Raw genomic sequence first — 144,179 nt, forward strand, 5'->3', positions numbered from 1 at the left:
GACATGGGGTGGACGTGGGGGTGGTGGTGGATGTGGTGGTGGTGGACGTGGTGGTGGTGGTGGAAGTGGTGGTGGGCGTGGTAGTGGTGGTGGACGTGGTAGTGGTGGTGGTCTTGGTAGTGGTGGTGGACGTGGTGACAAATAGTGAGAAAAGGTAAAAGCAAAACACAGAGTGAATGATAATAAAAAAGAAAGCAAGATAGAGTACGAGGGAAGAAGTGCTGAGAAAACTGTCACAGTAAAAGCAAAAGACAAAGTAAATGATAGCCGTGCATGAGTGAATAACTAATGCTGCTATTTTAAAGCACATGCGTGCTTGTCACAGTAAAAGCAAAACACACTGCTGGCACTGCAATCGTGTGTTTGATGGCCCGGGAGTGGTGTGTGCGTGTGTGCGTGGGCGCAGTTTGCTCTTTTTTAAAGCACATACTCGTGCTTGTGGCGCACCCCCTGCTCGCTCCCGCAAGGTGGATGCCGCCACAAGCACGAGTATGTGCTTCAAAAAAGAGCAGAACGATGGCTAAAGGTCCTCCTATGCAATGCATGCGCGCTGTGTAGGCGAGACCTAAAAAACGAAAGCTCCACTCAGCTCACTACTCTTAACCATGAGAAGCAAAGGGGACTTACTGAAAAGCAATGCATGTTTCAAGGCACACACATGTAAGTCTGCCGTGAGCACTTGAAAAATGTGAAATGCCAGTGCACATGTATCGTCGGGATTCGGTACAGATGCTGAAGCAATTCCGTTTGCCCTGTTGTGCTGCTTTGAAAACATAATTATTGAAGGAGAAATGCAGAAACACTTCACCCTCCCCCTTAGCTACAAAATACCTGATCCCGGTGAACTCAATCCGAGCTTGAAGATGAATAAAACCATGTTAAACAGGAGTGCTCATGTTGTACAAGTATGTGTAGATACACCACATAGGAAGGAACAGGACAGAGCTTGAAAAATACAATTCCTGGCTCCACGTGTGTCTCAAATTCACACACATCGTTCTCTACCGATTCAAAGTGTTCGCAGATGCAGCCCACACGTCTCAACCCTTCTGCCTCCAACCCTGGCCTCCTGTTCCCAACTCATCACAGAGAGGGCTGGGATCAGGGAGGCTGGCTGACCCACCCCACTCTGTGATGAGTTGGGAAAGGTGAACCCTCGTTGACTGACGCACTGTTTTGGAAAGCACGGTCTGTAGCCCAGAAGTGCCCCAGCAGAGTCAGTCAGCGCGGGCGGTGCACATCCCAGGGGGGCTACGCTCGGGCAGGCCACAGAACACAGAAGCAAGGGCTGAAATCACATAAATCCGGAAAATCCTGTGACACCGTACATGCGCAGTAAGTGCATGTGCCTTTCATTGCTGTGACTGCCTGACCCTCGTGCAGAGCGAGGGTGAGAAGCTTTGCTGTTTGATGTAAATATTTAGATGCAGATTTACAAGCCCCTTACGCCACTTTTGCGTCACTTTTAACATGGGAAAAGTGACGCAAAAGTGGAGCAAGAGGCTTGTAAATCTGCCCCACATTGTTCAGCAGCAGGTAGGATGCATTTAATAAAAATAAATATCAAGGAGGCAATTACTATGGGGGCGTAGCCCCCGCGCCCATACCAAGAAACCACCCTTGATTGCCAGTCTGGCCGTGCTTGCATCCAAGGCTCCGTGCCAGAGGCATGAAGCAGACCGAGAGAAGGAGTGTGGGTTTTTTTCAACTGCAAAGGGTGTGACTGAGAGAATTGTGCTTCTAGCCTTGTTACCTACATGCTGACAGGTGTTAACAGCTGCTAAATTATCTTACCTTCAGCATGCGCCCTCAATAGTCGAGCAGGCAGTTAACAGCAGTAAACACTATTAATGCTCTGAGCAGAAGGCATCAATGCTTCTTTAATGTTGTGTCACTCAGGATACATTCTATGCATACTCTCCTGCCCATTACGCAGGACACTTCCTCAATGCCACCAGCTGGAAAAATAATATTTGGGCATTTCAGTTGCTGTCAAATTTCCCTATTCCCTTTACCCACCCACTGTTGGCAGCGCGAAAGACTAATGACCAGAATTTGATGTTGGCCCTTGAACATGACATGAAAGGTGTCCATAGAGTCTGGCACAAGAACACTGTGCCCAATGTATGGGCTGCCTGTCACGGCTGCTTCTGCCAGGGAAAGGGCAGGCATGCTGAACAGGAACACAGACAAGGGCAGAACATGTTCTGAATACCGCCTGTGCACAGTTCTGTTTTACTGTCCTGTGTCCATGTTGGAATTGGTGGCTACGATATCAATGAACTGCCATATGTGCAGGCATCACAATGGCAAAACCAGTAAATGCAAAGTCAACATATGCCATAACCTGTGCCCGCATAACAGTGTCAATACCCATAAATGCAATATCGATGTATGCCATATTTTATGTCCGTACAACAGTGTTGATCCCGGCAGTAACAATGTCAATGTATGCCATAATCCAGTCACGCATAACAATGTTACCAGTAAAACCAATGTCAATGTACGCCGTGATCCAGTCACGCATAACAATGTTACCAGTAAAACCAATGTCAATGTACGCCGTGATCCAGTCACGCATAACAATGTTACCAGTAAAACCAATGTCGATGTACGCCGTGATCTAGGCACGCATAACTATGTCAATATCAGTAAAGACAGTTGATGTACGCTGTGACAACTGAATGCGCGATGTGGAGAAAGTCAGTATAACTGACACCAAAGACTGACTCATTATTTTCAGAAGTTCTAATCAACTTGTATCGCTGCTGTCGGATTCACCCGCCCCCCCAACAACCCAGAGTTAGAGATACTGGGTAAGACAGGTCCGACAACCCCGACAAAAGCCTATCGAGTGAGAGATCACAGGTGGGGTCTCACTTAGCCCACAGCCAAACCTGCACCCTGGGAAAACTCTGATCGATCTCACAGATAGTCGCACCACAAACAGGTCCGAGAAAATTGGCCTCAATAAAACAGATTTGGCCAAAGGCATGCTTTCCCCAAAAATACCAAAAAGCTAGATGCCACATGTAGGTAGCAACACTCAACCAATCAGGACACGACATGTACACCCCAAGTAGTAGTCACGCACTCCCACACCGGACATCTGGACACATACACACTGGCCCACACTAGCTCTCCCTGGGGTCGAGAGCCATCTGTGCCCTTATCAGATGCCCAAACATGTTAATTTACGACTGAGATGCTTTTTCAAGAATGCAGAATTGTTTTATTGTACCTTATGTGATGTATATATTGTCAGCCAAAACTTGTACAAAGTGAGACTTTCCTCAGACGCACTCTGTCGAGACTCTCCGGCCGCTGCGTTTAATTAAACCAACTTGCTCCTGTTTTGCCAAACGCCTCTTGTCTTTTCATTTATTTAAGGTAAAATCATATCCGAGCAACATCCACACACGTCTGACACTGCTCATGGTGATGTAGAAAGGGCAGAACCAAGGCCTCCTCGTGCGCTCCATGGAATGAACTTATCGGTGCATTGCATTAGAATTTACAAGCCACATTCAGATTTTTTGCTAACAAACATTATTTGACATTTTGTAAAGCTCTGTAACAAATGTTACTTCCTCTTGAAAGGATCTATGGGCAATAAACAGTTTTCCCATAATTTTGTCATCCTCCGCAGAGTCATCCAATGCCAACGCTATCAACGTTTCATGTGGGCTCTGCAGCAGAGCCTTCAGTCTAAGAACATCCTGGTTTGCAGGAGGTGAGAACAAATTATCCGAATTACTAAAGGTGAAGGCATAATGTAGCGTCTCTATGGAAGGAAACGTATCAGAGTAATGGAAATAGAAGACATCCTTGAGCTACCAGCATACATTGGGATCTGGCTTCTTGGGCACAACACCGTAAACAGCCACTCCACACAGACAGAGCCATTCCGCTCTACCCGGGATGATGACAGTCACATAGCGGCCCACCATCCCTTTGCAGCAGAGAGTGGAGACGAATCCGAGAGAGAGGTCAGTGATGGTACCGCACCTATAGATCAAAACACAAATCAAAAGGCCGGGATTAGGCAGGACCACTGACGCCAGCTTTGTCTATTGTTTTGCATAGGATATCTGACCTGAAATCAAAGATGGTGTTATGTTATGGTGGTAAAACTTCTAAAGCACTTGTCCACCAAAAGGTTTGAAGTTGCATTTTGGGACAGCTGCCTAATGAGAAAAAGCCACCATATACTCATAGTAAGCTATGTGACAAATGATGGCAGAAAGAATGATGAATCACCAGCCACCGTCTCAAGCACCTTTCACCAAGCACCCACATAAGAAACAAGCATTGGCAAAGTCAATAGGTCTTGCCAACGTGAGAGATTGTCTTTCCCACTGTCGTTTAGCCTTGTACAGCAGTGTGGCTGCTGTTCAGCATGGCTAAAAGTTAGTGACATGGTGTACAGTGGCATAGGAGAGAGTAGAGTGGAGTGGACTGGGGTGGCAAACCATAAAGTAACGTAGAGTGGAGCGGGATAGAATAGAGTATCACAGGGTGGAGAAGAGTAAAGTGGCCTAGAGTAGAGTGGAGTTGCAGAGAGTAGAGTGGTGTAGTGTGGTGAGACACATTGTGTGGAGAGGGAGTGGCGTAAAGTGGCATTCTGTGGAATGGGGTGGCGCAGAATGGAGAGAAGTGGCACAAAGTGGAGCGGTGTAGAGTGGACTGGCTTTATTGTTGGAGGAGCTGCAAAAGTCACATGTTTATTTTTGCTTTCAAAGACTGCACATTGTTATGGTACTAATTGGCATTGAAGGGAACTACTGTGTGTGGATGGGCTCCTTCTTAAAAGTCAGATTGTATCACTTACAGTGAAGGTAGCCAAAGGCTAACTAAGAGATTAACAGCCTCATGCATCAAGCCAAAATCCAGTCGGTAAAATACCGATTCGCTAATAGCTCCCGGTATTGAGTTAAAAATACCCAATCCCAATGCATCAACCCAAAAGCAAAAATCGCTATTTAAGGAATCCTTAAATAGCGATTCCTTAAATAGCGATAGCATTTAAGGAATCCCAAATTGAGATTCCTTAATTTAAGGAATCTCAATTTGGGATTCCTTAAATGCAATGCATGAAAGTTAAAAAATTAGCGAATTCGCTAATATGGGGAGCAAATTACCATGAAGATGAACTGCATGGTAATTTGCTAAAAGTTTGAAAAATGCACTTTTGTGCATTTTTCAAAGTTTCATGTTGCGCACACACATGCCCTTAGAGCATGTGTGTGTGTGCAACATATGTGCACATATCAATTTCAGGGGTGCAATAGGGTGTCATTTTGACACCCTTGCACCCTTGAAATTGCATGAGCAATTTGCGAGAACCTACTGGTTCTCGCTATTTGCTCATGCAATCTCCAATTCATTCCTATGGGCCTGGAGGCCCATAGGAATGATTGGGATGGCATTCCTTAATTGCTACTCGCAATTTGCTAGTAGCAATTAAGGAAAGTTAAGGAATCGCTATTTGAATAGCGATTCCTACATGCATAGCCTTTTGCTATTCCTTATTAGCGATTCCTTATTTTTCGCTAATAAGGAATCGCAAATGGCATTGTTTTTTTTTTTTTTTTTTTTTGAAACCGTTTATTACAAGTCTTAAAAGTATACAAGTATGGGCCCACAACCTTCCGGCCGGCCGCTAGCAATAGTGGGAACATACGACATACATTTATGGAACACGTGGCGTTACAGGAGGAGCATTTCACAGTAGGTAACAATGTCAAAAGCCACATCATCCAGGCCCCATTATGCGGTTTCATTTTAATTTAAGAACAACAAAAATTAAAACCACACCCACAAGGCAACCCACAATGAAAATAGCAGCACGTGCTCCCCAAGAGGGGGGATCCCAACTATACACAGAAGTGTGAGGAGGGGGAAGAGAACAGAGCGAGGACTGGGGGAACCCAATGCCCGGCAGCGGGGGAATGAGTCGGCTAAGGGGATGGGGCTGGCGAGGCATCAGGCAGCAGCGGTGGTGCGCAGATACCCCCTCGGTAGGCGTTCCAGGGGCCCCATACTTTCACCCATGTCCCAGGCTTACCCCTCGCCACATACACCACCTTTTCGCGAAACATGCACCAGTCCATGTGTTCTTTCCAGGCCGAGACCGTCGGGGGCCTCTGGGATCCCCACAGTTGAGCAATATCACGCTTGGCTATCATATATCCCAGAGTCACCCACCACGTCTGCGGCGCCGAGTAATCAGTCGGTTCCCACACATTCAACAGGCATCTCCTCGCTTCAGGCAACAGCGCCACATGCGTAACCAGTCGCAGCACCTCATGTACATCACGCCAGAACCCCTCTACCTCTGGGCACTCCCACAAAATATGCATAAAGGTCCCCAAAGCACCACACCCACGCTTACACAACCCATCTCCAGCATAGCCCATACGCAGAAGCTTTGGCCCCGTCATGTAGACCCGGTGGAGTATCTTGAGCTGGACGAAGCGAAGGCGAGCCGGTATGGCCACATCCTTCGGGGAGGCGACCGCGGAGGTCCAGTCCTCGTCGTCCAACTCCAGACCGTCGGCAACCCAAGCCGCACGAAGGGCAGTCAACAGGCCCGAGCGGTCGTTTATGAGCTTTTTGTATATAAGTGAGATCGTGCTGTCCGGGACGTGCCCATCCAGCATTCTATCCTCCAGGGGGGAATATTCCGGGATGGAGGCAGCGTCCGAGAAGACGGAGCCCAGCGCATGACGGACCTGCAAATACCGAAAGTATTCACTGCCCTGCAACTGAAATTCCGTCTGCAGCATATCGAACGTTTTAAATCCTCCCCTCGTCCAAAGATCCCCCACTTTACTGATACCTATTATGTCCCACTTCTCGAAGCCCTTAGAGGTCCACAGGGAACCTAACCGCTCAACGCGTATAGAGGTGATGCCCGGGTCAAACGGTCCTTCCACCCCATAGCTGCATTGGCCGCGTGCCAGACTTGCACCATAACACGCGTGGGGCCCGTCAGACGAGCGTCGGGCGCGCTAGAGTAGAGCGCTCGATTGTAGTCGCCACCTGGCAGGAGCATCTTGTCCATTTCAAATGCCGGGTTTAAGGCGGGCCCGTAGAGGCCATGGTTAATGGCAGCGAGCTGGGAGGCCCAATAGTACCGTTTAATATCCGGGAGGGCAATCCCCCCGTCAAACCATGGGAGCGTCAGCTTAGCCAGAGCAATGCGCGGCCTCCCGTCCCAGAACAGGCGGCGTTGCAGACTCTCCACCTCACGGAAGTAGCGCGCCGGGACCAAGTCCATAGTGTTCTGCAAAGCGTACAGAAAACGCGGCAGAGACATCATCTTGAACAATGCCGCCCGGCCGAGCGGCGAAAGCGGCAGGCGCCGCCAGCGTGCGACATCTACCCGCAGACGCTGGAGGGGGGGAAGCAGATTCCGTTCATACCGGGCCTCCGGGTCCAGAGTAATGAAGACACCCAGGTACCGAAATCCCTGCGGGGCGATCTGGATCGGACAGCCCCGCGGGAGAATAGGAGCCTCCCCAGAGAGAACATACACACACGATTTAGCCCAGTTGATGACGAGACCGGAGTTACGACCAAACGAGTGTAAAACATCAACTAGCACTATAAGTGATTTACGTGGGGAGGCTAGGTACAGAAGGATGCCATCAGCGTATAGGGATACACGGTCCTCATACTCGGGGGTCCAACGGAGACCACGGATGGAAGGCTCCCACCGCAGCCACTCCGCCAGGGGCTCCAAGGCAAGCGCAAAAAGAAGCGGCGACAAGGGACAGCCCTGCCGCGTGCCCCGGCCCAGCTCAAACGGGGCCGATACTCTTCCGTTCACGACCACCTGGGCCAATGGGCCCGCATACAACAGTTTGACCCAACTGATGAATCCTGGGCCAAATCCGAACTTCGCAAGCATCGCCCAGATGTATGGCCACTCAAGCGTGTCAAACGCCATGGTGGCGTCTAAGGACGCCAAAATGGCCGGTTCCCGTATAAATGGGACGCGCGCAAGCACCCCATGCAAACGCCGCAGATTAAGGGCCGTATTGCGATGGGGAATAAAGCCAGACTGGTCCTGATGAACCAGATCTCCCACCACACCGACCAGCCGATTGGCGAGTACCTTAGCGAGAATTTTGGGCTCCGCATTCAGTAATGAGATAGGCCGATAAGAAGTAACCCGATCCCGAGGTCTCCCTTCCTTGTGGATCACCACGATTGTAGCCAGACGCTGGTCAGGCGGGAGGGAGCCCAGCGAGTGGGCCGCGAGGAACATTGCGCGGAGGTGAGGCGCCAATGTATCCGGTCGCAACTTATACAGCTCGATAGGGATACCGTTCGGGCCCATGGCCTTGCCAGAAGCGACCGAGCGTATGGCGAGGGCGATTTCGTCGGAGGTGGGAGCGCGTCCAGCGACACCCTGTCCTCCCCGGACAGGGAAGGCAGCGCGATATCCCTGAGCAGGGCACGGGAATCCTCTTCCGAGCAAGAAGAGACAGGGGAATACACCTCGCGGAAATACTCCGCGAAACAGGAGACAATTTCTTCTGGCTCAGTTACACACACACCATTCGTTTTCTCAATCAGCGGGACCACACGATTCGCTCTCTCCTTTTTATCCAACCACGCTATCAGTTTACCAGCCTTATCACCCACATCATACAGTCGCCCCTGTTGCTCTCTACTAAGGCCCCTGGCCGCCTCCGTAACGAGGGCCCTATAAGCCGCCTGTTTGAGCTGGAGGACATGTAGTGCAGCATCCGTCACCCCATCTTCTAGATTACCCTCCAGCTCAGCTATTTCAGCCTCCACCCGGGTCACCTCCTCCCGCTCGCGCCTCCGGGCGTGGGAAATAAGGGATAGGGCCTCCCCTCTAAGTACTGTTTTGAAGGCCTCCCACAGGGGGATAGCTGAAGGCACTGACCCCACATTCTCCTCAAAATAGCGCTGGAGGGATTTAATCAAGTCAGCGCGAATGGTGGGGTCGCGCAGGTACCAGGAATTGATTGGGACCACCCTGCTCTCAGCCCTCGGAAAGACATCAAAATGCAACAATAGCGGGGAGTGGTCCGAGATACCCCGCGCCAAATGGCGCACCTCCCGCACCCTCCCGACATGGGCCGCCGGGACAAGGACATAATCAAGCCGTGAGAGACTACCATGGGCCCCCGAGTGGAAAGTGTATTGCAGCTGCGTGGGATGTTTTAAGCGCCAGCAGTCCACCAATCCCAGTGTATCCAAGAGGCCGGATAGCCACGCCTGTGCCCGGGGGAGGTCCATAGGGGGGTGACGATCCACATTCCCAGAAACCACCGCGTTGAAATCCCCCCACCACCAGAAGCCCCCCCGGAAGGCCAAGGAGGAGGCGCCCCAGATCTGCAAAGGTGGTCGACTGCAACCCCGGTGGGACGTACACTGACACAAAGACAACCACTTTGCCCTCCATTCTACCCACCAAGACAGTGTAACGTCCCCTGTCATCGTGGAGCACCTCATCAATTTCTAACGGGAGCGAGTTCTTTACCATGATACCCACACCCCTCGAGCCTGACGTGAAGCCCGAGTGGGCCACGAGGCGGTAGCCACGCCGATTCATGGCGCAGAAGGAATTGCCAATAAGGTGTGTCTCCTGCAGGAAGACCACATCAGGCGAGAGTCGCTTCAGATACTGTAGGACCACACCTCGTTTGATCCTGTCCCCCAGTCCATTGACGTTCCAAGACAACAAAGTTAATTCCCTACCCCCCATCATACACAGAAACCATCATTCGTCCCCCCGAGAGCACAGTAGAACCAACACAAAAAAAGGGTTGCCTTGTGATAATAACGAACAACACCCCATCCCTGCCCACCCACCCCAACAAAACTCCCCCCTCCCTGCACCCCTGCATGAGCCCAGACAGCCCCCCCAACGTGCAGTGTGCCTGTCGCCCCATAGATAGTTAAACTAACTAGACCCCCAGAGGAGGAGGGAGAACCCCCAAGAGACCCCACAGAACCTCCATAGGAGGGGAACTTAAGCAATCCGACATATAGTCAGAAGTGACATCATTTTTGTCCCGAGCGAGGCCTAATATTAGTCCCTCAGTCTGGATCCGGCGAGCCCTCTCCCCCGGCCGCTCCCCCCCCTCCACCCCGATCCCGATCTCCAGACAGAGTATCCAGCCAGTCCCCGGCCGCTTCGGGACGATCAAAAAAGTGTGTGCGACCTTCCACCTCCACTCGCAGCTTAGCTGGGAAAAGCATGGCGTATTTGAGATTTAGGTCCCGAAGACGGCGCTTGACACCAAGGAAGCTCAGTCTCTGCTTCTGGACCGCAGGGGTGAAATCAGGATAGAAATTAATGTCCATATTGTCAAGTCTAATCGGTCCCTGTAGTCTGGAGGATTGCAGGATAGCGTCTCTGTCCCGAAAATTAAAAATCCGGGCGATGAGAGGTCTCGGAGCGGCTCCGACCTTAGGCCTTCCCCCGGGAACCCTGTGGGCCCTCTCCACAGCAAAGAATTTACTCAGCCCCCGTGGCTGGAGATGGGTAACAATCAAGTCTTCCACGAAAAGGTCCGCCGCCGCTTCCTCACGTCCCTCAGGCACCCCGATGATACGGATGTTGTTCCTCCGGGCCCGACTCTCGGAGTCCTCCAAGCGACGATCCATCAGCGCACTCGCCCGAGCAAGCCGGCGCACCTCCGCCTGCAGGGCCGCCACATCTGTCGTAAGGCCCGACGCGGTGTGGGCCAAAGAATCGACTCGGTCGTTGGTCTTGGAGAGATCGGCCCTTATCAGGCCAACATCTACGAGGACCGAGTCGATCTTCTGCGCCAGTGTGTCAAAACGCTGGCCCACAGAGGCCTTCATCTCGGCGATGGCGCCAATGACATCCCGCAGAGTCAGATCCGTGGGCAGATCGGGGGCATCAGTAGGGCCCTCAGGGGACCTGCGTGGCACCTCAGGAGATCCCTTCTGGAGGGTATAGCGATCCATGCTGTTGGACTGATGGGCTGCGCCACGCCGGGTCGATTTTACCTTTGCCCGATCGCCATCTTGTTTCGTGGCCATGGTCCCAGTCTCCCGATCGCACCAGCCACGTCGTGAAGGGCGGGCAAGCCGGTCCACTGGCTCCGGGGAGGTGCCACCCCAGATCTGCGGGGCGGATCACAGCCGGCGGGCAGGCAGGGCCCCCCAGCGAGGCCACACCAACACACAAGGCCCCGCGACCCAACCTCGCATAGACAGCAAGGAGGGTGCGAAAGCGAAAGTGAAAGCGTGGGTTACGCGAGCCACCAAGCCCTATCCGCCGCTGTTATTCACTTCGTCACTGGATCGCCCCACAACGCAAATCCGGGGTTCGGCTAGGAGTAGGCCGCAAACCTCAATCGGTGCTAAAGTCGGTGTCCGAGGTCCGATTTGGAAGCGGAAAACGGGCGCCACCTCAGCTCGGGCTCACCAACACAGTCCCCTCATCTGGGACAGGATATGTTCAGGATAGTCATAGGAGGTCGCGGAGGTCCTCGGGAGCCTCGCACCTACGCGGCCATCTTGGTTGCGCGCTAGGCTCCTCCTCGGCAAATGGCATTGTTGATGCATGTGCCCCTAAGTGATTTGCCCAGGATCACAGGATGTTGAGCAGACTCTGATACTCCAACTTGCTTCCCCAGCTCCAAAGTCAACAGGTCTGGCCGTTACGCCACATCCTGGTAACTGGTATAGTTTGCACTCAGGTGGATTCTAATTTCCCTCAAACTATCTACACAAAAGCCCTTTTTTAGCAACTCAGTGCTCTAAAATGGTCATGAGAGTAAACCGTATACGCAAGACAAGAATTCACTAAGGACTTATTTCAGGAAATATTACTATATTTGAGGCATATAAATTGCATTGACACAGCATTCTGAATAATTCAAATGGTGAATACCACTCGGGAAATGTGCAGTGTTGGTGAATGAGCAAGACTTTTTAGCTAGGTGTTAGTTTGACTCCTCATTGCCAGCTGACAGTCTGTGGGATCTTGTGGAAGTGACTCAATGGATTCTGCTGGAGTTGCAACCAGAAGACCGACTACATGGGCCGGAGAACTGGTTCAATACTCATAACTCAATGCTGGTTCAATACTCAGAATGTTCCAGAGAGAGGTAATACAAAGATCTAGACCACCCGGCCCCCAGAGTGCAACCAAAAACATGTATTGTTAAAGACTCACAATTACAGCTGCCTGGCATGAAGTTATTTGCAGGTCTGCCTTCAGTGCTCCAAAGAGGTGACACAAGATGGCCTAATCTGTCTTGTCTGAAGAGCCCTCAAACCTAATAATTGATGCGCTAACACTTTGAAATAATGAAAGCGACGACTAATGAAACAGTAGCACTGTACATAGGTGTATTCACAAGGAGAACTCGATAACCAATGATAAATTATCACCAGCATTGCTGAACAATTAGGCATGAAATAAAATAAATAATTTCACAATTGTTAAGTGAGAACAGCAGACAGGACGAGTTTGTGTTCTGCTCTACTAACAAGAGACCCCTGGTGCTCTGTAAATGTAGCAAGTGACGCAATAAATACACATGGTAAATAAATAGCTTGCAGTGGGATGTGTGGTGTGAGATGAAGACAATGGGCCTAAATACGATGCCAGTCGGAAACTAAACCGACCGACTCCTTGTCGGATTTGGTTGTGACCGGTTCGCGGTCAGAGGTTCCTACCTATTGATTATGATGCTTCCGAACACTGTTCAGAAAGTCTCCCATTGACGTCAATGGGAGCCTGTGTTCCGACCGACAACACAGGCTCCCATTGAGAAAAAGAGAGGTTGCGGAAAACCTTGCACCCTGTGGTGGGCACCTCATGGTACCTGTCACACTGTGCATGGTTCTACTTGGGGGTCCCTTGGGTACCCCCACGGACCCCAACAGGAGGCCTCAGGAAGAAGGGGGGCCTGCTAGGAGCCACCAAAGTCAGTTTCCGACAGCTTTTTCGTGTCGGACGGTCTGAGTAGGAAAGCCTGTCCGAATCAGACATCGTAATACGTCGGTCAGGAACGCGGTCCGTAGAGCTGTATGATTTGTCTTTGAACGACTCGGAGTTTCCAATTGTTAGTCGGAACCCATTCGGAATGACCGAACGGTTACCTTTGCATCGTCATCGGTCGGTCGGAAATGTTTCTGACGAAAACATTGGTTCCGACACGGTTTAGGAGAATCCGAATGCGGTTCGGAACCTTTCCGACCGACATCGTAATCAGGCCCAATGTGTGGGAGCCACTGCTTGGAAACTACACCAAGTCTGGACAGGCTTGAGACCATCAATTACCTTTAAATATAACACAAAATCATCAGCAGAGTGCTACTGTGAGCCAGCCATGTTTATGCCCATGCAACTGGAAATATATCAACCAACAGTGCTTCGAGACCCTCAAAGGTGAAGCAGCCGCGCTATACAAATCCTGATTGATTGATGAATAAACACAGGCAGAGCAGCCAGCGAGTACCATAACCAAGCGATTGCACCTCAGGATGAAACCTTCCAAACACAGCACATTTACATAAATGCACACATTACACTCAAGATATCACTTTGGCTGCTTTTTCACATTTATTCCACATAAAGAGGTTGTATTCTTGCTGCGCATCTGCACGGGCCGCGTAAAAATACGGTTTGTCTCTGTCACAAACCACATGATGGTAAACTGAGCACAGTACAATTAAACCTAAACATGGCTGAAGTGAAAAAAAAGCGCTATGGCGCGGCCAGCGGTGGCTGCGCCATAGCGGTATTTTTTGTTGCTGGAGCGGCGGCAGAGCCGAAGGGGAGGGACAACAAGGAATATGTCATGGTGTGGCATTGGTTCTGCGAGCACATTCCATGAACTGTAATCCGTTACCTAACGCGTGGTTCTAGAATTCTGTGAGGGGACAGTTAGTGCTGGACTTGTGAGGAGATGGCAGGAGCCAGGGGTCCTTTTCCAGAATAAAGAGCACAATTTACTCCTTTATTTTGCCTGCTATTACTGGATACTACTCATGGTCTTCAGCAGCTAGGAGAGGGGGGCTGATTTCATGACTGAAGATGCACGGAGGCAAAGTAGCCTCCTGCATGTGAACTGTACGTGATGCATAAAAGTAGACAGGATGAAGTTGTCCTGGGTGGTAAACTCAAATCCAAGAACATAATTAATTTTGTGTGTCATTACTGGATACTACAATTTGACGACGCCAGAAGAACATACTAACTTCTGGAAACCCTAGGACGTCTTCAACTCAAACTATGGAATTAAAATTTGATCGATGACTGCTCGCTCTAGACACAGTCACGATGGGTTTACTATCTCCTGTTTGTGTTTATCGCGGAAATTGCCATGTAATCTCTCCGAACCTAAATCTGGTTCCCTCAACCCTAAATCATACATTTGGAGCAATTACTGGAGCCAGTTGAAGATTCGGCAATCGGCACTGAGCCTGCCTCGAGAGCTTACTGTTACACTCCCTGGAGTTTTGGGAGATTCACTGCTAGTGCCGCTCACGCCTCCCAGCCTCTTTATATCGTGCTGGGGCTGTCCTAGGGTGACCGGATTCTCAAAACAAAAAACGGGAACAGGTCATAGACATAGAAGTTTGCAGTAACCATCGAAATAAAAGTAGGACTATTTGATAGCTGTCATAGCCATAGAAAAAGGACTACAATGACAGCTCCCTCCACAGACCGTGATGAAGCATTACAGACGACAAATCAGAGGTCTTTTATTGGCAGTAACCATTAATTCCATTTAAACAGACTTTGCCTCAACATTTGCTAAAGTTGGTGACCATCCTTACCTTGAAATTCCAAGTATGTTTTCATACGGGTTGTGTGCTGCCTGTTAGGCAGGCTAAAAAAGAAGTATGTTGTCTGAAGCTGCTGCCTAATAAAAGCCCCGGCAGTTGTAAGGTTACAAATTAAGCATTGGGAATGCGACTGGAGCCGGAAGTTTTGTCCTTTACAGTAACATTCCCTTCATATTTACACGGGTTGTGCACCGTGTTTCAATAGTGAAACCAATATTGAATGAAGGCTACCGTGCTTTATATTATGTAATGGTGTTTTAAACACAGGGAAAGTGCAGTGCTAAATATGAGCTGGTGGTTTCTGGTGCTCAACAGCAGCACCTAATAATCAACAGAAATACTTTATCTGCAGTCCAGGACACCTGTATTTTTACTGCGTGTATGGAAATTAAATACTTTGCCCAAAATCACACCCTATTGAGCAGCATGTGAGAATGGAACCTGGTTTCCGATACTCGTACTGTTAGATTTGTCCTTGAAAGCACATTCACTTCCCATTAACACAAGTTGTGTGCTGCCTGTTAGGCAGGGTAAAAAAGAAGTATGCTGTCTGAAGCTGCTGCCTAGTAAAAGCCCCGGCAGTTGCAAAGTTATAAATTAAGCATTGGCAGTGCGACTGGAGCCAGAAGTTTTGTCCTTTAAAGCACATTCCCTTCATATTTACACAGTTGTGTGCTGCCTGTTAGGCAGGCTAAAAAAGAAGTATGTCGTCTGAAGCTGCTGCCTAATAAAAGCCCCGGCAGTTACAAGGTTACAAAGGCTTGACCTAAAAACGGTCATTAAAATACTCCCGTTGCGGCCTTGCAGGCTGGGAGGTCAAGTCCTGTGTGGCTTCAAAAGGATCCTGGCTGAGGCAGCTCTGATGCGGAGGCAGGGTCCTGACGGTGCTGGTAGGGCTGGGGCAGCGTCACAAAGGTTAGGTTCATTTTTCGCTGCTGCTGGATTCTGTTGCAGTCCCTCGTTCGCTTTAAGGCAGAGCAGGGTAACACTGGTTGCTGGTTGAATCTTACTGCAGGCGGTAAAAGCAGGGTCGCGCTGGTCACAGGTGGTCCTAACCAGCTGTTGTGCCGATGGCTGGCACGATGATGACGTAGGTGGCGCTGCGTGTACAAAGAGAAGGAAAATCCCAAGAGAAAATGCTTCTCCAAAGGTGCTACAACGCTCACCTAAGTGACGTCATGCCTTAAGCAGTGCAAAGAGAGCATGCGCACTTCTATTTTACACTATTGCGCATGCTCAACCTAAACACTATAAAAAACCGGGACATTTCTATTTTTAACCCGGACACTGCTCAAAAACCGGGACATTTCACTAATTTGGAGAAAAGTGTGGGGACACTTCTCCAAAAACAAGGACCGTCCGGAGAAAACCGGGACGTCTGGTCACCTTAGGCTATCCGCCTCTCATCTCGGTGCCACGCGCTGCTGCCGCCTTCACTTTGGGAGCGTTGGTGCCGCGCGCCCTGCAATCTTCACAGAGTTATGGTGCTGCATGATCTGTATTCCTCACAGAGTGCGGGTCCTGACTTGTGCTCCCTCCTCCCCCCTTGTCGCTGAGCGCTGCTGTCACGCGCTCCTCATTGGTCTCTGTGTGCTGGTGCCGCATACTCTTTCTTCTCTGGCTGCAGGGCTTAAAAGTGGGCCGGTTCTTGCCGATAGTTCTTTAAAGCAGGTGCCGAGACGGGTCTCTATTGGGCTCTACCTTTTTGCCCTCGCCATGAAAAAAATAAATCTTACCTCTGCAGCAGTACCACCCTCTACTGCCTTTGATGTAACTTCAAAGAGACTCCTTGTAGTTCTTTCACAGTCTCCTCATTTCAGAACTGAAGCCTTTTCAATATGCTATACTCAAAGGCATGGTTATTGCTTATTTATCTTATGCAACTAACAACCAATGACAAAGCCTGTAGTGCTGGCTTGTAAGTGTAATGTTACTTGTGTAGTATAGATCTGGATGTAATGACAGAAGTAGCAAACTACTAGTCAGGCGGCCCACTAAACTGAGCATAGATTTTCAGTTTACGTGCTTTTAAGCCACGCCCTTAATTACATCGGCCATGCCCCTTTCAGAGACCCTCCAGTTTTTTAATCCCACTTGAAGCCTTGTCTGGCTGGATTAAGTGTTCTCCAAGCGCAGTTTCACGCATTGCAGAGGCATAGTGACGTCATTGTCTTCAGCCATGGACATTCAGGAAGAATATTAAACGTTTTTATGGATTCTGTTTATCAACAGGTTTGGCTTTTAAGGAGTCTATTTTTTATAAAGATTGACTTTGTTTCCTCCTCGCGTTTTGGACAGCACTTCATAGAGGCTACCACTAAGGTGTTATACTATGGAATCGCAGCTACGTTTTGGTTTGCATTTCTTTAACATTTTCTTTCCACAGGTCCTGCACTGCAGTGGAGAACTCGAGTATCAGATCGAATACCGGAGAAAATAGTTATCAGTGTCTATTGTGGAGTGTTGCGTTAGTATTGTTTTGTCTTGCATTATTTCACCATGCAGAATATTTTTCCTCCTCCATTTTTTCTGCCTGTTCCAGGTGAACCATTGTTGAAATGGTAAAAGTGGAAAAAGGTGTTTAATAATGGTTTAAACGTTTGTCGTATGAATTTGTTAGTGGAAAAGAAAGTCTCCTTACTTCTGCATTGTTTGGGATCGGAAGGGCAGGAGGTGTTTTAACACTTACCTGATTTATTTGATGAGGAAGGAAGTGATGCAGCATCCAGTGTAAATAAGTTTAAGTTATATATAAATAAGTTGGACAGATATTATTGACCCAAACTGTCTATAATCTTAGAGCGATACTATTTTGGTATGCAGGCGTAATAACCTGAGGAGTCTGTTGAAGATTATGTTACTACTTTAAGACAGCACCTACTCGCAATTTTGGTCATATGATGTGTGTTGGACTTGGCCCTTTTCTTCCTCCTAGTATTTTTTCTGGTGGTTTTAGGACTCTGGACACTTTATCACTGCTGTCCAGTGTAAAGTGCATGTGCTCTCTATGGTAAAACGTGGTAAGATTGGTCTAGACCTGTTTGGATAATTTAATTTACCTGTCAGTCCCTTGTGTAAAGCGGTATCCCAGATACCCAGGGCCAGTAAATTAAATGCGACTGGTGGGCTTGCAACACTGATTGCGCCACCCACAAAGGTAGCCTTTCAAACCTGTCTCAGGCCTCTGCTATTGCAGGGCTTGCACACGCAGTTTACTGCCAATGTGACATGGCACGTAAAATAGGTGCCACGTTTATGACCCCCCTTTTACTACATATCAGTCACCCCTAAGGTATGTCCTAGCAAGCCCTATGGGCAGGGTGCATTGTAGGTAAAAGGTAGGACATGTGCCTTAACTGTGTGGCATGTCCTGGTAGTGACAAACAGCCATTTTGGTTTCTCACTACTGTGAGGCTGCCCTCTTATAGGAATGCATTGGGCATTCCCTGTTATGTGCTCCAGTGGTAATTCCTGACCCGAGAGGAGTAAAGTGGTAAAGTTTGGTATGTTTGGATTAGTGGTAATAAATGCTGGCAAGTGGTGTTCGCAGATTTATTATCACTATTTTAGAAATGGCATTTAAAAAAATTTTTTTTTATAAAGAATTATATTTTCTTTGCAGCAGTACAACATAAAAGTTGTGCATACAATTTTCCATCAGCATAGAACAGTACATCACACGATATCACAAGCAACACCTTAAAATCACCTCTTTGCAGTATAACATCTCTGTCAGCACAGCTCCATATGTCTTCCCCGTGGTCTCCCATATCAGTCTGTGTCCAAGGTTCCATCATCCTGCTCTCGTGGTGGATCGCATATGCCTCCCCTGAATTTATTCCATGCCCCCCATATTTTACTCCATTTACGAGGGCGACCCCGCCTAGTAAACACCGTTCGTTCAGCTAGGATGGCAGCATCCATGTCCCTTCCCCATGCGACCCACGTTGGCGCCTCCACCGTCCCCCATCTTTGGGCTATGTTTCGTTTAGCTACCATTATCCACAGCGTAGCCCAACTCAGAGCCTGACGAGTGAGGTCATTGGGATCCCATATATTCAGCAGACAGCGTATGGGCTCCGGCACTAATGACACTCCCTCAGACTGTGACATTGTCCTCATCACCCGCCTCCAATATTCTCTGATTGTGGGACATTCCCATATTGTGTGAAAGAAGGTACCCTCCTCCCCGCAGCCACGTAGACAGAACGGATGTGCTACTCTGCCTATCCTGTGTAGAGTGTGTCTGGTGTAGTATGATCGGTGTAGAATTCGGAGCTGTACCAACCTGAGTCTCGAGGGTATGCCCACCTCCCGCAGCGAAGCCAAGCCTCCTGCCATTCCGAATCGTCAAACTCGCCTACATCACAGGACCATTTCTCTCACAGGGGTCCCGTTGGGTCCGGCAGATTGTTTACTAGTTTGCGGTATGTGAGTGACGTGGCCTTCTTATGCATATAATCTGTCAACAACCTATCCTCCATGGGCGACGCCTCCGGAACTTCAATACCGGGTGGTAGTACTGACATTAAGGCGTGCCTAATCTGTGTGTAACGGAACAACTCCGAAGGCGCTAGTTCATATTGCTGTTGAAGGCGTTCGAATGGGACTATTTTGCCACATGTCGCCCACCGCAGAGATACCGATGTTGTCCCAGTTGTCAAAGCCCTTACTGTTCCTAAGTCTTCCTAAACGCTTTATATCCCACAGAGGCGTGAGCTGGGTCAGAACCCCGCGCCACCCCAGCCTGGCCTGAGCTGCATTCCAGATGACAACGGTTTGCCTCAGAGGACCGATGAGCGCCGGGGCCAGTCTTCTGTTGTACAGGGGTGAAAGCATACCTCTCGTGCCCAGTATGTCCCTATCTGCCTTAAACGCGGGGTCCGACTGTGGATCATGAAGCCACTGGTTGATTACCTTCAGCTGCGCCGCCCAGTAGTAGAGCTGGATGTTTGGGAGCGCTACCCCTCCGTCGTACCAGACACGTACCAGTTTGAATTATGCGATGCGTGCCGGTCCGTTACTCCACATAAGGCCAGACACATGTGCCGCAATTGTGCGGAAGTAGGCGGGTGGTACCTGATATGGTGTATTTTCCAGTACATACAAAAAGCAGGGTAGGGCCATCATTTTAAATAGCGCTGCTTTCCCTAACAGAGTCAGCGGCAGTGTACCCCAGTGACGCACATCACTTTTGAGGCGGTCCACTGGAGGTTGTAGATTCCGTTTGAAGAAGTCCACTGAATCCGCAGTGATATATATACCCAGATATTTAAATGACCCCTCCACTATCCGGAGTGGGCAGTCCGCGGGAAGTCGTACATACATTACTGATTTGGACCAATTTGTGGTGTATCCTGATGCCCTTCCGAAAATCGTACAAATATTGAGCAGGGTCAGTATGGAACGCCTCGGGGAGGACAGGTACAACAAAACGTCGTCTGCATAAAGGGAGACACGATCCTCCCAACTAGCCGACCATTTGAGACCCCGTATCATTGGCTCCCACCGTATCCACGCCGCTAGAGGCTCCAGCACCAGGGCAAAGAGCAGCGGTGACAGGGGGCAACCCTGGCGCGTGCCATGCGTCAGGGGGAAATCTTCAGACATATGACCATTAGCAGTAATGTGAGCCATTGGTTTGGTATATAGGAGTCTGACCCAGGCACAGAATTTTGGCCCAAAACCCAGATGTAGGAGCACTGCAAATAAGAAGGGCCATTCGACCATGTCGAACACCATTTGCGCATCCAATGACAGCAACACCGCCGGTTCCTGTAGACACTCCGTCCGAGCCAGTGCGCCGTGCAAACGCCTCAAATTGAGCGCCGTGTTTCTGCCCGGCATAAAACCAGACTGATCCGGATGTATGATTTCCAGCAAGTGCGGTGTTAGCCTAGTCGGCAATAGTTTTGCGAGGATCTTAGCCTCCGCATTAAGTAATGATATGGGACGATAGGAGGTACACCTATCAGCAGGTTTACCCGGCTTCTGTATAGCCACTATGGTGGCCGTACGTTGATCCGGCAGGAGTTCACCCACTTGCAGACTGTCAGTAAACATATTGAGCAAATGAGGGGCATTAGTCCCGACCATCCTCTTATAGAGTTCGACAGGTATGCCATTCGGTCTCACCGCTTTACCGGACTGTAGTGTCTCGATTGCCGCCTGTAGCTCTTCTACTGTAAGATCTGCCTCAAGTGTGCTCACTGCTTCAGGGGTAAGTTTGGGCATATCAAGATCTTTCACATATGCCAGCGCCTCTTCCATTGTCATGCAGGAAGCTGAGGAATAGACTGTTTGGAAGTGGCGCGCTAGTGTTTGTACTATCGCGCGTGGATCAGTTGTTACCTGTCCTTCCCCGGAGCTAAGCTGCGTTATCCATCTGGCACCTTTGTCCCTTCTCTCTAGCCATGCCAGCAATTTCCCAGTTTTATCACCGATGTCATATATCTTTTGTCGTGTGGCTTCCAACTGCTGTTTGGTGCGCTCGGTAAGGTACTCTCTATACCGTCTCTGCGTGATCTGTAGGTTATGAGATGTCTCAGGGGTCGGGTCTTTGGCATGCTGGGCCTCTGCCGTGTGCAGCTCCTGTTCTATCGAGTGCAGTTTTAATTGCTTTTCACGCTTATGCGCTGTAATTGAGGTGATGGCCTGCCCCCTAAGGACTGTTTTATATGCCTCCGATAGGACAGTCGGGGAGTCAACTGACGAATCATTTTCCTGAAAGTAAAGGCTCATAGCTTTCGTGATTGCCTTCCTGATTTCGGGGGCTTGGAGATAGCCGGGGTATATCGGGTAGATGCAGCGTCTTGTTAGGTGGTAGTGTGTGTACTGTAGGAGTATCGGAGAGTGATCAGATATGCCCCTAGGTCTGATCTCTATGCTGTCTATATTCTTGAGACTACCCGCCGACCCCAGGAAGTAATCTATTCTTATTAAACTACTGTGCACCCCAGAGTGGTATGTGAACTGTTGCGTTGTTGGGTGATGTCGCCTCCACAGATCCGCGAGCCCAAGTGCTTCTACAAAGCTCCCAAGGCGGGACACTCCCATGCCACCTGCTCGCGCAGGGTATCTATCAACAGTTTCATCTATAATGGCGTTGAAATCCCCGCCAAGGAGCAGCTCCCCCTCCGGTAAGTCAAGCAAAAACCCACTAAGCTCCGGGAGCGCCGTCGCGTGCAGTGCAGGAGGAATGTAAACGGAGACTATATTTAGAGGTCGCCCTTCCCATTGAGTGACTATGACTGCGAACCACCCTGATCCATCAGTTTTGGCTTCATGTATTATTAAAGGGGACTGTTTCCGCACCATTATACCCACCCCCTGGACCCTGAAGAAAACTCCGAGTGCGCCACCATCTTGTACCCCCATCTATCCATCGCCCTGCTAGTGGTACCGGTAAGGTGGGTCTCTTGCAGTAAAACCAACACCAGGGCGTTCCTCTTGATACAGTGCAGGACCAGACCCCGTTTTATTGTGTCTCCCAGGCCATGCACATTCCACGTGAGCAGGGAGAGAGGCTGTACTGGAGTCAAAGGGTCCACGGTAGATGCCCCATGTGCTGCGTCAGTCATTACAATGTCTGGTGTAGCTTGTAAGTGGCATTGCGGATTCACCGGCGCAAGTCGTGTGCTCTGTAGTGTGTGCCTGTACTGCATGTCTAGATACTATTTCCAACATTAACTTAGACTTTTGAGAAGAACATTCAAACAGTCCCATACCCCCCAACCCCATGCCTGCCTCCCTGCCATATGGACTCAGAACTGCCCGCCACCCCAACTCAGCAGAGTGCTCAGAACCCAAACTCCAAATCATTACTTGTGTGTAAGGGAGCGGGAAGTTCGAGGAAGACCGTTTACATCCCCTGTCCCAAAGTCCAGATGCACAAATCATTTTAGCATAGCAGAGCAGTCACTGCTAGCCCCAGCTGGCCTCCAGTCATACTGTGCACCTTCAGTACAGGATAAACACGTAGTATCTCACTATCCGGCTTCCCCCCGTGACTGTCCAGCTTCCTCCTCCCTTCGGTCATGGCCATCGAGGTCCTCTGCCATTCCAGGATGCCGTCTTCGCCTGTCCGAGCGTCCGGAGCTCTTCACCTGTTGCCACCCCTCGAGCCATTCGTGAGCCTCCTCTGGTGTCTCGAAGAACCATGTCTTCCCCTCCGCTACCACCCGTAGCCGTGCCGGAAAGAGCATGGAATAAGGTAGTTCTCGGGCTCTTAATTTCTTCTTGACCTCTAGGAAACTCCTCCGACGCGCCGAGACCGCCGCCGTATAGTCCAGGAAAAAGGATACCACTGAATTCTGCACACGCAGGGGCGGCGCCACTCGGGCTGTTTGAAGAATGGCATCTCTGTCGCGGAATTTGAAGATGCGAACCAGGACCGGTCGGGGGGGGGGGGTGCCCCGACCCTAGGCCTGCCCCCAGGCACCCTGTGTTCCACCGAGAAGAAAGCGGAAAGCCCTCTAGGCTGCAGTCTGGTTTTTATCAGTTCCTCTACGTAAAGGTCCATGGCGGGGCCCCGTTCACTCTCAGGAATTCCCGTAATTCTAACGTTGTTACGATGGGACCGCCCTTCCTGGTCATCCAGTTTCGTCGCTATGCGCTTGTTTTCAGCCTCCAGCTATGCCACTTTTTGGATTAGCAAGGTAGTGTCCTTCGTCAAAGTTGCAGTTGTTTGTTCCACTTCCGTGACTCTAGCGGACATTTTCTGGAAGTCCGCCCTGAGGAAGGTCACATCTGCAGAAATAGACCCCACTGTTGTCTGCACATTATTAAGGGCGGCCATGATATCTTCCAGTGCCACTTTGGGCGTTCCCGCTTCCTCCGAAACCTTATCTGTGCGCCCAGACCGCTCCGACAGTGGGGGAGAGTCCTTACTGTATGCGAATTTATCCAGCTTTCCCTGCTGGTTCGCACGGTTCCCTTTCCCACTCATCTTCGGGCAGATAAGTGCTCTCCTTTGCTACCTCTCCGCACTGTGGGCCGAATGGTGGATCAGGGATCACTGGAGGGAAATCCCCGGCCTGCCGCCCAGTCTCTCTGATCAGCATCCTCACAGGTGGGGGGGGGCACCACCGACCCCGCGTCACAATCCCCATTTGTTGCCACCGTTTCCTAGCAGGGACCACATCTCCAGGTTAGCACAAGGGTCAGCCACAGCTCCACAACCCCACTCTCCCCAGCTCTTGCCTGCTCGATCCACCTCTATCGGGCACTACAGCCTTCTTGAAGCACCTCGGAGTTCTGGTGCCAAATGATAAGTGCACCGCCGCTTAGTGATGCCACCAGTTGTGCACCGCCGGGTCCCTTCGTCACAGGTGTCCCAACGGAGGTCCGGCCAGCCGGTTCACTCCTTAAGAAAGTTCCCCAGGCGCTTCATCAGGGGCGTCTCACGTGTATCATGGCGCAACCTTAGGAGGCCCCGATCGGGCCGGAACAGCAACGCCGGAGCAGCCCCCGTCGCTCCTCATTGGCGCCCGACAGGTCCTGCCGCCGGCCGCTCGATTCACTCCGCTGGCGCTAGCTCAGGGCCGCAGACGGAGCGCGGATGTCGCTTTGCCCGTCGGGCACCCTCACCTCTGTACCTCGCAATCTCCGGTGCTCCTCCTGGGCGGCCCCGGGCCTCACGTACAGCGCCCGGGCCGTTCTGCAAAATTTAGTCCCCGGTCTCGCCCGCCGGTATAGGCCTCGGCAGATGGCACGATCTTCACGGCGTTCTGAGCCACGGGGAGACACCGGGGTTGAAGCAGTCGGCGCCGCTCCTCCTTGGCCACGTGCTGATGTCCTTTGGGTACAATTTGCTTCCCTGATTTATGTGCGGATTTCAGGGGAGACAGCCTCACCCTCGGAGCTCCTTTAGGTTGCGGCCATCTTAGCAGGCAGCAAACCACGCCCCCCCAGAAATGCCATTTTTAAACGTGGACATTTCTGTGTGCTATGTGTCTTTGTGCCTGCCTGATGTGTATTGCATGTCTGGCTCTGGAGTGACAGGGGCTGGGTGAGTCAGCACTAGGCTGAATAGGCCAATCTGCATTTGGAGTGGTGGGAGGAGTAGCACCTGGGACTGAATAGGATTGTGCCTGCCTTTCACAATGCTGGCCCCACCCCCCTGAGATGTGTCTGGGGCCAGAGCCTAAACTGAAAAAGGAGGTGGTGGTGCACCTTTAGAGAAAGGTGTGAGTGCCCTCAGAACTGGTGTGGACCGGGCGCAGAGCCCTGTGGCAGGAGGAGAACAAAGACACTAAGGGATATAAGTATTGGGGCTGTGACCCCATGAACTGTGCTGTTGGGTGCTTACTTGGGGCCGGAAGGCTGCTGGACTGCCAGGGGTAACCGCCGTGGGACTCAAGTGGCTGCCTGTGTGGAGGTTGGAGGGACTGCCCTCTGCTAAGGGGCCCTGCGTGCTGGCCTGCCTGTGCCCTGTCTCTGGACCTCTCCTAGAGGAACTGGTGAAATGCCGGTGAAGTACCTTGCTGCCTGATTACTGATGTGGAGCGCTGCCCATAGTTGGAAGGATGCTTCTCCCTTCGTCTCCCAGAGCGCTTTATTTTCTACTGAGAAGCGCGTGGTTATAGCTCCCCTTTGGCACTTGTGATGAAGTGAAATGCATGGTGAGCGCTGCATGTGGCAGAGAGATCAGTGCGTGGCCGATCCCCTGTGGTACTAGCAAGGAGGATGTCTGGGCACCTTTCAATGCAATGAGAGGAGCCAGAGAAGTGGGTTCCTACTTTGGAATTTGGCAAGAAACGCTGCAACGCAGATTGGAAGTCAGGCGGTGGATGCCTCACGGTGGGCAGGGCTCCCGTGAGGAAGTGGAGAGCCCCTTGTGTTCCATCCGCCTGGTTATCACTGAAGCCCTCTGAGAAAGAGAGGGCCTGGCGGGGAAGGTGAGTTCCCCAGAAAGGAAGCCTCTTCGACAGAGACTCCGTTCCGTGTTCGTCCCAGTAAGAGGAAGTCACCAGCAAGGATGCCACGGCGAGCCGTGAGGTAGCGTAGACGCGATGTAGCGGGAGGGATGGTCTCGCTTCTCCTCACCATGCTGGCAGGTACCTGAATCACGGAGGAAGGCGGCAGTCGCAGAAGAGGCCGCCTCGTTGCAGCTGCCTATTGACCCCCTGTGAGTAGAGGTGACTGGGCTTTGTTTTACTTGTCGGTAGCCACTCGGTACGGTCGTGGGTGGCTGCCTACCGTTGTGTACCTGCGGGGTGGCTGAGGGAGGTCGCCCCGCCAAAGCGGACAGTGTGTGTGTGTGTCCCTACCTCCACAATATTGGGGACGCCGGATCTGGATATTGGGACTGGGTGAGACCGCGAGGGAGGCCCCCGGGTCCCCCAGGAGAAAGGATATCCACAGAATTGCGCAGTCCAGACATTGTTGCAGCTGCGCCGCATGGTCGCGGCCAGCTGCACCCCTATCCACTGATCGGGGCATTGTTGTTTTAGGCAGGCTGGGGTTCATTGCTCCGCATTCCGTAAGGGAAGCCACTACTGTGGGCACAAGGATGGCCCCTTATGCGTCATTATGGCAATCTGCATAGGCCTAAGGAGGGCATGATGTGCTGATGGGAAGTGTGCACTCTACAAGTGTTGGTAATAGTACACCACTGCTGCTTATGTTCTGCATATGGTAGGTGCTGTGTCACCACTAGTTACTTGTTGTTGTCCCTAAGGGTAAGATTGCACTACTGCATTGTTTTGCCTATTGCGCACCAGGCTCAGTGATGATGGTTATGGCATTAGATGCCCACATGCATGTTGGGTTACATTGCCAAGGATGGCACTCCATGTACCGTAATGGTGATAATCTAATGTGTGCACTCTAAAGGTAGTTGACCACAGTGCACTGCTGATTATGATCATGCCTAATGTGTGCACTCCGCCAGTGTAATGTCCAGCAATAATGTTTATGCCTAAGAGGGGCATGATGTGTTTGGGAATAACACATTGCTGTCTATGATGTATGGCTAATGTGTCTATGCTGAATACAGTGTCTTACCAGTAGTTACTGGCTGCTTTGCTAACTGTGCTTTCTAATGGTTATGACAGTGGCCCGATTGGCCCTGTACTGTACATAATCCCCTTTAAAGTAATACCTACTGCCAGGTGGCACAGTGTATAAATGTGATTGCGTTCTAATGTGTTTAATGCGTAATACAAAGGCTATTTTTTTTATATAACCTTGCGTGTAGTTTCTTTTGTGGTGTACCTAGTGTGTCGCTGATGTATGTGTGTGTTGCGCAAACGCTTTACACATTGCCTCTGAGATAAGCTTGACTGCTCGTGCCAAGCTACCAAGGGGGTGAGCAGGGGTTATCTTCGGTGTGTAACTCCTTTGCCCTGACTAGAGTGGTGGTTTCTACCTGGTTTGGGCGCTTGCCCTAGCCAACCAGAAATTCAATTTCTAACAATGTGGCTCTGATGTGGTGCTGGTGAATAACATTGGTGTGGAAATGATAATGGATTCTGGTGCATGTTTGGCTTTGATGTACTATTTGAAAAATACTTTAAGGGGTGAGTTGAGTTATATGAACTGGATATTAAGCCCTAATCTTATGGATGTAAACCGATAGAATTGTTTGGACATTTTAATGGGCGATTTTGTTTTAAAGGTAATGAGGCAGAAGGAAAGGTTATGTTCCTGTGGTTGGTAATATTGTGTTGAGCTGGCTGCCTCAGAAGTTATTGGGTATAACACTTAACCCCAAAGGTGATCCCCAAGTACAAATTCAGGTCAACTGCGTCGATAGGCATCTAAAGCTTTGGTAAATTATTTTCCGTTGGTCTTTTAGTCGAGTGTAGGGTGCTTAAAGAACTACTTGCATGACTTAAAATTGAAGGCAGATGCCAATCCCTTTTCATGCAAGGTGAGGAACATTCTGTATAGTGTCCGAGAAGCTGTTAAGCTTGAATTGGATAGGCTCTGCAGAGAGGGAATTCTTGAGCAAGTTGAAGCAACGGACTGGTTGGCTCTCATAGTGGTAGCGTGCAAGCCAGATAACGAAATTAGACCATATGTTGATTTGAGGGAACTCAATAAAAGAGTAGTGGAGTGTAGGAAGGTGGAATCTGGCTTCATGGTTACCCCCACTTGTTCCTGGTGTTTTGCTGGTTTTCAACTTAGTCTGACTGGGATCCTGCTAATCAGTCCCCAGTCTATCGGCTTTCTCCCTAAATTGGTTGTTCATGTACTTTAGGTACACCACAGATTGGATTCTGGGGGTACCTTTATCAGTCCCTAGTATATGGTATACTATGTACCCAGGGCATAGGTACCTCAGAGGCCTCTCAGGGGCTGCAGCATGTATTATGCCACCCCTGGGAGACCATTCAAAATGATAAAACAGGTCTGCTACAGCAGCCTGTGTAAGGTGGTGCATGCACCCCTTACTTAGATATAGGTACACTGTATCTATCCTTATCACTGCACATATAAACCTATCAGTCACCCCGATGGCAGGCCTTAACAATCCTGAAGGCAGGCTGCTGGGTTTTATATGAGAGGGTGCCCATGCATGAGCAGAGTCCCTCTGCAGCCTTCAGAACCTATATTCTGGGGTTGTTTGTGATGCAGCCAAACCATATACACTTAAGTGCATTATAACCTCGAGGTAAATACTAACTTTAAAACGGCTGCATGGAAACATGTCGTATTTGGTGTCAAACACCTTGGAATCATCCCTCCACACTAGTAATTGATGTGGGAGGTATGATTCCACCCTACTAGAGGGAGAAATATGACAACACCGGTACACCCAGTACCAGCTTCACAGAACCCTGGCATCACAAAATGGATGCTGCCAGCCACAGACACAAGTCTGCCCTCCTGCTGATGGACGAAACTCCATCAGGAGAGGCTGGAAAATAGGTGTTCCTGTCACAGGGAGGTGTGACCACCTCCCAGACAGGCTTTAGTGTATTGGGGCTGGGTGGGTGCACTCTGAGAGTGCTTTGATATCTGCACTGGGGGCACATTTGGTGTCCCTGTGCATAGTCCTGCTCAAACCGGTTGCAGGAGCCATTTGCTCCTGAAGGACTCCGAAGATTTCTGCAACACAGGAGGTGGGTTCCAGTGATCTCTGAGGTTGGTCCGTGCTCTCAGCAATTCTGAGATCCGCATCCCTCGTGGGGACCGTGCAACCCGAACCCCTGGGCACCAGGTACATTTGCAGCAGCATATGCTTTTTGGCGATCCCTGAGGCCTACTTGTAGTCCAGACTCCGAGCAGTATTTCCACTGAAGATTTCCGGCATACACTCCACGAGTGTTCCCTGGACTGGTGTTTTGTGATTCAGGTCGAGGTCCCTTCGCGATTCTGGTCGACCTGTGGGTCCCTGAGAAGGGAACTTTAACTTTCAGTGGGCTTTCCTGGTTGCTCCAGACGTGCCCTGACCCTTCATTGGTTGATGAATCCCCAGGACCTTGCTGGTCCTCACCGAAGCATCTTTTCTCTGACTGCGTGGGTTGCAGATGCCAAGGCTTGTTTGTGTTCAATCTGGACACTGACCCCCCAGCACTTGACATCCTTTGTGGGACAGCTCATCTGCGGACTTTGGTTGTCGTCAACGTCTCCTGGTCCCTGTGGCTGCAGAGTCAAGCTTCTCCTGGTCCCTGTGGCTGCAGAGTCAAGCTTCACCTCTTCTCACCTGAAACACCCGACATCAGTGGGCATTCATCTATCGTGCCCCTGGTCACTGTGTCCCCTCTGCTTTCAGGTTCTTCTCAGCTCCGATCCAGGCTTGGATCACACTGGACACTTCTCATCTTCCTGGCAGCAGCCCTTCTTCCCATCACTCCATTGAAATCAACAAGCGTTTCCGACACCACTTGACCCCTATGCACCCGGCTCTCCTAGGATGTGTAACACAGGTACCTCGGTACTCTCAAGGGTGCTGGCCTTAGAACCTACTATGTTCCAAAGTGTTTGCTGGAAGCCCTCTCCTAAGTGTCCTTAAATTTTAAAATTCCAACCGCGACTTTCCCATAGAGTTGTATGGAGCTCACGGCTGTGTTCTCACACTGCACACATCCTCCATGGGTCCCCTGTGTCACTACTTTGGGTGGTTCCTTGGGGTCCCAGTGATTCTACGTGCTCTAGGCACTGTGTCTAGTCAAGTCGTGGTTGTTATACCACTTTCTTAATATATGGTTTGGTCTCCCTCGGGGCCCACTGTGTATTGTGCTATTTACTGTCGTTCTAGTGCTTCAATATTGTGTATCTTGTTCTCTAATCTCATAAAGAGGTTAGTACAGAGTGTTTAGTAATAAATACATATATTTTATATATACCTTGTGTGATTTTCCTTTCATTTGGTTATTCAGGAGGCTACAATCTGGTAAACCAAGCTGCTTTACATTCTTTCGAGACCTAGCCTGAAGGCTGCTCTCCATAGCTACCACTAGGTATATGAAGTGACCTGGTTCCATAGGTTGATGTGACACAGCAGACGTAGCCAGGATATATCTTTAGGTTATTTATTAAGATAGTAAAGTCCATAGTATAGCCCCACCAGGAGCAGCCTGCTAGCTGCTCAGCCCATCCTCTCAACTGTCTCCCACCACACCTACATTCCAGTCACGTCATCATTCTACATGGAACACTCACACTGGCTGAGCAGCTAGTTACAAGATACAGGAGAACAGTTAACCTTATATGAAGATACTACAATATCTCCCTTCTTTCCAATTGACAATAAAACAAGGAATACTAAAAGTACATAGCAACTAGACACAAAATATAAACAAGAGATAAATAGTCCAAATCCCAAGGGTAAGATGAATAAAATATACCACGAAAGGGAACCAGACTATAAAACGGAAGGAAAAGGATAAGAAAAGGATGAAGAATAAGAATGAACTATCACCATCCTCCTCTTATATTAAGACACAAAAGAGAACATTAAACTCACACACTATCACCAACCTCCTCCTTCAATGAGACACAAAAAACAATAAACTACCAAACGGAGATTGCATAGACACCACATAAGATACATGTGAAAGAAAACACAGAGAATCACAATAGAGAACGACAAAAGACACTCTAGAAATTGTAGAAACATACAGAAAGAATCACTCCCAAACAAATACACAATGGGTGGATGTCACCCATCACTAAAACGTAGGTGGGACTAACACCCCCTAAACTCTGAGTATGAGGGACTAACACCCAAATGTACAGAATACAGAAATGGGACTAAAACCCACAGACTAGTGCAGCAAGCATAACAGAATTGCAGCACAGTGAGGCATCACAAGACAGATACCCACACACACAACAGCTAATATTTAAATGAAGGGACTAAAACCCAACACAAACTTGAAAAAGGTGGGACTCACACCCCCTTAAAATTTAGTAAAAAAGACAAATACCCATTACTAATAACATAGGAGGGACTAGGTCCCCCTGTACACAGGGTAGATGGGACTAACACCCATTACCAATAACGTAGGTGGGACTAACACCCCCTGAACACTAAGTATATGGGACTTAACCCATAAACCATGACCTAGGTGGGACTAACACCCCCTAAACACTATAGGATTAACACCCATAACTAATTTAATAAGTGGAACACTCACCCCCCATAACTGGGTAAATGGGACTGACACCCAACTTCAAAAGTCACTTGCATCGGACCTTAAACTTGAGCAACAACTCCAACATTTAAATCATAAAAACAACACAACATTTTTTTTTTTTTAAACCAATCACACACTGAAGTATGTTGTGTACGAATGACATTTCCCAAAATAATGTCACTAGTGTGCCTGTCACTGGGATGATGAAAAACAGGCGTAGGCAGCAGAAGAAATACTTTGCAGCAAATTACTTGTCAGTTTTAACTCACCACCTGACTCGTGAAGTGTTCATGCCCAACCAAGTAAAAACACAATAAATACGAAAAAACTTGAAAGTCTACTCCGCTACAGATGACGGTTGGGCTCAAGACGATCCTCACATTTCGACTCTGGTACTGGTTTCCAAAACTTTATTGATAGCAAACAACGTGGTTGGCAAATCAGTCTTGAACGAGCAATAGATTAGTATGCGATCGTAAACCATTCCTAAGATGGCGGCACGCTGTCACGCTGGTGCCGGATGGCTCAAGGTGAATGTGTGCGCCTCAGGATACAGGACACAGAGTCGCCTTCGTGAAATCGGAATGAGGCACGTCACAAACGAAGATCGTCAGATGTGCAAAAGGTAAGAGCGCGCACAGGCAGAGACACGCGCCTCATTTTTAAAACTAAGCATGGCGGTTGAACTGCCCATAGTCAAAATGCCTTCTCAGTGCAAACCAAAAAAAAAAGTAATACCTTCTACCACAACGCTGCTAATGACACGGTGTATCTCCACTTGACTTAAAAACCGGAAACACTGCAGCGTTCCGCAACAAGCCACCAGTTGATGGAAACTCACGAGCAGGTTTACGCTTGTAACTCCACTTGGCACAAACACAGGTCCTCTCAAAAGGCATCGCTTTCCAAATAACACGGTTCGCTTATAGCGCTGACTGAGTGGAGCGCTAAAAAACTTGAACTGACCACAGTAAACGTTATTATGGTACTGCAAAACACCAAAGTTTAACACCGGGGCCGATTTTTGCCCCCGAACATATTTTCCCAACACAACATCACACACTCGGTGATTAACCATTTCAGTTGTGGGTCCACTGGGAAACTCCTCTCGATGGAGACACACTCCCAAGACAACAGAAGTACTGGAGGCTAGACGTTGGTAGTTGTACTGACCCTCCACAGACCAGCAGGTACATCTACATGACTGTCACTGGGGCCAGCAGCGATCATAAAACAGCCAACTTGGTCATGAAGACAGCTCAGGGAGACAACACCTTGTAGTTGAAACAGAACTGAGGCAAACTTCTGTGCTGCACTAAGAAACAACTTGTAGCTCCGCTCCTCACTCTAACTGGCCCACAGAGGTTTGGGCGACCGGTGTAGTGGTCACTGGTGGGGCTCACGGTGGCAGGAGGTTCCGCCAGATGAGGAGTTTCTTTACATTAGCTCAAGTTTCTTCAAGTCACACTTGTTTAGTTACACACCAGTCTATACAGGTTACACGCATGGTTTCTTTAGTCCAACTCGTCGCCAATTGAAGTGACCTGGTTCCATAGGTTGATGTGACACAGCAGACGTAGCCAGGATATATCTTTAGGTTATTTATTAAGATAGTAAAGTCCATAGTATAGCCCCACCAGGAGCAGCCTGCTAGCTGCTCAGCCCATCCTCTCAACTGTCTCCCACCACACCTACATTCCAGTCACGTCATCATTCTACATGGAACACTCACACTGGCTGAGCAGCTAGTTACAAGATACAGGAGAACAGTTAACCTTATATGAAGATACTACAATATCTCCCTTCTTTCCAATTGACAATAAAACAAGGAATACTAAAAGTACATAGCAACTAGACACAAAATATAAACAAGAGATGAATAGTCCAAATCCCAAGGGTAAGATGAATAAAATATACCACGAAAGGGAACCAGACTATAAAACGGAAGGAAAAGGATAAGAAAAGGATGAAGAATAAGAATGAACTATCACCATCCTCCTCTTATATTAAGACACAAAAGAGAACATTAAACTCACACACTATCACCAACCTCCTCCTTCAATGAGACACAAAAAACAATAAACTACCAAACGGAGATTGCAAAGACACCACATAAGATACATGTGAAAGAAAACACAGAGAATCACAATAGAGAACGACAAAAGACACTCTAGAAATTGTAGAAACATACAGGAAGAATCACTCCCAAACAAATACACAATGGGTGGATGTCACCCATCACTAAAACGTAGGTGGGACTAACACCCCCTAAACTCTGAGTATGAGGGACTAACACCCAAATGTACAGAATACAGAAATGGGACTAAAACCCACAGACTAGTGCAGCAAGCATAACAGAATTGCAGCACAGTGAGGCATCACAAGACAGATACCCACACACACAACAGCTAATATTTAAATGAAGGGACTAAAACCCAACACAAACGTGAAAAAGGTGGGACTCACACCCCCTTAAAATTTAGTAAAAAAGACAAATACCCATTACTAATAACATAGGAGGGAATAGGACCCCCTGTACACAGGGTAGATGGGACTAACACCCATTACCAATAACGTAGGTGGGACTAACACCCCCTGAACACTAAGTATATGGGACTTATCCCATAAACCATGACCTAGGTGGGACTAACACCCCGTAAACACTATAGGATTAACACCCATAACTAATTTAATAAGTGGAACACTCACCCCCCCATAACTGGGTAAATGGGACTGACACCCAACTTCAAAAGTCACTTGCATCGGACCTTAAACTTGAGCAACAACTCCAACATTTAAATCATAAAACAACACAACATTTTTTTTTTTTTTTAAACCAATCACACACTGAAGTATGTTGTGTACGAATGACATTTCCAAAAATAATGTCACTAGTGTGCCTGTCACTGGGATGATGAAAAACAGGCGTAGGCAGCAGAAGAAATACTTTGCAGCAAATTACTTGTCAGTTTTAACTCACCACCTGACTCGTGAAGTGTTCATGCCCAACCAAGTAAAAACACAATAAATACGAAAAAACTTGAAAGTCTACTCCGCTACAGATGACGGTTGGGCTCAAGACGATCCTCACATTTCGACTCTGGTACTGGTTTCCAAAACTTTATTGATAGCAAACAACGTGGTTGGCAAATCAGTCTTGAACGAGCAATAGATTAGTATGCGATCGTAAACCATTCCTTAGATGGCGGCAGGCTGTCACGCTGGTGCCGGATGGCTCAAGGTGAATGTGTGCGCCTCAGGATACAGGACACAGAGTCGCCTTCGTGAAATCGGAATTAGGCACGTCACAAACGAAGATCGTCAGATGTGCAAAAGGTAAGAGCGCGCACAGGCAGAGACACACGCCTCATTTTTAAAACTAAGCATGGCGGTTGAACTGCCCATAGTCAAAATGCCTTCTCAGTGCAAACCAAAAAAAAAAATGTAATACCTTCTACCACAACGCTGCTAATGACACGGTGTATCTCCACTTGACTTAAAAACCGGAAACACTGCAGCGTTCCGCAACAAGCCACCAGTTGATGGAAACTCACGAGCAGGTTTACGCTTGTAACTCCACTTGGCACAAACACAGGTCCTCTCAAAAGGCATCGCTTTCCAAATAACACGGTTCGCTTATAGCACTGACTGAGTGGAGCGCTAAAAAACTTGAACTGACCACAGTAAACGTTATTATGGTACTGCAAAACACCAAAGTTTAACACCGGGGCCGATTTTTGCCCCCGAACATATTTTCCCAACACAACATCACACACTCGGTGATTAACCATTTCAGTTGTGGGTCCACTGGGAAACTCCTCTCGATGGAGACACACTCCCAAGACAACAGAAGTACTGGAGGCTAGACGTTGGTAGTTGTACTGACCCTCCACAGACCAGCAGGTACATCTACATGACTGTCACTGGGGCCAGCAGCGATCATAAAACAGCCAACTTGGTCATGAAGACAGCTCAGGGAGACAACACCTTGTAGTTGAAACAGAACTGAGGCAAACTTCTGTGCTGCACTAAGAAACAACTTGTAGCTCCGCTCCTCACTCTAACTGGCCCACAGAGGTTTGGGCGACCGGTGTAGTGGTCACTGGTGGGGCTCACGGTGCCAGGAGGTTCCGCCAGATGAGGAGTTTCTTTACATTAGCTCAAGTTTCTTCAAGTCACACTTGTTTAGTTACACACCAGTCTATACAGGTTACACGCATGGTTTCTTTAGTCCAACTCGTCGCCAATTGAAGTGACCTGGTTCCATAGGTTGATGTGACACAGCAGACGTAGCCAGGATATATCTTTAGGTTATTTATTAAGATAGTAAAGTCCATAGTATAGCCCCACCAGGAGCAGCCTGCTAGCTGCTCAGCCCATCCTCTCAACTGTCTCCCACCACACCAACATTCCAGTCACGTCATCATTCTACATGGAACACTCACACTGGCTGAGCAGCTAGTTACAAGATACAGGAGAACAGTTAACCTTATATAAAGATACTACAGTATAGCTTTCAATAAAGGTTGTCTTTAACCTAATCATCAATAAGGGTCATTTGAACTGGTGCAAGGTGCCCACTATAAATAGTGGACAGCATATACCAGTCCAACTTCTCACATGGAGGACAAATTTTCCTTTCTGAACATAACCGAAATGGTGGGGACTCGTATCAGGTGCTGGGTGGTTCACCATGCTGGATCCTATGTCGGCGTATCATCTTGTCAAGCTCACTGACCGTACTAAGGATTTGACTTCCTTTATCAAGCCGTTTGGCACATAGTGATTCAATTATATGCCCTTTGGTCTCTGTTCTGCCGCCTCTGTTTAGAGGTTAATGTCAAGAATGTTTGGTGGTATGAAAGAAGTTCTGTACTTTCAGGATGATGTTTTGATATTTGGTAAAGCCAGAGAACAGCACCTGTGCAGAGTCAAGGAAGTCTTAAGGTAATATGTGAGAATGGGGATACTCTCAAGGCAAAAAATGCAAATTTGCTCTGGAAGAAATAGAATATTTGGGGCATGATATTTCAGCCAAAGGTGTTAAGCACAAGGATGACTTGGTGAATACCGAACAGAAATTGTCAAGAGCAGTGAAAATAAAAAGATGTGAAAACGTTCTCGGGAATGACAGAGTTTTACTCCCAACTTTGTAAGCAGAGACTTTTTTTTTTTTTTTGTTGAAACGTTTTTTATTGTTTTCCAAATCAACAACTCAACAAACATCCCCCTGCCTCCACCCGTCCAGGAAGTACCACATATTTATCATCAAGACCAATTATCCAGGAGAAGGAACAACCTTCCCACCCAGTCCCCTACCCCCCCCTCCCCCACCCTATGTCAGTGTGCCCCCGTCCCTTACCCCTCTTCCGATGCGCCCCTCCTCCCTGATAAATAAGAGACAGGAGCCCAACCTCTCCCTAAGCAAACAGAGCCTTCCCTCATGCCCAGCCAAGGTGCGGGCGGCCAGGGCCTACCGCCAGTCCCCTTCTACTCCCCGCTCCCCACTACCTCTTGCCTGTCAGATGTGCTCTCCCCTTCCCCAGCATCAGACATCAACCCCTGAAGTTCCACCACCAACGCTTCCCATGCCCGGGCCGTCGCTAGTGCCTTCTCATCGTCCCTCCGAAGGGCCAATTGCACCCGGAGCGTACCCTCAGCCCCCGCCCATCGTGCCAACGCCGCCCTCCATCGCAGGAAGCTAGGCCCCCCCCGGGATTTCCAGTGCATAGTCAGTTCCCTCTTGGCCATTATCAACCCCAGATCATAAAACTTGCTAGTAACCTTCGTACGGCGAGTGTGGGGAAACCAAAGCAACAAACAAGCCCCCCATGTCCGGGGCAATGGAGCGGTCCGTCACCTGGTTCAAACAATCCATAACATCACCCCAGTAGTCACCCAACTGCGTACAGGACCAAAACATGTGCCGAAAGTCCGCGCCCTCTCCCCCACACCGCGGACATTGAGAGTGTACCCCCCCCGAAATATCGCAAGATCTTGGCCGGCGTCATATACGCCCTGTGTAACGTAAAAAACTGGACTAATTGAAACCGGGCATTCCTCGTTCCCTTCCAGGCCCTCCGCACCAGCGTGGACCACGTGGACTCGGGGATCGCCTTCTCAAGGTCCGTTTCCCACTTCTCCCTCAGGGCGCCCAGAGGGTGCAATCCCTCCATCGACAGCCGGCGATAGAGGCAAGTAATGGCCTTAGTCGTCCCCGCCGCCATCACTAGATATTGGCAATGTAAGCAGAGACTTGAGGAGTTTGTTGAGAACGGGATTGGTCTTTGAGTGGAATAAAGACTGTGAGAAAGAATGCAAAGATATACAGCTATGTCTTAAGAAAGCACAACATTTGATTCGCTTTGTCACTGGATTATTATGCTCAGTTTTGACTAATGCAAGTGATAAAGGTTTTGGGGCAGTATTGAAACAAGAGCAAGAGGGTTGTGAGGTGTCATTGCATTTGCCTCCAGAGCATTGAGAGGGTCTGAGGTAAGATAACCCACCATTGAGAAAGAAGCATTAGGCGTATACTGGGCCCTTAGAAGATTCAAGAAATTCTTATGGGGAGAGGGATTCTCTACATGAGATTTTTGAGAAGAAGAGAATTGATTCGGGATCCAGTCACATTTGTAAGGGGATTGTGGCTTTGAAAAAATGTCAATTCAATGTGAAGTACGTGCCTGGCATTACCAATAGAACTTCAGATTGTCTCTCGAGGTTGGTAACCTTAGATAGTGGCGTTAACTGTAGTGATGATTGGTGGTTGGATGAAGACATCAGAGTGTGTGTAATTACAGAAGGATGCGTTAGTGAGGCTGAATGGTTGGATGCATTGAGTAGAGATACAATACTCTGTAGGGTGCAAGAGAAGATTGTTGCTGGGAGTAAATGGGAATCATCCAGTGAATCTGCAAACGTTTTTTGCAAAATATGTGAAGAATTGTCTGTGAATAATGGTTTGGTTATGAGAAACCAAAGGCTGATACCACCAGTAACATCGAGGAAGGGTTTGGTAGATTTGGCGCATGTAGGACACCTAGGCATAAGTAAAACTAAATGAAGATTGAGAACTGATTATTGGTGGCTGGGTATGGACATGCAGGTTGGATGTGTCATTACAGAGTGTGTTGAGTGTTCATTGAGCGATAAAACCAAGATAGTGAGAACAGGTAAGTACCATTATGTCCTTGGGATGAGGTTTCCCTAGACATTTTATGTCCTCTCAACATGGGGACCAGGCCGGTCCATATTCATGTTTTCAAGGTGGCCTGAAGTAGCTATTGTATCAGAAATCACCACCACATCTGTAATTAAATTCTTGGAGAAGATTTTTAGCAGAAGGACCAATCCTGGAACATTCCTCAAGGACAATAGAGTTAAGTTTACTCCGCAAATGATGGAGAATTTCTTGCGGGAGAGGTATAGTGCACAAGAAGTGCTCTCTCTATCATCCCCAAACTAATGGGATGGACGTTCAAAGAAAATTGAATTATGACTTACGTAAAGAAGTTTCTGATGTCAAGGTGAACATTGGTGATACAGTAGTGGTAAAACATCCTGTTAGTCACCACAATCACCCCAAATTCACCAAGCCTTTCAAGATGGTTAAATTATTTTAAAATGCTGTGAAGTTAGATGATGGACGTATTTGGAATCTCAAACGTATTGCTGTTGTTAATTGATTTTGTCAGGCTGTTAGGAGTACATTGTATTTGCCATATTGCAGTGGGGTGTGCTTCTTTTTCTTTGTTTGGTAATTTTCTTCTTGTCTTGGTGTTGTCTTTTGTTTTGTCTCCGGGGTAATATGTATGGCACTGGTTCTGCAAGCACATTCAATGTACTGTAATCTGTGACCTAATGTGTGGTTGTAGAATTCTTTGAGGGGAGACTTAGTACTGGACTTGTGAGGAGATGGCAGGAGCCGGGAGTCCTTTTCCAGAATAAAGAGCACAATTTTCACCTTTATTTTGCGTGTCATTACTGAATACCACATGTGGTCTTCAGCACCAGGGAGGGGGGTGATTGTGCCCCACCCCATTACTCCCGGGGTCCATATGTGCATGACTGTGCATGCATGAACGGAAGGTTCACAGTGGCAAAGTAGCCTTCTGCATGTGAACTGAAAGTGACGCAAACTATATAAATTACACCCTCAAGTGGGTAACTAATTTTCTTGAGAGCGTCCATGGCATTTTTCAGAGTCTCAACCAACATAAAGGAATATGCATTACCCTGTTTCTTTAACATTTTACATTTTGTCCTAAGAAATGTAAAATATTAAAGAATCAGGATAAATCGCTGTTATTTGTATAGATGGACATTAAAGTTTTATGGTGACTTTGATATTTAAAAAAAGTTTTGAAAATACCAAAAGTATCATTTAAAAGCATGAAATTATGTCTCCCAATTTTTAAATTATATGGTTTTTATCATAAACATCTGTCCTCGCACTATGCACTTTTACTAAGATTATTGCACCTTTTTTTGCAAATTTGCACTGAGTGCACTATGTCACTTTCAATATATCGAACTACGTGTTCCAGCAGCCACTGGGGTAGGAAGTAATGAAAGTACTGGAAATAAATGAGGGACAGTATTTCCTTGTAACCAACCCATGATCAAGGTCTGAGGCAAGACCGAAACGTGTTGGGTGTTTGCTTGTGCTGAACAATAAAATTCTGCAAAGTTACTTCCTGGGAGTGCGCTCGTTTGTGTTGTGCTTCTGCACAGATTGGAAACCGGCATGGTCCGGCCGGAGGAGTCATGCTCTGCCTGTGAATAACAAGAACCACGGGGAAAAGTGTATATATATATATACCCTTATCTCCAAGATTCCTGGAAAACACGCAATTGTGTGCACACCTCTAATTGTGAAGTATACAATTAGGAGAACTTACACAGGGTTGTTGTTGTTCACGTTGTCTCCAACCCGAACTTCAGCACCTCTGAGTCTCTCACTGCAGCAGTCGCCTCTGTTCATCACCACAACGGAACCGATTGGCTGACTTTGTCCCAAGTCCACTTTCCACCAAGGATTCATGTCCTTATCGGTGAGGGAGCAGGTTTTCTCACTGTAGACACCACTGGGCTTGTCGGTGAGGGGATAGAACGGCAGTCCACCTTGCGGGTACTGGCTACTCTGGGAGGCTGTCCCTTTCAATGCCAAATTTTCACCTGAAAAATACATAAAAATATGTTACAAGTGTGAGAAATCCATCCCCATGAAGATATTCTTACTACTGAGACTGAGGGATCTTGCATCGTTTTACATTAGGAGCATTGTGCCCCTCCTACAAAGGATTCACAGAATGACTTATGATTATCTTCCTAAAATAGTCCCTTTTGAGCCCCACATATTCTGTTATTCCTGAGCTGCCTAGATTTCACTTCTGCCAGACAAATCTGATGGATCTGTTACAGAGTTATTACAGAAAGCAATTGTATCACAATAATGTTATCTGTCCACCCAGGACGGTAGCAGGAAGCACCCATTCCCAAGGGTTCCTTTTCACCACTAGTGCCTTGAACTTTAAGTGGGGCATCAAGTACTGAGGACAAAAGTGTTCTTTTTAACTAGTCCTGCAGCACAAATTATCACCAACAACAGACATTCTAGAATGTTGCTTTGTTTGATGATATCTGCTTCGGCTTGGAGATGTGCTGTGACATCATTTAGAAGAGGAAGAGGTGTGGCTCAGCGGGCAGAGCGGCTGACTCCGGAGCGCAAGGCTCATGGTTCGATCGCTGGCAGCAGCTCAGCTCAGCACCATGTGACTCTGGGCAATAGCTCACTTAGTCTGCCCAACGGCCCCCAGCGCCTTTATACCCTTAGGAGTGATATGTTCGTGCTTTACAAATAGGAAATTTAATTTACTTGATGTCAACCGAAATATCATTGCAAAAATATTGAATCAGTTCAGCTCAGTTCATAGACTTTATTCGGGTAACTTAATACCCATAAAAGCACAACATCTTAACAAAAAATGAATAGCAAAATGGAAGATTGACAGTACACAATGATCAAACATTTATAATAATATAGCTGTAGCAATTGGTAAATTTGAAGACATATTAAAAAGGAGCTTCATTGGTAATAAATAGATGATTTTCTGTTAATAAAACAATATATCAGCTGACAATTACACAAAGATAGTCAGTCAAGTAAGGGCTCAGGGATCGGGCATAGTCTTACGTACTCAGGTGGCAATTCTCAAGAAAGTGCTTGTGCGAAGGGTCAGCTCTTCATCAGCCAGGGAAACTAAGCATGTATAGGCATTATCCAGACTAATAGGTCTTCTCTTTTTAAAAAATGGATTTAAAAGCCACTTTGTATATTTTATATAATACTTACAAAAAAATAAAAAATGTAAAATTGATTGGCCACTCACCCCATCACAAGGGCATGGTACATGATCAAGATTATGATGATAGCCGAGAGGGAAGCACAATGCAAATCTAACAGTTCCTGCTCTAAGGCAGAATAATAGGCTCCTTTCCCAGTGGCTCATGCGTAGGGTGAGATATATAGGCAGGGAATGATAGTGCTGTTCAATGGACATGTAACTAAGAACAGAAGATTTCTTAGATTCCAGGCCAATCCTTTCTGTGCTATATACAAAGTAGAGCGCATCTCTAAGCTCCTTTCTTGGCACAGTGTCAGCTATATTAGGTTTTAGGAAAATACTTTCTTCATTGACACTGCACAGGCTTTGGTATACTCCGCTAAGCCAGGGGATTTCCATCCCTTTGTCACACAAAAGGCAATCGTTAATAATCTCTCTGGTGAGGGAGGCAGCCTGGTTCTTCCATACCGATAGCCAAAAAAGGGCAGGACGAGCGCGTATACAATCCGATATAAAATTAAGATTGAGTTCTCTGTGGCAAATGTATTGTGGGGTAGAGATTGGGATGCCCAAAAGTTTCCTACAGAACCTATTTTCTTCCTGCTGGATGCAGGGACAATTTACAATGCCCCAAATCTCAGCCCCATAGGTGGCCACAGGGAAACACTGTAATTTAATTTTTTTTAGAATGGCTGATATAGCGCCGGTGGTCTTTGGGCGGGGAAGACTACGAATTGAGTTGGTGGCCTTTGAGAACTTGCTCCTGGAGTGAGCAAGATGCTCAGTCCAGGAGCCGTTCGCAGCAAAGACCAAACCAAGATAGGGAAATGTACATGTACTTGTCAATTTCTGACTACCCACTGCAATAGAACTTAGCTGTCGCTTCCCAGGACCACCGGACATTAAAAATGATTTATTAAAATTGACACATAGGTCCAAGCTATCCATGTACTCAACAAAAGTCCGTACTAACCTACGCAGGGAATTCGGAGTGCGGCCTATGAGGACCGCGACATCTGCGTATAATAGCACCGGAAGAGTTTTACCATTGATCATGGGGACGTCATGGGTCGAGGTTTTAAGCAGATTGTTCAGCCCATTAATATAAATAATGAAAAGGAGGGGGGCCAAGACACCACCCTGTCTGACCCCCCTTCCTACCTTAATTGCCCCCGAAACCTCACCACTCATGCCGATCCGCACCTGCGCCTGGAGGTCTTTATGGAGGTAAGCTAGGAAATGTACCAGAGGTTCATCCAAACCATATGCCAAAAGAATTGCCCAGAGCTTCGACCTATTGACAAGGTTAAACGCTGAGGAAAGGTCCATAAAGGCCATATAGACCGGTGACTTCCGTGCAATGGTGTATTTCCCAATAACCAAATTGAGATTGAGACATTGCTCATTGGTACCCACCTTGCTACGGAAGCCTAACTGACAGTGCTCTAAGATACCATTTTCCTCTGTCCAAGTTAAGATTTTATTATACAGGACTCTTCCCAATATTTTTAAGGTGTTATCAATTAATGAGATCGGCCTATAGTTACTAGGCTGGGACCGATCTCCCTTTTTAAAAATTGGGACTATGATACTCTTAGCCCATGTGTCTGGTAACGTAGCATATGTTAAACTATTAAAAACATTTAAAAGTAGTGGGGCCCAAAAGTCTGGTTTCCATTTTATTAGATCAATTGGTAGCCCATCTGGGCCAGGTGCTGTGTTCCCAATGCTCTGTTGGATAGCCTCTTCTATATCAGAGATAGTTAACTCAATAGTGGTAAAAGGGCCATAATCATATTGGTCAGGCTCTGGTTGCGGGGTACCATTAAGTTTTGAGAAATGATTTTCCCAGGTCTCGCTTGAAATATTGCAACTAATGGGAGTTAGTAACTGACCCATCGATCGAAGCTGAAAAGCTAGAACAGAAGTTGCGCACTCAAAATTTCTCCAGGTCAATATTTTAAGCAAAATTAGTTGGTGCAAACGAATTAATCCCCCTGAGTAGGGAATTCAAATCGTAGATAATGATAGCACGTTCCTGAATAGGAAAATGTCTTTCGTTTTGCACTCAATCTCAGAGATTTGATCTCTTTTGTGAAATTAAACTCAGGTAAATCGGAATTTATTCAAGTATAACTTGAGTTTATTAACCGTTGTTCAAAGTTAATGAAGTCAAAGAATTGTATTCATTCTTTATCAATGCATCATATATCCAACTGCCCAATGCATTTCGGGCTTTTTTAAGCCCTTCTTCAGGGGCGGTACTCTGAAAGGATAAGGTATAGGGTTCAGTATATATATACATTTTATAAACACTCAATGGAAAAGAACAATTTTTATCCAAACAATTATACAGTAGATTTTGATTGTAACAAACATGATCATGTTGAAACAGTATTAAAAGTAATACGTTCGTAATGAAGTAAAAAAAAACACAATGCCAGTGTTGGTAATTACCAAAATGGAGGTACACTACACATCAAAGTGATGTGAAAATATCCACTTGTTTTACATGTTAAAACAACATACTGTGATGTGCATTTACCAAGGTCATAGGAAATAGTGAAGCCGAAATGGACCAAGAAAGTTTGGGTGGTAGTGTAAGTAAAAAAAATTAAATGAAAAAATGAAAATGCCATATAGGACAAAGTAATGTGGTGTGTTTTTGCCAAAATTGTAGGAAAAAGTAAAGACGAAATAAAAAGAAAAATCTGGATGGTGGTGTGGGTAACAAAAATACATACAGCGTGGGGCCTTTTAAAAGAATACAATCACTATCTGACAAGTAACGGAAGATCAAACTTACAGTTGGTATGGTGATGTATAGATTCTCCTGAACCCGGGAGAATCAAATCGGAAACGCTCCGGTAAGTGTAATGGATGGTAATCATGTGATATATAGACATGTGATAAGGAGAAGTGCGGGAAAAAGAGAATTACAAAGAAAACAGACTTGTAGTTCCAAGAGGTAATCATGTGATATGTGATAAAGAAAAATGCGGGAAAAGGAGAACTACAAAGAAAACAGACTTGTAGTTCCAAAAGGTCAATAAAGTTTAGTGAAACTACACGTGCAAACAAAATATAAAATAATAAACAAAAGTGAGTGCAGTTAAATCTGTAAAGGAATTAGGCCAAAAGTAAAAAGAAAAATGGAATAGACAGCGTGTGACACCGAAGAAACACATGTAATTCGAGTGATTCGAACCAAAAGCGATAGTTCAAAAAATGTAAGATATTACCAAATCCTGGAGCTTGTAAGGGAGCGTCAATGTAATAGTGCAATGGTACATGTGTATAAGATGAAATTAGTAAGTAAAATAAAATAAAATAACTGTAAGGTTCAACATGAACTGTACAGTTACACAAGGTACTAGGGTATCACAAGTCGGGTGGAAAGTTCAAATCTCCAATTTAAGGTGAATAAAGGAGACCTTAGTTACAGAAAAAAAGCCCAGATCATAACACTCGTTGAGACCTTTCGGATGTATGGAATTCAGCTTGTGGATCCAAAATGTTTCTCTTTGTAATAGATATTTACTATTGTCACGACCCCTCAGCTGGGGAATCTGTTCAAGAACCAAAAATCGCAGTTGACAGATGTTATGCTGATGCTGGTGAAAATGAGTTGCGATTCGTGATTTCGCCTGTTTGGTACGTATATTGCTTCTGTGTTCATTGATCCGTATACGGATTTTTCTCTCAGTTTTGCCCACATAAACCAAACCACATGGACATTTCAACATGTAAATGAGATTCTGACTATTACATGTGGCTGTAACCTTGAGTTTGATCGTGTTACCTTGTGAAGGATGTTGGATGTTGGTACCTTTGATGATAGAGTTACAGTTACCACAGTTGAGACATGGTAAAGTACCTTTGAAAGAGCTGGTAGTGAGTTCATCAGCTTTAGACAATATTTGTTTGATGTTGCGTGATCTTTGGTAAGCAAATCTAGGTGATATTTCAAAAATGTTATTGAAATCCATTTCCATGCTTAACATAGGCCAATACCTGAGGATGGTTTTTTTTATGTTGAAACTTTGTGTGGAAAATTTTGACACAAATGTCATTCGTTGATCTGAAGTTTTTGGTGGTTTGGGTGAAAGAAGCATCTGTCGGGTAGATTTGTTAGACTTCAATATGGCGCTGTCAAGAACTTTGGTAGGATATTTTCGTTGTTCAAATTTGGAAATGCAAGCGGATTTGCTTGATTCAAACAATTCATTGGTACTTGAGATTCTTTTCAATCGTAGTAGTTCTGAGTAGGGCAAATGATTCTTGAGAGAGGGTTGGTGGAAACTGTGAAAGTGCAGGAGATTATTGCGGTCAGTAGGTTTAGTGTAAACCTCAGTGGTGAGGTTTCCTTGGTATAATGTGACCTTGGTATCCAGGAATGTTATCGATTCTTTGTTTATACAGTGAGTGAATTGAATTCGTTGGTCAACTGTATTAAGTGATTCAATTAATGATTCCAGATGATCAATTGAGCCATTCCATAAGATAAAAATGTCATCAATGTATCTTTTATAAAGGGTAAGATGTTGGGTCCACTCGTGTTTGCAAAGTATGTTGTCTATTTCAAAACGGTGCATAAAGAGGTTCGCGTATGTTGGGGCGGCACAATTGCCCATGGAAGTTCCGGAGCATTGAATGTAAAATGTTCCTGCCCATTCGAAGTAGCTGTGATAAAGGGTGAAATGCATGAGTTCCATCAGAAATACTTTGAGATTCTCTGGTTTGTCTGTGGTCATCAGAAATGACTTGATTGCCTCAATGCCTTTATCATGGGGTATGGAAGTGTAAAGTGAGTTTACATCAATGGTACATAGGACGGTTTCCATGGTTATCAAATTTTGAATGGACTCCAGGATATTGAGAAAATCAGTAGTGTCCTTAATGTAGGTAGTCATCGACTGAACAGAAGCTTGTAGATGTTTGTCCAAGTATTTTCCTACGGGTTCATGTAGTGAGTTCACTGTAGACACAATGGGTCTGAATGGCGGTCTTGTGGCGTTTTTGTGCATTTTGGGGAGCATATAGATATAGGGTGTAGATGGGTTGCTTTTGATCAGACATGTTTTGTCTTCGTCGTTGATGACACCCTGTTCTAAAGCTGTATTAACGATGGTTTTTAGCACAATCATGAAATCATTGGTTGGATCCGTTGGGGGTGGGCATGTATGTATCTGAATTGTTGACGTGATCATATCACATGATTACCTCTTGGAACTACAAGTCTGTTTTCTTTGTAGTTCTCTTTTTCCCGCACTTCTCCTTATCACATGTCTATATATCACATGATTACCATCCATTACACTTACCGGAGCGTTTCCGATTTGATTCTCCCGGGTTCAGGAGAATCTATACATCACCATACCAACTGTAAGTTTGATCTTCCGTTACTTGTCAGATAGTGATTGTATTCTTTTAAAAGGCCCCACGCTGTATGTATTTTTGTTACCCACACCACCATCCAGATTTTTCTTTTTATTTCGTCTTTACTTTTTCCTACAATTTTGGCAAAAACACACCACATTACTTTGTCCTATATGGCATTTTCATTTTTTCATTTAATTTTTTTTTACTTACACTACCACCCAAACTTTCTTGGTCCATTTCGGCTTCACTATTTCCTATGACCTTGGTAAATGCACATCACAGTATGTTGTTTTAACATGTAAAACAAGTGGATATTTTCACATCACTTTGATGTGTAGTGTACCTCCATTTTGGTAATTACCAACACTGGCATTGTGTTTTTTTTACTTCATTACGAACGTATTACTTTTAATACTGTTTCAACATGATCATGTTTGTTACAATCAAAATCTACTGTATAATTGTTTGGATAAAAATTGTTCTTTTCCATTGAGTGTTTATAAAATGTATATATATACTGAACCCTATACCTTATCCTTTCAGAGTACTGCCCCTGAAGAAGGGCTTAAAAAAGCCCGAAATGCATTGGGCAGTTGGATATATGATGCATTGATAAAGAATGAATACAATTCTTTGACTTCATTAACTTTGAACAACGGTTAATAAACTCAAGTTATACTTGAATAAATTCCGATTTACCTGAGTTTAATTTCACAAAAGAGATCACATCTCTGAGATTGAGTGCAAAACGAAAGACATTTTCCTATTCAGGAACGTGCTATCATTATCTACGATTTGAATTCCCTACTCAGGGGGATTAATTCGTTTGCACCAACTAATTTTGCTTAAAATATTGACCTGGAGAAATTTTGAGTGCGCAACTTCTGTTCTAGCTTTTCATATGAGTCCCCTTTCCTGAGTGACACGGAAAGCGCACCAACATATAAATGGATGAAGAAGAGAATACCTCTGAACGAAGAACACAAACGTTCACGTATACAAATGAAGAAACTCAACGCATTTATGCACTCTTTGAGGATACCACAGGGTCCAGTCACAGTACAACAACTGTTCAATCTAACATCAGACAGTTACTATATACCTCCAAACGAGCCATCAACCAAAAGCTCCATGCAAGCACATTAATACGTTACCACAAGGTACAAAGGATCCCAAGAGGGTTAAGAATAGCCCTTAAATCGACTCTATGCAAAAACAATCCACGGTTCACAGAAAAATGGGAAGCAATACTCAATAAGTGTTCACTGGATCTAATATTATTAATAGTAGAAGATTTATCCAAACTTCTTGTAGACCTTCAGAAAGAAATTGATGAACTTCGTGAAGAAATTTCTAGTAAAATCTCTGACATTGATTGGAATGCAACACTTGCAGATCTTAACAAACAACTTGACGAATATACTAAAGAGATTAATGAAAGGAAAACACGAAAATTTAAACGTGACAGTACGGATTATAAATTAGGAGAGGTCTACACATGGGCAGAAGCCTATGCTTACAAAAGACAACAACGTCAACACACAGGACAAAGATCGGATATAGACACTACATCTTCCGATGACTCATCCAGTAGAGATAAGACAACCAGAGCCCCCCAAACTTCACAACCAAATCTGAGATCAACAGAGACCCACAGCACACAGCCAGTGAAGGCCCAACAACCAGCAGTTCGGGACAATCTCATTTTTTAGAGGCAGGCACAAGGCCACCCGGAGATCCAGGAGGAAAAACATCAACAAAATCAGTGGCCAAGAGTACGCGCAGTCAGAAAACCTCGTGATAAACATCTCTTCTTATAATCTTACACAACTCCAGATTGCTACACTTCAAAAAGGAACCTCCTTTGTTCCCACTTACCATTCCAATCAATTAGAAACTGATATAAGTTTCTTTAAATTCATGCGTCTACTGAGACTTAAACACTACTTTCTAAACATCCTTAACATTCCAGATGTACCACGGAAGAACACCCTAATGGGACTTCGCAACAGGAGCACCTTCACAGCACCCATGAGTCATAAAGTATTGGATGCCTACGAAACAATCGTTAATAAAGAACTCAAAAAATTGGCTACCATAACAAAAAGGCATACTCTAACATAACCAAAAAGGAACAACAAGCCTTAAAAGAATTAGCAAACAAACCAGAGATTACCATACGTCAAGCCGAAAAAGGTGGAGCACTGGTCATTATGGATACCATCTTTTACACTAAAAATGTAAATGATCACGTCAACAATTCAGATACATACATGCCCACCCCAACGGATCCAACCAATGATTTCATGATTGTGCTAAAAACCATCGTTAATACAGCTTTAGAACAGGGTGTCATCAACGACGAAGACAAAACATATCTGATCAAAAGCAACCCATCTACACCCTATATCTATATGCTCCCCAAAATGCACAAAAACACCACAAGACCGCCATTCAGACCCATTGTGTCTACAGTGAACTCACTACATGAACCCGTAGGAAAATACTTGGACAAACATCTACAAGCTTCTGTTCAGTCGATGACTACCTACATTAAGGACACTACTGATTTTCTCAATATCCTGGAGTCCATTCAAAATTTGATAACCATGGAAACCGTCCTATGTACCATTGATGTAAACTCACTTTACACTTCCATACCCCATGATAAAGGCATTGAGGCAATCGAGTCATTTCTGATGACCACAGACAAACCAGAGAATCTCAAAGTATTTCTGATGGAACTCATGCATTTCACCCTTTATCACAGCTACTTCGAATGGGCAGGAAAATTTTACATTCAATGCTCCGGAACTTCCATGGGCAATTGTGCCGCCCCAACATACGCGAACCTCTTTATGCACCGTTTTGAAATAGACAACATACTTTGCAAACACGAGTGGACCCAACATCTTACCCTTTATAAAAGATACATTGATGACATTTTTATCTTATGGAATGGCTCAATTGATCATCTGGAATAATTAATTGAATCACTTAATACAGTTGACCAACAAATTCAATTCACTCACTGTATAAACAAAGAATCGATAACATTCCTGGATACCAAGGTCACATTATACCAAGGAAACCTCACCACTGAGGTTTACACTAAACCTACTGACCGCAATAATCTCCTGCACTTTCACAGTTTCCACCAACCATCTCTCAAGAATCATTTTCCCTACTCACAACTACTACGATTGAAAAGAATCTCAAGTACCAATGAATTGTTTGAATCAAGCAAATCCGCTTGCATTTCCAAATTTGAACAACGAAAATATCCTACCAAAGTTCTTGACAGCGCCATATTGAAGTCTAACAAATCTACCCGACAGATGCTTCTTTCACCCAAACCACCAAAAACTTCAGATCAACGAATGACATTTGTGTCAAAATTTTCCACACAAAGTTTCAACATAAAAAAAACCATCCTCAGGTATTGGCCTATGTTAAGCATGGAAATGGATTTCAATAACATTTTTGAAATATCACCTAGATTTGCTTACCAAAGATCACGCAACATCAAACAAATATTGTCTAAAGCTGATGAACTCACTACCAGCTCTTTCAAAGGTACTTTACCATGTCTCAACTGTGGTAACTGTAACTCTATCATCAAAGGTACCAACATCCAACATCCTTCACAAGGTAACACGATCAAACTCAAGGTTACAGCCACATGTAATAGTCAGAATCTCATTTACATGTTGAAATGTCCATGTGGTTTGGTTTATGTGGGCAAAACTGAGAGAAAAATCCGTATACGGATCAATGAACACAAAAGCAATATACGTACCAAACAGGCGAAATCACCAATCGCAACTCATTTTCACCAGCATCAGCATAACATCTGTCAACTGCGATTTTTGGTTCTTGAACAGATTCCCCAGCTGAGGGGTCGTGACAATAGTAAATATCTATTACAAAGAGAAACATTTTGGATCCACAAGCTGAATTCCATACATCCGAAAGGTCTCAACGAGCGTTATGATCTGGGCTGTTTTCTGTAACTAAGGTCTCCTTTATTCACCTTAAATTGGAGATTTGAACTTTCCACCCGACTTGTGATACCCTAGTACCTTGTGTAACTTTACAGTTCATGTTGAACCTTACAGTTATTTTATTTTATTTTACTTACTAATTTCATCTTATACACATGTACTATTGCACTATTACATTGACGCTCCCTTACAAGCTCCAGGATTTGGTAATATCTTACATTTTTTGAACTATCGCTTTTGGTTCGAATCACTCGAATTACATGTGTTTCTTCGGTGTCACACGCTGTCTATTCCATTTTTCTTTTTACTTTTGGCCTAATTCCTTTACAGATTTAACTGCACTCACTTTTGTTTATTATTTTATATTTTGTTTGCACGTGTAGTTTCACTAAACTTTATTGACCTTTTGGAACTACAAGTCAGTTTTCTTTGTAGTTCTCCTTTTCCCGCATTTTTCTTTATCACATATCACATGATTACCTCTTGGAACTACAAGTCTGTTTTCTTTGTAGTTCTCTTTTTCCCGCACTTCACCTTATCACATGTCTATATATCACATGATTACCATCCATTACACTTACCGGAGCGCTTCCGATTTGATTCTCCCGGGTTCAGGAGAATCTATACATCACCATACCAACTGTAAGTTTGATCTTCCGTTACTTGTCAGATAGTGATTGTATTCTTTTAAAAGGCCCCACGCTGTATGTATTTTTGTTACCCACACCACCATCCTGATTTTTCTTTTTATTTCGTCTTTACTTTTTCCTACAATTTTGGCAAAAACACACCACATTACTTTGTCCTATATGGCATTTTCATTTTTTCATTTAATTTTTTTTACTTACACTACCACCCAAACTTTCTTGGTCCATTTCGGCTTCACTATTTCCTATGACCTTGGTAAATGCACATCACAGTATGTTGTTTTAACATGTAAAACAAGTGGATATTTTCACATCACTTTGATGTGTAGTGTACCTCCATTTTGGTAATTACCAACACTGGCATTGTGTTTTTTTTACTTCATTACGAACGTATTACTTTTAATACTGTTTCAACATGATCATGTTTGTTACAATCAAAATCTACTGTATAATTGTTTGGATAAAAATTGTTCTTTTCCATTGAGTGTTTATAAAATGTATATATATACTGAACCCTATACCTTATCCTTTCAGAGTACCGCCCCTGAAGAAGGGCTTAAAAAAGCCCGAAATGCATTGGGCAGTTGGATATATGATGCATTGATAAAGAATGAATACAATTCTTTGACTTCATTAACTTTGAACAACGGTTAATAAACTCAAGTTATACTTGAATAAATTCCGATTTACCTGAGTTTAATTTCACAAAAGAGATCACATCTCTGAGATTGAGTGCAAAACGAAAGACATTTTCCTATTCAGGAACGTGCTATCATTACCATCGATCGAAGCTCCCTTACTGCTGACCAAAAAATGTTGCCCTTTTTTGTACTTGCAGCCTGGGATAGGGTTTCCCAGCGTTCATATAGGAGGGTTCCCTTCCTTTTCTGGATTGCTACGTTATATTCCCTCTTTGCCAATTGTACGTCTGTAGCACACCTCGGGTTAAGTGACAGTGCCCTGCGAAGATTTCTATTGGCCCTTGTGCACTCGCGGTTAAACCATCTGGGATTGTTTACTGCCAATGAGGCGGGTTTCGACCGGAGTGTTTTGATAGCTAGGCACAGTTTTGAAAAATCTTGAACTACCTCAGTATGTACAGTATGTAGTGACAAGCAGGAATTAATAAGATGCGTGTTGCCTCTAACTAACGTTTTAAAAAGTTTGCCGCTATCAACGCCCTTCGAAACTAATCTCAGGTTATCAGTTGAAGGTATAAGATTTTTTGCTCCGCATTCGAGGGAAAACACAGGCCGAGGTGCAGAGCTCAGCACTATTTTAATGGGGTTATGATCCCCATAATCCGTTGCAATTACTTCAGCTGCCATTAGTTGATCTTCAAGGCAGGGAGAAATAAAAATAAAATCAATGGTTGACGAGCAAACCCTTCCCCTAAATGTTGGTAATTTTTTATTAGTGGTATGTAATGTGTTCTTCTTCATCCTCGCGCTAGAGTGTAGCGTGAGGATGTATCACAAGGCTATGCGTTGTTTGAAAGTTGTTCCGTGATCGGACGCTGCTCGATGCGTTCCAGGGTTCCGACAACGTTAATTCAGTTGTCTGGAGTCCTCGTGCGCAGCGGGAGCATCTGGTCGTGGGTGTTGCTGTAATTGAAATAAACCTCACATCTTCAATCTTCAAAAAGGCTCTGAATCATTTCATAACATTTGGCGACGCCATTTCAAGATGTTACCAATTCAATTAATGCTGTTAGTGCTAACATACCTTTTAAGCAAGGGTTTAGAAGAACTAATACTGCTTGTTATAGATGCAGATCTAAATCACACCTAGGAAATAATCCCATGTGTCCTGACATTGGAAAGAGATGTGTATTGTGTAAGAAAATAGGTCATTTGCAGACCTCATGTAGATCTGTTATAGCATTGAATACTCAGGTACTGTCGATGATTGTATAGACAATTTCCAAGATATGGTTGTCTCAATTGAGTGTAACTCTATTTATACTACACATTTTGTAAAAGGGCCTTTAGGTACAGCATTCTTTGGCGATATAGAGATTTCCATCATGGCTGATTCTGGATCCCCAATTACTATATTGTCAGATGTTATATTTGTAGAAAAATGGCAAGGATCAGTATCCTTATTTCAAACGGATGTCAACCCAAAAGCATTTGGTGAGTTTGACATTGACATGCTGGGCTACTTTAATTCTAGGCTAGAATGTTTAGGAAGGTCCATTTTCACAAAAGTATATGTTGCAGTCAAAGGACGCAACATCGTTGGCTGGCAAGACCTTGCAAAAATGGGTCTTTATTTAATTCCAGGTTCAGAAAACCCAATCGCTCTTGGCGAACCCCCACAAGGCTATTCGCCTGCTGTTCCACATCCAATAACTGACTGTTTAAGTATCACCACCCACACTTCTGACATTAGAAAGATTTTGGTCAAATTTCCCAATCTATTTTCAGATAAATTGGGAACTGTTAAGGGTTTTCAACACCAAATCAGACTCAAGCCACAGGCTCAACCTGTCGTTCACAAGGTGCGTCCTGTTCCTCTTAGTGCGAAGGATGAACTCAAGTCAGTTCTTAATTCCCTGTGCAATGATGGTGTTATTGCACCTTCTGACTCTTCAGAGTGCGTTTCTCCCATCGTTATCGTAAGGAAAAAATCTGGAGAGGTCAGGTTATGTGTGGACTTGCGCACATTGAATAAGAACATTTTGGTTGACCGCCACCCCCTCCCTAAAATTCACGAACTTCTTGCCAACCTGGGAGGAGCAAAAAACATTTCAATTATTGACTTGCGCTCAGCCTACCACCAAGTACCATTAACAAAGGATTCACAAGAATTCACCACATTTATTACACCTTTTGGGGTTTTCAAATATCTCAAACTTCCCTTTGGTCTGGCCTCCGCGGCCAGTGTTTTCCAAAAGATCATGGACAACATTTTTCAGAACATGCCTGGAGTCCAGGCCTACCACGATGACATTTTGGTTTTTTCAGATGGATGGGAATCACATTTATCAAAGTTATCTTCAGTCTTATCCAAATTAGATGAGGCAGGTATGACCATCAGGCTGACAAGTGCAAGTTTGGCACACAATCATTGGATTATTTGGGTCATACCTTGTCCCCGGAAGGGATTAAACCCAAAGTATCCCTCATCAAGGCCATTAGTCATGCTACCCCATCTAAAGATAAAGATTCACTTCGATCCTTCTTAGGCCTAGCGGAGTACTATGCCAGATTTGTCAAAGGTTATGCTCAAACAGTTGAACCATTACGTACCCTTTTACGAAAAGGCTCCAAGTTTGTTTGGTCTGAAGAAATTGCCTCTTCATTTGATAAAGTCAAAAAAATCATAATTGAAGCGCCGGCATTACATCCCTTTCATGACTCCTCTAGATGTTTCATAATGGTTGATGCCAGTCTCACGGGTTTGGGGGCTGTCTTGGGCCAATGGGTTTCAGGAAAAGAGTACACCATAGCTTTTTCCTCCAGAATGCTCAAACCGTCTGAAACACATTATAGCACCATTGAACGCGATTCACTTGCATGTGTTTGGGCTATCGATAAATTCAGACATTATATTTGGGGACGTGAGTTTGATTTATTCACGGATCATAAACCACTCACACAATTGCTTAATGGTAATGGGCTTGGAAAAGCCTGAGCCACATTGGTCAGACTTCTGTCAAAATTGAATGATTTTCATTTTTCTATTAAACACATTTCAGGGGGAAAAAATTTCAGGGCGGATTGCCTTTCACGCATGGCGTTTCAGGACCCTTTGTAAGTTGAGGCTATTGAGGATGTTGAATGTGTTGTTGCTGCTCTTGATGCAACCAAATTATGCCTCTGCATTTCTGAACAGTCCTGGTTTGAAGCTCATAATCAGGATGATAATTTGAAATTAGTAACTGAATATATTGTAAAGGGTTGGCCAGAAAATAGGAAGCTATCTAATGAGTTGAGAGCATTTGCCATGGTTGCATAAGAATTATCATTGGTTAATGGTTTAGTAATGAGACATGATTCCTTTGTACCTCCCTCCAGTCTCAGAAATGATATTATTCAATTTGCACATCATGGTCATCTTGGGATCACAACTTATTAAGTCTCACTATTGGTGGCCATCCCTTGAATCTCAGGTCAGGTTTCATATTGACTCGTGCCCTGAGTGTCTGTTATCTGACAAAAAGTGGAGAGTCATGAACACGCCCCTACATCCTGTTCCTTTTCCTGATAAACCTTGGGAGAAAGTTGGTCTAGACTTCTCTGGTCCTTATGAGGTTCTTCCCCATGACCTAAGATATCTCATCTTGCTGATTGACTATCATTCCAAGTGGGTTTACCATATGTTCTGTGATTCAGCAAATTCCACTAATGCTATTAGGTTTCTAAAAAAAATATTTTTGGTAGAAGGCTCACCTTCCATCATAGTTACAGATAATGGCACTCATTTCATTTCTGAGAAGTTTTGTTCATTTTTGGCTGAACGAGATGTTAAACATTTTAAAGTTGCTCTATATTCACCGACCTCGAATGGTTTAGTAGAAAGAGCGAACAGGTTGGTTAAAGATGCCATTCAAGCGGCCATTTCTTCTCATCAAGATGTAGAAGATTTTCTTGAAACTAAGTTGTGGTCTTATAACATTTCTCCACATTGTACCACAGGTGTTTCTCCGTTTTCACTATTAAGAAATAGGACTGCTCACACCAACTTATGTCCCAATTGGTTACTTAGTAAGAACAACAAGAGGAATGTTGCAAATCAAGAATTGGCTTCCAAAGTTTTGAAAAAACAAGATCTAATGAAGTCAATGTTTGATAAAAAAAAAAATTGATTCACTTGAATTAAAAATTGGTGATTGGGTTCTCATCAAAAATCCTAAAAAAGTAACCAAGGGTTTGTCGAAATTTTACCCGCCAGTACAGGTTACCGGTGTCAGCAAAGGCTCAGCCTTACTTGGTGTCAAAGGATGGTGGAACAAAAGATCATTAGTACGCCTTTCTGTATCACAGGCTCGCTCCTTACTTAATTTGACCAAAAAGGAGTTTGAGAATTGTGACTAGTCTTTTTGGTTAAAAACTCCAACATCTGAATTTGCAAATTCTTCCACATCTTGCATTGCAACTACGCATGCCACATCATGTACTTCAGGTACACGTTCCAACTTGTCTGGTCCATCCACTTCTGACACGGTTGTGGTTAATGCTGACACATACTCTTTACCACCAGAATTAGGCATTCGCAATAGGAAATTACCTACCAAATTGAATGATTATGTCTTATCGTGATTTCATATGTTATTTGATGTTTTTGCATTTCTCTTGTTTTACTTCTTCCATTATTTCTTGTCACATTTTAATTGTCCTTATTTACATAAGTTGTTGCTTCTCTTTGTGGTGAAGAGGGAGAAGTTGTAATGTGTTGTTCTTCATCCTCGCGCTAGAGTGTAGCGCGAGGATGTATCACGAGGCTATGCGTTGTTTGAAAGTTGTTCCATGATCAGACGCTGCTCGATGCGTTCCAGGGTTCCGACAACGTTAATTCAGTTGTCTGGAGTCCTGGTGTGCAGCGGGAGTGTCTGGTCGTGGGTGTTGCTGTAATTGAAATAAACCTCACATCTTCAATCTTCAAAACGGCTCTGAATCATTTCATAACATGGTATTAGGGCTGCTCACCAAATCCATAACATTAGTCAAGTTGTTTGATTTTAGAAACAAGTTTAACTCTGCTCCCCTACGGGACGAGGGCCCAGGATTACTTGTTCCTTTACCATGCGCCACGCCATTAATTATAGCATTAAAGTCTACTCCCAAAAGAATCCCAGTTGGTCTCTCCATGTTTCGCTGACTATCTAAGTTAGAAATAAAATCAAAGAGCCCAATAAAGTTCCTATTAGGAACAGAGTAAAAATCATTGTTATAAAAATGTACCAAGTATAAACAAACCTTCCTTTTAAAAAAGACAACTTGATAGTTTCTACTATTAGTTGGGAGAACCTTAAAACTGCCACCAGCAGCCACGTTAATCCCAATGAATAGCCCCCCTGATGGTCTTCCCAATTTGGGGCTGGGGGCTAATATACTAAAGCAATGGAATGCTTCGATATAAATATCGTCGGTGGCCCAGGTCTCCTGGAACATGACTATGTCTTGTTCCTTTACTATGCGCAACCAATCTTGTTCTTCAAGCCTGGATTGAAGCCCCGCCACGTTCCAACTTAGGATGCTCAGGTTGGCCCCCATATTTACCATAGTTGGGGCCAATTTATCATTAGAAGATGAGAGTACGATATCTGAATGATCCTCCACATAGGCCTGTAAATTAGTCGGCAACGGTGGTTGTCAGTCCTGAGCGTCCAAGTTGGAAAGTGCGTAGAACCTATTAGCTGCCAAGGGTATTGCATGAACATCCCTAAACGAGGTAACTGGTGGTTTGTAAAAATAACCTGAGGGGAGTGCACAAATGTCGGTATGTTGTGAAAAAGATTGCTCTTGAGTACTAAGTAAATGACGAACCGTGTGTGGTCTTCAAAAATTAAGGACAATGCAGTCACCGTTGATGTTCTTATCCGAGTGGCCAACCCACCCTACTCTCCTCGCCATAATGATTTCATTCATTGAAGAGGGGTGGAAACCTTTATGTTTACGTAGCCAATCTACAGATTTGTTGCGGAGGTCTGACCAGGATTCCCTCTGTCTCTCAGCAAGGTTGGGAACACCAGCCAATACTAACACATAGGGACTAGAAGCCGGTGGCAGGCTCAGCACATCTGTATTAGGACTTGAGTGTGTGTCTCTAAGGTGGTCCACAGCAACATTGTTTGGGTCAGCCTCAGTAGCTCCCTGCTGAGGCAAATTACAATTCACACTACCTAGTGTCACATTAAAATAATTTGGGTTACATATTTGGGATGTACCCAAGCTTCCCCTCTGTATGGCAATGGGATTTGACACAGGTACGTTTTTTTTATTACAACGGGAAACACTGGGATTGACGACGAAGGGTGTAACCTGGGAGGCGAGAGCGACATCCATCAATTTGCGTAGCAGGCCCATATTTGTTAGCCACTGATGGTATAGTGTTCCCTCATCCCACTTCATCAGGAACTTTGTACAACCTCCCACCGCTTAAGTTGTCCACAATATGGTCCAATTGATTAAATTTCCCCCACAGCAATTTTTATCAATCACATCCTTGAGGGAAACCAAGATAGTCTCAAGAGCTTCCATTGCGAGCCCTGTTTGTGTGCAAACGTGGCAGCAGAGCAGTGTGGGGTTAGTAGTCCTCCCCTCTCGTGGCGGTTTTACAGCGGTTCCCAGAATGACTTATGATTATCTTCCTAAAATAGTCCCTTTTGAGCCCCACATATTCTGTTATTCCTGAGCTGCCTAGATTTCACTTCTGCCAGAGAAATCTGATGGATCTGTTACAGAGTTATTACAGAAAGCAATTGTATCACAATAATGTTATCTGTCCACCCAGGACGGTAGCAGGAAGCACCCATTCCCAAGGGTTCCTTTTCACCACTAGTGCCTTGAACTTTAAGTGGGGCATCAAGTACTGAGGACAAAAGTGTTCTTTTTAACTAGTCCTGCAGCACAAACGATCACCAACAATAGACATTCTAGAATGTTGCTTTGTTTGATGATATCTGCTTCAGCTTGGAGATGTGCTGTGACATCATTTAGAAGAGGAAGAGGTGTAGCGCAGCGGGCAGAGCGGCTGACTCCGGAGCGCAAGGCTCATGGTTCGATCGCTGGCAGCAGTTCAGCTCAGCACCATGTGACTCTGGGCAATAGCTCACTTAGTCTGCCCAACGGCCCCCAGCGCCTTTATACCCTTAGGAGTGATATGTTCGTGCTTTACAAATAGGAAATTTAATTTACTTGATGTCAACCGAAATATCATTGCAAAAATATTGAATCACCATAACACGCTGATCAGAGTATTGTAACTTCAAAAATATCGTTGACCAAAGTATTGAAGGTAAGTTTATCTTATTTTGACCTATTTTACTGTTATATTGAAGTTTTAAATACTGTTTCTTTGAAAAGGGTTTTGAATTAAAGTGTTTTATTGTATTAGTTTTGGTTCATTATATATTTTATTGTAATATGATTTTTTTTTGAAAAGTAAATATGATTATTATTGCGATATTTTTTAGGGTAGTTGGCTGGGTAGGCTGCAATGGGATATTAGGTTGGTAGAGTATATTTATTAATTAAATAATGTTAATAATGTATTTTGGTTTTCTATACATATATTAAGGCATCATCTTTTAGGCTTAGAGTGCTGCATAAATTATGCAAAACAGGAAGCTGGGAACGCTGAGTAGTTCCCAAGTTGAGGTGGAGAGCAGCTCCTTTATGTGGGTGTAGAATGCTGAAAGAGGACGAGTCCAAGTAATTTTCCATGAAGTTTTATTGATTAGCAGGTTACATGGAAAAGAAGAATAAGAGTATAATAAGATCCCCACCAGGAGCCGCTTCCCTGCTGCTCAGCCCATCCACCAACTGACTCAGGCGCTCCAACATTCCACATCCCAACATTCTCTCACTCAATCATTCTGGCTGAGCAGCAGCATACCACAGTGGGCACCCTACAACATGTCAGTGACAGCCTGGATCTGCTCACCTCAAATATCTGTTGTTCTAGTACAATTTTTAAGTTTAAGATTAGCACAATACCATCACCGCTGAGTTAGAAAGTGACAAAGCCTTTTGCCATTTTTACAGCAGAAACTTTAAACCTAGGTTTAGCACAGTACCATCTATGCCGAGCTGAAAAATGACAAAAGGCTTTTGTGAGAAGTTGGCCTGATATATGATGTCACTAATTCTAGTGTACACCTTGTATCAGTCCAAACAACCCTTATGGTGATTGGTTGTAAAGTCAACCTTATAGACCAGCTATCCTAGTGGTAGCATGGACAAGAGCAGTCTTAGGCTAAACTCAGTATGGCATGTGAAGCCAGCTGATATACCATTTGCAATCCCTTGCATACCAAATGAAAGGACACCACAACAGATATATATAAAAATAGAATGTATTTATTCTAGTCAAACCCTCAGCACTCTTTATGAGATTCGAGGTAAGTACAACACAGTCTTAATTATGCATACATTAAATCACACAGGTAAGTAATACAGTTAGGCCCTAGGGGCCACGCAAACCATATACTAAGTAAGTGGTATAAGGACCACTGTCACGAACACAGGATAGGCCTAGGGAATCGCTGGGGCTACACTACACTACCAACAGTTAGGAAGTGGGAGGCCCACGGGATTCAGGTGCAGAGTGGAAACACTCACGCGTAATGCATAAAAGTCGATAGAATCACTAGCAGTTAGAAACAAGCAGTTTTAGGACACTTCTGGTATAGCTAGAAAGTCGAGACTCGGAAACTAGACCCTAGGATAGTCACTACCCTTGTGAGCACCGGAGTACTCAAGTTACCTAGCCCACGGGCTGCAGGTGCATAGGTGTGAACTTGCGTCGGGTTTCGTCGTGGACTTCTATGGATGCCTGAAGGAAGGTTGCTGACAGGCAGTCAGTGAAGAGTGTCCGGTGGATCCCAAGGTGGGGATCAAGAAGGAAGGAACCTGCAAGCAGAAGGGACAGAGTCTAGGTCACCAGCCAGGAGCCGGGAAGGAAGCAGGAAGGAACCAGGCGATGTCGTGAAGATGCAGGTGAAGAGGTGAAGCTTGTCGCAGCAGCCACGGGTACCAGGAGGCGTCGAGGACGACCAGGACCAGGAGGTGAGCTGTCCCACGAAGGCTCTTGCAGTCGGCGGCGTCGAAGTCGAGTCAGCACCCAACAAGCCTTGGCAAGCGGAACCCACGCAGGATGGAGGACTTGCTTCTGGTGCAGACCAGGAAGGTCTGGGGTGCTTCTCTTTCACAGAGGAGCGGGGGCCAGTCTGGAGGAGCCGGACCAGCAAGATGAAAACAAAGGTTCGTCGTCACAGAGGTTACTAGCCAACGGGCCAGCAACCGGACAACACGTCAAGCAACACAGGTGCAGAAGGGCCCCACGCAGAACACGTGAAGTGTGGGGAGCTGGCCTTCTTTGCAGATGGTGGTCGGGAGTGGTGCTTCTCAATTCCCCAAGCACAGCCTCGAGGGAGCCTCGGAAGTTGCGCTAGTTAGTTACTAGCCACTTTTCCCAAGTCGCCGGTCCCACGTCCCTCGTCGCCTCCACGGGTCTCAGCTTCGCTGGAGATGTGGATCTGGGTCAGAGGTGTCTGGAAGTCTCGGCGCTGGTCAGTCTCTGCAGTCGTCCCTCATAGGATTCAGTCGCAAAGCAAGCAGCGGTCGCTGGATGGTGCCTGGTTGCCCAGGGTGGTCACTCCTTGGCCACAAGGGAGATTTCTTCAGTCTTCTTCCTGAGGTCGAATATCGAAGGTCCAGAGTTTCTGTTCAAGTTGCAGATTCGGGTTAATCTAATTTAGCAGGGCTCAGCTAGCTACTGATATACTGGGCTAGTGGGCTGGGCTACCTGCAAGGTCCCTCCTATGGGTGGGACCAGGAAGGGGGGTGGCTACACCCCCTTTCCTTTGTCCAGTTTTGCACCAGAGCTGGGACTGGAGTGCCCCAGCGCCGGTTTGAACTGGACTATGCATGGGACACCTTGTGTGCCCCAGGCATGTCTCATTCCTTTCAGCCCTCCCTGCCCCAATACACTAAAGTCTGTCTGGGGAGGTGCTAGCACCTCCCCAAGCAGAAAACCTATTGTCCAGGCCTCCCTGGCTGGGAGGGCTCCCAGCTGCAGGAGGTCAGACTCATGTCTGAGGTTTTGGTGAGAGTTAAACAGCAAAGTAGGATTTTAACATGTCTCTCCCTCTAGAAGGGAGGAATAATATCCTCATCACCAGAAATGGTATGGGGGTATTATTCCAAAGTGTTAGACACCTTACACGACATGTTTTGATAAAGCCAAACCATAGTTACCATAACCGTTTAAGATTATAAGGTACTTTAAGAGTATATGGTAGGCTATAGCATAGAACAGCTATAAGGACATGGTTCCGAAAGCTGCAGACAGGTTCAGCTCATGCTAGAGCACCATCTCACATGTTACCAAGCACTCTGCCTCCAGGATTGTTAAGGCCTGCCATAGGAGTGGCTGATAGGTACACATGTGTCTATTTTAAGGGTAGATATAGGTATACTATATCTAAGCAAGAGGTGATTACACGACCTTGCCCCAGCTGAGTGATCAGCCAGTTTTGTCTGATTGGAAGGCCAGGCCAGGGGTGGCATAATACATGCTGCAGCCCCTGGTAGGCCTAGGGTATGCCCTGTGTACCTAGGGTACACTGTACAGGGTCCAATAAGGTGATCCTTACCAATTGGGAATGTACCTAGGGTACATGGAGTCCATTTTAAAGAGAGAGCAGACAGCCTGAGACCCTGAATGGCAGGATCTCAGGCCAACTAAGTCGAAAAACCAGCTAGACACTAGGCAAAAAAGTTGGGGGTAACCATAGTCAGATATCCACCTTCCTACAGCTTTTACCCCTCCAGACACTGTATTACAGCTTTGGATTTGTAAAATACCATTCAAGCCTACCTAGACTGAATAAAAGCAACCCTGACACATGTTTCGCTTTAACTAGAGGTCATCAGAGACACATAAGGGAGCACCCAGTATAAGTCATGGCAATACCCTTTCATGATCAGAGTGGCGCATAAATTACACAAAAAAGAAGAAGTGAACTCTAGCTTGTTCCAAAGTTTTGGTGGAGAGCAGCTCCCTCATATGGATCACTCAACAACACCAGCGACACTGTGAATCTGAACTAGAACTGGCACCAGATATTGACTGTATACAGTGTCTACACAGGTCTCATCTGGAATATGCTGAACCATTTCGATGTGGTGGATGAACCATTCACATCCACCGCATTACTTTTGTGGTTAGCGATTCATGCACTGCATTGGTGAAGATAATTTCAGAATGCAAGGGAAAATCATCCCTCACATCAAACGTTTGATTTTCTTATATACTGTGACCCACAGGGCATGCCGATGTCACAGTAAACAGTGTGAAAGCAAATGGCACAATTGGGCACAACCTGCTTTTACTTTGATCGATGAGCGGGGACCCTCAAGCCTTTGTGTGAGAGAGGTACCCCTGGAAAGGCAACACCATCGAAAATGTTTAACCCCTTGTGTGGGCATGATGGAATGGTTCTGTCATGCGCCATGGTGCTCGTGTACCAAGGATGGAACCACTCCATCCTATGCATACTGCCACCAACTCCCTCTGCTGTCAACAGCCGAGGGATTTCAGTTTCTTTTTTTCAGCCTTGGGAGCTGGGGAAGAGCTTCCCCAACCTCTCGAGGCATTTTATTTTCAGTGTAATGACGATTGGCTCGCATGGCGTGCTAACCTCATTACACTGAAAGTGAAAGTGAAATGAGCCAAACGGCTCATTTCACTTTCGCTGACTACGTGCTCGCGTGGCTAGCTCAGCTCCCAAGCACCTAGGCAGACAGGAGAAGTACTATTTGAAATGGGAGTATCTCCCCTTTCCAATTGAACCCTTCCCTAGTGGAACCCTGCTTCGGGATCGCTGCAGGAGAGAGATCCCCAAGTAGGGATCCACTCCAATAGGCACAAGGGAGGGGGGAGCGGCCCCTTGGGCAAGGGCTTTTGCTCCCCCCATATTTTTGGGCTAAATCAGTCTTTCTGCTCCACCTGGGGGTAGATGGGGGCAATAACCCTGATGTGCCCTTTGGGGGGTGGGGAGGCAGAAATCCCAGTAGGCCCAAGGGATTATTTGTTTGTTTTATACGTAGGGGTGGGGCCTGCCCAAAATGAGCATGCCAATGCCCCCACACCTCCAAAAAAACACAAGCATTTGCAATGCAATAGGTCTCGCATTACTGAATGTTTGAGCTATTGGTGTTGCATTATTATTAGCAATGCCAATAGCTCAAACTTTAATAATGCGAGACCTATTGCATTGCAAATGCTTGTTTAAAACTTGCATGGGCAATGGTTGCACCCCATTAGTAACAGTTTAAAACCAAGGTATAGAAATAAGCAACAGAAAGATGAACAGTCCAGCTTAGCAAAGGGCTTCCACTGCCCAGCAACATGTGTCCCTGCATTTTCTTTAACTTTTGACTGGTTTGAGCTAGAAGAATTTTTTTGAAACTGCAGATTATGGGCAGATGATGGATTACGCGGCAAATGTGGCAAATCAATAAATATGCAAAAATTGCAGCGTCCGCACAATCACATAATTCCAATGGCCCTGCCAATAGCTAAACCAACCCAGCCATACGAGCTATAATCTAAGATGCCGCTGTGCTGGGCCTCACCAAAGAAGTTAGAAGAGACAGCACCAGCTCAAATTAACCCTATCATTATTCTGTGCCATACTACAACAGTTCAACCAAACCTCCAGCGACTGTACAGCATGATACCCCGGCATTATTCCACTATAGTACAACATAACCCATTTACAAAGAGGCATCATTTCAGGTTCAACCTCTCAAGAAGCCATTTGTTTCTTGTTTGTCTTTTAAGATGTGCACACTCCGACACCAGCCTATAGATGAGGGGGGCAACAAACGACATCCAGTTGAGCAACCAGTTGCTACATGCCGGGGGAAATATGCCGTTCTATAACTGGGCTTTCAATTATCCTGATATATTCTGGGATTTGTAGTATTGGTGCCATAGATGGTTCTGCGGCCCCTCACCTTGCTTTGGAAAAGACAGTATTGATTTCTGCAACCCCGCCCTGAAAACTCTACCGCAGCCTCTGGTGAAACAGCGGTTCTGAAGTAGAGGATCACACAAGCTCGAAAAAGTGAAGCCAGGACAGAGGGGCGACTCGGAGTCACTGAAGGAAAACCGAACTATGTAAAAAAGCAGATGGGTGCTCACGACACGTGGGAGCCCGTCAAGTGACAACACGTTTAGTGTGGGGAAGAGTCTGCTGTAGGTATCCCCTGCCCCCACCCCAGCATGTGCACGAGGAGGCAGACGGGGCGTGAAACAGGAGCTGCATTCATTCATTCATTCGTTTTTGCTGAAAAAGTTTCCAAGTGTCGATTTTGCAAACTTACAAATATTCGTTACAAATCGCCAGTATAACCTAAAAGCATTCTCTCAACTGCTTACAGGTGGTACACTAGTGCTGGATCCAGGATCCAACACTGAGCTAGAAAAAGTAACACAAACCCCATTTACCTGCTAAGTGAATTTTCTCCCATAGGATAACATTGGTGATTTCATTAGAAAAAGTTTCTGTCAACTTTTAAAATACGAAAATATTGCTTAAAAATCACAACAGTAACTAAATCGTATTTACTCACCTGTTTCAAGGAACTGTCCCAGGACGAAAGTAATCCTAAAAGTAATCAATTGCATTTAACTTGAAATTCCCATTGAGCTCAATGTATTATTGTGTTTGAAATTGTGTTGTCTATTGCAACAAACTTTAACTATTGCATTCAAAAGTCAATTGCCTATTGCAAAGTATTTAACTAAAGCATCTCATTCTACCGATTGTTGGTTCTAAAATAAAACAACCATATATTTTTATATACAAACCATTGGCCTAGAGTTCAGTTCTTGAGTGTGTGAGACCATTTGCTGACTGAGTGTGTGCAACAAATACTTTACACGGTCCTCTGATACTGCCTTACTGCTCGACCAACTACCACTTTAGGGAGTAAGGTTATATCTAACTTTAGCCTCTGCCAAACCTCTGGGGACTGTGGACTCTGTACACACTGTACCTATTTGGGAACAGTATATACAGAGCCACTTTCCTACACACACGTGTTCATTTTAGTGTGGAATAATTTTTAAATTGCTTCATTGTAAGACAAAAGCATCAGTGAGAAATGTGCAATATATTACTTTAGCATGGAAATTTATTTTAAAACATTATTGCGGATTACACGTTTACTAAATGCATAAAAAGTGGAAAAATGTGATGCACTCCAGCAAAGTAAGCTAAATGACTGCGCATGTGGCTCTGTGGTTCTGCAGTCTGTACAGATGTGTTCTGCAGACAGGAGCCGGCTGATGATGTGTAACGTCGTGGTTTGAGGGGACGTGGAATGTGTTAGCCCCCTCCACTACTGTTCATGCACAGACAAGGGTAGCAGCCTCCACCCATCCCTGTATGTGGCAGTCTTATCCCTGGAGGGGCGGCCAAACTGCAGCTTTTCCCGGGACGTTTTTAGCCGCATGCAGAGCAAGGAACACCCTCCCTAATCACTGGCATGTGCGAGTAAAAATTCTGCCCCTGCGGCTGCCGTTTATCTGCCTCATTCCCAAACCACCTAGTGCACGCGAGAATAGTTCGTACTTTAGATTCACAAGTAGTAGATTACACTGAATCGGACCTTATGTAGTGTAACGGGTAAATGTAAAACGATCCAGTACCTTCGGTCGAGTTTGCGCTATGTAAAGGTGCAAAGATAAATAAATTGTGACTGCATTGATATAGCGCCTACTAACCGCGATGAACGTTGGAGTGCTTTCATGGCGAGTAGCACACTTTACTGCCCAGCTGCTAGCCCATACATTGAAGGTGGCCATGCACATTGCGCTCTCCCCCAACACTTTGGCTAGTATAGCTCAAGATTGGCGCATAGACATCTGAAAGTATGCCACCCTACTGTATTGTAGTAGTATTTATCGCTATCACTGACTGACGAGGCGCCGAAGCGCTTTGAGGACGGGTAGCATGCTGCTTAAAACAATTGAGTGTAAGTGATGCATATGTTGTAACTAAGATAATGATGGCTCCTTAAACTACTGTGAAAAAGATTATCAGCGGGTAATGGAGGCAATGAATTGTGTATGTCCCCACACAAACCACTTCCGTGAATATTGTTAATACCAAAGGGTTAAAATAGATAAATTAAATGTGCGGATTATGGAATTTCGATTGTAGGAGACACAGAGCACACAACGCATGTGTCAGAAATCAGAAACTGCATGCATCTGCCAATTCAATCAGGCTCCAGTCCGGATGGGCCGTCCTAAAAGGACTTACAAAGGGGGGGGGACAACACCGATGAGGGTAGAGAACCCGGACTTAGGTACACAAAACACCAATGACTTTGGCCCCTTTGTCTATAGTCATTGGGTCATATGCATCCAGAGACACTCCAATATGGCCAACAACTGACACTAAGGAACTTAAACTTGGACAATCCAAGATGGCCGACAGAATGACACTGAGTAACTTTAACTTATACACTCCAAGATGGCCGATACATTTTCCCACACACTTAGACACTCCAAGATGGCCGACACATTTTTCCAACACCCTCCAGTAACGTCATGTGATGCATTGAACTGATGGCTGATACCGATGAGGGTAGAGAACCCAGACTTAGGTACCCAAAACACCCACAACTTTGGCCCCTTTGTTAATGCTCATACGGACATAAGCATCCATGATCCCTCAAAGATGGCCGACACTCTTTCAATACTCTCGGCCCTCTGGGAATGTCATGTGACATATGGAGCCTGCAGCTGATACTGATTGGCTTCCCCGCCCCTGCTGGTTTCCCGGTTGGTATAAAAAAGACCCCACCTCAGAGCCAGTTACCATCCCGGATCCAAAGGTGCGGGGTAGGTCAACCACTCGGCTTCTACTAGAACCAGGTGAGTATTTGGAAATGCTTTCAAAAGAACCCCCCTATCCACATCGACAACAGAGGTAAGCGGCAGGGGTCTAGCTTGTTGAGTTCTAATAATGAGTCACTGTGTACCTACCTCGTGAGAACCTGATGTCTGCCCACCTGACAGCGGCTCTGTGAGTATAGCCGCACTTCCGCAGACTCAGTTGTTTTAACTATCACATTCACTACTACACCCACACAGACTAGGGCCCTCACACCCACGGCACCTAAACGTTGAGGAACAAAAGTTCTCCGATAAAGAGCCCCTTTATGGGTGCCCTTCGGGTATTGCAGCGCCAACCCGACGAGGAGCAGGCCCATATGATGAAGCATGACACCTAGCTTGCTGGGTGTGTGAGGGCACTAGTTCCGAAAGGAGGAATTCCTCTCCTCCTACCACTGACTTGACAGGATTGCCTGCCAAACAACGAACTCTCTGATAATAAATCCTATACCCACGAAGGAACTATGTGCCATTCTTCTCTTGACCATCCTAAAAGTAGACAGGGCGGTAACAAGTTGATACCCATGACAACCGTCAAGCAAATGATCCAGTCCGGATGGGCTTCTAAATTTCCTGTAGGTAATTTTCACACTGCCACCAAGAAACCTGATAGGCCTACGAATACTTTTCAAATGTTTATCAACATAACATGAAGTAACATTGACTTCTGCATTTAAAAACACTTCATGGGCGGATCTTAAAGTGGCCTTTCAGGGAATGATGTAACACTTGTTTCAAACCCAAACCGACGTCATCACACATAGCGCCACTCTAGTATGCTTATTGTTAGTGACTGGCAATCGAGAACTGTATATTTGTCACTGACTGACCCCTTTAAGCAAAGATTTGTTTCAAGGAAAGATACAAGGGTGGAAAAGAGCAGAGAGGAAAATTCGAGTAATTATCCAAAATCTGGCTGCTGATATCTGTTGATTGTTTTTAGTTTTTATCATGCACTGACGAGCCCAGTCAGGGCTTTGGGCGCTGTACATTAACTCAAAGAGATGTTTCTTCAGTGATACTGGTGCTGTGGAAATACGCAATTAGTAAGGCACGCGGGGGGAGCAATAAATGTTTTTAACGGTAGTTGAAAGGGGTGTGGCGTGGAAGAGATCCGTTCTGTGCCCGAGGAGTTGATCGAAAGGTCAACGCCATCTGTTTGAAGTGTAAACGCTTGAGCTCATGAAGCGAAGGGGGGACTTGACAGTCGTGCAAGGCTGGAAGAGAGATGCTGCAGTGGATGGAAATATTGAGGCAACACAAGGCAGGGTCTTAACCAGCTAATGCTGCCTGGCGATATAGAGGGCACCGGGGGTAAAAGGTTAATGACCCTGAGGGTTTACACTAAATCAGCCACTTACTCCGGTCAGCTGGAGTTAAGCCCGTGGCTCCTTTCCTGTACTGTATTTGTAGAAAATATGTTCAGTTCCTATGTTTGTGCCATCTACACCTTTCTCTATAAGTGTGATGAACACACGCGTCCGTCAGAAGAGCGTCATCCTTTATGAAACCAGAGTGGTTTGAAGTCTATTAAATTGAATAGTGTTATAACGCCATGTCCCCTACCTCTTTGATTTAATAAAAAAATACACGCTTCTATTAAAAAAAAGCGCGTGTCCACTATCGTATACTCCGACAAAAACACTAGAGTTCGCTCACTGATTGGAAAGGAGGGTGGAGGATTGGAAAGGAGGGCACAGGGTCCGGGGTGGTGGGTGGACCATGCACTGGGAGTGTGGTTCACACCCAAGGGGCAGGGAGGGGTCTGGGGTGATGGAAGAACCATGCACTGAGGGTGTGGTGGATACCCAGGAGGCCTGGAGGTCACAGGGTCTGGTGGGGTACACCCAGGGGGCAGGTAGGCCACAGGGTCTGGGGTGATGAGTGGACCATGCACTGGGGGTGTGGTGGACACCCAAGAGACATGAGGTCCCAGGGCCTGGTGAGGGACACCCAAGGGGCAGGGAGGTGTGTTAGTAATGAGGGACTATGCACTGGGGGAAGGGTGTTGGGGACTCCCAAGGCGCAGGGCGACCACATGGTCTGGGGGTAATGGGTGCACCATGCACCGGTGAATGGGGCACAGGGATGCCACCCGGTGTAGGATACTGGTTGACCACTTAGCGCCCTGGCTGCCAGCTGTGAGTGGCAGCTATGAGTTGTCTCTCACCATATAGTAGTGCAGACACCAAAGAACGTGTGCCTTCACATTACAACATCGCAAACTGTATGTGGCTCTGTGTGTGGGTGCAAATGCAATATGTCTCGCATTTGAGAGTGATTAAGCTATTGACATTGTAAATAACAATGCAGTTTCTTTAAATGTTTTAAAAACAAAAACAATGTCAGGAGCAATGCCAATAGCTCTAACTTTAACAATGCAGAGACCATTGCATTGTAAATGCTTGTTATTAGGAGACCTGGGCAAATGCTTGGTGGGTGGAAGTTTGTGGCTCCTCACAGGTTCCAGGACTTTCTATCACAGAAATTTGAGGAAAATGTGTTTTTGTTTTACAAAGTTTGAGGTTTGCAAGGGATTCTGGGTAACAGAACCTGGTGAGAGCCACATAAGTCACCCATCCTGGATTTCCCTGAGTGTCTAGTTAAAAAAACTATACAGGTTTGCTAGGTTTCCTTAGGTGCCGGCTGAGCTAAGGTTTAAAACCCACAACTAGGCACATTGCGTAAAAAGGGTCAGTTTTCACTGGAAAAATGTGATGTGTCCACACTGCGTTTTGGGCCGTTTCCTGTCGTAGGCACTAGACCTACCCACATAAGTGAGGTGCCATTTTTATCGGTGTTATTTCCAATTGACTTTCTATGCATTTCTGCCTTCCAAATGTACAACAATGAGTAAAAACGAAGTCATTTTGAAAAATGCCCTCTAATTCACATGCTAGTATGAGTTAATAGATGTGCAAATATTCACTGCTTCTAAACTCCATATTTTGTTTCCATTTCGGAAATACATATGTTTCCTTGATACCTATTTTTCATTCTTTATATTTTACCAAATGAATTGCTGTATACCCTTCACACAATGAAAAACCATTGCAAGGCTTAGCTCAGTCATTGGCTCTGGGTACCTCGGGTTCTTGGTGAACCTACAAGCCCTATATATCCTTGCAACCAGAAAGGTCCAGCTGACGTAACGGTATATTGCTTTCAAAAATCTGCCATACTTAGAAGAAGTTACAGGTGAAAACGTAGTCATAAATGCCTATTTTTTTTTTAACTCAATTTCAATATTTTTTATTCCAACTCTTAGTTTCTATAGGAAAACCTTGAAGGATCTACAGAAATGACCCCTCGCTGAATTCAGAATTTTGTCTACTGTTCAGAAATGTATTGCTTTCCACGAACCATTTTGGGTTTCACACCATGGTTTCACACCTATTCCTACCACTAACTGGAAGGAGGTTGAAAGAAACAAAATTGGAAAAATAGACTAATTACCAGTAAAATAACAAAACTGTGTAGAAAATGTTGGTATTCTGGCAAAAGTTTGCCTGTTCCTGAAAGCTGGGAAGATGGTGATTTTAGAACCGCAAACCCTTCACAGATACCATTTGCAGGGAAAAAAAGAGGCACTTTCTTCTGCAGCACTTTATTCCCATTTGTCCCCCATAAAAACATAGGTTTGCTGTATTTTGGGTAATTTCTCGGTCTCCTCCAGAGGAATCCACAAATCCTTGGGTACCTTTAGAATCCTCACGATGTTGTACAAAAAGGTCGCAAATTTTGTGTGGATACCTTATATGGACAAAAAGGTACCCTCATAGCCAAATAAAGACTTAGCACGGGGAGAGGTGGGCCCTTGTAGCGAAGAGGTTAAAAAAGGTGGGGGAAAGGAGTGGAATCAAGCCATGTCTTTTCCACAGAACAGTCCCTACAGTCTCTCTGCCTTATGTATATAAATATATATATCACATTACAGTGCTCTATAGAAACAGGCGCAGACACTGCAGGCTGCAAAGAATAACTTTTGTTTATTGCAGAAAGACCGCTAACAAGTTTGGACGTTCTAGTCGGACTTGATCACAACAAGAGAACACCATTTTATTTCTGAATATATACGCTCACGTGAACTTTTTTTAATGCATTTCATCGTGCAAAGTGCAATTGTGCATCAAAAATGCTAATAACAAAATTAATTTTCTGTGTCTTTAAATACACTTCTAAAATGTCATCTTTCAAATAATGTTCATTCTAGTTTTAATATCAGCACAATTAAACACTGGAACACTAACTTGCGCTTCACAGGCACCAATTCTTACTGTCATGTACAAAGATTTTTTTCATAACCATAAAAAGTAAAAAGTAAATCACATCTTATGAAAATGCTTTACATCATGTTAGCAATTTAAACAAAATCAATTGTGACAGTGATTAAAATGTAGAATGTGTAAACTCCTGTGAAAATTACATTAATTGGTGATCCCTTAGCCAATCACAGTGTTAGAACGCTATCTCATATCACATTGATTAAATTCAATACATAAAATATGATACGCTAAGTAGCTAGCAGCACACACTTTCGTTGAATAACCCTTCATAGTTGGATGACACACATAGGTAGCTATATTAGCCTTTGTCACTTCTAAGTAGGGTTATATTCCTGGCGCATACACATACATTGCAGTTTCATGCGCTGTTTCTTGATCATATTATTTCGCGTTTTACAGTGGTCTAACCCTAGTGGAGTGCCTTTGTGTCATCAAGTTCTAACCACCAAAATTAACTTATATAAAGACATTCTTTTAGAACCCAGGTAAACAAGGGTAATACGCATCTACCTTTACAAAAGAGTGTTTCTGTCTTGAGAAACATCACAAGAAAGTATGCAGATCCTCCTCCATGTTTAACCCTTTTGGGTTTTTACTTTCAAACTTGAGTATATATATCTCGATTCTAGTTGGTGTAGTGTTTTTCCCCCGTTACCTCCCATCAAATTCTTGAGGACATGATCAACCACGATGAAGCGTAGCTTCTCTACCTCCTCTCTGTGTACCAAATCAAAGTGGCCTAGCACTGGGTATGCCTTATCAAGGTTCTTAATAGTGTGTATATGTTGTAAAATACGCTTATGTACTGGATGCACTGTGCTTCCTACATACACGAAACAGCATTGGCAGATAAGTATGCATACTGCTTGCCTCCAATCTACCGCCCTAGAGGGCAGTAAGCTCACTGAATGCCATGAATATATTTTTTATTTTAGATGGTGTGGGGGCTGCCCCCATTCTGACATCAGTCTGCATTCCCAAGCATTAAGTCCCAACAGTCTTTCTGCCATCCCCACGGGCCTAGAGCATCCACATCCCCAAGGCAAGTGAAAGGAAATCTGTATTATTTTGGACGTAGTTTTGACATATCGGTCAGCAGAGAGGGGGTAGGTTCCAATTTCTCTTGCTATGGTGAAGTTGTGCACTTTACAAGCTCTGGGTCAGCTGGCAACCAGGGTACCCTATGAACCCTGGGTATTTCTGGAACCTAGAGACAAATGCAGGGCGGTGTTACTTGCATGGATCCTGCTATATTTTCTTAGCTAGAATGTCCTCCCATACTCAAACATTTCTAAATTAACACATTTTCCTCACATTTCTGTGAGGGAAAGTTCCATAATCTGAAAAGATTCACAAACTTCCTAGCACCCAGAGTTCCCACACTTCTCCTGATAAAAACCTGCATCTCACTTGAATGGGTGGGCCTAGCACCTGTGAAATGAAGGAATGAAAACTGTGATCATACATAGTCACTATGGTTTTTGCATGGTCCGTGGCTTGACCTGTACCTGTCACTGGCACTAGGCCCAGCCACTCAAGTGGGGTACTGCTTTTATCGGGAGAAGTGTAGGCACCCAGCGTGGTAGTAATTTTGTTGATCTTCACAGACTAAGGAGCTTTTCCTTAGAAATATAAGGAAAAGCTTGATTATATCCAAAGTTTGTGGTTTAGAGGGCATTGTGGGTAGGAAAACCTGGTGGAATCCACAATACTTACACCACCACTACCGCATGTCCGTGACTACTTTTCTGAAATGTCTGGGTTAGTATGTTTCCATGGGTGGTGGCCAGGCCTAGGCCTAAATACAGTACTACTTGTATTGCCAAAATGTGTTGATTCTGATAGCGGAACTGTAATGCCTCCATGTTGCATTTTGAGGCTATTCCTATCACAGCTGCTAAACCCAGTCACACATTTGGGAGACCATTTTTCGCAGGAGAAGAGCTGAAAAGCTTGGTGGTAGGAATTGTGTGGACCAATGCAAATTCCAGAACTACCCCTCTCAGAAATATGAGGAAACTATGTGCCAAGATTTGAGGTTTGCAGGGCATTCCGTGTCTATGTCTGTAATCCCAAACTGAAAAAAGCTAGGCAAGTTAGCCAATATCTGAGGGCTGGAGTCTAAGCTGCCCCAGATTCCTAGTAACTCGCTCACGGGTTTGTTGGCCATTTGTGGTGACTTGTTTCCTGTCACCCACCTTACCCCCGCTAAGGAACTGCAAGCTCACAGCTCCTCAATGACAGATGAATTTCCAGAATTATATTCATATTGGTTTGTACCTGTGTTATACAAACCAAACATGTCACACAGTATAAAAAGTGATGTTTTTTATTTACTTGCTGGTGTTGGCTCACAGGCTGGACCCGCCAGCACTTCTCCGAAGAGGCCGAGTCCGAACAGAAGAACTGTAAGAAACTCCATCCTGTAGAGAAGAGAATATTCAATTATTGCGAGGTTCAGCTCTTACCCATCCTCCTACCCATAACCCGCGTGTCCAACGAGCACCATATGCTGGAAGGTCCTCATATTTATTACACAATAATGAACTGGCCCTCACTCAGCATCCAGTGTCTCATTTTGCAGCCACATGTCCTAGTATTTCACTTTGTCTCTTGAAGGTCAGTGGGTCTCAATGCCTTGTAATGAGGCATGGAAACATGTCGTGGGCGTAGACTCAAGTAACCACATCTGGATGTTCTGATGCTGAGGGCCACCTTCTCACCCCAAGACTCAGAGTTAAGCTCATGAAATGGCTTCTTAATGTATCTTTCTTTGCTGAACAGTGCTCAGTTTGCCAGACATTGTCGTGTTGTGGGGGTGCACGAGAGCAGCTCTCAAATGTTATTGGGCTGCTGAGGGATTTATGAACTAGAGAACCTAAAAATCTCTTTGACTTTAGGATGGGCCAAAAAGCAACCTCATGAAGTAAACACTTCCATTGACCCATCTCTCACGTGGAAACCTTTAACCACTGAATGCCAACCTTCAAAGCAGTACCGATGCATTGATATATCTTACGCAAGATTCCCAAACTCATCAGGGGAATACTTGCTGGTGGGCTGCTCTTACTTGAGCGAAATGTGAAAGTTTGTGCAGCTCACAGACATGCATTAGGGAACATGGATAGTCTCCATTTTCTATATGCAGTAGGGTTTGTGTTGGTGAGGAATCCACCTGGCAGGCTGAGTAGGAGAGGGACTAAAGATGCTTACGATAGAGGTCACTCTGCCTCAACCCCCTGTATAGGGGAAGCCACAGAGGCAAACCAAAGATTTCTTAAAGGTAGCTTTAAATTATGGCTTTTAGCAATGTTATCCCGGGTTAAGGGATTCCCCATTGGAAGTCTGCTTCAGGGTGGGCACTGGGAGCAGCAGCTCAAACAACCATTCAGCATTAGGAAGGGTCTGAGGTGGGCCGCACTCTATTGACCAAGTATAGTGCAGAATTCCTCACCAGTGATTCGCCTGCAGAGTTCACTTATATCCTAACTACGTGGATTTCCAGAACAGGCGAGAAGGTCAAGAAGCTTTGACCTTTAAATCAGTCCCTTGTTCAACCCTTGTCACATTTCTCTTTTGGAGGATATGTCTTCAGTTGATTTTAAACTGATAGGCTTTGAGAATGACTTGAAGGGGAGAAAAGTAAGGAAATTGTAGCTTATTACCAACTTGTCTAAAAGTTAGAAGAGGCTGGGGTAGCATACTATTGGCATCTGGTGCACAGCCAACAAAGTTTGATTATGTAATTATATTATTAATTACATTTATAGAAGTAAATCCAATGCAACATCTAGATCTAGGCTGCTGGGCCAGATAACCTCCCCACAGTAACAATTAGTCAAATACAGATTGGTGGGCTTCATCTCATTCCAGTTTCTCTGTTGGAATGCAGACATTTTTACAGAATTTTGGAAGGGGGCTGTGATTAAACCAATACATACAATTATAGTCCCCCCCTTCCAGTCAGTCTGCCTAGCCTACAAGCCCCTTCAAAGGTGTAGGACAACAATTTCTAAAAACACATCTGAAACGGTATGAGCCACAAAGCAGCCTGAGGTCTGGTCAGGCAAAATTGATACAGGTCCCTAAATTTAAGCAAGTCAGGTGGGGGGGGAGAAGCTTCTTGGTGCAGAAGACCGGGACCTGGAACCTGCTCCCTATCACAATAAAAAACAGCACCTCGCTCCTATCATTCAGGAAAGCTGTAAAAACCTGGCTTTCTACCTCCTAGTTAGAGCTCTTTATCATCGGCAGTCTTTCCCACATTAACTAGGGAAATGGGCATTTGCGCGCTCTACAAATTTTCAAATCAAATCTTCCTAAAAACTATAGTTTAACAGCCTCATTAGATCATTTTAATTTTGTTAAAAGAGTAGATAGAACAGAACAATCTAATTACAACTGAGCAGGGCTTTCAGAGAGGGTCATTCCACTCTTTTGCTCTTTCATAGATTTCGAGCAGAGTTTGACCTCAGTGACTGAGAGACCCCATGACAGGAATCTGAAGGATGGGACATCCCTAGAGGTCTCCTCTCAGTTCTCATAGCTCTTCATTCTACATATTGGGCTCAGTTTGAAATGGATTTTTATAACAGTTTGACTAAAACAAAATCATACAATTGTCCACTCTTCAAGATAATTTTTTTTTAAAGAAATATAACAATACATTTGAACAGCCAAAAATGTGAGTGTCTGGCTTTAAAAGAAAGACCTGTTCTTGGTTTTTAGATGCCACTAAATTGCAGGAGGTGGAATCTTATAACTACTTGGGTGTGACCTTCCACAGACCTTTGGAAGGTCTCATCATCTCGAGCCGGCAGGGGTGCAGCTTGCGCATGCATTGGATGACTGCAGAGATTTACATGGAATATGAAGGTCTCTCTTTAGATCCTTTAACCCTGGGGTTTAAAAGTAAATTTCCCCCCAAGTTTTGTATGACTCAGGAATTTTAACACTGGAGTCAAAGATGTCTTGGTAGGGGATAGAGAGTAATGGTTGGAAGCCACGACTCCCTGTCCTCTCAGTGGTATCGCACATGTATTAACATTGTAATCGAATATAACATCATGGGGGGTTTAGCTTCAATACTCACTGTGAGGTTCTTGTCCTCTCTCTCCCGGCCAGATCTAAATAAAATATCTGTACTGTGCTGGTTGGAACTAAATCATAGTGAACATAGTTAAGTACCTTCACCATCCACCATGCAAGGCGATTAAGTACACGGTTTACACAGGTTATTGAGAGCTTACAGATTCCCATAACTATTCCAAAATCAGAAATTAAAAGTCTTGCTTTTCAAGCTTCAAAGTGTGGAGACAGAACTAGCTTGCAGTGCAAGCAATCTGTTTCCATAACTTTACACTCACTGGGTGCCAATGCAATCTCCTCACACATCCCTTGTCTACCCAATCATTGAGGGCTCAATTACGATGTCCAGCGAAAAGCCATCCAACAGCTAGTCGGAGGCTTTCCGTCCGACATCAATGGTTTCCCTACACCTGCTGTATTACCAAACCGGCGATCGAAGGGAAACCCACAGGGGGATTCCACTGCACTTCCGACGGTCTCAAGGAGCTCGTCAGAGCGTTGGAAGGACTGATAATCCCCAAATGGCGGCGGTACTTCGGGATTATGATGTCCGTTTCCCACACCCTTTCCATGTCTGCCTCTCCAACATGGAAAGGCTGTGGGAAAGTGACATTGGGGGCCCCTAGCAATGCCCCTGTCCCGCCGCACCCTCTGCTATCCTAAAGATCCCTGCACTGTGTGGCAGACACCGCATTGTGCCTGCCTCATAGTTGAAGTCGCTGCTATGTGGCAATTAAGTTGCTGTGCACGATTTGAATTTCGCTCGAATTTACGACGGGCATTTATTGGAAGATTGTCTCTTCATTGGCCGAAAAAAAGTCCCTAACTTAATCTGTTATGGAGGCCACTGGCTGAACTGAATTTACAGCAGTATTGACCCTAATTTGATATATAAATTGTTCATTTGGGATGCTCAGTTAAATTTTATGTCCTGAAGATGACCATGTACTAATGCCAAAGGTCGAAACGCCGTCGACGCAATTGTGGCCGCAACTATTGGAGGACACATTTTTCTGTTTGTTGTAGTTTATGCAATGTTCTGAAACTCCCGCTTCTATGTAATTTTCTCCTTGTCTGCCACTTGTCTGGTTATGTATGTTTTGTATATGTTATGTGTACCAGCTTATAACACTGAGCTTTGTTGATATGTTTTATTGAATACATTTTGTATGTTTTTTCGACTAGGGCCCTCTTTCCTTTTTCTCTTTGTATCTCAATGTGTGCATTGTTGTACATATAATTTGTGTTGCATTAACTGCTTTTTGTATATTTATTGTGATAATTTTATGAACACGCTGAACCTCTGTTTGGAATAAGTATGTGCCTCACAGTGCAGCGGTGTTTTAAAAGTGTATATTTTCTATGGAGGGTGGTGGTGCAACCCTCAACACAAGCCTCAATAGAAATATACACTTTGCGACCGCGGTGAAGGCGGATGTTTCCTAATTGTGGAAGTGGAACCGCCGAATCCTTGTCCGTTTCAACGACGATCTGACCGACATCGTAATTAGGCCCATAATGTCCAGTGAAATTCCAAAATTTTGCATAGGACTCAATACTACATTTTCTACTTCTTTCACTGCTTACAAATTCAAACAAAAATACTGGTGTTCCTTGAGTGTAAAATGTACCCGCCGAGATATTATTTATTAGATTATATGTTATTCCATTCTTCATTGCTTTAATGCCTTTTTTTTAATTTAAGTATGTCACAATGTCCCATAAATCTGTTAGGTCGCTGCTGTTTGATATGTGGTATTTGGATCAAAAGAGTGCAACTTGATGCCTTGGTTTACATTTTTCAACTTTTCTTTTTGGTTTTGTCTCATTTGTTTTTTTATATGATATATTTTTACTGTATGCTATTTATAATTCTTGTTGTTTGATGGCTAAATACACACAAATCTGAGTGTCTGTCTGACCTGTTGTGTACATCTCATGGAAATGACAAAGGATTGGTGTAAAGCATCGTAGCAAACATTCTTTGTACCTGTTCATGAACACTCTTCTTCTGAATCTCAAAGTGCATATGGATGAATGGTGCAGTGATCTCCATTCATGTGAAGACAAACTTTTCATCCTTGAGAGAGGAGCATCAGTTCACGCGGAGTGTATCCGCGCATGCGCGCTGCGTGCGCCTTGTGTGAATTCAGGGCCAGGTGTACGAAGACATTTTCCCATAGACACAGAATGAGTAAAACTGTTTGGTACATCTGGCACTCAGCTCTATGCTTTTTTGTCCCCCATTCCCTTTGAACTGTTGCGGTATATCGTGGTTTGCGTGGGTGCTCTTGGAACTAAACGGACAATGATTAACACTTCGGTCCAAGAGATTTTTTATGCCACCTTCAATGGAAAAGAAAATGAAAACGGTGGTAATGTCAAGTACCAGTTCCCAAATTACGTCTCGAGGCAGTACACCACAGCCCTCTGTACAATGTTAACCAGACTCAATTGCTGAGTTCACAGCAACAAGTCACTGAAAGCGTGACACGCGAGAAAGGGCATGGTGCAACAATTTGTTGGGTCAACTCCAAACCTTCCATTCATCTTTCATCGACTACCTATGCAATATGTCCCACCATATGCTGGCGGTCCCACCAGACTATAAAAGAAGAGAAAATACTACAAACCCCTTTCTCTTCGCAGAAATATATATTTTACTAAGCACTCAGAAATAAACAGTGGGTGCAGTTTAAAGTGCTATGTTTTACTTTTAGCAAATTAAGAATTTAATTGAACTTTTTTTGTTTTACTGTTAACTCTGTGTAGTGGCATGAATGAGGGAGGCGAGACAGGTTACTCGGTAGAACTGAGTCTTTTATTCACTCCAGTACAAATTACAGCCCACGAGGAGCAGCGGGTGGAACAACCGCCGGCTAGCGTCCTCGCGCTCATTCTACCCCTCCTCCCGCCGCCCCCTGACGTCACAACCATCCTCGACGTCGGATTGGCCAGTGACGTCAGGAGGCAACACACAAGGAAAGAGGACTGTTCTCTACATCGCAAGGCTAGAACGTTACCTCACGTACAACATCTCCCTTCCTTAACAAATTGAGAAATATACATAACTTTATTTCATAACAAAATCTTCGAACCTCTTGGGAACTCTAACATGCCTTGCCGGTCTGCGGGGAGTGACATACAGGTTGGACCCCCCGCCGCTAGTGCCCGTACCATCTTGGCTTGCACTCACTACAATATGACTGTCACTCCTCACAGATTTAGGACTGTTATCACTACGGCCTTCGTTATTCCCGAGGCCGTGCCGCGTATTCTCATACCGGTCTGCACTCCCGTGTCCAGTCCGCCCTCGTACAGGAGGCGTACCACCACTCATACCATCATCCGTGGCACCATCATTGTCTTCTTGAACCTGCCACTCGTACACACTATCATCGCTCTCGGCCTCGCGCACCTGGTTGCCTCTCATGATGATTTCCTCTTGGCCTGCCTTGAGCCTGACAATGTCGTCCTTGCTACGACATCCCCCTCCTTCCAAACAGACAGCTCCCTTTGTCACTCCTTGCACACGTGCAGGGGTCTGAAATACAGATTCTCCTTTCATCACCTTGGTTGGTTTCTTCACCAATACCCAATCCCCCTGCACTACATCTTTAACTTTGGCTCTGTTCACCATATCTGCATACCGTTTGTTGCTTTCCTGTTTAGCCACAATTCTTTCTTTGACTCTCAAGCTCTCATCAGGTATATTCTCAGGTTCCTCCCTCATGTCATACCACTTATTAAATTTGGGAGTAAGCTCACTCATACACCTTCTCCCTCTCATCAGGTAGAATGGGATGTGCCCCGTAACTGCATTAGGCGTGTTGTGGAAAGTGTGCACCTTGTCCGCCAGAAAAGCTTTCACATCTAAGTTGGAGGCAACCGCCTGTTGCACACCCTCCTTCAAGAATCTATTCATCCGCTCGACCTGCCCATTGCTCTTAGGGCTGTAGAGAGGGGTCTTCTCCTGCTTGATTCCCAATCTTGCCAGGAAGTCCTTCATCTGCCTGGAGACCAGTTGGGTGCCGTTGTCGGATACCAAGACCTTCGGCTGACCCTCACTAGCGAAAATCTTCTTCAGCTCCTTGATCACTCGTTCAGTGGTAACCTCCCTGATGAACTTGTAGTGGATCCACTTGGAAAAGTAATCCGTGAGAACAATGAGATGTCTGCAGTCGTCAGGCAGCAGGGTAAACGGGCCGGCGAAGTCAATGGCAACCTTGATCCATGGACCGGCAGGAATGTCCACCAGCTGCAGCGTTCCTTTCGCCGTCTTCCAATGCTTGTCGGCCCTTAAGCACGGTCCGCATCGATCAATAAAACTGCCGACGTCGCCGCACATCCCTGGCCACCAGTAGTATTGCTTGAGGAGATTCTTCGTGGCAGTACCGCCCGGGTGGCCCCTGTGAGCTATCCTGATTAGCTTTTCTCTCAACCCTTCCGGCGGCACAAACAGCTCATGCCTTTTCACGAAGCCGCCCTCGATGGTGAGTTCAGGGCTAACCTGGTGGAAACTCCGGAGAGCACCGTTCAAGTTCCGGATCGGGGGCCAACGAGCCGTCATATGGTCCATCACCCTACGCATAGTCATGTCCTTCTCTTGGGCCGCCAACCACTCTTCCTCAGAAATGGATCCCTCGCAAATGTCCGTAGCGTCCACCAGCACCACCACGCACTCCGTGTCATCCATGGAAACGTCCTCCTCGCCATTGACCGGCATGCGCGACAGGCAATCCGCCCTGCAATTGAGGCCACCCTTGATGTGTCTGATGACGAAGTGATATTCCTGCAGCCTGGACAGCAGACGCAGAAGCCTCGAGCTGGCTTTCCCATTGCCGCGACCTTCGCCGTCCATCATGTAGATCAAGGGCTTGTGGTCAGTGACTAGTTCGAACTCCATACCCCACAGATAGTTCTTCAGTTTCTCCACGGCCCACACGCATGCGAGCGTCTCCCTCTCGATGGTGCTGTAATGCGTCTCAGCGTCACTCAGTGACCGGGAAATGAAAGCGACCGTGTTCTCCTTCTTCCCTTGGAACTGGCAAAACACCGCGCCGATACCCTTGGCGCTGGCGTCAACTGTGATCACGTTCCGGAATGCCTTGTTGTACGGCTGTAGCACTGGAGCCGCCACGATGGCCTGCTTGACAGCATCGAAAGCAGCCTGTTGGTCCTGCGCCCACGTAAATTTTTCGTTCTTCCTCAGCAGTTTCCTTAAAGGCTGCACCTTGGTCGCATATCCCTGCATGAATTTGGAGTAGTATTCACTGAGCCCCAGGAACGATCGCAAGGCGTCTTTGTCTCCGGGATACGGAGCATCACGTATGGCCCTCACCAAGTCATCTTTAGGCGCAATGCCCTCCGCAGTCAGCACGTGTCCCAAGTAGTCGATCTTGCCCTCCATGAACTTGCACTTGTCCTTGGAGACCGTCATCCCTTTTTTACGCAGCACCTCCAGCACTTTGCCCAGCAGCTCCAGGTGCTCCTCCTCATCCGCCGTGTGGACTAAAATGTCGTCCTGGAAGGCTTCAACGCCCTTCATGCCGCCGAAGAGTAGATCCATCAGTCTTTGGAAGACACCGGAAGCCGAAGCGAGGCCGAACGGGAGACGGACGTACCTGTACGCTCCGAATGGGGTAATAAAGGTGGTCAGTGCCTTGGAATCCTCCGTGAGGCATACCTGGTGGTACGCGGACTTCAGGTCTATCAAAGTGAAAAACCTCGATCCTGACGTGGAAGACAGAATCTCTTGAATGTTGGGCAGAGGGTGGCAGTTCACCAGGATGTTTCTGTTCAAGGATCGCAGGTCCACACACAGCCGAATGTCCCCTGTCCTCTTCTTCTTGGATACCACGATTGCGGACACCCACTCTGATGCGCCTGCTTCCTCTATCACTCCTTCCGACTTCAGCCTACCAAGAACAGCCTTTAGCTCCCCCCTGACAGATAGGGGAACCGACCTGACCTTGTGTTTCATCGGCACAGCATCCTCTTTCAATCGAATGGCATGCACGAATCCTCTCACACACCCTACTTTGTTTTCAAAAACAGACTCAAATTTGCCGATGACCTCAGCCAAGCCCTCTGGCAAGTCATCCGGCTGCACGTAGTTGACCCAATCGTCCCTCAGAACTATGGGATCGTCCGCCCCTGGGACTAGCATCACCCCCAGCTTTGCCAGGTCCTTCCATCCCACCAGGCTCCTTCCCTTCTCAGCCACATAGATCTTCGTTCTCACTGTTCGCCCCCTGAAGGTGAGGGAGTCCCAGAAGTACCCCATCATCACTATGTCTTGCTCCCCAAAGGCCTTCGGATTGACATCCGTCTCATGCAATTTCACACCCTGCCATTTCAAATCATATGTCGTATCAGATATCAGGGTAATAGGGGAACCAGAATCAGCCGTAAATGGCAATTCAACCGCACCGATCAGGACAGAGCCAATAGGCCCCTTCACTCTACCATCCTCGGCATCAATGGCATCCGCATCCACATCACAATCGCTCACCGAGCTCACTTTCATGCCCCCACCAGGTCTCCTGGCCTTGCATACTGCCGCGAAGTGGCCCACTTTCCTGCATTTAGAACAGCTTTTGGACAGAGCCGGGCAGGTCCTGCTATCCGCTAAGTGGTCCCTCGACCCACATCTAAAACAAGCGAGCGGCTTCCTGCCCCCCCCTCTCTCACTCGCCGCCCTGTCTGAGGTCTTGGATGTACTTTTATGTCTGTCCTGCACATAGAACACATTAGAAGCCTGACTTGTGCTCGCAAGTTCCTTCGTGGACACCATAGAACGTTCAACGGCCTTCGCAATGGCCACCACATCTTTCAGCGGAGGGTTTCTGCAAGAAAGCAACCGTTCCTGCACCTTCTTAGAATGGCAGTAGAACACCACCTGGTCCCTGAGGTAGGTATCAGTCATCTCCGCGAATTCACAGTCTTGCGCCAAAACACGTAGACAGGCAATATATTCCTCGATAGTCTCTCCTTCCTCTTGCTTCCGCAATGCGAACTTATGGCGCCCCACCATGATGTTACCTTCCTCAGAATATTGCAGTTCGAGCCGCTTGACCGCCTCCTGGTATGCATTCAGGGGGGCAAGGGCCCCCGGAGGGTCCGCATAAACCGGTAAGCTGTCGAAAACCTCCTGACCCGCTTTCCCCAACAGTCCGAATAGAAGCGACTTCTTCCGTTCGGGGCTATACCCCTCACCATCAATGGAGACGATGTAATTTTCAAATGCGCGCAGCCACCCCTTCCATTTCATACATGGCTTACCGGGAGAGTCCAGAAAGAGGGGCGGCACACAAATGTTGATAGGTTGCGCCATGGCTGGAGAGCAGGTACACGTGGAACAGGAGCGCAGCACACAGACAGCTCCCAGGCAGCTCAGAAGGACCCCGCCGGGTGCAGGAAGGCAGATGCCAGGCGCAGCAGCAAGCAGCCCTAGCCTTAGGCGACTGGAAGCACCAAGGAACCGCAGAACCAGCGCACCCACCACAGCAGCTCACCGAAGGCAGCTCACAGGGTGGTCAGGGCGCTACAGCACATCATCACAGCGGGCAGCATCAGGCGGCACACCAGGGCTCACTGGCAGAGAGCCACGCATTCAGCAGGCAGGGGTAGACACAAAGAGTCATCAGCGATGGAGTCAATCGCGCAGGAGCGAGCGAGGAGACATCGGCGCGCCGTACCAGCAACACAGGACCATCAGGCACGTCGGAATCACACGTGGGTCGTATTGAAAGCTTTTACCCTCGTCGCCATTTGTAGTGGCATGAATGAGGGAGGCGAGACAGGTTACTCGGTAGAACTGAGTCTTTTATTCACTGCAGTACAAATTACGGCCCACGAGGAGCAGCGGGTGAAACAACCGCCGGCTAGCGTCCTCGCGCTCATTCTACCCCTCCTCCCGCCGCTCCCTGACGTCACAACCATCCTCGACGTCGGATTGGCCAGTGATGTCAGGAGGCAACACACAAGGAAAGAGGACTGTTCTCTACATCGCAAGGCTAGAACGTTACCTCACGTACAACACTCTGCAAGTTTACTACAATGGTAACAGACTATGGCGAACTTTTCTGCAGATGTTGGCCATGTTTTCTCCAGATTTCGACTGATGCAATATGTAACTACCATGATGTGCACTAGAGAAACAGAATTGCTACTTAAATAAAGGCATATGGGTACTTGAACCTGTTTACAGGACCAGTAAATATGACCACTATATAGGACCAGTATATTTGTCCGGTATATAGGACCAGCATATGGGACCAGTACATAGGTCTGGTATAGAGGACCAGTACATAGGTTCAGTGTATAGGACCGGTATATAGGACCAGTGCATTGGACCAGTACATAGGTACGGTGTATAGGACCAGTGCATAGGTCCGGTGTATAGGACCGGTATATAGGACAAGTGCATAGGACCAGTACATAGGTACGGTGTATAGGACCAGTACATAGGTCCGGTGTATAGGACCGGTATGTAGGACCAGTACGTAGGTCCAGTATATAGGACCAGTACATAGGTCTGGTATATAGGACCAGTACATGGGTCTAGTATATAGGACCAGTACATGGGTCCGGTATATAGGACCAGTACATAGGTCCGGTGTATGGGACTAGTATATAGGAACAGTAAATATGACCAGTATATAGGACCAGTACATAGGTCCGGTGTATAGGACAGGGAATATAGGACCAGTAAATAGGTCTGGTATATAGGACCAGTATACAAGACCAGTACATAGGTCCAGTGAATAGGACCAGTGTATGGGTCTGTGTATAGGACCAGTACATAGGTACGGTATATAGGACCAGTACATAGGTCCGGTATATAGGACCAGTACATAGGTACGGTATATAGGACCAGTACATAGGTCTGGTATATAGAACCGGTATACAGGACCAGTAAATGGGACCGTATATAGGTCCGTATATAGGACTGTATATAGAACCGGTATATGGGACTAGTACATAGGCCCAGTATATAGGACTGGTATATAGGACCAGTACATAGGCCCAGTATATAGGACCAGTACATAGGACCAGTACATAGGTCCAGTATTTAGGACCAGTATATAGGGACTGTATATAGATCTGGTAATTAAGACCGGTATATAAGACCAGTACATAGGTCCGGTGTAGAGGGCCAGTTTATAGGAACTGTATATAGATGTGGTAATTAAGACCGGTATATAGGACCAGTACATAGGTCCGATGTATATGACCGGTATATAAGACCAATACATAGGTCCGGTGTAGAGGGCCAGTTAATAGGAACTGTATATAGATGTGGTAATTAAGACTGGTATATAGGACCTGTATATAGATCATAGATCACACAGGCACAACATCCAAGGTACCGAAAAATCAGAAGTACGGGGCCTCCAGTGTGACCTGTTAAGTGACTGCATCATAACAGCCTCGCAAATACAAAACCAGGGACCAGAGGTGTGGGGTTGTAGTTTACCATGAATGCAATCTTTATTTACCCTGGAGCAGCTGAAGGGTGGGCTGTAGAGCAGCTGGAGGCAGGCAAGTCAAAGATTATACTTGAATGAATGCTTTCAGATTCTGTAACACCCTGACTCCTATAAGGCACTCTTAAATGCCATATACTCTTAGGACACAAGAAAAAGACAATATACCGGGATACTATGCGTTTTCAAAGTAGTGAGGCCTAAAATGTCCACCTCAATTGTACTAAGCGAGCGTGGAAGAGCAGGGCGTGAACTCACTCACTCCATTCGGGCTCAGAGTGCCTCTGCCCCAAAGAAATGCGTGAAAAACACAGGGTCAGAATGTGCATTTTAAAGCACAGTTTCCGCATTAAATTGCTGAAAGCTATACTTTCTGAAGGGGCACAGATGAAATAGTCCAATATCCTCACTATGTGCAAAAAAGGCAATCTCTACCTAAGACAGCTTTAAAATGGTGGCAAAACTGTGTATTTTTCAGGATAAATTGCCTAAACGTGTTCTGAGATGCTGTACATTCATTTAAGAAAATTCTGAGTATACAATTTGCTATGGCTAATACATTTTGAAAATAAAGGTATATATTATTTTTCTTCAAGTCAGTTACATTTCCTTTTAGTTTTCTAGGTATCACTTCCCAGTAGATTTTCAGTCCCATAGTGTGACTGGGAATCTATTTAGAAAGAGCAAGATGGAAAAATGCAAGTTTACCCAGGTCTCTGTGTGGCTTTAACCAACTGAACTAGACCGAGGACATTAGCTTGTACAGCAGAGCTACAGCTCAGGGGACAGAAACATGGCAGGTTCAGACAGCAGACAGGTTAAGCCAGACTTTTAGGACCAGACCTCAGATAATAGCTAGGATAATGTCTTAAAAAATACATTTTAAAAATAGATGATAAGATGTCTCTAAACTTTTATTCATGCTCTGCACAGCAAGTCAGCGCTTCTCGTAGAGGACAGAGGCAGCTCACTTGAACCATTCCGAAAGTTCAGCTGCATTTATCGTGGCTGCCAGCAGATGGTGCTGCCTGCGTGTGAGTGCCCTTCATTAGACCAGGCGGAAGTGCTTTATGTACTAAAGATGTGCGGCTGTTGATTCTCAAACATCATTGGTGGCCTAACTTTGAACTCATGATATGTAGGTGTTTACAGACGTAAAATTCAAACCCAGAGTCTCGGAATCAGGAATGCGCCGCTGATGCAAACATTCACGTAGGCGTGAGGACTCACTTTCCATGTTGAAGGGATTGGTCAGGTTGATTCCTATAGCTGCCAAGGTTTCCGATTACTTATGTGTGACACTTTCAGAATTTCAGTGTAGTTATGAGTGACATTCAACGACTTTGAGTGACACTTTCTTGCGAACAAAATCAAACAACGGAGACAAGGGAAACATTAACATCAGAAATTACATGCATTGAGCAACGAGAAACTCTAAGAAGATCTTAAAACTGCTGCAAAGCTGGGCCGGACTGGGGACACAAACCCACCCTGTCAAACTGCCCGGCCAGCCTCCCTGGAGGGGAGGGATTGTGCAGCCAAGCTGTTTGTTAGGGCCGGTTTCGTCTGATTTTGTTACAGGGGGCCGATATTGCTGACGCCCGGTAAAAAAACGGCCCCCACCCTGGCGGCCCACCGGGGAAATCCCCTTTGCCTGCTACAGCCTGTCCGGCCCTGCTGCCAAGTACGAGAAATGGAAGGGCAGTCCTCCTCAACAGGTGCCAAGAGCAATACCACATCCTTCTTCGGCTTTTAGCCCAGCACATACTCCTTGAAAGCACCAGCTCTCCTGTACAAAACAAACATACACCAGCATAATCTCCTTCACTTTACACCTTCTTGCACCGCAATACAGCAGATAATTGACACTACTCCCTCCAGGATAAAATTGCCATTCCATGCTACAAAACCTTACCAGAATAATCAGGGCTTTAAGTGGGATGAAAAAACTGGGGGGTCTCTCAAAAGGGCGTGGCCAATGTAATTAAGGGCATAGCTTAGAAACACGTACGCTAAAATTCCGTGCTTAGCATAGTGTGCCCCCGACTTGTATTTTTGCTACTTCTGTCATTGCATCCAGATACATGATACACAAGTAACATCATACCTACAACAAGTCAAGACTATTGACTTTGTCAGTGGTTCTAAGTTGCATAAGATAAATAAGCAGCAACTTTGGCTTATATAGAATATTGAAAAAGCTTCCACTTAAAGCCCTTGTGACACCACGACAAAGTTGCTGCTCCAGAGTTTCAAAAAGAGAAGGAAAATCCAGAGAGAAAATGACTCTCTTTAAAGGATTTCCCTTCCCCTACAACGCTCTCCTGGCATGATGTCATGCCGTAACTTCTCTACTAGTGAGAAGTGGGAGAGCACGCGCACATCAATGTGCCTGCTGTCACTGCAGTCCGGAAAACAACAGACTGCGTGTGCCAGGGCACAAAACAGAGCCCGATAGAGACCCATTTTGTGGCCTCTTTTAAACAAGCATTTGCAATGCAATAGGTCTTGCATTTACGTGAGTTTGAGCTATTGACATTGCAAATAATAATGCCTTTTATTTTTGTTTTAAAAACATAAATAAAAGGCATTGTCATTTACAATGTCAATAGCTTAAACTCGCGTAACTGCGAGACCTATTGCATTGCAAATGCTTGTTGTAAATCGTTATTGTTGGAGAGCTGCTAGGGCCTCCCCAGCAGCCGCGAAAAAGAGACCAACGGAGTTGCAGAAAATGGTGTCATTTGGTTTATTGGTCCAAGTTTTGTCTCCTCCCTCGGGCTTCCAGCCAGGCACCCCCCACCCGCCTCTGGCCCAATCTTGGGAAGCCTGCACACTGCGCTTCACAGGTGGTTAGGGGCAGCCCACATCTGGATGAGTCAACGCCTGCTGCGGGGGTCCTCTGATAAGCGGGCCAGTGAGTCAGCCGGCCCCTCTTCCTCAGAGCACGGCCCAGGCACAGAGGGCCGGCATATGCCGGAAAGGTTGGTGCAGCTTCCCGGAATCTGGGAATCGTTAAGTGGGAGGGCCGCCCAGGTGCGGCCAGAAAACGGACTCATATCTCCCTTTCACTTCTGGGACCGCAGTTCAATGCATACCCCTCTCCCCTCACGCTCTGGACTAATCCTGTGCACGTCATTGAGAGCTGGAGTTCTACAACTCCACCCCCTCAACCTGGACACATATAAGACCCACATTATCCCCACATTCTACCCTGGACATTAGACCCCCTCACGCTTTACACAATACTCACACTACCCCCTCTCACTTCCTGGACAGAAATCGTGTACACACACGCCAACACACGGGGAGGCTCAAAAATGAGTAATGCACGAATGAGTGTCCTCAATAATAAATAAAAGGCTGGGGCAAGAATGTTGGGATCCCGGTGAGGTAATGTTTTGTTGACCCCGACCTGACCTAAGCAGTGAATAAATAATGTTAGGGACACACTTACATGCAAGGAAGAGGGTACCATGGGCGGATGCGTGCTATTTCCCCGTTGAAGAACCGTCCCTGCCCATATATAGCGCAGAAACTCGCTCAAGGATGGAATTTCTCCTGAGGACACAGCCCAACCCTACCTGAAAGTCAGCTTTTTAACATCGGAGAGCAGGTACTAAAGAGGCAACTGTTTGAGGAGAGGCTCCTCTCTGTTTAGGTCTGACTTGACAGTGCTGGCTGAAAACATATTTAAAATATACATAGGGTGGATTTTGGCTCATTCCAGAGGAGTATTAACTCTCCCGCCGTGTGCTATTGGCTTTTTGGTACATTCATCCTTCCAGGAGATGCTTCCTTTGGAATGCCTGAAACACTATATTACAGCTAAAATACACTCAATCATCACGAGGCTTGTCACATTCCTTTCTTTATTTCCTATAGGCATTCAATATATAAAGCAATCCTTTTAGCAGCTCCTCCCCAGCATCAGCAAAGCCAAAAAGAACAAGCCCGCGAGTGGTGCGCGCGCGCACCACAGCGAACGATCTGTTTTCAATTATCGCGCCAGTGTCTGGGCACGATAATTCAAAACAGATGTCGCCCGTGCGGGTAACCACAAGCAATAGGCCGTGGGTGGAGCAAAGGTGGGACATGCACCCGCCTTTGCCCAATTGGGTGCTTTCTTTCTTAGAAAGACGCACGCAAAGCCCAATAACCTGTAACTAAAACCAAAACACACGCACGAGCGTGTGGTGAGCTTTTGAAAGCCCCTTACTAAAAGTCTCGCCAGAGCAACGCATGCATGCTGCTACAGGCTCAACCTAAAAACCACGTAAAGCCCTGAGAATAATCATTGAATCCAGACTTGTTCCTGTAAACTATTGCTTTAACTGGGCAGATGGTGTCCTTGGCAGTTTGGGCTGGACTGTTCCGATGAGGCACAGGATCAAGACTGATTTGCATATGGCCAGGTCTAAACTGGGGTGGCATGGTGAGCAAAAGAATGATGGATTTAACCCAGATCTCTTGACTGGGGGAGAATGTTTTGATTTGTTCTGCATTCCAGCCATCAATTGTGTGTCCGGTACTGAGGGCCTGCACTACTTTAATTTAAAAGGCAGAGCATCTGCACTTCTCAGCACTGCTGTAATACATGTAATGGGAGAGTATCTGCACTTCTAAGCACTGCTGCAATACATTTAATGGGAGAACAGCAGCACTTCGGCGGAGCGAATAGGTACTGTGGATAATAAGTACCAGCACGTTTTATGTTTCCATTTAAATAAATTCCTGAATCATTTCATAGGTATACGTCACCCCTTCAACCGAAGACATCACTCTATCAGCACTGATTGTTTGCCCCTTCTGGACAGGCCACTTACCAACTTTGTGGACTACGGGTTCTGCTAAATTGCCAATCACCTGAACTGGTGCTGGCGTTGCGCTGATTGCAGTAGGCGCTGGGCCTCTCTTAACTTTGGGGGCTCAGTGCTGCATTATAGAGTTGAATAGTCTGTAGAATCCTCAGTCACAGCTGCCAGTTGAGGTCATCGACAAGTCACAGGCTCTGTTCTGCTATGCCTTTTTAAGATAGTAGAGCACGGTGCTCGTCCAGACGGACACAAGTGCCCCACAATTCACACAACACACATGGAGCCAGGGCAGGTGAAGAATGCTTTACATCACAGGTCCGCCCAGACGATGGGAATCTCTGCCTGGGGCCAGGGCTGGTGAGGCTCAGGCAGCAGGGGGGCACAACGGGACTTAAAAACACTCCTGCCTGGTGCCAGTGTGAGCGCGATCTCCTGCACAGCAGAGTACCATTGAGAGGCTGCGCATGGACTGGAGTCCCTCCGTCAGGGCCCTAAATTATATATTTAAAGTCAAGTCAGTGCTTTAAATTAAGAGTCAGCTGAATGGAGCCTATCCCACCGCGGCACTACACTGAGCATGGAGAGCAGAGAGCTACAGGCTGTTTGTCAGGCTGTAAAGTTTAACAAGCATTTGCAATGCAATAGGTCTCACATTTGCGAGAGTTCAAGCTATTGGCATTGTAAATGGCAATGCCTTTTATTTATGTTTTAAAAAAAACAACACCTAAATAAAAGGCATTGTGATTTACTATATTCAAAAGTAACAAGGACCCCCTGATAATTCCAATTCCTAGGACAGGGTACTATATATTGACAAGTAACAACCTAGGCAATCAAGGAGTGATAACATTAATGAAATATGTGTCTCTAAGTTAAAATTGACAAATTCTTATAATAAATGAAATATAAACAGTAAAGAAACATTTATTCTTATTGTTAAAAAAATATAAATGTATTCATATATTGAATATGAATGACATAAAAAATATTAAAACACAATTATTGTTCTGAATACAAATACATAATATGGTGATTACAATCATGAATTAATGTTTATATAAAAAAGCAGACATTTCTGTGGCAAAGCTGTTTGTATTCAGAACAATAATTGTGTTTTAATATTTTTAACAGAGGGTACCCCACCGTACCTTACAGCCTCTGGATCGCCCTGTAACTCCGTCACAGCACTGGGTGTGGCCACCGTCACCCCAGGGCCTCCCACCATGATAGGCCTAGTTACCTACACCCTGCTGATTCCAAGGCCTCCCCCAGATCAAGTAAGAACAGGTCCATTCCCACTTTGGACAGGTGATCCCATTTTCATTAAAACACCCTATGGACTTCACGTGCAGTAAACCATGTCGGATGATGCCAAACCCTCTAAAGCAAGCTGTTCCAGCGCATGCCTGGGACCCCCACTCACAGGACACCCGGAAGGCCCTCCCCCCAGACCATTGGTCCCGGCAACTTGAAGAAATGTTAGTTGCAAAACCCCCTTTGCTGAGCACTGCACACTATTCTATACAACTAATCCAAAATTCTGTCCCATACAGGGATCTGTCCCGCAACCTTGGCATTATAAGCACCACGCTCCAACCCACTGAGCTAACTGGCCAGGCTTGCACATATTTGCCTAATAACACTGCACCCCAACAAACCTCAGGTGCCTATGGTATATTCACCATTCCCCTGTACTTTAAACACTTTACCTGTCATCCGGCCACTCCCCTGGGTGACTGTTGATGGATGTACCTCTTAACACATTGGGATTCACCTCGTCCCCCCTGCATGATGCACTCCACTGACAAGCCTGCCCAGAACGCTGGGCTTGCTGCCCCTTCAAAAGAGTGCTTGCAAAGTTGCCTGCCAGGACCCGCAAGCCTGGCATTTAATCATGCCTTCCATACCAGTTCAACCCCAAAATGGTAAGGGGCGTACTGTCAGCATGAACCAGAGTACCCCTCTCCCGAAGGGCCAGGTAAGGGGCTACCGGACACACTGGGCCATACATCTATCTCCCAGCTGGGTGTAACAGCATACCCTTCAGCCGAGCCTGGTCGGAATGTGCCCTTCTCCCTACCCCTTCTACGGGAGCACCACACCCACCTGTCTTCCTAGGCCAAAATTGGGACATTCGTTCCTTTGTTGGCTGACTGCTCCCAAGGACATTTAGCTTAACGGAAGCAACCTGTATCATGCCGCTGTGGATCGGAGGACATGGAGTAAACCTATGGTCAGTGTACATGTACCTTCTTAACTATAAAAGCAAAATGTGGTCTGATAGTAGTCAGTCTTTGTGATGCTAACCCTCTATTCCAACAATATTAGGGTACCAGCACCATATTGGGAAAGGCAAACTCACAACCCAGCTGACAGGATAGAGCCTATCCATACTCGATCTAAAAGACCCAACCAACACCTCACACCCTGACAAGAGGAGGACTGCTAACCTGCCACCACTCTGTGTAAACAACAACCTGTGTAATAGTTGGGGAAGCTGCCACCCAGAAAAACCCTCCCCGGCACCCAGGGGTCAAGCAGTCGCTCTTTGGCCTTAAACTAATGACGTTCACAAGTGGATGAAGTCAAAAGAACCACCCCACAGCGCATGCTTGCAACCTGTATGCATCACCCTAGTCAGAGAACGACTGCAGGGAGCATGCCAAGCAAGTCGTCCCAATTTGATGGCCCAGGTCCCCACCCTCACGTGAGTAGCCCATGGCCAGACTCCTGCTGCCGCCTACCAGAATGCCGGCCTGCGTGTGGAAAATCTACTGGAATGGGGTGCTGGAAAGTGGACTTACCAGGATCCAAACCTGTGACCAAGAGGTCGAACACAAGCCCCTTTCAATTCTGCCGCTCCACAGGCCTGTGAAATTGAATCCCAGGGTCGACTACCGGCACCTGAACCCTTACTTGGACATGCCCGAGCTAGAAACCCACCTCTAGAAGGCCTGCCAACCAGCTGACCACTTTCAACACCAGAGTGTCAAGCAGCCACTCTGTAGCCAGGAACGAAACCAGGTATAGATGTATCAGAAGGCTCATCTCTTGGCACAGCCTGCCACAAATTTCACTGCGTATCCTAGTCCGTTAAAACCAGGGGGCAGGGTAGCCATCAGAGCTAAGCCCACAAAGAAATCGCCCGCCCCTGTGTGCAGATCAAGCATCCCTTACTCGCCCCGCCACCGAGACTTACGTTAAATGTAGCTGTTAGGCACTAGTCCCACCCTGCTTGTACCGGACATGGCCCAAATTCTAGTCACCAAAAAAGAGACAATGGCATGACCGCACTGGGCCCCTCCTAATAAGACATTCTATATTATTACCAGAACTTAAACTTGCGGGAAGCTTTAATACCCGTGCCAGGGTGCGACTAGGGGGTTGCTGTGTCCCTGCTGACAAGTTTTGATCCCTATGACCCATCCCTGAAATGATCCCCGCTGAAGGAGTTTGCGCGGGATGTCCTGCTCGACCAAAGGGTGTGGACTGGCCTGAGTCTCCCTGCCCAAAATTTACCACACACACCATAACACCCAAAGTTATTGCTCACCGACCTGAGCGCAGGAAGCCGCACTGCCCAGTTCCTTAGACCAACGGACCCCTAACCCCAAACAAGGTGACCTACCACAAACAAGTGAAATTGCCATATGGTCACCCCGCATTCGTCAAACAGGACTGCTGGGAGCACAGGCCACCAACTTCGCTGACCACCGGCGACAGGACAGGCCGTGTTCCTGCCCAAACCAAGTGACACAAGCTACCAACCACACGTGGCACAGCACCCTTGCCAGGATCCTCCAACCTTTTCACGCACCTACTGCAGGAGTATGAGAATTAGTTCTTGTGATCTGCATTGTATAAATTAGTGAAAGATGCACGTTTGAACTGGTAGCTGATAATGTTAATTAAGCCTGCAAATACTACGCTCAGAGCAACCCGCTAGACAATGGCTTCCATTGATAAGGCGGTGCCAACAGACCTCCAAGCACCGAAGGCGGAACATCTGCGTACAGCTTCAGTCTGACAAATGCCCCTTGCATCAGATATCAACCATACACACCTGGCTGAAAGCTGCTCAGTGCTTCTGATGCATCGGCGCTCCCTGACCTCCAGCCCGCTCACCCTGCGATGAAAGCACAAGACACACTTGCCCGACGTTAGCTCTTCAACCAGGCTCCACCACAAAAGCCCTTCACAAGCCATGTGGCCTAAAACATTTGTCCTGTGGGGCGGTTGCAAAAGGACTGCAAACGACTCCTAGGCATTCTCTACCAATGAATTGACCAGACGATTGCACAAACCCCTTTGATTGCTAAACCCTGGTGAACACCGTAATGGTGTCAAATCTGGTTGGAAACAATATATGTCTTGCACCCACTATTAGCGACACCTCACCCTTTCGTGCAGTGACAACTTACGCAGCGCACCCCGCTTGCTTAACTGCCGTTGGATCACAGATGCACAGTACCCACTGTCCATCTCTGACCCTGGATGCTTTAAACCCGCAAAAGTGTCGGAATCCCAGATTCCCAGTTTCCTGTTTAGCTGCAGTACACCTTCAGTGGTTCCGCTAGGAGATACCACTGTCTGAAATCTAGTGCCTATCCTTCAGGATTAACTAAGCCCTCGTTTACCCAATACCAGATTCTTGTTAGGTGACCTCACCCACAGCCAGCCTGTCTACTTTGGCTATCAGGGCGAGAAGCTTCTATGCTTAACTGAGGCAACCATAACCTGCCCATGGGGCAGAGTGCACATATTTTGTTGCACATTCCTCTGATTTCCAAATTCTTGGTTGCTTAACTAAAGCTCGATTCTGTCACCCTTGAAGCTCAACCAGCTATAGACCTAGTTCGCTTTGTTCAAAATAGAGGTATAGTGACTTGTGTTTTCCACATAGGAACACCGCAGCGGCTCACCAACCTTACAGCAAATAATATCTGTGACACCCACCAATTCTCAATATAGAGGTCCTGTTTTGGTGTAAGAGGTACTTATATGGATGGTGTGTGGAACCAATACAAACCTTTCTGCAACAGGCCCTACAACACAAAAGAAACCAATGGTGAACTGAACGACCCCCGTGAGGTAAAGCCATGTGAAAGATTCCCCGCCTGACACCAGCCCCAGATCTGCTTGAGAACAGCCCACCACACCATTGGGGCTGTGCCAACAACATCCCTACAACCCAATCACTGAGGGTCATAGCACGATGCCCACTACCACACCATACTACAAACTTGCAGTGTACTGTTAATGTCAAACCGAACTAGATAGGCGGCAATCTGCCATTACTTGGAGCAGAGGACAAAGCGGGCAGGATTAGGTGTGTTGTATCCCCCCATGAAGCTATATACACCCGAGGATGCACTGCCACCCTATCCACAGTGAGCTCTGTCGTGCTAACCGTTGGAACTAGGCGCCCCATGGCCATAAAGGGGCAACCACGACGAAACCACTCCCCCGGCCCCACACTGGCAGCAACAACAAGCCAATCAACCTTACCTCCTGAGTCACCGCACCCACGCCGGAAGAGACTCCCTAGCCATGTGCGGAACCATGTAGGGAACAACAGAAGTGCCTGGACTGCCAACAACCTGCGTGGCCATACTGCAATGGTGACGTGTCTCCCATCGTGGCTGGAACACCACGCCCCATCACCGAAATTAGAACATGTTACACCTAACCATCTACAACCTCGTCAGCATGTTAAATTGCTGCTAATCGCAACTCGCTGCACACTTGCAAGGCTGCCCGGGGGGGGTTGCGCAGCAGCCCCCCTAACAGGGCAGGGCAGGGCAGGGCAGGGGTATTTAGGCTGTCCCCGCCCCTTCCTCGCCCTCTTGTCCCTCTCGTCCCGCCTTGCGGTGTGGTCGTCATCGGGTCCGGCTTCGTTTGCGGTGAGTGCGGGCCAGGAGGGGCCATTGCCGAGTTCTGTCTTCCTCCTTATTCTCCCCCTTTGGCCATGCCCGGCGTGGTTGTCCGGGTAGGGGCAGGCGGTGTTTCGGTGTTGGTCGTGGGGTTCGAGGCCTGGGCCTGACCTGCGTCGATTATTGTTGGGACCCATGAGCGAGTCTCGTTGTCGGCTCGTCACGTGTTTCTGGGCATGTCCTGCCTCTGCCTTTGTGGGGGGGGGGGCAGTGTGTTGGTGGCGTGGGTTGTGCCGCATTGCGAGGCGCGGAGCCTCTCCTTTGAATTTTCTGGTCGCACTGTCCCCGGGTTGTGACAGGTGTGGGTCGGCTCCGGGGCTGGATCTCGTTGTGCCACTGGTTGAGTCCGAGTTCGGGCAGATTGCGTGAGGCGGCTTGTGCTGCGGGTGTGAATTGTTCCGCGTCAATTACCAGGCCTCACATAAATGCCAAGATAACTCGTGTGATTCATTATCTTCATGGAGAGCGAGCGGGTGCCGAGTAAAATACAGTGTGCGTGTGATGGAAGTGGGTCAGCGGGTTGCTGTTTTTCAAAAGAGGCATCCTTTTGTTACTTGCAAATTATAAGTTAAGGTCCTAATATGCAATAGTGAGCTACAAGCGTTCATCTGGAAATGCGTACACACCGCAAAGCTTACATTATTAGTATGTTGATTAATGTTGCAGAAAGGGTTAATTTGGCTACAGATCGACTCGGAGCTTCTGATTCTTCACACCAAGCAACCTTGAACTGTACTGCCTGCCAGTAGGGATGGCATGGTAGTCGGGGGGTTAGCTCTGCTTTTCGCCCGCTCTCCTGTGTCGGGGGAAGCGCGCCTTTACCAAGCCAAATGGTTTCTTCTGAGTGCTCGCTGAGCCGAGGTTTAACGGCGCCAGAGTGTGCTTGGGACCACGGGACTGTGCAGCGTGTTCGTGGAAGCGCCTGTCTTCCTAGGAGAAGGTTGGGGGTTGGAGTCCCTTGTGTGGTCGGGCTGTTTTTCGACGGATTTTATTAATGGCATGAACGGTGTCACGTATATTCTGCCTCCCCAGGTGCTTAGGACGGCATTGTGCACATGTATGTCGGTATTAAGCATTTATCCGGTGCTTAGCGCGGTCACAGGTGGACGGAGGCCGGGGCCGAGAGCGGAGCGCGTATGTAGTTGCCGGGCAGGGCACGCCAACACCGGGACTACGGACGGCCGGAGCGGGTTCGGTGTCGCGTCCGCGCGGCTATCTGCGGGCCGCGCTCGCGCCTTTCAATAATATCGCGACCCTTCCGGCCCAGCCACAAGCTCGAGCGTGCCCCAGGCGGTACGGCAGCAGGCCGGCTCGGCCGCCCCTTCAGGCCCGAAGGCGAGAGGGCGGTTCCTGCCTTCTCCAGTGGGGCTGTGGTTACTTGCTGCCTTGCCAACACTGGTGCAGGCACCCCAGGCTCGGGCAGTGAGGTCCCGCTAGCTAGCGGCGACATTGCGTTTTCTTTTAGAAGCCCCCTATCTCCCGGTGTATGCCTGTGCAGTGCCACATCAGGGTCAGGCCAAGCGGGCTTTGCTGGGGGCCACCTGCACGATGCCTACTTGACGGAGGTATGTTGAATGACGCTGGCATTCCACGTGTTGGCCCCGACCTGACGGTGAGATGATTGGGTGCCATGAGGCGTTCCTGTGCCTCCGGGTCGCGCTCGCGCCACATGTTGTGTGCTTCCATGTGAGCGGCATATTCACCTTGCCCATGGTATCCTGGGCTGGAGGGCACGATGGCGGGTGGCCTGCCAGGCGCGCCATCCGCTCGGGTCGCCTGCGCGGCGTGGTGGATCCACACTTTGCAGTGCTGCGGTCCGGGTTTCGAGCGTTGCTGTCGCCTGGTCTCTGGGCATGTCGCTTGTTTTCCAGGCCTCATTGTCATGGACGGCACGGCTCGCCTACCTCTTCGAGTCCTGCTTATGGTTGTGCGGTGCGCAGGAACTGGGCTCCATCCTCCGGGCCATGGCGCGGCGGTCAGTGGGGACTGCATCTCGGGACGTGGGCCGGGACGGATTTCCCCCCTTGTGCTGTGTGCAGGGAGGAGGGGCACAGTTGTGGATGGTTTGTGCATTGGGGGTCGGCGCGCCACTGTGGGTCACAGGTGACTGTGGGGCCTGCTAGTCTGATCTTCGCCGTGTAGAATGAACTCTTGTGGCCCTGGTACAGAGTCACAGAATTATCAGTTAACGCTGTTTTCTCTATTAAAAGCAGGCAAACTGTCCTGATAAAAAGGGGGCCCAGAAGCGTGGGGACATGCGTGAACAGGGGCTAACTTCTTTAAGGCTCGATTTTAGCACCCTGAAAGTATTACTACCTGTAGTATTTGTACTTTGTGTGTTTATAGACCAATGCTAAAATCCTGCATCAGTTGTAATTAGGACTTAAGCCCGCCTGAAAGAGATTGTTTATTTGTTGTTACTATGCAGGATATGGTTTAACTTGGTTGAAGACTGTTTAGATATCAGCATCTGATTATGGAAAGGAGCATAGTTGAGTAGACTGCCTTAAGTCTTTTGTTTTGACTAGGCCCTATTTAAGAACTCTGCTTCATGGGTGTGATATGATTTTCATCTGGCAAGGAAATATATGGAGAGGGCTTTTAGGGGACAAGATAAGCTGAGTGGCACAAATTGGCAACCCAAGCTAAGGTATATGCGACTTTTCAGCTCATTTCCGTGCGGGCGAGCTCCGCACGGGGCACCTGTCTTGTTCCAAACTGCAACACGGCATCAATGAGGGCCCTTCAATTTCTGGTGTTTCGCAACAGGGGTACGATCTTTTGGGTTTGTTGCGCGAAATGGTGCATTTTCGGATATGTATGTCTCATTGGCTTTATTATGCTGGCTATAAGTGTCACTCACACTTGGGTAACTATCACTCTTCACACTGTTGGCGAAAACATCACACCTAGCAAAATGTGTTTGACCCCACTCTGGTGCCATCCATATTCGAACTAGTTCATCTATGGGTATGTTAAAAAAAAGGACACCATGCAGCGAGTCTGGTGATTTGGGTCTCGGCCACGTGCGTGCGGGCAGCCCTTAGGGCCTAATCTTTGCCTACTGGTCAGACAGCTGTGGATTGGTCCCCTGAGCAGCGGTCTGTTGTGAATGTTTGCAAATGTGTTAGACATGGTGAGGGAGGCCAGGTTCGGGAACTGAACCCTGGATATGGTTGAGCCTTATTGCATCAACGTTTTCTTATTTCCGGGTATATTCTACCTTGGGTACTGTTGCTACACGGGTCTTTGCGTTACAGCGCTTTCATTAAAGCACTATTAGTAGGTGGTGTGCAGTTGATAGGCGGGACACATTAGTGTAAGGTTGGTCGGTTGTTCCCTTCCCTTCATAAGAGCTTGGCTGTGTGTGTGACATATCGTCCAAATTCCGTGACGGTACAAGTATATTCAATGAAGAGTAGAATTATAGAGCAGGGATGAGTGTCCAGATGGAATTTTTGAAGGTTATTGGGTTACCTGCATGCTAGCGTCATTAAAATTACATCGGGGCCCGTAGGTATCCCATGTGCATTTTGATTTAAATAATATTTACACTGAAAGGGCTTGGGAGTGTAAACCTTTAGTAAATTTGGCTAGTAGTGTTGGTGACCCGGCGTTACCAGGCTTGAACGGAGGCATTTTCAAAAGGATATGCCTGTTAGCCACAATGATGACTCATTCATCTTATGCAACAAAGAGGCGTAGTCCAGCCAGTACTGATGAGGAGAGAAGGGAGGTTGATTGATAGTATTCCTGCCGCTGCGGGGGACTGGGCCTGGTTTTGGGGGGGCTTGGTTGCAATGCTTTGTTTCATTGGCAAATGAGACCGAGTGGACTTGGAACACCTAGTAAATGCGCTGTGTGTTGGTGGCCGGTCTGTAGGCCATAGCCAGTGCCTGAGCATGCTGGGTAGCCCTGCAGACCAGTTTTACTCTGGAAAACACTTGTAGCTGCGCAGGGCTTCCTCGTTTCTGTCGTGGTCTTTTATATTAGCCGGGCACCCCTGGGATGCTTCACCACTATGGTCGGGAGCAGGGGGCGGTGTCACTTGCATCCAGCACCTAGGCTAAGCAAAGAGTTACGCCTAAGGTTGAGTGAGTGTTAATGAAACCTGGTCGTTCATTTGGGGCTCCTTAGGGTAGGATGACCTTGCGGCAAGGTACTGCCAGGGTGGTTTACGTGTGCTTCAGCGATCATAAAGAAAGTATGCATCGCGGGCCCTGGCTCACACGGAAGTGGGCAAAGATCACTCACACTACAGGTGCCGAGGCCTGCCCTGATGCCTGGCATTGGGGTCCCAGGTTACTTCTGAAATGGCTAGGCCTTCAGATGCTGAGGATGTCCGTTGTTATTTACTCGATTGTTAAACGCTTGGTTATTTTCTGGGTCATCCGCGGGTGTGGAGCGTTAGGCTCTTGTTGTCTTTCCATCGGGTCGGTTGATGCGGGATGGTGGTCTTTGGGCACAGCCACGTGGTGGTTCTTTCTGTGTCTGACTGGGGTTAGCCTTCCTTTAATCTCCCTGTCTGTCACACACGGTTGCAAGACGGGGGGGGGCAACTAGCCCTGTGCTGATTGAGTTGTTACTACTGTTATTAGTATTAAACACATCAGGTACTCGTGGTACTGTCATTTGCACCCAAACAATAGGTACTCTAGGACGCATGTCCTCCATTACACACATCTCCAGACAGGACTGCCCCTCCTCCCCCCCCCTCCAATTCTTGGAGCAATAGGGGTCCAAATACTTGTGGGGTTGGCAGGCTTGGACAGAGGTTGGCGGCGAGCTCCCACATCATTCGGTAGGAGGATTTCGTAGAGTCGTGGGGCAGGTCACAGGCCGCTTCCTCTTGCTGTGTTGTTCTTCTAGGTGTGGTCGGGTCAAGCGACGGAGGAGGGCAATCATCGCATGGTATATCTGGGCATGAAGGAACGCCAGGCAAGATTGTAGCGTAGGCAGATAGTGGTACTTATCGGGGACTGGACGTTGGTCTCAATGGCATGCTGCCATGCAAGGGGACCATGTACCTAGGTCACGTACATCAGGCAGTGACAAGTGAACTGGGACCATGTGTACTAGAATATACAGGAGTAGTTCCCACCACGGTTGGTCAGATGGGAAGCTGTCATCTTTATTCTCACTGTATACCCTTACTCCATCACTCCTATTGTAAGCTGAGGATGCCCGTTAACGCTGTTAGACCTGCTATTAGTTATTACACTCACTTGTGTGCCTTGGCATGGTTTGTCTCGCATCAGGGCCAGTTTGGGGTTACTGGCGAATTGTTTGCTCTAGGGCTGAAGCGGGCGCTTCTAGAACAGGGCAAGATTGATTAGGCCAGGCAGCATGACAAAGGTCTTTTCGGCACTGGCAGAATGGTGCAGGCTGCGAAGTGGTGCCATTGCAGAACATAGATTTGTCACATTCTGCTAGGAAATGATTAGCAGCAGGAAGGTATTGAACCATGGTGAGCAATTGGCTGTGGGTTCGTGCTCAACAGGAGCAAGGGAATTGCATTCTGTTCCATCAGGCTACGGGTACCGTCTATAGCACCAGAAACTTTAAAGCTGCTATTTTCACCCGGGACTGGGGCTGGCAATGTCAGTTAACTTTGCATCCAGACACCGAATAGGCAAAGACAGACTTGCCATGGTGCTACGGGCACTCAGCAGTAGAGTCAGCGGAGTCTCATCATACCCTATGATCTGTCTGTGATAAAACGCAAGGTTGTGGCTACACTCGAACAGGCACTCTAGGGCAGCTGGGGCGGGAGTGTGCCAGTCCCAGGAGGGTGCGAGTTACCTGGTTAGGGCTGCCTGTTGGGAGGGAGCACTAATACGGATAGCCGCAAGAGCGCGTTTACATTCATAGAAGGCTAAATTGATACTTTTATGGCAGGGTGCCAGTTGCTTCAGTTATGCGCATGTTCCTTGGCAGTGTCAGGAACATTCAGAAGGCAATGTTGGTGGTTAGCCTTGTAGGAAGGTGGATATCTGACTATGGTTACCCCCAACTTTTTGCCTAGTGTCTAGCTGGTTTTTCGACTTAGTTGGCCTGAGATCCTGCCATTCAGGGTCTCAGGCTGTCTGCTCTCTGTAAAATGGACTCCATGTACCCTAGGTACATAACCAATTGGTAAGGATCACCTTATTGGACCCTGTACAGTGTACCCTAGGTACCCGGGGCATAGGTGTACCCTAGGCCTCCCAGGGGCTGCAGCATGTATTATGCCACCCCTGGTCTGGCCTTCCAATCAGACACAACTGGCTGATCACTCAGCTGGGGCAAGGTCGTGTAATCACCCCTTGCTTAGATATAGTATATCTATACCTACCTTATATATAGACACATGTGTACCTATCAGTCACTCCTATGGCAGGCCTTAACAATCCTGAAGGCAGAGTGCTTGGTAACATGTGAGATGGTGCTCTAGCATGAGCTGAGCCTGTCTGCAGCTTTCGGAACCATGTCCTTATAGCTGTTCTATGATATAGCCTACCATATACTCTTAAAGTGCCTTATAATCTTAAACGGTTATGGTAACTATGGTTGGGCTGTATCAAAACATGTCGTGTAAGGTGTCTAACACTTTGGAATAATACCCCCATACCATTTCTGGTGATGAGGATATTATCCCTCCCTTCTAGAGGGAGAGACATGTTAAAATCATACTTCAACTGTTAGCCTCTGACCAAAGCCTCAGCATCACAAAATGGATGCTGCTGCCACGACACAAGTCTGACCTCCTGCAGCTGGGAGTGATCCCAGCCAGGGAGGCCTGGACAATAGGTTTCCTGCTTGGGGAGGTGCTAGCACCTCCCCAGACAGCCTTTAGTGTATTGGGGCAGGGTGGGCTGAAAGGAATGAGACATGCCTGGGGCACACAAGGTGTTCCTTGCATAGTCCAGTTCAAACCGGCGCTGGGGCACTCCAGCCCCAGCTCTGGCGCGAAACTGGACAAAGGGAAGTGGGTGTAACCACCCCCTCCCAGGTCCCACCCATAAGGCGTGACCTAGCAGGTATCCCAGCCCCCCAGATTAGTATAAGAGTGGGAGTTGGGCCTCAAGACTCTAGATTATCCTGAACCTGCAAAACTGAACAGAAACTCTGGACCTTCGACATTCGACGAAAGAAGAAGACTGAAGAATCTCCCTTGTAGCCAAGGAGTGGCTACCCTGTGCAAACAGGCACCATCAAGAGACTACCCTTTGCTTTGTGAAACGTTCGACGAGGAACCGACTGCAGAGCCCGACCAGAGCCTTGATTTCCAGACTTCTCCGACCCTCATCCACATCTGCAGCAGAGCTGAGATCCGTGGAGGCGACGAGCGACGTGGGACCGGCTACCTGGGAAAAGTGGCTAGTAACTTACAGCGCAGCTTCTGAGGTACCCTCGAAGTTGTGCACCGGGGATTGAGAAGCCCCAACCCCAAGCACCATCTGCACCGAAGACCAGCCCCCCACACTCCACGAGTCCTGCGTGGGGCCCTTCAGCATTTTCCTGCTTGCCGCGTCTGTCCGGTTGCTTGCCCGCTGGCTAGTGGCCTTTGTGACGACGCTCCCTGAAATCTTCTGCGCTGGTTTGGCTCCTCCAGACTGGCTCCCGCTTCTCTGCAAAGAAGAAGCACCCCAGACCTTCCTGGTCTGCACCAGAAGCAAGTCCTTTGTTCTTCGTGGGTTCCGCTTGCCAAGGCTTGGTGAGTCCTAGTCCAACTTCGACGCCGCCGACAGCAAGAGCCTTCGTGGGACAGCTCGCCTCCTGGTCCTGGTCGTCCTCGACGCTTCCTGGTCCTCCTGGCTGCAGCGACAAGCTTCACCTTCACCTGCAACTCTTCACGACATCGCCTGGTTCCTTCCTGGTTCCACGTGGTCACTGGCTAGTGACCTTGACTCTGTCCCCTCTGCTTGCAGGTTTCCTCTCTTCTTGATCCCAGCCTTGGGATCCACCGGACACTCTCCCCTGACTGCCTGTCAGCATCTTTCTTCAGGCATCCATAGGAGTCGACGACGAAAACGACGCATCTTCACCCCTATGCACCCGCAGCCTGTGGGCTAGGTAACTTGGGTACTCCGGTGCTCATCAGGATAGTGACTATCCTAGTGTCTAGTTTTCAAGTCTCAACTTCCTAGCTACTCCGGAAGTGTCCTAAATCTATCTATTTCTAAACTGTAACATTGCTATTGACTTTTACGCATTACGCGTGAGTGTTTCCACTCTGCACACGAATCCCGTGGGCCTCCCACTTCCTAACTAACGCTAGTGTAGTGTAGCCCCAGCGATTCCCTAGGCCTAGGCCTATTCTATTTCCGTGACAGTGGTTCTTACACCACTTACTTAGTATATGGTTTGCGTGGCCCCTAGGGCCTAACTGTATTACTTACCTGTGTGACTTAATGTATGCATAAATAAGACTGTGTTGTACTTACCTCTAATCTCATAAAGAGTGCTGAGGGTTTGCTTAGAATAAATACACTTTATTTTATATATATATCTGTTGTGGTGTCCTTTCATTTGGTATTCAAGGGATTACATATGGTATCACAGCTGGCTTCACATGCCATTCAGAGTTTAGCCTAAGACTGCTCTTGTCCATGCTACCACTAGGATAGCTGGTCTATAAGGTTGACTTTACAACCAATCACCATAAGGGTATTTGGACTGATATAAGGTGTACACTATAACTAGTGACATCATACATCAGGCCAACTTCTCACATTGGTGAGCAGCGGTTGGGATCTGAGCTTGCTGTTGTAATACCATTGTAATCTTGAGATACTAAATTGAAAGATCACACAGATATTGTCTAGGTACATATAACATAGTTTGTAATACTTAAGTCCTACTGGACTTAGTGGTTGTAGGTTGAAGGGAGTAACACACCCTGACTACAACCACTAGAGAGGTTTAGTAGATACAACTAGTGTAGGTAGGTGCACACACCACACCCTCACTAGATCATGCCTCTGGGAGGAGATCAAGTAGATGCTCTCCCAGGAGGGTCAGGTCTGCAGAAGACCCCCTCTAGGTATGATACCTTAACATTCCAGGAGATGAGACAATTGTGTACCTCCAGAGGAATAAAACAGGGTGCAAACCATACCCTCCTTCAGTTAAGACAACTCCTAGAGGAGTATGATGCTCAGAGGGCATCTCAGGCAGGTGCCCTAGGCACAGAGGAGGGTCTACCCACCACAGAGGAGTCAGATGGGGCTTCAGATGGGGAGGTAGACAGCCAGAGCCAAGTAAGGAGACTTAGCCAGGCTAACTTAAGTTTACATGGGAGTTTGCATGGGGTCCCCCCATACAGACCCACAAGTAGACATTCACAGAGAAGCAGGAGGGACAGATCCCCTTCAAGGGAATCCATCCACTCCCATGTCTCTAGCATCTCTAATGCTTCCTCTCACAGGGGAATGACTTCACCTGAGAGAAAGGAGCATAAAGCCAGAATGAGGGAAGCTAATCTGAGGATTCAGAGGGAAGAAATTGCCCTTGCCAAAGAGAAGCTTGCTCTGGCTAGAGAGCAAAAATTGTGTGGGTCAGAACCCACTGGTGGCAGCAACATCCCTAGAGATAGGGATAGGTCTTATGACCATAGAAACCTAAGCAAGATAGTCCCCCCATATCAGAATGGGGATGACATCCACAAATGGATGACTGCTTTGGAGAGGGCCTGCAAAGTACAGCAGGTACCCCAAAGTCAGTGGGCAGCTATCTTGTGGCTCTCCTTTTCTGACAAAGGTAGAGACAAGCTCCTCACAGTCAGTGATGAGGATGCAAACAATTACAAAGTCCTGAAGAGTGCTCTGATAGATGGGTTTGGCTTAACCACTGAGCAATATAGGTTGTTGTTCAGAGACACCCAGAAGACACAGACACAGGACTGGTCTGATTTTGTGGATTGTGCCACTAAGGCTTTGGAAGGTTGGTTAAATGGCAGCAAGGTGCAGGACTATACAGGATTGTACAACTTGATTATGAGGGAGCAGATCCTTAATAATTGTCAGAACCAGCTTCTCCATCAACACCTGGTAGACTCAGATTTGACCTCTCCCCAAGAATTGGGAAAGAGGGCAGATAAATGGGTCAGGACCAGGATTAGGCCTAAAAATCAGGGTGGTGACCAAAAGAAAGATACCACCAAGCCTCAAGAGAAGGGTGGGGACAAAGCAAAAGAGAAATCTTCCTCAGGGCCCCAAAACTCCACACAGGGTGGTGGGTCACAAGCTCCCTCCTCTACCACAGTTAAAAAGCCTTACTGCCATGTGTGTAAAACACCTGGGCATTGGAAAACTGACAGCAGTTGTCCACAGGCTAAAAACAAAACTGTTCCTCCAACTACTCCTGTCACACCACCTATTACTGTCAGCAGTAATCCCCCAGGTGGTGGGAGTGCCCCCAAAAATTTGGTTGGGTTTTCTTGGGGAACACAGGGGGATCCTGGCTTAGCCAATTCCCCTACAGCAGCTACTCTTGTCTGTGATGGTGGCATGGGGTTTGCCAACTTCACTGCCTGTCCCAACACTTTGGGTAGGTACAGACAGGAACCCTACATCAATGGTAGAAAAGCTGAGGCCTACAGAGACACTGGAGCTAGCATCACTATGGTGGCCCATAGGCTAGTTCCCTCTGAGCAGCTTTTGCCTGGTTTCTCATACCAGGTAACTAACATTGATGGCAAACAAAACAGTCATCCCATGGCAGAAGTATGTCTCAGCTGGGGAGGGGTCACTGGCCCTAAAAGGGTGGCAGTGTCTCCAACCTTGCCTGTGGACTGCTTGCTGGGGAATGACTTAGAACTCTCAGCTTGGGCTGGAGTTGAACAAGACACCCATTCCAAAATGGTAGGCCTTTCCAAAAAGGGTAGTGGGGTTGTGCCAGTCACAACCCCTGTCCAAATAGCTTTCCTCCCTGAAAAGGTTGGAAGGGCAGTGGTAGCCACAGCCCAGGCACAGACAGACTTCCCTGTAGGGACTGGCAGAGCTGTGACAGTCACAGCTCAAACACAAACTGAGTGCCTTCCTGAAAAGGTTGGCAAGGCTGTAATGGTCTCAGCCCACACTCAGACTGATATAGGTGTAGTGAAGCCTGAAACTATGGATCACTCCACACAGACAGAGAGTAGTGGGGAGGAAGAAAAGTCTCCCTCTCCCCAGACATTAGGAAAAGGTCAGCCTCCTCAGGGATCTGACCTCACCCCTTGTGAAGGAACTGCCCCAGAGGTAGCCAGGCCTGGCCTGGCAGAGCCTCTGATGTCAGTGGCCCCTTCCAAGGTGGGACCCAGTCTGGTGCAGGTAGCCTGCCTCTCTCTACCCTGCCTCAGTCAGCCCAGGGCTGCAGAGGTCAGGGAGGCCAGTGGACCCCAAGAGGGCCCCTGTCCACAAGAACCCCCCCTTCAAAAGAATGAGGATTGCCTGGTTAGTTGCCCTAGCCAGGTGATGGGTAAAAACAATCCTGAGGGATCCCCTTCACAGGTAGTTAGGGACCTCCCCCAGAGGGATTCTGTTGGGCACAGGCAAACATGGGACCTTAGGGCCCCAAACCTGACCTGTCCCTCCAGTAAGCCCACAAAAGGGACCCAGCCTCCAGCTTTAGGTAGCCAGAGGCTGACCCTGAGAGCACAGTGCAACTCAGTTAGAGAAAGAAAGGCATCCATGGTGGAGGATGATTGGAGGAAGCTGAGGCCTCACTTTGAGGACACTCACTTCAGTACTCCCTCTCAACACCAGCCTTTTACTTTGCAAAGACACACCAGAGGTAGAGATTCCCTATGGTGGAGACCCTATGATATCTTTAGGATGAGGGATTGCTTAGTGGACCATGGGACAGGGGGTAACCATGCCAGTGCTGGTTCTTCCTTATATGGCCACTCAGGCAATAGAGGCTTACCTTGTCAAGGCCAGCCTTATCTCCTTTCGTTTGGGGGGGGGGTTGTGTAGGAAGGTGGATATCTGACTATGGTTACCCCCAACTTTTTGCCTAGTGTCTAGCTGGTTTTTCGACTTAGTTGGCCTGAGATCCTGCCATTCAGGGTCTCAGGCTGTCTGCTCTCTGTAAAATGGACTCCATGTACCCTAGGTACATAACCAATTGGTAAGGATCACCTTATTGGACCCTGTACAGTGTACCCTAGGTACCCGGGGCATAGGTGTACCCTAGGCCTCCCAGGGGCTGCAGCATGTATTATGCCACCCCTGGTCTGGCCTTCCAATCAGACACAACTGGCTGATCACTCAGCTGGGGCAAGGTCATGTAATCACCCCTTGCTTAGATATAGTATATCTATACCTACCTTATATATAGACACATGTGTACCTATCAGTCACTCCTATGGCAGGCCTTAACAATCCTGAAGGCAGAGTGCTTGGTAACATGTGAGATGGTGCTCTAGCATGAGCTGAGCCTGTCTGCAGCTTTCGGAACCATGTCCTTATAGCTGTTCTATGATATAGCCTACCATATACTCTTAAAGTGCCTTATAATCTTAAACGGTTATGGTAACTATGGTTGGGCTGTATCAAAACATGTCGTGTAAGGTGTCTAACACTTTGGAATAATACCCCCATACCATTTCTGGTGATGAGGATATTATCCCTCCCTTCTAGAGGGAGAGACATGTTAAAATCATACTTCAACTGTTAGCCTCTGACCAAAGCCTCAGCATCACAAAATGGATGCTGCTGCCACGACACAAGTCTGACCTCCTGCAGCTGGGAGTGATCCCAGCCAGGGAGGCCTGGACAATAGGTTTCCTGCTTGGGGAGGTGCTAGCACCTCCCCAGACAGCCTTTAGTGTATTGGGGCAGGGTGGGCTGAAAGGAATGAGACATGCCTGGGGCACACAAGGTGTTCCTTGCATAGTCCAGTTCAAACCGGCGCTGGGGCACTCCAGCCCCAGCTCTGGCGCGAAACTGGACAAAGGGAAGTGGGTGTAACCACCCCCTCCCAGGTCCCACCCATAAGGCGTGACCTAGCAGGTATCCCAGCCCCCCAGATTAGTATAAGAGTGGGAGTTGGGCCTCAAGACTCTAGATTATCCTGAACCTGCAAAACTGAACAGAAACTCTGGACCTTCGACATTCGACGAAAGAAGAAGACTGAAGAATCTCCCTTGTAGCCAAGGAGTGGCTACCCTGTGCAAACAGGCACCATCAAGAGACTACCCTTTGCTTTGTGAAACGTTCGACGAGGAACCGACTGCAGAGCCCACCCGGAGCCTTGATTTCCAGACTTCTCCGACCCTCATCCACATCTGCAGCAGAGCTGAGATCCGTGGAGGCGACGAGCGACGTGGGACCGGCTACCTGGGAAAAGTGGCTAGTAACTTACAGCGCAGCTTCTGAGGTACCCTCGAAGTTGTGCACCGGGGATTGAGAAGCCCCAACCCCAAGCACCATCTGCACCGAAGACCAGCCCCCCACACTCCACGAGTCCTGCGTGGGGCCCTTCAGCATTTTCCTGCTTGCCGCGTCTGTCCGGTTGCTTGCCCGCTGGCTAGTGGCCTTTGTGACGACGCTCCCTGAAATCTTCTGCGCTGGTTTGGCTCCTCCAGACTGGCTCCCGCTTCTCTGCAAAGAAGAAGCACCCCAGACCTTCCTGGTCTGCACCAGAAGCAAGTCCTTTGTTCTTCGTGGGTTCCGCTTGCCAAGGCTTGGTGAGTCCTAGTCCAACTTCGACGCCGCCGACAGCAAGAGCCTTCGTGGGACAGCTCGCCTCCTGGTCCTGGTCGTCCTCGACGCTTCCTGGTCCTCCTGGCTGCAGCAACAAGCTTCACCTTCACCTGCAACTCTTCACGACATCGCCTGGTTCCTTCCTGGTTCCACGTGGTCACTGGCTAGTGACCTTGACTCTGTCCCCTCTGCTTGCAGGTTTCCTCTCTTCTTGATCCCAGCCTTGGGATCCACCGGACACTCTCCCCTGACTGCCTGTCAGCATCTTTCTTCAGGCATCCATAGGAGTCGACGACGAAAACGACGCATCTTCACCCCTATGCACCCGCAGCCTGTGGGCTAGGTAACTTGGGTACTCCGGTGCTCATCAGGATAGTGACTATCCTAGTGTCTAGTTTTCAAGTCTCAACTTCCTAGCTACTCCGGAAGTGTCCTAAATCTATCTATTTCTAAACTGTAACATTGCTATTGACTTTTACGCATTACGCGTGAGTGTTTCCACTCTGCACACGAATCCCGTGGGCCTCCCACTTCCTAACTAACGCTAGTGTAGTGTAGCCCCAGCGATTCCCTAGGCCTAGGCCTATTCTATTTCCGTGACAGTGGTTCTTACACCACTTACTTAGTATATGGTTTGCGTGGCCCCTAGGGCCTAACTGTATTACTTACCTGTGTGACTTAATGTATGCATAAATAAGACTGTGTTGTACTTACCTCTAATCTCATAAAGAGTGCTGAGGGTTTGCTTAGAATAAATACACTTTATTTTATATATATATCTGTTGTGGTGTCTTTTCATTTGGTATTCAAGGGATTACATATGGTATCACAGCTGGCTTCACATGCCATTCAGAGTTTAGCCTAAGACTGCTCTTGTCCATGCTACCACTAGGATAGCTGGTCTATAAGGTTGACTTTACAACCAATCACCATAAGGGTATTTGGACTGATATAAGGTGTACACTATAACTAGTGACATCATACATCAGGCCAACTTCTCACAAGCCTGTTGTCCTGCTTTTCAGAGGTGTTTTAAGCTCAGGCATGGCCAAGCATGGGTTAGAGGCCGCGGTCTGCCCTGGGGATTCGTGTTAAAAGGCGGGTGAAGCAGCAGAACTTAGAGGGGCTTGGGTCTGACCCCTGGTTTCAAGGGCAGAGCCTGGTCAGCTCACTTAGTAGCCCGTCCTTTAGTTCGACAAAACAGGTACAATTATAGTGAGTAACGGTAAGGGGTAACTTCTCCCGCCCTCTAGCACTGCCTGGCAGCTATGCAGGTTGTGGAAGTGGCCTTCCCACGGGGGCGATTGGGTCCATATGTTTGGGGCAAACTCCTAGGAGGTATATCTGGGCTGCAAAGTAGCAGGAGAACCACTGGCATTCCCAGTATTAACATAGTGAGGTATTTTATGCTTTGGTTCCCCCCTGGGTCACGCTGTCCTGTCTGCTCGCTGGTATGCAGGCAGAACTTTGGGAGGGCAAGGCTTCACATAGGGTGGTGACTGTCGGAAGGTGATGGTCATACTCCGACTAGTGCTAGACTCAGATAACTGAGGTAAGAGGAAGTAGAGCGGGTTTGTCAACTCTTACCTCCACCCGCGGGCACTTCCTGGCAGGAGTGGCTTGTCATAGGTATTGTTCTTCAGCCATGCAAAGGTAACATTGGACCAACGCCTATTTATAGGTTTCAGGTCATATCAGTCAAAATCCAAGGGGAGTTTGGATAGAATGGGGGCACTTGTCCTGAGGGGGCATGCCGGCTCCAGGCCTGCATGGGCTAAGACTGGTTTGGCTGGACCTGGGGAAGCCCGGTTATCAGCATGTTGTAAGTTAAAAGGCAAAGAGGTTTTGGCTTCATCAGGCAAGGTCTTATTCACGCCAAATCCACAGGGTGCCTGGAGGGAGATGGGGTACACCTCTCTAGTTAAAGCATGGATCTTTTCCTACTGGACTTAGGGGAAGCTTTGGCTGCAGCAGGTTGTAAGTAATAGGCTACCTTGGTGGGGGGCCCTGGTAGTGACGTTGGCCACTCCCAAGGCTGTGGAGGAGTTACAGGGCGATCCAGAGTCTGGAGATACCAAGGGGGATTTCATGCAGCAGCACAGCGTGGTGCTAAGCCAGGATACACAGGGATGTCTAGAGTTGTCCCCTGGAAGAACTACGGCGCCCCGTTAGTCCTACGGGTGGTTGTGGGTCTGAGCAACCGGGGGCTGCCAGCATACGCTCCGCCCACCTCCTTCGGGGGGGGGCCTGAGTCAGCACGTGGACTGGTGGTCCACTGATGGGAGGGGGTGGCCCCTCCCAAGGTTTGGTATGCACCAATTGGCGACTGCCACGGTGTAATTTAGGCTTCTCAGACGGGCAGGCGGCATAGGGGTTCGCCTGCCCAGGTATCGGATCGCCCGTAAGATAACCCACCATGTTTGCATATTGGTTTTGCTAATAAACCTGCAGCAATATTTCTCCACTTACAAAGTGTCGTGTGGTTTATTTATGTACTTACTATGTGTTATGTGACAACAGTTGCCGATATTGGCACTATGTATCCTGCGACTGCTGTACAGCCCTCTGATGCCTTCGGACCAAGTCCGTGACAAAGAACTTGCAGATAAAACCAGCAACACTGACGCACTCCGTGGCAAGGCCAGAGCCCGACGAGAACCCCCCCTCAAGGCTCACCACTCAGGCAGCAGCTGCCCAGCCACAACCTGCGCTTGCAGAGTGCACGCGCTTCCAAAATTCCCCCAAGCCCGTTTATGCGGAGTGCCCGTGACAGCCCTACCAGTAGAATGTTCACAAGAACTGCAAAGGGATACGTAATGGCTAAAATCAACTCAATTGTTGCTTAAGGGGCTCGACGGTTGCAGAGCAAAGGTCACCGACCAAATCCCACACCCCTTCCCCTCGTCCGCATCGCGAAGGCAAGTAGATGGAGGGTTAGGGAGGGGTGGGCACAGTGCTGCGGGCCGCCCGGCATGCTGCAACTCTGCCGCTCTTAGGAACGTGCAGCACTACATGGAGAGAGAGCGTTTCCCACTGTGGTTTTGCTTCACGAGCCGCTCGTGTAAAACTTTCTAGCCTAGCTGATGTGTATCAGCGCACTGACCAGACAACCAAAGAAAATATCCATACAAATTCAGAGACAGTGCCCCTGCCTGTAATAGTCCCTCTGAGACCCCCATGACTGCCAGGATGTGAACACATAACCTATGGAGTAATCGTCAGAGACCCTAAACACTAGGCCTGTAAAGCACTGGGCCTCCGTGTCTCCTAATGAAAAACAGTTTACCGCTAAACGTAGCACCACCAGGCTTGTTTTGGAAACAGCTGGACATAAGACAAAGACAAAATCCCTCTGTAGCCGCCACACTGTCTTCTACGCACCAAACTGACCCAAGGATTGTGAAAACACCAACGCCTACAGCTCTCTACGAAAAAGGTGGCAGAGACGTGGCTCCACCTCCTGCAATAAACACTCACGAGTGCACAGGGCTCGCCCTGACCTGACGCACCGCCGTCTGAATCTCCTCACGCGTAAAATGGTCCCCTTGGCGCACCCGGAGTTGATCATAATATGGGAAAAGAACGTGGCAAGCCACTCACCACAGAGAAATGTTATTGTATGCAGACATGCGTCGCATGAAAATACTACTAACTGAAATTAATATAATGGGTTTATATTTGCATAAACATAGTATCATAGCTGATAAGTCAGTACATACAACCGAAACTTTACGTACGGCAATTTATTTTGATGAATCGGGGTGAGTCAAAACATCATGGGGTGGCCGCCAAATGTGTTGTCTATGTATATATAGTCTGTGACGAGCTAATCTTGGTTTTGTGTTAGAGAGTCGTTAATTGGAAGGAAGAGTCTACCGACCAAGCACATATGGGGACAAACGGCACATAAAGAAACTTTGTTTCTGCAGACTCAGCATCTAGGCGCAAAGTGCAGATTGGACACAATCTGACCAGACAGAAGGGTCGGCCAAAACTGATAATATGGAAGAAGTTGTAGCCATAATAAACCGGGGTTCAAAAGAAAGATCCCTCCTTCCCACTGAGCGCAGGACAGGTAAATTAAAACATTCAATTGTTCTCCCGCTCCATTGCACCAGGCTGCTCCTTGCCTGGAAAACAACATAACCGGGCGGAGGCAGCCACATGACCGGACGAGATGCGGGCCAGCGGCGAACAACTCCCGCTGGCAGGGGCACTCGGGCCCACAGCACAGCCTCTGAGCCACAGCTCCATGTACGCTAGACACAACAGCCCGACATTCGTGAGTGCGGGGACCGCGACCCCTTCACCGCGCCCCTTGCACTGTTCCCCAATGCCGAGCCAAACCAGGCACGCCCCAAAATGTCCCGGGCAGGACTACAAGCCCAAGTATCACAGCACAATCACCACAAACCTTGCCTTGGAGCTCCTGGCCCGCGCTGCTCATATTGTCCCCCAAACAATACCTCACCAGCCCCGGCGTGCCCCCAAAACGTTCAGGGCAGGACAAATTGCCACAAATAGCGCTGCCTTGAAACACAGGCGCTCTACACCTCCACCCACGCTGTGCAGCCACCGGACACTGAGAGCACCGCAGTATGGCCTGGACTAACCGTGAAAAATTCCCACACCTCTTCCTGACAAACGGCGCGACGCGGCACAGCGAAGGCGACCACCATGGACACATCGCGTCCAGCGGGAGAACATCTGCCAATTCTCTTGCTGACCTGCAAATTTCTGCCCGGCGCACGATGCAACCCCCGAAGACGGCATGTCCGGCTGCAAAATGGCGTTAGGGCAGCAGGACAAAGAGGGCGACCAGTCCGTGTGTCTTGTTTTCGTCTGTCAGATTCCATCTGACAGTGGTGAGTTTTGGGATACCGAGGCGATAGTGCTGTGATAGGCCGCGGGTTGCGGTCAATTTGCTTTGGCATACATGAAGGGCGGGGCAGGCCCATGGAGGGCAGATGGTGAGCACTTAGAAGTGCACATGTAAGTTTGCCTGGACATCCTAGGCCGGCCAAACACATGCACACTTCAATTTCTCCTACCCAGCTGTGTTCACAGCAGGGATGGAAAAAAGCTGCAGGCTACAAGGCAGTGTCTGAGTGGCAGAGCAAGTAGTTCAGACCAATACTGGTGCTGCTTTCATAGCATGAGAGCAGTGTGGGACTTCCCAGAGACTGCTGGGAGAACACAGAGGCAGCAGTCGGAGGTAGCAGCGAAAGGAAAGCTTTTTTCAATTATTATTTTCCCGTTCCTTTCCCGTCCCCTCCCCCTGTCTGCCCCACCGCCCGCCGCACTCCGACCTTCATGTTATGGCGGCTGCAACTGCACCACAGATACCACATCAGGCAGACCATCCCACAGACACCCACACAGTTCAAAGACGCCAAATAACACTGGCCTCAGAGAGATGCAAGCAGTTGGTAAAAGTTCTCAGGCAGAGCTGTGTGGCATCAGAATCACAGAGCCAGTGCTCATTGAACAGGACACTTCCACCAGCCACAGCAGCGGTTCAAGGTCATGAGAAGTTTGGGAACTGTGATACGGAGTGCAATGGGGGTGGGATCAGTGAGGCTGGATAGTGACGTGTATTTATAGTGCTACAAGGTCCCAGACTGCTACTGAAAACACAATGACTGCCGGTTGTCATTTTAAAATTGCACAGTATGTTATGGTATTTGTCTGATCCTAGTCCTTGCTACCTGAAAAATTTCAGTTTCACAGCAGGTGACATTCAGCATAACAAATAAAATACAAACTTTTTCTGCTTTCTACAGAAGAAAATAATTAAAATGAATTAATCACATACTAGACACCGAATAATATTTATAACGAAGGCTATATGAATTCTGTGTGTGAATCTAATGTAGACATTTTAGTTTAATTTGGGTGGAAACTCTTTAAGTTACAGCTCCAAGAAGACACATGTGGTATGTAAGCGCTCAGTAAAACAAGCATTGGCAAAGCCTATAGGTCTTGCCAATGCAAGAGCTATTGGCTTTGCCAGTATGTTTTAGCCGTGTTGTACACCAGCGTGGCTGCTCTTCATCATGGCTGAAAGTTAGTAGGGTAAAGGAGAGTGGAGTGGAGTGTCGTAAAGTGGAGTAGAGTGGAGTGTCATAGAGTAGCGTACAGTGTTGTGGACGGTCGTGGAGTGTCGTAGAGTAGAAGGGCATAGATTTGAGTGATGTAGAGTGGAGCAGTGTCAGAGTTGAGTAGAGTGTCGCAGAATGGAGTCCCATAGAGTTTCGTGGTGTGGCACAGAGGATGTTGCGAAGAGTGGATTAGAGTGTTGTAGAATAGAGTGGAGTACAGCGGAGTAGATTGTCATAACGGGGAATGGCATTGAGTGGAGGGGAGTAGAGTGGAGTAGTGCATCATAGAACCGAGTGGAGTAAAGTTGCATGGAGTGACATAGAGGGAGCTGTGTGGAGATTCATAGAGTGGAGGTGTTGTAGAATAGCATAGAGTGGAGAAGAGTGGAGGAGAGTGGCAATGGAGCAGAGTGTAATGGAGTAGACCATCATGGAGTGGCCTGGAGTGAAGTGGCGTAAAGTACAGTGCTGCAGAGTAAATTGGTGTAGAGTTAAGAGTTCAGTGGCGTAGAGTACATTGGTTTTGAATAAAGTGGTGAAGAGTGCAATGGCATAGAGTGCTGTGACGTCACGTGCAGAGTAGATTGCAGTGGCGTAGAGTGCAATGGTATAGAGTGGTGCAGAGTAGAGTGGCACAGCGTGGAGTAGAGTGGCGTAGAGTAGAGTGGCGTAGAGTAGAGTGGCGTAGAGTAAAGTGGCATAGGGTGGAGTGGTGCTGGGTAGAGTGCAGTGGCATAGAGTAAAGAGGTGTAGAGTGCAGTGACATAGAGTACATTAGCCCAGAGTGCTTTGGTATAGAGTGCAGTAGAGTGTTGTAGAGTTGAATGGTGCAGATTAGAGTGCATAGCGTGCAGTGGCATAGAGTGCTGTCATGCAGAGTTGAGTGTCAGAGTGTAGGGTCGTAGAGTGCAGGGTCATAGACTGTTGAAGAGTAGAGTGGTGCAGAGTAGAGTGGTGCAGAGAGCAGTGACGTAGAGTACAGTGGTGCAGAGTATAATAGAGTGGTGTAGAGTGTAGTGATGTAGAGTGCAGTGGTGTAGAGTGACATAGCGTGCAGTGGCATAGAGTAGAATGTTGTAGAGTAGAGTTGCGTAAAAATCGGTGGTTCAAAGTAGTTGGCGTAGGTGTAGTAATGTTGGGTGCATAGGTTTTGAGTAAAGTGGTGTAGAGTTTGGCTGTGATGTAGAGTGCAGTGGCATAGAGTGCAGCAGTGTAGAGTAGATTGTTTCAGAGTAGAGTAGATTGGTGCAGGGTAGAGTATAGTGGTGCAGGGTTGGGCGCAGTGGCAGAGAGTAGAGAAGTGTAGAGTAGAGTGATACAGCATTGCGTGCAGTGGCGTAGAGTAAAGTGGCGCAGAGTGGAGTAGAGCGGGCATACAGTGCAGTAGCATAGAGTGCAGTGCTGTAGAGCAGATTGTTTCAGAGTTGGATAAAATGTTGTAGAGGGTTGCAGGTAGTGTGGAGTGCTGCAGGGTAGAGTGGAGTGGTACGGAGTAGTGGCATTGAGTACACGGGCGTAGAGTGCAGTGTTACTCAGTGGAGTGGAGTAGTTTGGAGAGGTGCAGAGAGGAGTGGCCTAGGCTGGAGTGGTTTAGAGTGCAGTGGTGTATAGCAGATTAGAGTAGCTTGGAGTGAAGTGTGTAGAGTGCAGTAGATTGGCATAGAGAGGTGGTGCAGAGAGAGGTGAAGTAGAGTACAGTGGTGCAGAGCAGAATAGAGTGGTGTAGAGTGCAGTGACGTAGAGAGCAATGCTGTAGAGTGACGTAGTGTGCAGTGACGTAGAGTGCAGTGGCATGGCATAGAGTGGAATGTTGTGGAGTATAGTGGCACAAAGTGCAGTGGTGCAAAGTAGTTGGCATAGGTACAGTGACTTAGGATGCATTGGTTTTGAGTAAAATGGGGTAGAGTGAATTGGCATAGGGTGCAGTGGTTTAGAGTAGAGTGGTGTAACGTACAGTGGCGCAGCGTAGAGTGGAGTGGCGTAGAGTGTAGTGGCATAGAGTGCAGTGGTGTAGAGTAGATTATTTCAGAGTAGAGTGAAGTGGTGTAGAGTGGAATAGTGAAGGGCAGAGTGTAGTGGCATAGAGTGTAGTGGCATAGAGTGCATTGGCATAGAGTGCAGTGTTGCGGAGTGGTGTGGTGTGGTGTAGAATGCAGTGGCTAAGAGTGCAGTGGTGCATAGTAGAGTGGGGTAGAGTGCACTGATATAGAGTAGAGTGGTGCAGACTAGAGTGGAATAGAGTGAAGTGACAGAGTGCAGTGGCAGAGTGCAATGGTGCACAGTAGATTAGAGTGGTTTAAAGTGCATTGGCATAGAGTGCAGAAGAGTGGTGTAGAGTGGTGCAGAGTAGAGTGCACTGGCACAGAGTAGAGTGGCGCAGAGTAGAGTGGCACGGAGTATAGTGGCACAGAGTAAGGTGAGAGAGTTCAATGGCAGAGAGTGCAGTGCTGCAGAGTAAAGTGTTGTAGAGTGCAGTGGTGTAAACTAGAGTGACTAAGAGTGCATTTGTTGAGAGTGCAGTGGAAAACAGTAGTGCAGAGTAAAGTGACGTAGAGTGCAATGGTGCAGAGTAGAGTGGTGTAGAGTGCAGTGGAAGAGTAGAATATAGTGGCATACAGTGCAGTGGTGCAGAGTAGATTGGCATCGAGTGCAATAGCATAACGTGTATTGGTTTTGAGTAAAGTGCTATAGAGTGCATTGGCATAGAGTGGAGGGGGGTAGCACACTGCCATTACAGACAACAGATCTTCAATTGAAATGACCATTACATTTGCACTCACATACACTTGTACTGCTAAAAGTATACAGCGCACAAATGATAATGTGCGGAAATGTCATCAAGCTATGTATTGATTCGATCATCAGCACAGTTAATTTACAGACATTTAAATTTTGTTGCGAGCTGGAAAATAAAAATAACACCTTTACGGCCTTCCTTGATCAGCCCCCACTAGCCAGCATGATCCTCACGTAAATCCTCTCACTTTGAAGTCAGACAACGAAAAATAAGCACCAAGTTCCCTGCAAGACACATCCTGACATTTGACCTCTGTCTTTGAATGCACAGCAAATGTGACAAGACAAGAACAAGATTTAAAGGTCTGTTTACAGAAAGCAAGTTTGCGGCCAAATACAGTAAACAAGGTTTGGGCAACGGGAGGGACGAACTCCAGCTGGACAGCCTAAGGCATATAAAGCCAACAAATAGAAAGCCAGAAAATGTGAGTTAATAAACCACAAAGCTAATGGTAAGCAATGAGCGGAATGCATTCCTAGGTCAACTTTATGAATGTCCCCAAGATGTCTTTAGCACACCTACGCCGCAACCTCAAAACATCGCAAAGCAACCATGCCCCGTCAGAGTCCTAGCTACAGTCCAGGGAGGATAAGAAAGATAGTTACCTGTCTACTTGTGGGTGACTCCTGAATGCTGCAGGCTCTCATGTCAGTATTTATGGCCTCGCTGGCATGTTTGCACTCTGCCCCAAAAACTAGTGCATGAGTGGGGCCAAGATTCACCCTGGCATGAACTAAGGTGTGGTGCAGAAAGTCAACATTTTTCTAGATAAGGGGACTGCACATCTTTATGACAAGCAAATATTGAGATCTCTACTGTGAGAGGGTAAAGCTGCCAGGCCTTTCGAGTGACTCCTTAAACCTATAACATGTCAGATTCCCCAGAACTGCTGTGAAATAAAAGTGTTGTGGACAACTCAGAGGGAGCAGCTGTCAGGAAGAAGGAATTAATAAATGACAAAAGAGGCCCACTACATTGGAACTGAGTGTTTGTGCTGGCAGATGTAGTGGTGACATTCTAGGTGTCTTCTGAAAAAAGAAATACTTCAGCATGTTTTATTAATAGCAGGTAGATACATTTGCAGATAATCTGCCCTCTTCAGAATAATTTGGACATTTCATAAAAACATCCTATTTCTAGCTCAAACAGATCAGAAGTTACCAAGAAAGCATATGGAATAGAATGCAGCATTTAATCCTTTGCAAAAGTTTTATTTCTGACAAAATGTCGCAAACCCATGCCTTGGAGAACATCTAAGTGTGTGGTGTATACTGTTCATTGCCATAGGAAAGTATGGGATCCACACCAGACAGTGATTGCGCCTACATCCATGTTTACAGCATGTTTTCCACACTGACAGGCATGATTGCATATTAATAGCAATATGGGCTAAAATGGAGATTTCCATAACTTTAGTGAAGAAAAGTCTAGAGTTCATTAAAGAGAGAGGCGAGTATTATGCATTCTTTTCTTGCTTTAAATTAATAGCAGCCAAGATAAAAAATAAATAAACTACGTAACCCATGAGTGACAGGGAAGCACGCTATCAAATGACATCATAAAGGCATAACCAATCAGTAATAACCGCTGATAATACCAGTCCTGACTGCGACCAAGAAACCCCTTTTTTCTTGCGAAAGCAGTTAAGAGTAATGTAATAATTGGAAAAATAACAATGATTCTAATGACAGCCATCAGAAGACAAAAAAAGTCTTTAGCCACGGCCAATATGAACATAGCGGCAGGGTGCAAGGAATGTTGATCCAGGAACGTTGAGCACTCCACCGGAAGAGGACAAAACTAAGGGTTTTGTTGAAAAGGTGGATTGTAGTCACGAGGTAAGTCAAAGTAGAAGTTTATTGGTAAGTTACAGGATCGTAGTTACAAGTAGATGTGTTAGTTCAAGCTGATTCAAGGCCCCACCAGGAGCTGTATCTTTGCTGCTCATCCTACTCTCTCTAGCTGTCATTCCTCCAGTCCACCAGGCACACCAACATTTCACACAGTCATCAGGCATTCCAACATTCCATACACACACTCATGCATACTGGCTGAGCAGCAGGAAATGTAAGTACAACAGGTTTCTTCAGCAGATCCAAGGAATTAATACATCGTAAATGGTCCGTTAGAGGAAGGGTCTGTCTATGCAGATGCACTATGAAGAGAAAAAGGGAGCGCTAGATAAAAGTGGTGGGATAATACTCAACTCCGAGTCTTTAATAAAATCTAAACTTTCCTTTACTAAAGCTAGGAAAACCTCCATGTTATTACAAGCCCGGAAGATCCTATAATGCTTGTTCAAAACATTGAAACAACAGTATTTGTCACTTGAGTAACAGGGTTACAATAGAAAGTTGAAAAATTAGACAAGTCTGCCGATCTGAGGATGTCCTCTAGTCTAGCTCTAGCCCAAAAGGCTTTAGAAGCCATGGCACCTCTGGTAGAGTGTGGACCAAAGGCAGTCAGATCAATACCCACTAAGACCATTACCCAAACGCCCTAGCGAGCAAGGGTAGTCAAAGATACAAGTCTGTGAAGTTTCTGAAACTAGATCAATGACTAGGCCGAAAAGGACATTCTCAGATTTGCTGTTCTAGCAAAGTACCATTTTAAACACAAAGTTTTGTTTGAGAAGGTAAATAGGGGAATTGTACAGACAATACATTTGTTTTGAGCTCATTTATGTAGTTGAAAACAAACACCTGTAGGAGTTTAGTGTACAGTAGAGACATCTATAGCTTACACATTTCACACACATGTCCCGAGATTTATCCACAAAGAAAATAGCACTTTACTCAGCATACCACAATAGCAGCGCAAATGCATCTTAAAGCAAGAGGATTGCACAGTACGATTAGCACCTTTACTTGACGAAAGCCACACGTCACTTAGGAGACAACATTTTAGGGTGTAATATTTTGATTGATTCGTTTGATTTGGCTCTGTCGAGTTCATACTGAAACTACATTACCTTATTGCCAGATGCACACAGCCCTACTTGAATATATGCACCATTTTTAAGGTGTTTTAATGGACACACTGTATTGTCAAGGCTAGTCTTTTAAAGTAGTTTAAATGAAGATGTAATGGTTTTAACTAACTATGCGTGATAAAATAAACTTGAAACTTGGCTAGGCTGGAGTTCGAATTGTAATTGTCACCCCTTTAGTGTCCAACACCTTTCTGTTGGAAAATGGCCCTCTCTGAAGGGACTCACTAAATGCGTGCCTCCCTCCTCCTTTTTTTCTGTCCTTCTTTTTGTTGGCATTAGGACTATTAGCTCTTTACCAGTGCTAAAGTGCAAGCGCTCTCACCTCTAAACATGGTATAATTAGTTTACACCTGTTGTGCATATTTAATTTACTTGTAAGTCCCTTGTAAAGTGGGATTACCTTACCCTGGGCCTGTAAATTAAATGCGATAGTAGGCCTGCTCAATATTATACAAGAAGCCGAGGTGGAGCGTTGTCAATAATCACACCAAATAAAAACAATGTTGCCGGGGAGGCAGAGCGCCTTGAGACGCATTTGAAAAAAGGTATTCACAGCTATTGCAAGAGCGCACAGTGAGGAGGACAAAAAAAGCAGGAAGTCACCTAACTTCTTACTTTTAATCTGAGAGCAATATAATTGAGGATAAAAGCATTTCAACATAACATAAACATCCCTAAATAGATTGTGCAACAGAAAAACGACCTTGGTCCTGAAGAGACCTCAAATTAAAGAGGGTGAAACTCATCTACTTTCTTTGCAAACAAAGGGAGTTGTAAAAAGTAAAATGTATTTCCTTCATGACAACCAAAATATTGTGACAGGTGCCCTGGATAACCAGCAGTTGTTACAATCCCCCTGGGATTGACGGACCGCCTCCATCCATGAGATCGATGACAGCATGGCTCCTCGCATTGAGTCATCTACGCTTCCTCCATCCAAGGTACTTTTTCACCGGGACTTGCGTTAGTCCTGTAGCCGGCCTGACCTCCATCGCGGTTGGCCTGAACTTTCGATTTACCCCAATCTAGCGCTAACAGATGTCCTTGATTGGTGCTTTGTGACTCTAGGTACTATAATTTAATTTAATCTTTACAAATTCATAACTCCGGTTCCACTTATTGGATATTTGTTGTTTTGGTCTTGTTTTACTCATACAAATATAATCTGTTTTTCTATCCATGTGTGGAGTTTTCATTGTGTTATTGTGTGTATGTGATTCATAAATACTTTACACATTGCCTTTTAAATAAGCCTGACTGCTCAGTTGCAAGCTACCAGAGGGTGAGCACAGGTTATTGCTCAGAGTGCATCTAGCTTACCCTGACTAGAGTAGTGGTACCTGCTTGGACAAGGTGCATACCCCTGCCAACCAGAACCCCCATTTTTAAAACGTCCCCAATATGGTTAGGCTGAAGAAGGAATAGTAAATGTCACCCCTTTAGTGTTAAACACTTTCCCCCAATTTTGTTAGACTGGAGTGGGAATAGTAAAGTTCACCCCGTTTCTGCCGAACACCTTCCCCAATATGGTTAGACTGGCGTAGGAATAATAAATGTCACCTTTTTACTGTCCAAACCTTCCCCCAATATGGTTAGGCTGGAGTGGGAACAGTAAATGTCACCCTTTTACTGCTCAACACCTTCCTAAATATGGTTAGACTGAACAGTAAATGTCACCTTTTTTAGCATTTAACTATTTTAAAAAAATAGTTTATTTTTGAGTGTTAATATTTATCCTTAATATTTTAGTCTGAAATGTGTTATTTTAATTGTATTTTTATGTAATAGATATAGTTTGTGTTATTTTATTAATATTATTGGTGTTTACAACTATAATAAAAAAAAATTGTAGGTTTGTAGGTAATTATATCAATAATTACTTTTTCTTTTTTATAGATTAACTACATGTAACACATTGTTCTAATTTTATTTATAGTATCAAACTTTATTGTATAAATGTACAATTTTAAACAAATATATGTACATAAAAAACTTTTAAATAAACATTGTTATAAGGGTAAGTAAACAAACATTTTCTTCAATGTTTTTAGTAAAAAAAATAGAAATTTAATATTTAATTACTATTAAAGGGCTTATTATGATGTCGGTCAGAGTTGCATTTGATCGACACCGTCTTGGACTCGGGACCGACTGACCTTAGGTCGGTGGTTCCGACCGCCTTATTACGATGGGACCAAACACTGTTCAGTCGCATACTCAATTTTCTCTATGGGAGCTTGTGTCACGGCCATAAACCGGCCGTAATACAGGCTACTATAGGGAAATGGGGGGGTGTAAAACCCAGCACCCTGTGGTAGGCACCCCTTGGTGCCTGCCACACAGTGCAGGGTTTTACAGGGGGGTACCCTAGGTAGCCCCTCAACCACCAGCCGTAGGCCAGAGGGTGAAGAGGGCCCTGCTAGGGGCCTCCAAGCTCGCTTTCCTACAGCCTTTCCATGTTGGAAAGGTCGGCATGGAAAGTCTGTGGGAAAACGACATCGTAATCTCGACAGCTGAAACGCCATCCATAGGGGATTATGGTGCGGTTCCGACCGGCTGGAAGATTCTGAGAGCCAGTCGGAACCGAGTTGGAATGACCGGACGGTTTATGTTCCGACCGCCGACTTTGTAATTGGTCGGTCGGACCTAAAACCGACCGTGTCGGTCAGAAAGCCTCCGACCGCTGTCAGAACTAGTCAGAGGCTTTCCTACCGACATCATAATGGCCCCTAAACGTTGAATATTTTCAACTTTTATTAACAATTTTAGTAACAGCGTTTTAACATTTATTATATTGTTAATACATGATTTCAACATATGTTTATAGTATGTATACAATACCTGCAGATATTTAATTATTATTGGATTTATAATTTACAATTATGAAACATCTTTAAAAAGATTGTTTTACATGTTTTCAATTTCTAATATTTTTTAAAACATTTTTTAAATATATTTATTCAACATTTTAGCATTATTTTCCATTCATTTCTTTGGGATAGAAGGGTTTTAGGTTATGGGCATAGGGTTATTCGTCTCTGCAATATAAGGTTAAGGGTTGGGGTTAAGAGTTTAGGATAGAAGTGCTAAGAGCACAGGGTTGGGGGGTACATGGTTAAAGGGTGCTTGGTAACATAAGCAAAGAGTGGTTAGAGATTCATGGGTAGTACTTTGGGATATAGGTGTTACAGGTAAGGAGTTCTTGGTTAGAAGTATAGGGTTGGTGTTTGGGATATGGGGTTAGGATATTTGATTAAGGATGTAAAGGTTACATTATACGGTTATGGTTTATGGTAAATGGTTAAGGATACATGCTGAAGTGTGCTAGGCTTGCGGCACAGGGCTTGGGGGTTGGGCTAAGGGGGTAACCAGTATGCTAACCTTGGTTTAGTGTCACCACTGGAAATGTGTTTAAGGTGTGTTGATGAATGTCACAGATATTTTTAGCCTGCCTCTTCAAATTAAAGAAACAAAGTGCTGCACCTGACAGTAACACTGCACCTAATTAATTCCAATGAACACACAACTTTTAAGTGATGCAACTAGATGTGTTAAAAACAAACTCATGTTATTTCTCAGTTTAAAAAAAATCAGCAAGGATCAATCAATCAATGGGGAGAGGAGTTGACCTAACGGCTGGGGAGGAGGACATCGAATCTGGGGAACTGGGTTCGAGTCTCGGCAATGACGCTGAATATCCTGTGATTCTGGGCAAATCACTTAATCTCCCCGTGGCTAACAAAAATGAATGTGTCCTCATGTAACGTAACTGGTGCTATGTAAAACGCTCTGATACCCGATTCGGGTCAAGTTCGCGCTATATAAAACTCTGTAAAAAAAAAAATCGTAGCGACCTGTGCCCGGAATAATGAACTCTTCCGACAACCGAGGCTGCAATTACACCCTTGACATCATAGGAGTTGGGTTGTTTAATGCCCCCCTCCCCCCAGACCCTAAAACACTACTGCACTCCATCAGACGTCTAGCTGCCTTACCTAGGACACCTTTGTCTCCCCTGCTTCACTCACCCCTTTTAATCCTTTCACTTGTTAATTGTGTGCTTAAATATTGATATGCAAAGAACAATCCAGATGGAACGATTCTTGTAGTATTTGTAATATCGTGTTTTTTAACGTTTATGCTTACTGTAAATATGGACGAATGATTCCCAATTAAAGTATTTTATTATTAAAAGCAGCAGCGCGTTGGCTCTTAATTTACCAATGCCCTAATTAGATAGTCTATAGCTCAAGGGAGTAATACGCATTGTAATAGCACTTGGTAAAGCGGGATAACAGTCTGAATCTCCCCCAAAAAAGCTTACATAAAAGGAAACTGAGCTACAAAGGAATTTGCTCAAGATCACACAATTTGCTCAGGGTAGGATTGGAACCGTCTCTTTTTTCTGGCCCAATGATGCAACCGCTAGAACAGGCTCTTGGCTACCGCCCAGAATCCTAGCGTGGGAGCTTGTTCCAGTGTGCAGCCACAGTGCTCGAAAAAATGTAATTTGGCTGTGGCGTTTCACTTCAGCGCGTGCGACACCTTTGCCTTAGATGTCTCAACACTCCCCTTCTTTGTCTGTTGTGTGCCGCTCGCTGGGCCTGGGATCCTGGCTGTCAGTTAAATATATAATTAACACACAAGTTGCTGTGGAGAAGGGTTTTGTGCCGACAAAATGCAGGGCAACATAGCCTTTGCAACACAAAAGTAACAATGCTAGACCGAATGAAGAGGGACGAGGTGGGGGTGAGAGGTGAACACATGGAATGGGACAGGACGACCATTTTAGTGCCACATAAAAGGGGGGTTTCCACTTTCCATCACGCACATTTTGAGTGAACAGGCTAGATAACTTAGCGGGTTGAGTATCCTCAGTAGAGATGCGCGTATAATCCACTAATCGGAATGATAGCAGGACTTCAACTCGGACGTTGGTACATCCCAGGTAAAAGAAGCATTGGCAAAGCCAATCAGTCTAATCTTAGCGGTCAGCCTTTTGGCTTTGCTAATGATTCTTTTGTTTTCTCATGCTTTTTCTAGAACTTCACAGTTTCTGTAGTTGCCAAGCCTTCGGCAATATTAAACTAGCGCCCGTGCCTCGCGCTCAAAGTAAAAAAAAAAAAAAAGTTTGACGAGAGGCAGCAGGGGGAGGGGAGAGAGGAGGAGGCCTGTGCCAGTTTCCCTTACGTTTCCCTTGCGGTAGCGAGCAAGGGCACCATATGTTTGCAAATTTATTACAAACATATGGTGTCAAAGCTCGCTCCCGAAAGGGAATCGCCAAACGTGCACGCGTTGCCATTGAAAGCAATGCAACACGTGCACGTTTTTAGGGCAAAAACTGAATCAATTCCAAAAGGTCTCTCCTATGCAGCGCATGCACGCTGCATAGGTGAGACCTAAAAAGACTACCTGCTGGCCAGTGAAAGGACACTGGCCACAGGAAGAAGTACATGGTCCATGCTCCATAGCATGGATGAAGACTCCAAATGACAGGAGGAAGCCGGACACCAGGAGGAGCAGCTGGCCAATGGGAAGCAAAGAAACGAGTGACATAGGACGCAGCCAATAGTAAGATAAGGCAACTTTTGGATGGGCTCTAAGCTCCCTTTAAGTTTTTTTTTTTAAAGGACAATACCTTTCGTTGACAGTGCATGCACGTCACGCTGTAGGCAAAATCTAACAAGCATTTGCAATGCAATAGGTCTTGCATTACTAAAGTTTGAGCTATTGGCATTGCTAAATAATGCAACACCAATAGCTCAAACGTTAATAATGCAAGACCTATTGCATTGCAAATGCTTGTTTTTTAATTGCATGCTGCTATTGGCCTCTATCCCACAATAAGATACACTTGCAACTCCCAACCACCAATGCGCAGCTCACTCACATGCCAGGGGACTGGGAGGGTGAGGTGAGAGTCATGATAGGCCTTCTGGTTTGTGATCGCTTAAGGAAAACACAAAGGACAAGATGATCCCAGTCTGAATAACCCTTTCCTCTCCGCAATGCCAGCCTACCTTGATGCAAAGTTCAAGCCACCAACTTCCTGTCTTCCCTGCCCCCAGTGCCTAGTGAACTCTTGCACACTGCAAGAGGGCAGGAAGTACTCCTCCGGGCACCTGTGTGATTCCACAAACAATAGCCTTCAGCCATAGAATCACAAGAGCATGGAAGGAGTAGGGATCCATGGGCACCCTTGGTCTAACCCCACACACCCCTAAACGGGGTGCGCCTGCTCAAACAGCAGAACAGGCATGAATATGGACTAGTACAAAAACAAAACATCTGCACCGAAGAGTCTTCATCCACTTGCTGTTCTCATCAGTAACTACTTTGCTTCCAATTACTGCAGATAAATTGACAATGCTTCCTTAAAACAAAAACAAGAAGTGAAAAATCAGATTCCTTCTGCTACTTTCCAGGCCTAAGCAGCTGATAAAATAGCAAAGGGAATCAATGTAACTGCTGTGGGAAAGACTGGGAAAACTGCAGGCCACCGACTCGAATAACATCCATACTCACTGCCCTTACACAATCAGCAAAATAAAGGCAATTAAGTTAAGTTTGCTGTTCACTGCAGCAATACAAAGCCGCAAGCCTCTGGCAAAGGGGCTAAGTGTACAAGCAATGACTAAGTCAATCGTTAGAGTTTAGTTTGTGCCAGGTGTAGCCAATGTGCCCAATCACAGTAACAAAATGCTGGGTACATTCTAATGAGCGAGGCACATCCTTGCACTGCCTAGTACAGCCATCACATTACAGGCACTCCCCTCACATTTCAGTCAACTTCACTGCAAGCCCAGTGACGGGCTCGAATGTCCAGCTGCAAACACTATATCATGGGAATCCTTCCAAGACCACAGGCAAGACTGGCAGTGCACCCTGCATAAACAAGCACTGACAAAGTCAGTGTGACTATATTATTTGCCAAGAATAGCCACCATATACTTGGTACTGCCTCCTAAACCGACGTGTTGCCATTATATACACAAGCATTGGCACAGCCAATAGGTCTCGCCTTTGGGACCTTATAAGTGTTTAGCCATGCAACAGTTGCATAACTAAATACTTATAAGGTCCCAAAGCACGAGACCTATTGGCTATGCAAAGCGGCCGTGCGGCGCGAAAGTGAAAGTAATCGCGGTAAAGCGCGGCGCGCATGCCCGCGCACATGCACTGTAGCTCTAGGCTGGCCTGGTAGCACTTTTTGGAGCCCTCACAATAAGTCTCGCCAGACCAGCGCATGCGCTGGGTCAGGCGAGACCTAAAAAAGGAAATCATATGCTATCTAACGAAGGAAGAACTGCATCTCTTTACAAAAAAAAGCATCTTACCATATGCCCAGGTATGGCTTCCCTGACCAATAAATAGCTATCATCAGCCCAGTGGCTGGCTCACATTTCAAGATGTAGCCACCATATGTCCGGCAGTAGCCATCAAAAGCACAGCCCCACATGACACATTACAGCCACACAAACCAACACCCTAACTTGTCCATTTAGTTTGATTGTGATAGGCACAGCCTCAACTTCCCCTGATGCCCTCCCTAACAGTGCAGTCTCATTAAATGGCTCTTTTACTTTTGCCACCTAGAGGAGGGCATACATAGCCTCTCTCTTCCTGAATCAGCACCAGTCCCCAAATGTTCCTAGTGCAAACACACAGCATTCTGTGTGTGTGTCGTTCATGCACATATGGAACGTATTCAGTTTTTACAAGCCATGTTTATACGGACTCTAACAGAGAGTTGAGAAGGCACCCCACAGTCCAGTTCCAATTCCACTTCAGCACGGAAGAATCCTAAGGCGATTGAAATATTTAACTGGCTGAGGCTGAAACGGACTCCTTCTCAAGGACCAGCAGGCTCTTGAAGGACTCGTGTCATGCTGATAAACAGATACTACAGAGTCTGTGCAGGTAACCAAAGCAACCAGACAATCTACTCGTGCGCATTCTCCTGTTAGTAACAACCTGCTTGATGCCCATCCACCTCACAAAAGCAACAGTGCAGGCCGGAAGTGTTTACAAGGCCACCTGGATCCAAACAAACAGGGGCCGATTACGATGTTGGTGGGACCGACTCCGACGTGCCATCAGTGTTGGTCCCATCGACATCTATATCTGCGGTCAGACCGCCACATTACGATGCAGTCTGTCGGACTGCATTGCTCCAGAGACCGACCGACAGCTTCAGACAGGCTCAAGGAGCACGTCGGGCAGTCAGTCGGATCACATTTCCCACAATGGAGGTAGTGCCTTCTCAGGCACCGCCGTGGGGATTATGATCCACCTTTCCACCAGCCATTTCATGTTGGTTCTTCTGACATGAAAAGGCTGGTGGAAAGGCTGTATTGGGGCTCCCTAGCAGGGCCCATGTCCCCCATGGCCCTCCGCTGTGGTGCCCCCCCAAACATCCCTTCATCATGTGGCAGGCACTGCATGGTGCCTGCCACAGGGCGCAGGGATGTTTATAAACATGCTTTTTAGTATTGGGACTTGTGCTGCGGCCCTTTTCTGGGCCACAGCACAAGCCTCCATGCAAAGAGATGGTTGGATCCTAAGGTGGTCGGGACCGGCGACTACCTGTCGGCCAGTCTATTTACCCCAACGATGCTGGTCGGACGCTCGTCCGGCCAGCATGGTAATCGGGCCCACAGTCATTGGAACTGAAACATTCCAACAATTAACTCAAAATGAGTGGCGAAATATTTCCAGAGAGCTGCAGTGCTTCATTTGTCAAAGATGCAATGCTGGTAGCCAAAGTTCTGCTCAGAAGCTGGAGGCCGGTGCTAGTAAATGTCCAAGCGCCGAATATGAACCGAAGGCTGCGTGTTCGGACCCTCTTTAATCCACCCCTTGCCCCTTTATCTCAGCCTTGTTGCTTTCCTTGTTTCTTACTTTGTACTTTGGTTTCCGTCTGTCTCTTCTTCCTTCTTTCTCTATTCTGCGTGTTTTGCTCTATTGCCCTTGGGAAAAGTCTGAAGAGGAAAAATAAGTGCCAGTCCCCAAAAATTAGTGTTGATGGCACCCACCGGGGCAAATTAAGCCCTGGGGCTGCTCTGACACAAGGTTACCAGAGGGTTGCACTAAAAGGAAGTCGCAAGTGTGAGTAAATGAACTAAAAAGCAGCCAACATGTGCTGTCAAAGTCAGCCTCGGAGCTACCTCACTTCTGTGATATATCCAGCCTTAATTCCCCACTGCACACGCACTAGAGGGTCTGACTCACAACCAAGTTCACCTCGATGTGACAAAAATGCATAACCCACAGGACAGCACACAACTATAATTTTAACAATAATTCTGTGAGGTCAACGTTTGATGATTAGGTAAAGAAAAGTCTGAGTATAATCTTATTGCTGAATTCCGGATCTCCGGTACCCTTGTTATTGCTGAAATGCGATTATTCATTGTCTTTGTTTCCCTAATCACTGGCTCTCCTGTGCGCTCCTACGACATCGTCATGTTGTGAATTTACTGAGGGCTTTAAGTGAGCCGGGTCCTTAAAAATAGGTTCCCTATCGGGTTCTCCATTTTTGCCCTCACAGTGGGAAAAAAATCTTAACTCTGCAGCAGTACCACTGCTCGGAGCCTTTAATGTAATCTCAGAGACTCGTTCAGCTCTTTCAGTCTCATCCTTTCAGAACGGAAGCATTTCAATATTATATGCAATGAAGCCATAGTTGTTGCTTATTTGTATGCAACTAACAACCATTGACAAAGCCAATAGTCCTGTATCTGGATGCAATGACAGAAGCAACAAAATACCAGTTGGGCGGCAAAGTATGCCAAGTACAGATTTTTAGTTTAAGTGTTTTTAAGCCACGCCCATAATTACTTCGGCCACGCACTTTGAGAGCCCCCAAGTTGTTTCATCCCATTTAAAGCCCTGCATTACTCATGAGTGGTTGGCTCCATAGTGCCAATATCGGCAACTGTAGTCACATAACACACATAATACATCAATAAACCACACAACACTTTTGTAAGTGGAGAAATATTGCTGCAGGTTTATTAGCATAAACAATATGCAAACATGGTGGGTTATCTTACGGGCGATCCCAGGGCAGGCCAACCCCTATGCCGCCTGCCCGTCTGATAAGCCTAAATTACACCATGGCAGTCGCCAATTGGTGCATACCAAATCTTGGGAGGGGCCACCCCTCCCATCCGTGGACCACCAGTCCACTTGCTTACTCACGCCCCCCCCCGAAAGAGGTGGGCGGGGCGCATTATGGCAGCCCCCGGTTGCTCAGACCCACAACCGCCCGTAGGACTAACGGGGCGCCGGAGTTCTTCCAGGGGACAATGCTAAGACATCCCTGGGTATCCTGGCTTAGCACCACGCTGTGCTGCTGCATGAAGTACCCCTTGGTATCTGCAGACTCTAGATCGCCCTGTAACTCCTCCTGCAACACAAAATAACATGTTAGAAAACCTAACCCCCCCTCACACCTTGTACCTCCGGCTGCCGGGTAAGCGGAGGGGCGGGCAAAGCGAGACGTCGAGGGACAAGAGGGTGAAAGAAGGGCGGGGACAGCCTAAATACCCCTGTCCCCTCCCCCTTCCCCGGAAGTGGGTCGGCCGGACGTCTTCCCTGGCCGTGGCCCAGGGACTAGACCGGCGACTCCAGTGCCTTCCTGTGGCACTAAGGCGGACGCCCTTTCAAGGGGGGCTGCTGCGCAATCCCCCCGGGCAGCCTTGCATAGTGCCAATATCGGCAACTGTAGTCACATAACACACATAATACATCAATAAACCACACAACACTTTTGTAAGTGGAGAAATATTGCTACAGGTTTATTAGCATAACCAATATGCAAACATGGTGGGTTATCTTACGGGCGATCCCAGGGCAGGCCAACCCCTATGCCGCCTGCCCGTCTGATAAGCCTAATTTACATCGTGGCAGTCGCCAATTGGTTCATACCAAATCTTGGGAGGGGCCACCCCTCCCATCCGTGGACCATCAGTCCACTTGCTTACTCACGCCCCCCCCCCCCGAAAGAGGTGGGCGGAGCGTATTATGGCAGCCACCGGTTGCTCAGACCCACAGCCGCCCGTAGGACTAACGGGGCGCCGTAGTTCTTCCAGGGGACATCGCTAAGACATCCCTGGGTATCCTGGCTTAGCACCACACTGTGCTGCTGCATGAAGTACCCCTTGGTATCTGCAGACTCTGGATCGCCCTGTAACTCCTCCACAACCTTGGGAGTGGCCACCGTCACTACCAGGGCCCCCCACCAAGGTAGGCCTTTTTACTTACAACCTGCTGCAGCCCAAAGCTTCCCCTAGATCCAGTAGGAAAAGATCCATGCCTAAACTAGAGAGGTGCACCCCATCTCCCTCCAGGCACCCTGTGGACTCGGCGTGTATAAGACCTTGCCTGATGAAGCCAAAACCTCTTTGCCTTTTAACTTACAACATGCTGATTACCGGGCTTCTCCCAGGTCCAGCCAAAACAAGTCTTAGCCCATACAGGGCCGGAGGCCAGCATGCCCCATCAGGGCAGGTGCCCCCATCCTTTCTAATCTCCCCGTGGAATTTTGACTGAATTGACCTGAAACCTATAAATAGGCGTTGGTCCAATGTTACCTTTGCATGGCTGAAGAACAATACCTTTGACAAGCCACTCCTGCCAGGAAGTGCCAATGCGGGAGGAGGTAAGAGTTGACTAGCCCGCCTTACTTCCTCTTTCACTCAGTTGTCTGAGTCTAGCACTAGTCGGAGTATGTCCATCGCATTCCGTCAATCACCACCCAATGGGAAGCCTTGCCCTCCCAAGCTTCTGCTAGTATACCAGGGAGAAGACAGGACAGAGTGACCCAGAGGGGAACCAACGTGTAAAATACCTCTCTATTTTGAATACTGGGAATGCCAATTGTTTTCCTGATACTTTGTAGCCCAAATGTGTTTCCCAGGGGTTTCCCCCAATCATATGGACCATGTCGCCCCCGTTTGAAGGCAACTTCCACAACCTGCACAGCCCCCAGCCAGTGTTGGGGGGCGGGAGGAATTACCCGTTACCGTTACTCAAATCAATGGCACCTGTTTCATCGAACTCAAGGACGTGATACTAAATGAACCTACCAGGATCTGCATCTTGCGTTTTCCCCCAAACCTATGTACCATGTCGCCCAGGTTGGAAGGCAACTTCCACACCTGCATCGCTGCCAGGCAAGGCTGCAGGGCGGGGAAAATTACCCGTTACCGTTACTCAAATCAATGGTACCGGTTTAAATCGAACTTAAGGACGGGATACTAAGTGAACCTACCAGGATCTGCACCTGTGACCAGAGGACGGACCCAAGCCCCTTTAAGTTCTTCCGCTCGACCTGCCTGTTAACATGAATCCCAGGGCAGACCACAGGCATCTAACCCATGCTTGGCCAAACACCTCTGAAAGGCATGACACAGGCTAACCACCAGCATTGCATTCTGAATGTTCGCTAACAACTGCCAAGGAAAATGCGCATAACCGAAGCAACTGGTACCATGCCATCAAAATATCAATTTAACCTTCTATGACTGCAAAATGTGTTCTTGTGGTTGTCCGGATTAGTGCTCCCTCCCATCCATATCAGCCCTAACCAGGCAACCCGCACCCTCTTGGCACTGGCACACTCCAGCCCCAGCAGACAGAGAGTGCCTGTTCGTATGTAGCCCCAACCTTACGTTTATCACTGACGGTATACCAGGGTATGATGACACTCAGCTGACTCTACTGCTGAGTGCACGTTGCACCATCACCGGTATGTCTTTGCCTGTACCGTTTCTGGCTGCAAAGTTTGAGACATTGCCAGCCCCAGTCCCATGCGAAAATAGAAGCTTTACAGCTGCTGATGCTATTGATGGTACACATAGCCTGTTGAAACTGAATGTAATTCCCTTACTACTGGTGTGCACGAACCCACAGCCGTTGGCTTTCCATGGTTCAATACCTTCCTGCTAATAATGGTTTCTTTGAAGAATGTTGACAAATCTATTTTCTGCAATGGCGGGACTGCAAGATCTAATGAGTTTCTAGAAGGACACCTAGTTCACACCCCAAAATTACCACTTATCGCCGTGTTGCCTGCGCAGGGGCAACCTGTCAAAGTATACTACGCAACCAAGAACTCTAACCTTACCTGGAACAGTAACCCCAACTGGTCCTGAAGCGAGACAAACCATGCAAGGGCAACTCAGCAGCCTCCCTCCGACTTTCATGCTGGTTATAAGCTCAACGGATTGACAGCTGATAGCTCTGTTCCCCGTGTGACCCCTGCTTGCCATCTTTGACAGGGGGGGTGGGCCTTCAGGACTACTTAGCATGCCCCATTCTACCAGTGCCTAAAAGACCTTTGCCATGCTGCCTGGCCTAATGATTCTGGCCCTGCACTAGAAGCTCCCGCTTCGGCCTTGGGTCAAAACAAATCGCCTGGAACATTGCTTAGCAGAGTGTGCTGCAGGGTTCTGCCTCCTCATCCATCGCATCCAGTTATGTAATCAACACTCCTCAGCCACCTACAGCAAGCAGGACTAGAACTCCAAGAGTCACAACAGGAATCACAGCCACAACCCCGGGAACGGGCGTGCTCACCCCAACCTGCTGATGCACAGACCGCTTGCATACTGCTCACCGTATGGCTGAGACCAGAGAGGCTGTTAACTTAAAGCCCTTTTAGATGAACATTAGACAAACCCGACAGGGATGATCATGTGAATAGAGGTCGGGACCACCACAACCGCCTGTGGATCAGCCCCGGTGTATTTTGTCGTGACCCCTACTAAGCCCTTAGCGATCACCATCAACAACCTGCAGTGGCCAAGTGGCAGGCACCCAGCGGGACCTTCAAATCCCAATTACATCCAAACCCATTATCTATTTTCTCTGACCGCAAGTGACAGGATAATGTATTCACCAAACCCAATGTAACTAAGATTGCAAGCAGCACTTGTCAGGAGACATTCAACATCTGTCATTGAAGCGCAGCAAACGTGGCAATCAAACTAAAGAGCTGACACGCCTCTATTTCCCATGAACTCCACGTATGACAAATGAGACAATCCAGCCACACCCCCCCCTCCAAGGCTAGAAGGATCGCTTGTGCAGGCGGAAAGCTGACTGTAACCAACAAACCAAATCCTACCACAGGGAAGCACAGTTACTGTGAAAATGGGTAACCTTACCTTCCACAGTGGCCAACAAAATATCGCCATGAAGCCCTAGTGGTATCGGTTCAACTGCCTCCCTCCTAAAATTACCGGGCACTCAAAGTAAAGTCCCCCCTCCTGTATACTCATGCAAGCTTTCATGTTGGCTTGGGCAACATGCCCACGATCCGTTAAAATCATTTTGGGTCGACAAATGACTGTCCTGGCGTTAGCAATGGAGTCTTGGAGCAGACCTAAACCCGGTGCTCCTGGGGTTGCACGCTGTGTGTCAATCAGGTAGACATACCGCACGGTACAAGTATGTAAAGCATGTATCACTATGGCTTTATGTGGCCGGGGAAAAAAAAAATGTATGGGTCCCTCCCCCTGGAGTATAGACTCACCAATAGTGAATCCAATAAATATAAGTCTCTGTTGATCCTTCACTGTCTTGTAAATCCTGAGACTACCCTACGCGGAGATACTCCGATGCGCACTTGCTGCCCAGGTGCGCGTTGCACATGATCGCCAGTTGGCTTGGCGCCCAAATAATATAAGATCCCCCTCGAATTCTGATTCTGAAGTTCCTGTCTTGTTGTGAGATACTGTTTTTTGATGTTGCACGAAACCACACATAAAAACTGACCGTACAGTGAAGAGCTATACCAGAAGCCCTGTAGCATGGCTCCTGAACCAGTGTGTAACTGCTCTGCTGAGTTTGACCAGACCTATGCACAGCCCCTATGCATGCCCTACCCTGGCGAGCACCGGCATGTTGACCGATCCGGACACGACCTGGCAGAGCATGCCCATGGCCTGCTAACGAAGGAGACTATCCTACTCTGATGAGTGTAGTCTCAACCCTCAGAGTTCTGAACTCTGTGGCCTCAGAAGTGGGTACAGGATCAAAATTTGGAGCCCATGGCAGCACGACGGTTGCTGCTGTGCTTAATTCTGCGATGTTGCCTATGGGTCAACAGATTTGATGTGCCCTGGATATATTCTCGCAGTCAGAGAAGGGTATTAAGAAAGAGATTAAAGCCTCTGCTAGCTAAACATAGTGACGCTAGTCTCAATAGGCCCTTTATGGGTTGAAGCTACACCTAGCATGGAGTGTCATATGCTAGGGTTAACTGTGCCAATTGTAAATATGCCACAGCCATTGCTACATCTGTACAATCGATCTCTGAAGTAGTCCATAGCACGATAAACTCACTCCCCTTATACTACCAGACTTTGCAATTTATGAAAACAAATAAGTGACGGAGCCGCACTTCTAAAAGTCCAGGGTTGCCTATCGAACCTTAGCAGATTTAAGCGAAATTATGCTGAAATGTAATGACAGTTCAATGCAAAAAGTTGGTGCTATGCAACAGCTAATTAAACCAAATACACGCCAGTTGAAAGCAGGGTAAAGCACAAGTTTCACCTAAAGCTGTTCACGGCGGCACGTACATCGAGACGCCCCATATTTGCGCAATCTTAGAATCGGCATACGCCCGCGCTACAGACCGCAAAGAGTTCCACTGAGAAAACCTGACACTTGTGCCACTATATGCCAAGGCTCCCGTCCGGCGGCCACTTCCTTCCGCCCCACACCTAGCTCCTGCCATGCTGCCACCCTTAGTAACACCACAACTACTAACCCTGACACACGAGCAAGCATGGCACTTGCACTTATTCCAAGCCCGCAGAGCTATGTCAATGGCTTGGGCAGCGGGCATAGTCATTAATGTAGAATAAATTAGTCACTGCCTGTTGTGGGCATCTCTAAATAGACACACAGCGCCAACTCCTGGCAGGCTGTCACAAGCGCCCGGTGAGCAATAAGTGACATGCAGCGCACCCTGCATGTGTGCTGCGGAGGCAGCACAGGACCAACCAGCAATGGCCCGTCCCGCCGTTGTGACAGGACTTGCACTCGCAGACCACAAAGCGCACAACCCTGATATAACTTAAGAAAGGTTAACATCGACGTCACTCACAACTACCGCGATGGACGGGAGTGATTTGCCCAGAATCACAAAATGATGAGCGTTGTTACCGAGTCGCTAACCCGGTCCCCAAATGTTTCCACAATGTTAAGTGTTACTGTAACTACAAAGCCCTTTTCTCCATGCAGACAGTAATTTTTTTTATTTTTTTTAATAAATGTTTACAGGTAATTAGCGAGCGCTATGTTATGCAAAAAACTCAGCGCGTTAACCCTTTCCTCTGCACCTAATCTTACATCCAGTGTAAACCAAACACTTATTTCTTGCCCGAACACCATTGTGGGCTATAAATATTACGTTACATTAAGGATGTTTTGTATGGCATGGAACCTGTGGAAGCGGAAGCATGTATCTAGGTAACATTACACCCAAGAGCGAGGAAATCGAGTTCTTGAATATGGAGAGATAAAGAGTGACTAACCAGAGGCCGTGATTTATGGGGACCAATAGGTGTCTCCGCCGGGTCTACCTGCTTGTTGTTCAGTACACCGCTGCGACCCAGGGAGCAATGCTGAATTACCATCACCGGCGAAACATCACGCGACTCTGTGGGCGGAAGAAAGCCTGGGCACTGCGGTGCATTGCGGCCCCCCAAATTCCCCCTCTGCCCCCTTTTCCTGGTTAGAGTCTGCCGGTCTTGGTCGGCACCTGAGTTGCGGCGCAGAGGACTGCGACATCCATAGGTTGCATGGTGGAGTGAGCGCGGGCCGAAATTGCAAAGTTCCCCATGCCGGTGTTCCATGCAATATGTCATAACTAGTATCTGGAGTCAAGCTATCCTGGCTGATGGCGGCTGATAGCCAGAAACCGGTCCTAGGATGCTTGATTCCGGTCCAGGGAAGACATGGCTTGGCAGTTCGGGCTGGACTGTTCCCATTAGGCACAGGGTCAAGACTGATTTGCATATGGCCATGTCTGAACTGGGGTGGTGTAGTGGGCAAAAGAACGATGGATTTAACCCAGATCTCTTGACTGGGGGAGAATGTATGCATTGTCAGCATTCCGTCCATCATTTGTTTGTTGTAACGCTTTTCGCCCTAAGTGGGATGGGTATTCCCAGACGTGGGACCCATGCTCACTACACCACTGGAGTCAAGCTATCCTGGCTGATGACGGCTGATAGCCAGAAACCGGTCCTAGGATGCTTGATTCCGGTCCAGGGAAGACATGGCTTGGCAGTTCGGGCTGGACTGTTCCCATGAGGCACAGGGTCAAGACTGATTTGCATATGGCCATGTCTGAACTGGGGTGGTGTAGTGGGCAAAAGAACGATGGATTTAACCCAGATCTCTTGACTGGGGGAGAATGTATGCATTGTCAGCATTCTGTCCATCATTTGTTTGTTGTAACGCTTTTCGCCCTAAGTGGGATGGGTATTCCCAGACGTGGGACCCATGCTCACTACGCCACTGGAGTCAAGCTATCCTGGCTGATGACGGCTGATAGCCAGAAACCGGTCCTAGGATGCTTGATTCCGGTCCAGGGATGACATGGCTTGGCAGTTCGGGCTGGACTGTTCCCATGAGGCACAGGGTCAAGACTGATTTGCATATGGCCATGTCTGAACTTGGGTGGTGTAGTGGGCAAAAGAACGATGGATTTAACCCAGATCTCTTGACTGGGGGAGAATGTATGCATTGTCAGCATTCCGTCCATCATTTGTTTGTTGTAACGCTTTTCGCCCTAAGTGGGATGGGTATTCCCAGACGTGGGACCCATGCTCACTACGCCACTGGAGTCAAGCTATCCTGGCTGATGACGGCTGATAGCCAGAAACCGGTCCTAGGATGCTTGATTCCGGTCCAGGGAAGACATGGCTTGGCAGTTCGGGCTGGACTGTTCCCATGAGGCACAGGGTCAAGACTGATTTGCATATGGCCATGTCTGAACTGGGGTGGTGTAGTGGGCAAAAGAACGATGGATTTAACCCAGATCTCTTGACTGGGGGAGAATGTATGCATTGTCAGCATTCCGTCCATCATTTGTTTGTTGTAACGCTTTTCGCCCTAAGTGGGATGGGTATTCCCAGACGTGGGACCCATGCTCACTACGCCACTGGAGTCAAGCTATCCTGGCTGATGACGGCTGATAGCCAGAAACCGGTCCTAGGATGCTTGATTCCGGTCCAGGGAAGACATGGCTTGGCAGTTCGGGCTGGACTGTTCCCATGAGGCACAGGGTCAAGACTGATTTGCATATGGCCATGTCTGAAATGGGGTGGTATAGTGGGCAAAAGAACGATGGATTTAACCCAGATCTCTTGACTGGGGGAGAATGTATGCATTGTCAGCATTCCGTCCATCATTTGTTTGTTGCAATGCTTTTCGCCCTAAGTGGGATGGGTATTCCCAGACGTGGGACCCATGCTCACTACGCCACTGGAGTCAAGCTATCCTGGCTGATGACGGCTGATAGCCAGAAACCGGTCCTAGGATGCTTGATTCCGGTCCAGGGAAGACATGGCTTGGCAGTTCGGGCTGGACTGTTCCCATGAGGCACAGGGTCAAGACTGATTTGCATATGGCCATGTCTGAACTGGGGTGGTGTAGTGGGCAAAAGAACGATGGATTTAACCCAGATCTCTTGACTGGGGGAGAATGTATGCATTGTCAGCATTCCGTCCATCATTTGTTTGTTGTAACGCTTTTCGCCCTAAGTGGGATGGGTATTCCCAGACGTGGGACCCATGCTCACTACGCCACTGGAGTCAAGCTATCCTGGCTGATGACGGCTGATAGCCAGAAACCGGTCCTAGGATGCTTGATTCCAGTCCAGGGAAGACATGGCTTGGCAGTTCGGGCTGGACTGTTCCCATGAGGCACAGGGTCAAGACTGATTTGCATATGGCCATGTCTGAACTGGGGTGGTGTAGTGGGCAAAAGAACGATGGATTTAACCCAGATCTCTTGACTGGGGGAGAGTGTATGCATTGTCAGCATTCCGTCCATCATTTGTTTGTTGTAACGCTTTTCGCCCTAAGTGGGATGGGTATTCCCAGACGTGGGACCCATGCTCACTACGCCACTGGAGTCAAGCTATCCTGGCTGATGACGGCTGATAGCCAGAAACCGGTCCTAGGATGCTTGATTCCGGTCCAGGGAAGACATGGCTTGGCAGTTCGGGCTGGACTGTTCCCATGAGGCACAGGGTCAAGACTGATTTGCATATGGCCATGTCTGAACTGGGGTGGTGTAGTGGGCAAAAGAACGATGGATTTAACCCAGATCTCTTGACTGGGGGAGAATGTATGCATTGTCAGCATTCCGTCCATCATTTGTTTGTTGCAACGCTTTTCGCCCTAAGTGGGATGGGTATTCCCAGACGTGGGACCCATGCTCACTACGCCACTGGAGTCAAGCTATCCTGGCTGATGACGGCTGATAGCCAGAAACCGGTCCTAGGATGCTTGATTCCGGTCCAGGGAAGACATGGCTTGGCAGTTCGGGCTGGACTGTTCCCATGAGGCACAGGGTCAAGACTGATTTGCATATGGCCATGTCTGAACTGGGGTGGTGTAGTGGGCAAAAGAACGATGGATTTAACCCAGATCTCTTGACTGGGGGAGAATGTATGCATTGTCAGCATTCCGTCCATCATTTGTTTGTTGTAACGCTTTTCGCCCTAAGTGGGATGGGTATTCCCAGACGTGGGACCCATGCTCACTACGCCACTGGAGTCAAGCTATCCTGGCTGATGACGGCTGATAGCCAGAAACCGGTCCTAGGATGCTTGATTCCGGTCCAGGGAAGACATGGCTTGGCAGTTCGGGCTGGACTGTTCCCATGAGGCACTGGGTCAAGACTGATTTGCATATGGCCATGTCTGAACTGGGGTGGTGTAGTGGGCAAAAGAACGATGGATTTAACCCAGATCTCTTGACTGGGGGAGAATGTATGCATTGTCAGCATTCCGTCCATCATTTGTTTGTTGTAACGCTTTTCGCCCTAAGTGGGATGGGTATTCCCAGACGTGGGACCCATGCTCACTACGCCACTGGAGTCAAGCTATCCTGGCTGATGACGGCTGATAGCCAGAAACCGGTCCTAGGATGCTTGATTCCGGTCCAGGGAAGACATGGCTTGGCAGTTCGGGCTGGACTGTTCCCATGAGGCACAGGGTCAAGACTGATTTGCATATGGCCATGTCTGAACTGGGGTGGTGTAGTGGGCAAAAGAACGATGGATTTAACCCAGATCTCTTGACTGGGGGAGAATGTATGCATTGTCAGCATTCCGTCCATCATTTGTTTGTTGTAACGCTTTTCGCCCTAAGTGGGATGGGTATTCCCAGACGTGGGACCCATGCTCACTACGCCACTGGAGTCAAGCTATCCTGGCTGATGACGGCTGATAGCCAGAAACCGGTCCTAGGATGCTTGATTTCGGTCCAGGGAAGACATGGCTTGGCAGTTCGGGCTGGACTGTTCCCATGAGG

General features: G+C 47.0%; 1 protein-coding gene across 1 annotated transcript; it reads right to left on the reverse strand.

Annotated features, from left to right (window-relative positions):
• Window positions 1–3,209: 3,209 nt before the first annotated feature.
• Window positions 3,210–120,848, reverse strand: LOC146830427 (fucolectin-1-like). The gene is made up of 5 exons (XM_085604659.1): window positions 120,745–120,848; window positions 79,803–79,862; window positions 75,062–75,147; window positions 40,313–40,589; window positions 3,210–4,008 (listed from the first exon to the last, which is right to left on the reverse strand). The coding sequence occupies exons 2-5, from the start codon at window positions 79,808–79,810 to the stop codon at window positions 3,834–3,836; spliced, it is 546 nt and encodes a 181-aa protein (XP_085460785.1). The 5' UTR covers window positions 79,811–79,862; window positions 120,745–120,848; the 3' UTR covers window positions 3,210–3,833.
• Window positions 120,849–144,179: the final 23,331 nt, after the last annotated feature.

The sequence above is a fragment of the Triturus cristatus genome, chromosome 5_1, assembly GCF_964204655.1.
Source record: "Triturus cristatus chromosome 5_1, aTriCri1.1, whole genome shotgun sequence".
NCBI lineage: Eukaryota > Metazoa > Chordata > Amphibia > Caudata > Salamandridae > Triturus > Triturus cristatus.

Excerpts from the sequence above, each read along its gene's own strand:
- LOC146830427 (XM_085604659.1), bottom strand. Across the intron at positions 40,590-75,061 it reads CTGTGAGCCAACACCAGCAA|GTGAAAATTTGGCATTGAAA; the intron begins GTAAATAAAAAA and ends TGTATTTTTCAG. Across the intron at positions 4,009-40,312 it reads GTGAACAACAACAACCCTGT|GTGCGGTACCATCACTGACC; the intron begins GTAAGTTCTCCT and ends TTTGATCTATAG.